A 144,179-nucleotide genomic window follows, 5' to 3' on the forward strand; every position below is an offset into this window, starting at 1 on the left:
AGTATGGTTTCCTTCCACAGCTTCCCAAATGGATTTCGTCGGATCCGGACGGCGACAGCGACGGTCGTCATGGAGGAAGAAGACGACACAGGACCAGAAGACGCCGACACAGGACATCAGGGCTACCTACGGAAAGAAGATAGGTAAGTATTAGTATGTGTGGGCTTTGTATGTAATAAAGTTTTATTTTAAAAGTGTATCAGTGTGTTTTGTGCACTATTTTTTTAACTGTAGAACTACAAGTGCCAGCGGGCCCTTTAATGCCCAGCAGGCTGGGACTTGTGGTTCTCCAAGTCCCAGCTTGCTGGCACTTGTAGTGCCACAGTAAAAAACAATAGTTTAACCTTATTTTTACACCATTTATCAGCTCGATGCCCACCGCCCAGGGGCATCGGGGACAGTACCAGGCTTCAGCCTCCTCAGGTAAGTCCTGGAGGGGGGGGACCCCTTTATTGGGGGGGTCCCCACTCCCCCAGGGCCCCTGGCCAGGCTGACTGGTCGGTAGGGTTAATGTTTTGGCCGCGGGACCTTATATTATAAGTGTCCCCCGGCTGTGACATTACCCTGCCGGCTGGTTGTGCCTGGGACTGGTTCTTGAAATACGGGGGACCCCTAGTCATTTTGTCCCCCGTATTTTGGGAACCAGCCCCGGACCTGGAGCCTGGGGCTGGTTGTTAAAAATCGGGGAGCCCCTATTTGTCGGGTTCCCTGATTTTTAATTACCGGCTCCAGGCTCTGTCAGCCTGGTGCTGGTTTCGGCTGTGGGGGGGGACCCCACGCCGTTTTTTTTTTAATTTTTTTTTTTTTTTTTACACACTGCAGCCTGCACGGATCTGACTGATCCGTGCAGACTGCTAGAAATAATTCGTATTAGCAGCCGTATATACGGCCGCTAATACGAATTGTTACACCATCGGAGGGTTACAAAGCAGTCGTATCTGACTGCTTTGTAAATCCCCCTCCGGAACACGAGTTTGCATACGACTTAAACAGTCGTATGCAACCGTAGGGAAAATACGAATACGAAAAACTAGGTTTTTCATATTGGTAAATTTCCCCCTAAGTGACAGAAGGCCCTTCATTATGTTCCGTCGATGTTCAAGGAACCTTATTTTTAACTTTCTTGTTGTTCGGCCAACATAATGTAAGTTGCAGCCGCATGTCAAAATGTGTATAATGCAAGTCGAATTACAATTTATGAATTCTTTTATAACATAAGGTTTCTCAGTGATCGGAAGTTGAGACGTTTTTGTGTTAATCATGTAAGAGTATGCGATACATCCTTTACTATTGCATTTATAACAACCCTTTGGTTTGGTTGGAAGTATCTGCGGTACTATCTACGTTTTGGTGCCAAGATATTCTTCAAAGTAGTGTTTTTTCTAAAAATTAATAGTGGTTCGGCTGGAAGGGTTTGATTTAATAATGGATCCTGTTTGAGTATGTCGTAGTTCTTCTTTACAATATTTTCGATCTCTTTACTTGAATTATTATATGTTGTGATGTAAGCTAGTTCTCTAGCTGGAGTTTTCTGATTCTCGCAATCTTTGTTTTTGTTACTTTTTCTTTCCAGAAGAAGTTGGTCTCTTTCACAATTTAATACTTCAGTATAGGCCTTCTCTACCAAGCTAGGAGGATAGCCTCTTTGTAGGAATGCAGACGTAATTTCCTTGGCTTGTGTCATAAAGTTCTCAGGGCTGGAGCAATTCCGTCTTAGGCTAGTAAATTGCCCCTTAGGTATTGCTCGCTTCCAGGGAAAATAATGCTCACTCTAGAAATGTAAGTAACTGTTCTTCCCAACTTCTTTGTTGTGATTCTTTGTGATGATCTGGTTGTCGACAATTTCCAAAGCAATGTCCAGGAAGGTTATGTTAGTAGGGTGAAAGTGATGAGTGAATTTTAAATTATAGTCATTGTGATTCAAATGGTCAACAAAAGATTGTGCAGAAAGTGCATCCCCATCCCAAATAATAAAAAGATTGCCAATTTACCGCCCATAGAGAACCAGACTCGCGCCACAGTCACTTCCCCAGATGAGTTGATCTTCGAACTGTCCATATATAGGTTGGCGTAACTTGGCGCAAATCTGGTTCCCATGGCGGTACCCATGACTTGAAGATAGTATGTTATTATTATTATTTATAAGGCGCCACAAGTGTTTCGCAGCGCCATACAAAGGAACAATATAGGGAGACAAAATGTGTCAAGGAAAAAATTGTGCTTTAGAATGAATTGAATAGAATCCTGAAGAAAGTGTTGATGTTCCACTCTCAGGTCGTTATCTTCTTCCAATCTCTTAGCAATTGCTTGTATCCCTATATGATGGGGGATGTTAGAATATAAACTTTGTACGTCCAGGGTTAAAAAGTTATATGAACTTTTTCAAGTTTGTTTCGCAATTAATTAAAAAAATTAAGTTGTGTCTTTGATATACGACCTGAGGGTGGACACTCGTGGCTGAAGAAAATAATCAAAATAAAAAGATAAATTAGTGGTGAGTGAATTAATCCCTGGAATAATAGGTCACCCGGGAGGTGAAGTGAGTGATTTGTGTACTTTGGGTAAATGATAATAAATAGGAACCACAGGGTCCTCAGGGAAAATAAATAAAAATTCTTCACTGTACCCATGTCGACCTAGTCCCTTGTCACCTAGACCCCTGTCGACCTTGAAACCTATCGACCTAGACCCCTGTTGACCTTCCTGTATGTCAATCCAGCGGTGTCAACCTAATAACATCTTATGGTTGACCATTTGACCGTATCCTGTGCATACTGTGCAGAGAGTTAACTTTATTTTTACCTTACTTATTTTACCTTCATTTACCTTACTTTATTTTTACCCACCCCTTCCTTTTTATGCTGTAAAAACGTCATATGTGAGCCAGTGTCCCAGAAATGTCCATTTAAAATGACATCCACTTTTTTCTATGGGTGAAATGGGTTGAATACATTAAAGAGACAACAAAGTGGCAAACCTTCTCTCTGTTTCCAGCCGGGGTTTTCTGTGTTCTGAAATAACTGTCGACTCAAGGTGTAGATGTTTTTCTGGCAAAGTGCTAGCTGACTATTCCCTTAGGGAATGGTTTCAATTTGTGCAATGAAAAATATCTGTTGCAAACATATGCTGCAAATACAAATCCTGCAAGTGTAAGTGAGTAATGAGTGTGGATGAGAGGCGCCGATCTTGTGCAGAGCGGAGAGGTCTGGTGATGAGAGACGCAGATCTTGTGCAGAGTGGAGAGGTCGGGTGGGGATATATTCTGAGATAAGTGAAGAGATATAAGTCGGTGTAGTCAGAGTGATGGCTTTGTATGTAAGTAGAAGTATTTTATATTGAATGCGGTAATATACAGGCAACCAATGGAGGGACTGGCAAAGAAGATCAGCAGACGATGAGCGTCTTGCAAGGAAGATCAGCCTAGCAGCAGCATTTAGCATGGATTGCAGTGGTGAGAGTCTGTTCTTGGGAAGACCAGTTACAGTAGGAGACTATTGCAATAATCAATGTGGGATATAATGAGTGCATGGATAAGAGATTTAGTAGTGTCCTGTGTGAGATAGGGTCATATTTTGGATGTTTTTTAGATGCATGTTACATGATTTGGAGATAGATTGAATGTGGGGAACAAAGGACAGTTCAGAGTCAAGGATGACCCCAAGGCAGCGATTATAGGATATAGGGGCAGCACCCAATTATAGGGCAGACAGCGGCAGCACCCAATTATAGGGCAGACAGCGGCAGCGCCCAATTATAGGGCAGACATCGGCAGCGCCCAATTATAGGGCAGACAGCGGCAGCGCCCAGTTATAGGGCAGACAGCGGCAGCGCCCAGTTATACCGCTTTCAGACCGCACTCTAGACCCGGGTTATTGCCGTGTTCTTGCGGCCCCAACACGGGTCAAGGTGCGGTCTGAAAAGGCCACCACGGGTGTTCAACCCTGGTAATGACCAGGGTTGAACACGGCTATGACCCGTGTCAAGTGCAGTGTGAACGGGTGCCTGGGTCGAGCGACCCGTGTCCCGTTCACAGTATGGAGGAGGCAGCACTGTCAGCTCCAAGTACTGCCTCCTCCAGAGCTCCTGATGACGCGCCGCCGCCCAGCTCCGCCCCCTGTGACGTCACCGACTCGGCAATATGCCGTGTCGGTGTCGGAACTTTCAGACCGCATTGCCGTGTTGCTCTGGGGATGGGACCCGTGTCCTAATCCCGTGTGCGACACGGCATTTGCGGTCTGAAAGTAGTATTATAGGGCAGACAGTGGCAGCACCCAACTATAGGGCAGACAGCGGCAGAACCCAGTTATAGGGCAGACAGGGGCAGCACCCAGTTATAGGGCAGACAGTGGCAGCACCCAACTATAGGGCAGACAGCGGCAGCGCCCAGTTATAGGGCAGACAGCAGCAGCGCCCAGTGATAGGGCAGACAGCGGCAGCGGCCAATTTTAGGGCAGACAGCGGCAGCGGGCAATCATAGGGCAGACAGCGGCAGCGGGCAATTATAGGGCAGACAGCGGCAGCACCCGGTTATAGGGCAGACAGCGGCAGCACCCGGTTATAGGGCAGACAGCGGCAGCACCCGGTTATAGGGCAGACAGCGGGAGCACCCAGTTATAGGGCAGACAGCGGCAGCACCCAGTTATAGGGCAGACAGCGGCAGCACCCAGCCTTAGCGCCCAATTTTAGGGCAGACAGCGGCAGCGCCCAGTTATAGGGTAGACAGCGGCAGCGCCCAGTTATAGGGTAGACAGCGGCAGCACCCAGTTATAGGGTAGACAGCGGCAGCACCCAGTTATAGGGCAGACAGCGGCAGCACCCAGCGGTAGCGCCCAATTTTAGGGCAGACAGCGGCAGCGCCCAATTTTAGGGCAGACAGCGGCAGCGCCCCAATTTTAGGACAGACAGCAGCAGCGCCCGGTTATAGGGCAGCGCCCAGTTATAGGGCAGACAGCGGCAGCACCCAGTTATAGGGCAGACAGCGGCAGCGCCCAGTTATAGGGCAGACAGCGGCAGCCCCCAGTTATAGGGCAGACAGCGGCAGCACCCAATTATAGGGCAGACAGCGGCAGTGCCCTGTTATAGGGCAGACAGGGGCAGCACCCAGTTATAGGGCAGACCGGGGCAGCACCCAATTATAGGGCAGACAGTGGCAGCGCCCTGTTATAGGGCAGACAGGGGCAGCACCCAGTTATAGGGCAGACCGGGGCAGCACCCAATTATAGGGCAGACAGGGGCAGCACCCAATTATAGGGCAGACAGGGGCAGCACCCAATTATAGGGCAGACAGGGGCAGCACCCAATTATAGGGCAGACAGGGGCAGCACCCAATTATAGGGCAGACAGGGTCTTTAGCCGGCGGGGCCACTTGCACAAGATGGACGGTGCTGCTTGTGACAGCGGTTTTGTGTATGAATCAGGCCCAATGTGAGTCCAAACTTTCTCCTGTGTCTCCTCAGCCAGAACATTGGTGTCCACTGTATGGGGGTTGGGGCGAGCATCACAGAACACGTCTCAGGGGGTTTCATGGGATTTATACTGAGTACATATACATATAAGCACATGAATTTACGATCATATGCACATACATTATAAACCATGGACATCACACTGTGCCAGCCCGCCTATACTCTTGTACGTCACACTCTGCCAGCCTGTCTCTCCCCATAGGCATCACATTGTGCCAGCCCATCCCTCTCCATCGACATCCCACTGTGCCAGCCCATCTCTACCTGTGTACACCACACTGTGCCAGCCCATCTCTACCTGTGTACACCACACTGTGCCAGCCCATCTCTCCCCGTGTACACCACACTGTGCCAGCCCGTCTCTCCCCATAGGCATCACATTGTGCCAGCCCATCCCTCTCCATGGACATCACACTGTGCCAGCCCATCTCTACCTGTGTACACCACACTGTACCAGCCCGTCTCTCCCCATACGCATCACACTGTGCCAGCCCGTCTCTCCCTGTGTACACCACATTGTGCCAGCCCATCCCTCTCCATGGACATCCCACTGTGCCAGCCCATCTCTACCTGTGTACACCACACTGTGCCAGCCCGTCTCTCCCCGTACACATCACACTGTGCCAGCCCATCCCTCTCCATGGACATCCCACTGTGCCAGCCCGTCTCTTCCAGTATGCATCACACTGTGCCAGCCCGTCTCTTCCAGTACGCATCAAACTGTGCCAGCCCATCTCCCCCTATACACATCACACTGTGCCAGCCCATCTCTCCCTGTGTACACCACACTGTGCCAGCCCGTCTCTTCCAGTACGCATCAAACTGTGCCAGCCCATCTCCCCCTATACACATCACACTGTGCCAGCCCATCTCTCCCCATGTACACCACACTGTGCCAGCCCATCTCTCCCCATACGCATCACTCTGTGCCAGCCTGTATCTTTCCGTGTACACCACACTGTGCCAGCCCGTCTCTCCCCATACACATCACACTGTGCCAGCCCATCTCCCCCTATACTCATCACACTGTGCCAGCCCATCTCTCCCCATACACATCACATTGTGCCAGCTCGTCCCTCTTCATGGACATCCCACTGTGCCAGCCCATCTCTACCTGTGTACACCACATTGTGCCAGCCCATCTCTCCCAGTGTACACCACACTGTGCCAGCCTGTCTCTTCCAGTACGCATCACACTGTGCCAGCCCATCTCCCCCTATACACATCACACTGTGCCAGCCCATCTCTCCCGGTACACATCACACTGTGCCAGCCCATCTCTCCCCATACTCATCACACTGTGCCAGCCCATCTCTCCCGGTACACATCACACTGTGCCAGCCCATCTCTCCCCATACTCATCACACTGTGCCAGCCCATCTCTCCCAGTGTACACCACACTGTGCCAGCCTGTCTCTTCCAGTACGCATCACACTGTGCCAGCCCATCTCCCCCTATACACATCACACTGTGCCAGCCCATCTCTCCCGGTACACATCACACTGTGCCAGCCCATCTCTCCCCATACTCATCACACTGTGCCAGCCCATCTCTCCCGGTACACATCACACTGTGCCAGCCCATCTCCCCATACTCATCACACTGTGCCAGCCCATCTCCCCCTATACACATCACACTGTGCCAGCCCGTCTCTCCCCATACTCATCACACTGTGCCAGCCCATCTCCCCCCATACTCATCACACTGTGCCAGCCCATCTCCCCCTATACACATCACACTGTGCCAGCCCATCTCTCCCGGTACACATCACACTGTGCCAGCCCATCTCCCCCTATACACATCACACTGTGCCAGCTCATCTCTCCCTGTGTACACCACACTGTGCCAGCCCATCTCTCCCCATACTCATCACACTGTGCCAGCCCATCTCCCCCTATACACATCACACTGTGCCAGCCCATCTCCCCCTATACACACCACACTGTGCCAGCCCATCTCTCCCCATACGCATCACTCTGTGCCAGCCCGTATCTTTCCGTGTACACCACACTGTGCCAGCCCGTCTCTCCCCATACACATCACACTGTGCCAGCCCATCTCCCCCTATACTCATCACACTGTGCCAGCCCATCTCTCCCCGTGTATATCACATTGTGCCAGCTCGTCCCTCTTCATGTACATCACACTGTGCCAGCCCATCTCCCCCTATACACATCACACTGTGCCAGCCCATCTCTCCCCGTGTATATCACATTGTGCCAGCTCGTCCCTCTTCATGTACATCACACTGTGCCAGCCCGTCTCTCCCCGTACACATCACTGTGCCAGCCCATCTCTCCCCGTGTATATCACATTGTGCCAGCTCGTCCCTCTCCATGTACATCACACTGTGCCAGCCCGTCTCTACCCGTACACATCACGCTGTGCCAGCCCGTCTCTCCCCGTACACATCACTGTGCCAGCCCATCTCTCCCCGTGTATATCACATTGTGCCAGCTCGTCCCTCTCCATGTACATCACACTGTGCCAGCCCATCTCTCCCCATACACATCACATTGTGCCAGCTCGTCCCTCTCTATGGACATCACACTGTGCCAGCCCGTCTCTCCCCGTACACATCACACTGTGCCAACCCGTCTCTCCTGTGCACATCACACTGTGCCAGCCCGTCTCTACCCGTACACATCACGCTGTGCCAGCCCGTCTCTCCCCGTACACATCACGCTGTGCCAGCCCGTCTCTCCCCGTACACATCACGCTGTGCCAGCCCGTCTCTCCCCGTACACATCACGCTGTGCCAGCCCGTCTCTCCCCGTACACATCACGCTGTGCCAGCCCGTCTCTCCCCGTACACATCACGCTGTGCCAGCCCGTCTCTCCCCGTACACATCACGCTGTGCCAGCCCGTCTCTCCCCGTACACATCACTGTGCCAGCCCATCTCTCCCCGTGTATATCACATTGTGCCAGCTCGTCCCTCTCCATGTACATCACACTGTGCCAGCCCATCTCTCCCCATACACATCACATTGTGCCAGCTCGTCCCTCTCTATGGACATCACACTGTGCCAGCCCGTCTCTCCCCGTACACATCACACTGTGCCAACCCGTCTCTCCTGTGCACATCACACTGTGCCAGCCCGTCTCTACCCGTACACATCACGCTGTGCCAGCCCGTCTCTCCCCGTACACATCACGCTGTGCCAGCCCGTCTCTCCCCGTACACATCACGCTGTGCCAGCCCGTCTCTCCCCGTACACATCACGCTGTGCCAGCCCGTCTCTCCCCGTACACATCACGCTGTGCCAGCCCGTCTCTCCCCGTACACATCACGCTGTGCCAGCCCGTCTCTCCCCGTACACATCACGCTGTGCCAGCCTGTCTCTACCCGTACACATCACGCTGTGCCAGCCCGTCTCTCCCCGTACACATCACTGTGCCAGCCCATCTCTCCCCGTGTATATCACATTGTGCCAGCTCGTCCCTCTCCATGTACATCACACTGTGCCAGCCCATCTCTCCCCATACACATCACATTGTGCCAGCTCGTCCCTCTCCATGTACATCACACTGTGCCAGCCCATCTCTCCCCATACACATCACATTGTGCCAGCTCGTCCCTCTCTATGGACATCACACTGTGCCAGCCCGTCTCTCCCCGTACACATCACACTGTGCCAACCCGTCTCTCCTGTGCACATCACACTGTGCCAGCCCGTCTCTACCCGTACACATCACGCTGTGCCAGCCCGTCTCTCCCCGTACACATCACGCTGTGCCAGCCCGTCTCTCCCCGTACACATCACGCTGTGCCAGCCCGTCTCTCCCCGTACACATCACGCTGTGCCAGCCCGTCTCTCCCCGTACACATCACGCTGTGCCAGCCCGTCTCTCCCCGTACACATCACGCTGTGCCAGCCCGTCTCTCCCCGTACACATCACGCTGTGCCAGCCCGTCTCTCCCCGTACACATCACGCTGTGCCAGCCCGTCTCTCCCCGTACACATCACGCTGTGCCAGCCCGTCTCTCCCCGTACACATCACGCTGTGCCAGCCCGTCTCTCCCCGTACACATCACGCTGTGCCAGCCCGTCTCTCCCCGTACACATCACGCTGTGCCAGCCCGTCTCTCCCCGTACACATCACGCTGTGCCAGCCCGTCTCTCCCCGTACACATCACGCTGTGCCAGCCCGTCTCTCCCCGTACACACCACGCTGTGCCAGCCCGTCTCTCCCCGTACACATCACGCTGTGCCAGCCCGTCTCTCCCCGTACACATCACGCTGTGCCAGCCCGTCTCTCCCCGTACACATCACGCTGTGCCAGCCCGTCTCTCCCCGTACACATCACGCTGTGCCAGCCCGTCTCTCCCCGTACACATCACGCTGTGCCAGCCCGTCTCTCCCCGTACACATCACGCTGTGCCAGCCCGTCTCTCCCCGTACACATCACGCTGTGCCAGCCCGTCTCTCCCCGTACACATCACGCTGTGCCAGCCCGTCTCTCCCCGTACACATCACGCTGTGCCAGCCCGTCTCTCCCCGTACACATCACGCTGTGCCAGCTCGTCTCTCCCTGTACACATCACGCTGTGCCAGCCCGTTTCTTTCCGTACACATCACGCTGTGCCAGCCCGTCTCTCCCCGTACACATCACGCTGTGCCAGCCCGTCTCTCCCCGTACACATCACGCTGTGCCAGCCCGTCTCTCCCCGTACACATCACGCTGTGCCAGCCCGTCTCTCCCCGTACACATCACGCTGTGCCAGCCCGTCTCTCCCCGTACACATCACGCTGTGCCAGCCCTTCTCTCCCCGTACACATCACGCTGTGCCAGCCCGTCTCTCCCCGTACACATCACGCTGTGCCAGCCCGTCTCTCCCCGTACACATCACGCTGTGCCAGCCCGTCTCTCCCCGTACACATCACGCTGTGCCAGCCCGTCTCTCCCCGTACACATCACGCTGTGCCAGCCCGTCTCTCCCCGTACACATCACGCTGTGCCAGCCCGTCTCTCCCCGTACACATCACGCTGTGCCAGCTCGTCTCTCCCTGTACACATCACGCTGTGCCAGCCCGTTTCTTTCCGTACACATCACGCTGTGCCAGCCCGTCTCTCCCCGTACACATCACGCTGTGCCAGCCCGTCTCTCCCCGTACACATCACGCTGTGCCAGCCCGTCTCTCCCCGTACACATCACGCTGTGCCAGCCCGTCTCTCCCCGTACACATCACGCTGTGCCAGCCCGTCTCTCCCTGTACACAGCCCCTTTCTCCCTGTGCACGGTCGCTCTGACCTTTTTTCTCCTGAATCCTTCACATGACCATATATTTGGCAATACCCATATTTCACTATAATTAATATATTGGTCCAGCGCTGTCTTTTATCCCATCATGTGCCAGTCAGTTTGGCTTATTACCAGCCTGTGACTGGTTTCCTAGCATGCGGGTAGTCCCTCAGTGCTCCATGCGTGGGCGATTGCAGCAGACATTCTTACACGGGTTCTCTGCTGGCCGGACACCCGCTGGACACTCCGCACCTTTCCCCTTGGACACCATTGTCGGTTGGGACACTTTGCAGCTGAAATGCAGCCGCTCCCCAGTGTGTATGCGCTGGTGTCGCACAAGGTTGTGTTTTTTGTAGAAGCTGCCTCCACACACCAGACAGGGGAAGGGCCGGTGACCGCTGTGGATGCCTTTATGGCGCTCTAGGTTGGGCTTCTGAATGAAGCTGTCCCCGCAGACGTTACATCGGAACGGTCGCTCCCCAGTGTGTATCTTCTGGTGGCGGCTCAGGAATTGTCTACTTTTAAATCCTTTCCCACAGACAGTACAAGTATAGGGTCTCTCTCCCCCGCTGTGGGTTCTCTGATGTGCCTGCAGGTGAGGCTGCGCCACAAAGCTTTTCCGGCACTGATCACAGGAGAAAGGTTTTCCACCGATCCCACAGCTACCGCCGCTGTTTTGGTGAGCACGCTGGTGAGTGAGGAGATGGGAGCGGCATGCAAATCCTTTGCCGCACTCTGTACAGCTGTACGGCCGCTCTGCGCTGTGAACCAACTCTTGGTGCCGCAGCAAGGCCTTGCGCTGGGCAAAGCTTTGCTCACATTGGTCACAGGGAAATGGGGTCTCGCCAGTGTGCCTGCGCCGATGAGTTACCAGGTGCTGCTTACGGCTGAAGCTCTTATCGCAGTCAGAACACGTAAAAGGCCTTTCCCCAGTATGGACGCGGCAATGCGTGATCAGATCAGCCTTACGGTTAAAGCTTTTACCGCATCTGTCACAAGAGAACGGTCGCTCCCCGGTGTGCAGACGCTGGTGAGTCTGGTAGTTTCCTTTATGGTTAAATTTGATCCCACAGTGTTCACAGGAGAAGAGTTTCTCTCCGGTATGAATGCGCTTGTGACCAACCAGGTGATGGCGGTAATGGAATCGCTTCCCACACACCTCGCAGGGGTATGGACGCTCTCCGCGGTGCGTGCGCTGGTGGCTGGTCAGGTGAGACTTGCGGATGAAGGTCCGGTGACAGTCTGAACAGGAGTACGGTCTTTCCACAGATGTTGGTGACACCTGCTGGAAATCATTTGCCACAGGATTGGTGATAAGGGTGTGGCGAGATGACAGGCGGGCGTCTGATGTGACCCGGAAATCTGTGCCTGCAACAAAGACCAGAGACAATGTTAGGATCACTAAAAGAGTGAGGACAAACGGAGATGATCTCCGGGAATCTAACCAGGGCCGTAACAAGGGTGGTGTGGCGTGTCCGCTTCAAGGTAAGGGGCGCTGTGGGGTAGGGGGCGCTGTTGGCTACACTTAATTATCTGTTTTAATTACATTCACTTCTAGCTTCCCTCTTCTTTGAAGCCAACATCTCTGGTCTCCTTCCCACATCCCTTTCATCACAAATAGCTATACAACATTCATGAACTTTACTGTTATTCAGTCACACTGTCCTTTATTGCATTTGAAGATGCTGACATACCGAGGATTTAAACCCATCACCTGTGGCATTGCATTCAGGTGCTTTATTCATGCGCTATATTATCCTGTGTAGGAAGCTAGAGAATTCTATCTATTTGAAGCTCAGCTTGTACTTCATTGAAAAATAATAATCAGCATTGTTACTGAGTAGATCTATGTAGTGTGTGGCTGCATAGGATTGGCTGAGCGTATCTATGTAGTGTGTGGCTGCATAGGATTGGCTGAGCATATCTATGTAGTGTGTGGCTTCAGGGGATTGGCTGAGCATATCTATCTAGTGTGCAGCTGCAGGGGATTGGCTGAGGAAATATGGATATGAATACTGAAGTCTCTATAATGATGCAGATGGTAGTTTGGTTAGTAAATATACATCAAGAAAGTCCCATCAGAATAAAGCAGTAACAGATTTTTTCCCCATTAGTAGGTGTTAGGAATGAGTGACATCACAATGGTAAATGGTTGTTAGTAAAGTCATTAAATATCAGTATAATTACCACTCTTGTTATAAATAATGCAATCAATGAATGATAGCATGCACAGGTACTAACATCCATTTACCATTGTGATATCGCTCATTCCTAACACCTACTAATGGGAAGAAAATCCATTTCTGTATTTGTTCTGATGGGACTTTCTTGATAGATCTTTACTAACCAAACTACCATCTGCATCACTAGAGAGACGTCACTATTAATATCCATATATTTTCCATATTCATCTAACTAACTTTACTATTAGTGGTGATAACAATTAATACTAGATGGTGTTATTTTGTTTGTCATATTTAAAGTATTTTTTTTTACATGTATTTTTTTATTAAATTGTTTCTTATTTTAGTGCCGTCTAGTTTTTGTTTTATTTGTCCTTTACATGTGGTCTGAGTACCTACATTTGACTGCTGCCTAAATAGGAGACCTAACTAATAACTACTTTTTCCCTTGTGTCGATTTATCATAGTAGTGGATCCATAGCACACAGCCGCCTCCTCTTTTTCATTTGGCAGAGAAGATCTATGTAGTGTGTGGCTGCAGGGGATTGGCTGAACAGATCTATGTAGTGTGTGGCTACTGGTATGGGATGTGTGGCTTCCTGTTGGCATTTTCTCCTCTTTTGACCCCACAAGTATGAAGCATCAACACTCTTCTCATCTTCCTACTCCACTAACTCTCCTCTTGACCTATAACCCTACAAGTCAGTAAAGCTCTGTCTCCTGTGCTTTTCCCAAGCTCAACTAAAATCTACCCCCCCCCCCCCCATCTCTCTCTCTATACTGGTTGGTATTTTTCCTTCAAGCATACACTTATTACTCCCATTCTTAAGGTGCCCATACACGGTGCAATAATCACACCCGTTATGGGCTGGATCGCGTCGCTACGCATGGGATTTTCGTGCAATGTGATGCGATCAGAAGGCAGCAGAAAAAGTATGTGCAGCACATATTTTTTATACTGTGCGATGAGATGCCTGCGGGAGCGCACATCCCATCGCAGCATGTATGGGCACCTTAAAAAAACCCTCAAATCTGATCCAAACTGTCTCTCTATCGTCCTATCTCACAGCTTCCATGCCTCTCCAAGAGACTTGCCTACACTCGCCTCACACACTTTCTTAACTCCTACAACTTATTGGACCCATTTCAGTCAGGCTTTTGTTCTCAACACTCCACTGAGACAGCACTGACTACAGTAGTAAATGATCTGGCAACTGCTAAATCTAAAGGCCATTACTCACTACTTATTCTTCTAGATCTTTCTGCTGCGTTTGACACGGTTGACCACTCTCTTCTCATACAAACACTGCACTCCCTAGGTCTTCAGAACACAGCCCTTTCTTGGTTCTCTTCCTACCTATCTAATCGCTCTTTCAGTGTTTGCTTCTCTGATTCTACCTCCTCCTCACTACCTCTGTCCATTGCAGTACCACAAGGCTCAGTCTTAAGTCCTCTGCTTTTCTAAATCTATACCTCCTCACTTGGGAAACTAATTAACTCTTTTGGATTTCTGTATCACCTGTACACTGATGATACTCAAATCTATCTATCCTCCCCAGAATTGTCACCATCATAATTGCTCCGTATCTCTGAATGTCTTTCTGCCATTTCATCTTGGATGTCATCTCGCCACCTCAAACTCAACATTTCCAAAACAGAATTATTATATTCCCACCAGCCAAGAGTAGTTACCAAACTGATATCTCTATCACTGTCAAGAACATAACAATTAATCCTACTCCACAAGCTCGCTGCCTAGGGGTCATCCTCGACTCTGAACTGTCCTTTATTCCTCACATTCAATCGGCTTCTAAGAAATTTGATCTCTACATCAACACAAACAGATTCATCAGGAAGCTAAAAACAAAATTATTTAAAAGAAAAAAGGACTCCGCAGCGATATCTCGATTTAACACGTTCAAACCTCCATCCACATTTAACCCCACCTTTTGTAAAGGATCCCACATCGTCATATTTCTAAAATTTATGGAAGAAGATATCTGACCTCCCAAACAAACAAAATGAAAATCAATTTAACAAAAGAACAGACTGCATTACAGAATTTAAAAAAGGACAATTTTAACAAAATACTAAACAGAAATATTACGATTATTATCAGACACCACCACAACAAGACCCCACTAAAATATTTTAAGATGAACAATATTGTGGAAGAAGGATTTCACCTACACCTTATTTAACAATAACACCCAAGAATACCAAACTTTTAGTGCCTTCCAAACATTCATAAGGATCCAAACAATCCCCCCTCCCCGGTCATCCGATTGAATTTAAGCCATTTTATCCAATCTTTCCAAATATTTAGACTCATTCCTTCAATCAAATGTAATTTCTCAACAAATCTACCTCAGAGACATCCACATTTTACACATTTTGGAAACTTTAATCTGGGCACAAGCAACATATCACTATGCACTTGTATAACACATGAGGATGTATGCACACAGACAGACACACGTCATTAATACTCACAAACATCCATGTCCAATAACCAAATAAACTTCATTATGGACGGATTTTATTTTACGTCATTATTATTTTTGGAACAATGGAAAATATTATTTACAGACCTGTGGAAATGCCATGGACACTTCTTTTGCCCCTTCATATGCAAACTTATTTTTATCCTGCATCTACTGAGAATTACACCTGGAGAGCCCACATAGGGCAGTGCTGACCAAACTGGTCCTCGAGATCTACCAAGGTGGTCACATTTCCCAGACCACCTAGCTGGTGCACAGGTTCTGTCATTACTGTGACGTTTCCTAGACCACCTAGCTGCTGCACATGTGGTCATTACTCACTGTCACATTTCCCAGACCAGCCAGCTGGTGCACAGATGCTGTTATTACTTAATTTGTCCAAGACCACCTAGCTGGTGCAGTCATTACTGTCACATTTCCCAGACCACCTATCTGGTGCACTGGTGCAGTCATTACTGTCACATTTCCCAGACCACCTATCTGGTGCACTGGTGCAGTCATTACTGTCACATTTCCCAGACCACCTAGCTAATACGCAGGTTCTGTCATTACTGTGACGTTTCCTAGACCACCTAGCTGCTGCACATGTGGTCATTACTAACTGTCACATTTCCCAGACCAGCCAGCTGGTGCACAGATGCTGTTATTACTTAATTTGTCCAAGACCACCTAGCTGGTGCAGTCATTACTGTCACATTTCCCAGACCACCTATCTGGTGCACTGGTGCAGTCATTACTGTCACATTTCCCAGACCACCTAGCTAATACGCAGGTTCTGTCATTACTGTGACGTTTCCTAGACCACCTAGCTGCTGCACATGTGGTCATTACTAACTGTCACAATTCCCAGACCAGCCAGCTGGTGCACAGATGCTGTTATTACTTAATTTGTCCAAGACCACCTAGCTGGTGCACTGGTGCAGTCATTACTGTGACATTTACAAATTTGGGAAATAACAATTGGTGCGCACAAGTCAATAGGGTGCAGCTTAAGATATAGTGCAAAAAGTGACATCCAAATCACTCCAAAAGATACAGATACAGCATAAAACCATCGGTTTGTGATCTATAGGTATAAATAGCACTTTATGATGACTTGCACCTTTTTGCACAAAGCACTTTCTCCGTCTAAAATGAGCACAAAGCACTTTTCTTGTATGTATATTGAACATATAAATGATGCAGTGTCTCTTTCTACTTAGATCGCAAGTAGAGACGGAATGGAGCGCAAAAAACCCGGTACTTCCGGGTAGGTGAAACGCACCACCATATTGGATAGCCGCAGCCGTCGGAACACAGAAAACCCGATACTTCCGGGTCTGTGAAACGCACGGCCATCTTGAAACGCCGGACTGCGCATGTGCAGCCGGCGTCAGGTGCGATCAATGATCACAATTACAGGGATGATAAATACAGCCTTCCTACAGTCCAGGACAAGCACTATTGAAAAAGGTTAAATCCGAAACGCGTTTAGCGTATACTGGACGTTTGTGGACCCTCATTGTGGACTGGCTGGCTGCTCTCTGGTTTCCTGAGTCTGACCTTTCCGGAGGGTCAGTGAATTACATCAAGCCCCGGGAATCAGAAGCTGCACCGAGATCCAGTTTGCCTTGTGGGACACTATTTACATGCTTTTACCTTATCTCCTATATGTGAGTGTAAACCCCCTAATAAAACCCCTCTTTTTGTGTACAATCTGCACTATTCTCTGCTTTTCTCTGAATCTATTCCATGTCCAAATGCTGTGGAATCAGGAGGCGGTTTATTGCCAGTGGAATATATATGAATACGCATATACCAACTAGTAAAGTGTGAGTTTATGATCATTTCACATTTCACTTAATAGTGTATAACAATTAGGGATGAGATCTCCGAGATCCGGACCCGCACGGACGTCCTGAATCCGAATCCGGATCCAGGACGTCCGCGGACTCCCGCGCAGGCCCGGATCCGAAATCGAGGCCCGACGTCATTCTCGCGAGATCCGGATCCCTTTAAAGCCGGGACCCGCCGCCGCCATCTTCATTCTGTGGGGAGACGCAGAGCAGGGAGCAGTGCTGCCAGAGAGGGGGGTTTTTTCCTTTATTGCTGGAGCGTTGTGTTGTGTGTGTCACTGTGCTGCTGCTACAGAGCTGCTGCTACAGAGTACAGAGTCAGACAGAGGGGGTTTAATAATTTTTATTGTGCTGCCGGAGAGGGGTTTTTTTTCCTATATTGCTGGAGCGTTGTGTTGTGTCACTGTGCTGCTGCTACAGAGTACTACAGACAGAGGGGGTTTAATTTTTATTGTGCTGCCGGAGAGGGGTTTTTGTGCTGCCTGGCTACCTGTTATACGGTAGTAAACACCTACCAGGCAGTCACCTCTGTTGTTGCCAGTGCCACTACCTAGTACCTACCTCTCAAAGTATATAAAAAAAAATAAAAAAAAAAATAAAAAATATATAAAAATATAAAAAAAATAATTATAAGTTGTTGTTGTTGCTGACACCACTGGCTGCCGTTAGATATCGCAGTAATTACATTTTTAACTCCGGTTTGCTGACGCCACTTGTTGTGTTACCTACCAGTATATCGCAGTATATACACAAAATAAATATTGTATCTTGCTGCTGTTGTCACTGGCTAGTGACAACCAGCTGATATCTTGGTATCCAGTTTTCTGACACCGCTGCCTACCGTTAGATATCGCAGTAAATAACTCCGGTTGGCTGACGCCACTTGTTGTGTTACCTACCAGTATATCGCAGTATATACACAAAATAAATATTGTATCTTGCTGCTGTTGTCACTGGCTAGTGACAACCAGCTGATATCTCGGTATCCAGTTTTCTGACACCGCTGCCTACCGTTAGATATCGCAGTAAATAACTCCGGTTGGCTGACGCCACTTGTTGTGTTACCTACCAGTATATCGCAGTATATACACAAAATAAATATTGTATCTTGCTGCTGTTGTCACTGGCTAGTGACAACCAGCTGATATCTCGGTATCCAGTTTTCTGACACCGCTGCCTACCGTTAGATATCGCAGTAAATAACTCCGGTTTGCTGACGCCACTTGTTGTGTTACCTACCAGTATATCGCAGTATATACACAAAATAAATATTGTATCTTGCTGCTGTTGTCACTGGCTAGTGACAACCAGCTGATATCTCGGTATCCAGTTTTCTGACACCGCTGCCTACCGTTAGATATCGCAGTAAATAACTCCGGTTTGCTGACGCCACTTGTTGTGTTACCTACCAGTATATCGCAGTATATACACAAAATAAATATTGTATCTTGCTGCTGTTGTCACTGGCTAGTGACAACCAGCTGATATCTCGGTATCCAGTTTTCTGACACCGCTGCCTACCGTTAGATATCGCAGTAAATAACTCCGGTTTGCTGACGCCACTTGTTGTGTTACCTACCAGTATATCGCAGTATATACACAAAATAAATATTGTATCTTGCTGCTGTTGTCACTGGCTAGTGACAACCAGCTGATATCTCGGTATCCAGTTTGCTGACACCGCTGCCTACCGGTAGATATCGCAGTAAATAACTCCGGTTTGCTGACGCCACTTGTTGTGTTACCTACCAGTATATCGCAGTATATACACAAAATAAATATTGTATCTTGCTGCTGTTGTCACTGGCTAGTGACAACCAGCTGATATCTCGGTATCCAGTTTTCTGACACCGCTGCCTACCGTTAGATATCGCAGTAAATAACTCCGGTTTGCTGACGCCACTTGTTGTGTTACCTACCAGTATATCGCAGTATATACACAAAATAAATATTGTATCTTGCTGCTGTTGTCACTGGCTAGTGACAACCAGCTGATATCTCGGTATCCAGTTTGCTGACACCGCTGCCTACCGTTAGATATCGCAGTAAATAACTCCGGTTTGCTGACGCCACTTGTTGTGTTACCTACCAGTATATCGCAGTATATACACAAAATAAATATTGTATCTTGCTGCTGTTGTCACTGGCTAGTGACAACCAGCTGATATCTCGGTATCCAGTTTGCTGACACCGCTGCCTACCGTTAGATATCGCAGTAAATAACTCCAGTTTGCTGACGCCACTTGTTGTGTTACCTACCAGTATATCGCAGTATATACACAAAATAAATATTGTATCTTGCTGCTGTTGTCACTGGCTAGTGACAACCAGCTGATATCTCGGTATCCAGTTTGCTGACACCGCTGCCTACCGTTAGATATCCAAAATATGGAGGATAAAAAAATAGGAAAAGATGAGGAGCCGCTTCGTCGTGCTTCTGAAGCTGATGCCACTAGTCATCATGACATAGACGATGAAATGCCATCAACGTCGTCTGCCAAGGCCGATGCCCAGTGTCAAAGTAGAGGGCATGTAAAATCCAAAAAGCCAAAGTTGAGTAAAAGGCCCTTAAAAAGAAAAAGCAAATCATTGGAGGAGAAACGTAAAGTTGCCAGTGTGCCATTTACAACACGGAGTGGCAAGGAACGGCTACGGCCATGGCCTATGTTCATGACTAGTGGCTCAGCTTCAGAAGATGATCAAAGTCCTCCTCCTCCTCCTCCTTCTCCCACTTTAAAATTTAAGAGAGTTAAGCTGTCACCAACAAGAATCCAGCAAACAACTCTGCCTTCCAAAGAAGACATGGTATCACAAATCCCAGCGGAGAGTCCAAGGGTGTTGGTGGTTGCGATGCCTGACCTTCCCATCACTGTACGGGAAGAGGAGGCTCCTTTCAGCATTCGCAGCACACCCTCTGCATGTGCTGAAAGGATCACAGACAGTGCAGTTGCAGATGTCGATAATGAAGGTGTCAGTGTTGTACACCAGGAGGAGGATATTGATGAAGCTGGTGCTGAGGGAGAAATTGACGAGGAGGACGATGCTGATGCGGTTTGCTTAAATGAGGCACCGGGCAAGACAGTTGTTGTCCGTGAGATTCCAAAGGGCATCACCATGCCTGGACAGAAGACCAATAAATCCACCTCTTCGGTCTGGAATTATTTTTATCCCAAACCGTCCAACAATTGTTTTGCCATATGTAGCTTATGCAAAGCTCAAATAAGCAGGGGTAAGGACGTTTCCCACCTAGGGACATCCTCCCTTCTACGTCACTTGAAGAGCGTTCATAAGTTGCTGTTTAGTTCAGAAACTGTGGCTAAGAATGTACACAGTCCAGGGACAACTAAATCCCTTTGTCCTGTTGTGTCCACGTGCCCAACCACACCGCAAAGTCCCTCCTCGTCAATTTCATCCTCAATGAGGATTGGGAGTAGTCCTATAGGCCATGTTACTTGCCTGACTGACTCCTCTCCTATCCGGGATTCTTCTGGAGGATCCTGCATTGCTACGCCTCCTACTGCTGCCGCTGCTGCTGTTGCTGCTGGGAGTCATTCATCATCCCGGAGGGGAAGTCGGAACACTTATTTCACTAAGCAATTGACTGTCCAACAGTCCTTTGCCATGAAGATGAAGTATGACAGCAGTCATCCAATGGCAAAGCGGGTAACTGAGGCCTTAGCAGATCTGATTGTATTAGATGTGCTTCCGGTGTCCATAACTGCTGGAATAGGATTTAGACGATTGATGGACTTAGTGTGTCCCCGTTACAAAATACCGTCAAGATTCCACTTCGCTAGACAGGCGATACCGAAGCTGTACAGTGAAGTGCATAAAAGTGTTCTCAGTGCCCTGAAAAATGCGGTCATACCCACTGTCCACTTAACAACGGACATGTGGACAAGTGGAAAAGGGCAGACTAGGGATTACATGACCGTGACAGCCCACTGGGTAGATGAATCGCCTTGTCCAGCAGCAACAACAGCAGCAGCACCAGTAGTAGGACCTAGGAAATGCCAGCTCCTTCCTAGGCAGGCTACGTTGTGTGTAACCGCTTTCCGTAAGAGGCACACCGCCGATAACCTCTTACAGAAACTGAGGGTAATCATTGGGCAATGGCTTACCCCTCTTAGACTCTCCTGGGGATTTGTGGTGTCAGACAATGCCAGCAATATCGTGCGGGCATTAAAGCAGGGCAAATTCCAGCATGTGCCCTGTTTTGCTCACACGATAAATTTGGTGGTCCAGAGTTTTCTAAGAGACAACAGAGCTGTGCAGGAGACTCTTTCGGTGGCCCGAAAAATTTCTGGCCACTTTCGGCATTCGGCGGCTGCATGCCAAAGACTGGAGCGGCAGCAAACACTGTTGAACCTGCCCCTCCATCAGCTGAAGCAAGAGGTCGTAACGCGGTGGAACTCAACCCTCTATATGCTTCAGAGGATGGAGGAGCAGCAAAGGGCCATTCAAGCCTATACATCCACCTATGACATAGGCAAAGGAGGGGGTATGCACCTGACTCAAGCACAGTGGAGAATGATTTCAGTGTTGTGCAAGATTCTCCAACCCTTCGAACTTGCCACACGTGAAGTCAGTTCAGACACTGCCAGCTTGAGTCAGGTCATTCCCCTTATCAGGCTTTTGCAGAAACAGTTGGAGAAAGTGAAGGAGGAGCTGAGACGGAGCGAGTCCTCTAAGCATGTGGGACTTGTGGATAAAGTCCTTCATACGCTTTGCCAGGATTCGAGGGTGGTACAAATGTTGAAATCAGAGGAGTACATTTTGGCCACCGTGCTCGATCCTCGGTTTAAAGCCTACGTGGTGTCACTCTTTCCGGCGGACACAAGCCTGCAGAAGTGCAAAGAACTGCTGGTGAGAAAACTGTCATCTTCTGAAGTGGAAAGTGACTCAGCAGCACCTTCTCCTTCATTTTCTCCAGCAACTGGTTCTGCCAGGAAACAACTGCGATTTCCTAAACCCCCCGCTGGTGGTGATAAAGGACCAAGTTTGGACATTTGGTCTGGGCTGAAGGACCTTCCAACAATTTCTGACATGTCTACTGCCACTGCCTATGATGCTATCACCATTGACAGAATGGTGGAGGATTATATGGGTGACAGCACCCAAGTAGGCATGTCAGAGAGTCCTTACCAGTACTGGCAGAAAAAAAAGGAAATTTGGAAGCCCCTGTACAAACTGGCTCTATATTACCTCAGTTGCCCTTCCTCCAGTGTGTACTCCGAAAGAGTTTTTAGTGCAGCTGGGAACCTTGTCAGCAATAAGCGTAGGAGGTTGCTTCCAAATAATGTGGAGAAGATGATGTTCATAAAAATGAATTATCAATTCTACGAGAAAGACCAGCGTCCACAAAGTACACAGGAACCTGTGGTGGTGGATTCCAGCGGGGACGAATTAATACTCTGTGAGGGTGAGGAAGAACAAGATACTGATGGTGGTGAGGAATTGCTGGATGAGGATGAGGACGACCTTTTGCCTCTGTAGAGCCAGTTTGTGCAGGGACATATTAAATGGCAGCTTGTGATGTGGGGGCCCAAACGAACCAATCATTTCAGCCACAGTCGTGTGGCAGACCCTGTGGCTGAAATTATTGCTTTGTTAAAGTGTGCGTGTCCTGTTTACACAACATAAGGGTGGGTGGGAGGGCCCAAGGACAATTCCATCTTGCACCTCTTTTTTTCTTTTGAATTATGTGCTCTTTGGGGCCTAGTTTTTCTATCTGCCACTGCAGTGCCACTCCTAGATGGGCCACGTGTTTGTGCCGCCCATTTGTCTTGCTTATCATAGTCATCCAGCTACCTCGGTGCAACATTTTGGCCTAAAAACAATATTGTGAGGTGTGAGGTGTTCAGAATAGACTGTAAATGAGTGGAGAAGAAAGCTATTGGGGTTAATAATAGCATAGGAGCAAAAAAAACACCTAAATTATGCGATTTTAACCATTTTTATGCTTTTTTCAAAAAAATCAGAACCCAAAACCCAAAACCTTTAGGGGGTGTTTTGGCAAAACCCATTAGAACCCAAAACCTGAAGGTAATCAGAACCCAAAACCCAAAACGCGAAAAAGTGTCCGGTGCACATCACTAATAACAATCTGCACTAAATTTTGTTATATCTCTCCTTGGAATTGTGCCTGCAAACTGGGCTGCATGAAACCAAGGTTGTTTCCACAGAACATATACGTGGACTTGAAGATTTGAATTTACTGCCTTAAAGGGATAGTACTCATTTTATATATTTACACGTGGGGTGAAATGTAATAGGATGAGAGATTCAGAAAGTGGGAGATTTGGTAAGAAATCTCCAGTTTTTTTAAAGTGGCAATCATTTACACAGCAAAATCACACTGGTTTTGATGTGTAAATGATTGCCACTTTAAAAAAACTGGAGATTTCTTACCAAATCTCTCACTTTCTGAATCTCTCATCCTATTACATTTCACCCCTGGTGTTTATGGGGAGCGCTTTACTGATCTTGTGCATTCTCTTTATGCTATTACTGTGACATTTTCTTCACATGTGCAGTCATTACTGTGACATTTACCAGACCACCTAGCTGGTGCACAGATGCTGTTAATACTTCACTTGTCCAAGACCACCTAGCTGGTGCAGTCATTACTGTGACATTTACCAGAACGCCTAGCTGGTTCACAGGTGCAGTCATTACTGTCACATTTCCCAGAACGCCTAGCTGGTGCACAGGTGCAGTCATTACTGTCACATTTCCCAAAACGCCTAGCTGGTGCACAGGTGCAGTCATTACTGTCACATTTCCCAGAACGCCTAGCTGGTGCACAGGTGCAGTCATTACTGTCACATTTCCCAGAACGCCTAGCTGGTGCACTGGTGCAGTCATTACTGTCACATTTCCCAGACCACCTAGCTGGTGTACAGGTGCAGTCATTACTGTCACATTTCCCAGACCACCTAGCTGGTGCACTGGTGCAGTCATTACTGTCACATTTCCCAGAACGCCTAGCTGGTGCACTGGTGCAGTCATTACTGTCACATTTCCCAGAACGCCTAGCTGGTTCACAGGTGCAGTCATTACTGTCACATTTCCCAGAACGCCTAGCTGGTGCACTGGTGCAGTCATTAGTCACATTTCCCAGACCGCCTAGCTGGTTCACAGGTGCAGTCATTACTGTCACATTTCCCAGAACGCCTAGCTGGTGCACTGGTGCAGTCATTACTGTCACATTTCCCAGAACGCCTAGCTGGTGCACTGGTGCAGTCATTACTGTCACATTTCCCAGACCACCTAGCTGGTGTACAGGTGCAGTCATTACTGTCACATTTCCCAGAACGCCTAGCTGGTGCACAGGTGCAGTCATTACTGTCACATTTTCAGGTATGGGGTGCATTCATTCCTAACTGACACATTCTACAGATCCACAGGTGGTCTGAAAAACATGAACGGTTGGTAGATCTAGAGCACCAGCTGGGCCACCCTAAACATAGGGCATACCTGCCATTTCTTACCAATGTAGCTGTACTCCTGCAGGACAGATGGCGGGGAAGGGGTTATATTGCCTTCTTCTTCTTTTATAACAATATTCAGCACAGGTTTATCTGATAAAGGAGAAAAGTCATGAAATTCAAATATGTTCGTTAATGATTTGGGAGTAAAACCAACAATTCCTTTAATACAATGTCTAACTGTACCTCTCACTGTACATAAACCTTCCCCCATGCAGCCTAACCCGCCATACCTGCAATCTAACCCTCCCCTGCCTTCAGACTCACACTAACCTCCCCTCCTGCAGCCTAACACTAACCTCCCCTCCCACAGCCTAACCCTAACTCCCCTGCAGCCTAACCCTAACCTCCCCTCCTGCAGCCTAACACTAACCTCCCCTACCACAGCCTAACCCTAACTCCCCTGCAGCCTAACCCTAACCTCCCCTCCTGCAGCCTAACACTAACCTCCCCTCCCACAGCCTAACCCTAACTCCCCTGCAGCCTAACCCCAACCTCCCCTCCTGCAGCCTAACACTAACCTCCCCTCCCACAGCCTAACCCTAACTCCCCTGCAGCCTAACCCTAACTCCCCTGCAAACTTACACTAACCTCCCCTCCCGCAGCCTAACCCTAACCTCCCCTCCTGCAGACTAACCATAACCTACCCTCCCGCAGCCTAACCCTAACCTCCCCTCCCACAGCCTAACCCTAACTCCCCTGCAGCCTAACCCTAACCTCCCCTCCTGCAGCCTAACACTAACCTCCCCTCCCACAGCCTAACCCTAACTCCCCTGCAGCCTAACCCTAACCTCCCCTCCTGCAGCCTAACACTAACCTCCCCTACCACAGCCTAACCCTAACTCCCCTGCAGCCTAACCCTAACCTCCCCTCCTGCAGCCTAACACTAACCTCCCCTCCCACAGCCTAACCCTAACTCCCCTGCAGCCTAACCCCAACCTCCCCTCCTGCAGCCTAACACTAACCTCCCCTCCCACAGCCTAACCCTAACTCCCCTGCAGCCTAACCCTAACTCCCCTGCAAACTCACACTAACCTCCCCTCCCACAGCCTAACCCTAACTCCCCTGCAGCCTAACCCTAACCTCCCCTCCTGCAGCCTAACACTAACCTCCCCTCCCACAGCCTAACCCTAACTCCCCTGCAGCCTAACCCTAACCTCCACAGCCTAAACCTAACCCCTCCCTCCTGCAGCCTAACCCTAGCCCTCCCCACCTGCAGCCTAACCCTAACCTCTCCTGCAGCCTAACCCTAACCTCCCCACCTGCAGCCTAACCTTAAACTCCCCTCCAGCATCCTAACCTCCCTTACCGCAGCCTAACCCTAACCTCCCCTCCCACAGCTGAACCCTAACCTCTCCTCTCATAACCCTAACCTCAGCCTAATTCTGCAGCCTAATCCTAACCTCCTGCAGCCTAATCTTAACCTCCCATCCCGCAGCCGAACACTAACATCTCCTCCTGCTGCCGAACCCTAACCTTCCCCTCCTGGAACCTAACCCTAATCTCCCCTCCTACAGCCTAACCTCCCCTCCTGCAGCCTAACCCTAACCTCCCCACCTGCAGCCTAACCTTTACTCCCGCAGCCTAACCTCCCTCAATATCATGAGAGGTTTATGGGATAATTAGAAATTCTTAGAATTCACAGCGAACAGCCACTACTAGAAGCTCAAGTGGAAGAGTTTGCAAAGAAATCTGTCCATTAGGAATGCGACTGCCATCTACTGCTGTCAGGAAGAGGGGTTGGTCCAACGTTTGCACAAGCAGGGAGAGCTGAGTAGCAATTTTGGCAGAGAGAAAGTTGCCTGCGGCTCTGGAGTCTAATAAGGCTTTAACCCTAGTCTTCTTCTGGAATACAATTAGGGATGCCAATCCCGGGGCATTTTTTCAATCCCGGGATTTCTGAGATCCTTGGATTGGCCTCCCTAATTAAAAAAATAAAAATAAATGACCCAGCCCCCAAATGTCACTATAAATGCCCCCCCAAATGTCACTAATTGGAAGCTTCAATCCCGGGATTCAAATCCCGCCGATTTTAGGCCAAAATCCCGGGATCCCGCCGATCCCGGGATTGGCCTCCCTAGATACGATGAGAGTGAAAAAGATGGATTAGACTGGCGTGGGAGATGAGATGAAAACTCCTAATCTAACCTCTCCCTTGGAGATTAGGAGAGGTCGTTTCCCAGACGACGGGAATAGGCAGATACTAAGTGAGAGGAGGATCCGCAGTACATACATATATTCTCCTTTCTTCGATGAGCCTTTTCCTCCTGAGAGAGGCGGAGATGACTGACTTGGTTTTTCTGGTGGTAAACTCGAGGAGGGACTACGTCTGGGCACAGAACTAGAAGTGGGAGGAGGCCGGAATCTGAGACGACCTGCTCTACTTCTCTCCAACGGAAGTTCCTGAAACCGTAGATCCACCTTATTACATAGGGATTAGCTTGTCTAAAGAGTGAGCTCATCTTTCAGGTGACTGGAGAGACGGTTCCAGAACACAGACACCAAAGCCTCTTCATTCCAACTTAATTCTGAAGCTAAATTCTGAAATTGTACAGTATATTGGCGCACCAGACGTCCACCTTGACGGATTTTCAGTGGCCGCTGAAGAAACTCTCCCTGGCTCATAGAAGATCCGTCAGAAGGCAAAAATGAAAGCGGTGTAATCGGAGAGCAATGGGTCAGATTATTCCCACAATGGAGAGACCCACTCCAGGGCTGAACCAGTGAGAAGTGAAACAATGTAAGCAACCTGGGACTTTGGTGTTGGGAAGTTGGATGGCTGAAAAGTAAAATGCACATCGCACTGGTTAAGGAACCCACGACAGACCTTAGGAGATCCTAAGGCATGGGGAAGTGTAGATGACCTGGAACTGACAGAGCAGATCGGGAGTTCCAAGCGACTGACTATTCCTTGCTAGAGGCCCGTGGGTAATCCCTGATTCCCACTTGATTCCATTGGGTCAGTGCAAACTGTCACAGAAGTAGGATTTGATAGATAGTGCTCAGGAACTGTAGACGGACTAGGAGATGAAGGGTTAAAATGAGCTGGTTTAACAAAAGACTTATTCATATGTAACACAGAAACGGGCAGTGCTCAAATACAAGTTTGAGAAAGCAAAAGTCAATGATAATTAAAGCAAAGTTCTTGTAAGAAACTTGGGGTGATGGTAGCTAAATTTTAAAGAGTGATGAAGGACACTGAAGCAGTGGGTTGTTTGATGAAGTGAAGAAGCCTTGGGCAACAACACCTGTGTCCTCTCCAGCTAAGGGTGGGCAGCTGCAGACCCCCCCAGATGTTACGTTACAGCAAGTGCTGGATGCTGTAAGTAAATGTGAGTCGAAGCTTCTTGAGCAGCTGGGTGTGGTACAGGTGGACATTTCCTCTATTAAGCAAGAAATGGAAAAAACCTGTACTAGGCTGGTAGAAGTGGAAAGCAGAGTATCTGCTTTGGAGGACTGTGTCACCCCCCTCGGTAATCAAGTGAAAGCTATTACCGCTGATATACGTGGGCTTCGATCTAAAATAACAGATATGGAGGGGAGGTTAAGGCGCAATAATGTGCGCTTCATTGGTTTTGATGAGCGTGCTGAAGGCAGGGATGTGGAAAAATTTCTGGAAGAATGGCTTGCGCAGACGTTTGGAAGAGAAGAGTTCTCACCACAGTTTGCAATCGAACGGGCGCATAGGATTCCCGGGCGCGCACCTATACCTGGGGCTAGGCCTCGGACTCTGATTGCAAAGTTACTTCATTTCAAAGACCGGGACACCGTGCTGAGGCTCTCTAGAGAAAAAGGAGAGTTGGTGCATAACGGGAAGAAAATTGCTGTTTTCCCTGACTTTCCAATTGAGGTTCAGCGAGATAGGGCGAAATTCTCTGAAGTGAAATCCCGTTTGAGGGATCTGGGTTTAAAATATACCATGCAGTACCCCTCGACGCTGAGGGTTGCGTTTGAAGGGGAAACAAAGTTCTTCACTGAGCCTGGAGAGGCGGCGGCTTGGTTGGACATTACCAAACCTGGAAAACGACAAGTCCTAGCTAAATAATAATGCTGTTTAATGTGTGGTAGTAACTGCCATAATGGCCTAGTGAAGTGCGGGTGGGCGTGATTTTTGGGGTTTGGAGACACCTGATATATTGTTTGTTATTTTCCTGTCTTTTTTCTCTCATCGGGGGGAAAGTGGAGGGGGGGGGGGGGTAAGTGGTTGAGAAATAAAGTCCCCAAAAAAATGAAGGGAGCAATAGGGTAAGGTATGCCTAGGGTAGGTTATACAGGGATGGGGGAGGGTGGGTGGGGATTGTATTTGTTTGTGTTGTTGTGTATGTGTAGTAGGCCGCATCCAGACTAGGTTTTTTTTTTTTCTTTATGCCTGTTGTTGTATATTTATTCTTGAATCTCAATGGGGATCCGGATTGTGAGTTGGAATGTGAGGGGATTGAACGAGAGAGTTAAGCGGGCCTTAGTGCTAAACCAAACTAAAAAGTATGAGGCAGATATTATTTGTCTTCAGGAAACACATTTGGTTGGGGATAAGTTGTCTTCTCTGAAGCGTTCGTGGCTCGGCTCTCTCTTTCACGCTCCGTTTACATCCACGTCTCGGGGAGTATCTATTTTAATTAAAAAAGGATGTCCTTTTGTATTGGGGTCAGTAAAAACTGATCCACAGGGTAGGTATGTATTTTTGGAAGGCCGCATCGACCGATTTAGGTTGTGTATACTTTCAGTATACGTACCACCCCCGTTTTCCTACGATGTTATTAAAGAGGCTGCAGAATTTGCGGCCGATTTTCCTGAGGCGCAAACCATATGTTTGGGCGATTTTAATAAAGTTATCGATTCTGCATTAGACAGATGGAAACCCCATTCTAATTGGAAACAGGAAAATAGTAAATTTAGGGATTTTTTGGGAGATCTGGGTTGGTCGGACCCCTGGCGTATGAAATATCCAGCCAGTAGGCAATACTCCTGTTACTCTAGTTCGCATAATGTTTGGTCAAGAATCGATATGGTTTTGGTGTCCCAGGGGTTGGTAAATAGGGTGCAGCATATTGAGTACAAGCCCCATGGACTATCTGACCACTCCCCTATAGTGGTGGAATTTGATATGGATATAGATAAGGGTTTTAGTTACTGGAAGCTTCGGCCTTTCTGGCTAACACAGCTAGGCAACCAGGAAATATTAAATGATATGTTTAATGAGTTTTTTGTAGTCAACAACAACTCAGCTAGTCCGATTCACGTGTGGGAAGCCTTCAAGGCGTACACTAGGGGCTTGTTGATTAGTAAAATTGCTCATGTTAAGAAAACTCACCGGGTGATATCTTTGGGCTTAGAAAGGGCCGCTACAGAAAGAGAGGCTAATTACATTTCTTCGGGTTCTGAATTAGACAGGCGGGCATGGCAGGTGGCTCAGAGAGAAATGGTAGATTACCAATTGGATGTTGAATCCCGTAGGGTCACGCTGGGTGATCAATGTAGGTCAGCTAACCTCGATCGAGCTGGCAAATGGCTAGCACTCCTAATTAAACAAGATGCTCCCGCTAGAACCATCGCTAGTATAAATCTACCATCGGGAGAGAAGGTGACCGATACCCCCGCCATTGCAGCAGCCTTTCGTTCTTTTTACGCAGATACCTACCGCTCACAGTTGGGTGATAATTCAGATCTCATTGTAAAATTCTTATCATCCCTAAACCTGCCAAAGTTATCGGACGAGGCTAGTGAGTTTTTAGACTCCCCCATTAATCTAGAAGAAATTAAAACAGTGATTAAAAACCTTCCCAGAAATAAAGCTCCAGGTCTAGATGGACTACCGGCCGAGTTCTACCAGAGGCACGCAGAGATTTTGGCACCCGCATTGTTGACGCTATTCCGCTCTATTTTAGAAGAGGGGTCTTTCCCACCCACCATGTCAGCCGCAGTGATTTCAATGATCCCGAAGGCCGGTAAGGACCAACATAAGTTAGATTCCTACCGCCCTATTTCCATTATGAATACGGACGCAAAAATATTTGCAAAAATTTTGGCCACACGGTTAGGAAGGATGGTGGATTATATTGTGCATCCGGACCAAACCGGTTTTAGGGCGGGTAAATCAACCGCGGTCAATTTAAGACGACTATATTCGTACATTCAGAGTTCCAATGAGCGGAGGACCTTGGCTGCTGTAGCCTCTTTTGATGCGCAGAAAGCATTTGATGTTATAGAATGGGAATATTTGTGGGCGACTCTGAGAGCATTTGGGTTTGGAGATGGCTTCATCAAATGTATTAAGCTGATGTATCAAAAGCCGGTTGCGAGAGTTTCTATCAATGGGCACGTAACATCTCCCTTTGATTTGGCTAGGGGTACGCGTCAGGGGTGTCCCCTATCCCCGCTGCTGTTCGCGGTGGCAGTGGAACCCCTGGCCTGTGCATTGAGAGCAAAATTGGGCAGCAGCATAGGGGGTCTGGAGGATAAATACAATTTGGTCTCTCTATACGCCGACGATCTATTGGTGGGTGTAACAAATCCAGACAGGGACCTGCCAACAGTTTTTGCGTGCCTGGAGGAATTTGGTCGCTGTTCAGGGATCTCTATGAACTGGGAAAAATCTAATCTTATGTTAATAGGAAGACCCACAGATAATATACAAATTAATATCCCAATAAATAGGGCTACAAGGTTTAAATACCTGGGAGTGTACGTATCTGCAGACTCCAAGGAATATATCCCGGTTAATTTGAATCCTTTAATAGGAGATATCCGAAACAAATTAAAAAGATGGGTGAAATTACCTATTAACCAGATTGGCAGGGTCAACCTGATTAAAATGGCCATCCTTCCAAGGTTATTGTATGTTTTTCATCACTCACCGGTATATATTAGTAATAAATTCTTTAAAGAGTTGGATGGTATTCTGTCCTCTTTTGTCTGGCAAAATAAACGTGCCAGGATAAAGATGGCTACCCTTTGTAGAGACAAAACCAAAGGGGGGCTGGCCCTGCCCAATATGAAATTGTATTACCTGGCCTCGCAGCTTACTCATATCAGCACCTGGATACAGGACAGGGACCCCACTGAAGAGGATAGGGAATTGGCGGCTCAGTATGATAGGCATTGTTCCATGCGGCAGATTATTCTTTCGGGAAATCTGCGGCATGGAATGCCCCTCATTATTAGACAATCTATACTGGTGTGGAGGGCGGTGCATAGAATTTTACGGTATCAAGGGACAGATCCAGATACCCCTATGTTTTCACTGGAAACTACCACAGCAATTAAGGCCCTGCAAGGAAGGGAGATATGGGGGAAATTTGGGATCCGGACTCTGGGCCAGATATTTAAAGGTGATCAATTCAAACTATTCGAGGAGCTGCAGGAGGAGTTTCAGCTCCCTAACAGTATGTCATTTAGATATTATCAGATGAGGAGTGCATTGTTGGGTGGTAGAAGGGACCCTCTGCTCCAGATTGTGGATTCCCCTTGTAAAATTATGCTTATGCAGATAGGCCCCTTAAGAAGATTGTCAAAAATATATAGATTCCTATTAGAATACTGGCAGCAAGAAGATCTCCAAAGCCTCAATTCTAAGTGGGAGAAAGATATTCCAGAGTTAGGTCAGGCTCCCTGGACCGATATATTGGTGGCACCAAGTAGAGCCACTACTTCGGCCCGCATCCAACAGGTGCAGTTTAATATTCTCCATAGGATCTATGTCACCCCGGAGGTGCTGGGGAGGATTTCTAGTACTCAGTCGGATGGCTGCCCTAAATGTAAATCACAAACGGGGTCCTTCTGGCATCTGCTGTGGGACTGTGACGTTCTTCAGCATTTCTGGGGTGACGTGAAGAAAGTGATGGTGAATTTGGGGTTCGTGCAGAACGAACTTACTCCTGTCTCCTTGATTATGGGTAGTTGGGAAGTGGGGTCATGCCCCTCGGAAATTAGAGGACTAGGGCGCAATTTAAGTGCCATTGCTAAAGTGATCGTCGCTAGGTCTTGGATGAGCTCTAAAGCCCCGGTAATGGGGGAGTGGGTCGGGTTAGTAAATAAAATATGTAAACAGGACAAAGTGGTATATGCCTCAAGAGGGGTGATTAGAAAACATCGTAAAATTTGGGCAAAGTGGACATCGTCATGTTATTTTACGTAACTTAGTATATTATTTATCTCACTAAGCTCTGAGTATAGATACTGGATGGGTCTAGTAATTATAACATCTAAGCAAAAGTTATAACTCGCAGAAGGGGGACTAGGAGTAACGATAGAGTGGACACAAGGACACTGTTATGAGAACACTTACGTACGGAGGTTAAAGGAGTATAATTCAACTTATAATTTTTTTTTTTTTTTTTTTTTTTTTTTGGTAATGATATTAGCACAAGATATCAGTTCGTAATTTGAATTGACGAACTTAATATATATATTAAAGATGATCTATATGTCTGTATGTGTTAGGTTGAATATGTTATTGTCACTATAGGTTGTATTCACTAATGTAGTTAGAAATTTCTACCTCAGTTACTTGTGAAACTCGGGATGGTTTCAGTGTATGCATTTAATCACGTAACACTTACTTTTATTAAATAGTTTTTTTTTTTTTTTTTTTTTTTTTTTTGGAGACACCTCATATATCATATATTTGTTAATAATTAGTCACTATTTGTTCATTTGTTCACTAAGTCACTTTTTTAAGTATACCATTTTTTCTAGTCATTAGTGCTTAGGGCTAAACCCATTGGAATTAACCAATACAGACGTTGGGTATCGGGCTATTTGGATGCGGCCTAGTAGTAGTAGCAATGTGTTAATTGTGTAGTATGTTGTATGTTTTTTGTACTATGTATGTTGTTTTGTTTATATGTACCTTAATAAAGACTGAATTTAAAAAAAAGAAGAAGCCTTGGGTAATGATATCCGGAAAGAAGAGTGGATAGAACGACGAAATGATTGGATCCAATGAAAGACACTGAAAGACTTTGGAACTTGACTGGAGCTGGATCCGGAACCAGAGCGAAAGGACACTGCAAAAAACCACAAGGCTGTGAATACTGTGATAGGATCAGGCCAGCAGAGGAGAACTGATAGGTTAGGCTGGGAGAACAGGCACTAGGAGAGTCAGGAGTCTTCCCAAAATGATGCAACCGGTTCAGAAGACTTTTTGCACTGACCAAGATCAGCCTAGGCATATCCCCTATATATTTAGTGGATGACTGCCATTGGCTGACGGGACAGGCATACAGGAAAGATCCTGACCTCGCCTAATAGCTCATTTGCCCTAAACCAAGATGGCGGCGCCGGCCTCCCAGCACTGCCAAGCAAAAGTCAGACTCCAGTGCAGCGTGACCATCCCCCTGCCGCCGCTCAGATGCCCGCTGACTCCCGCAGACCCTGGACCCCACGGTGGACACATGCTAGCCAGCGGCGGACACAGACGGGGGAGTAACATGCCTGCCGTGGTGGCATGACACCTCACTCCCAGTCTCCCTCACTCTCATCCTCCCCCACTCCCATCCTCCCTCACTCCCAGTCTCCCTCACTCTCATGCTCCCCATATCTGCCACTCTCAGTCTCCCTCACTCTCATCCTCCCCATTTCCCCCACTCCCAGTCTCCCTCATTCCCATCCTCCCCCTCCCGTCCCTCACAGTCTCCCCGTCCCTCTAATCCTACCAGTCTCCCTCACTCCCAGTTTCCCTCCCCCACTCCCAGTCTCCCTCCCTAGCTTACCTACCTCTCATACTCCCCATCTCCCCCAATCTCCCTCCCTCTCATACTCTCCATCTCCCCCACTCCCAGTCTCCCTCCTTTTCATACTCCCCCACTCCCAGTCTCCCTTTCTCACTCTCATATTCCCCGTCTCCTCCAATCCCATACTCCCCATCTCCCTCACAAACTCACCACCTCCCCCACTCCCCATCTCCCTCCCTCTCCTACTCCCCATCTCCCTCCCTCTCCTACTCCCCATCTCCCTCACTCGCTCTCATACCCCCATCTCCCCGTCTCCCTCCCTCTCCTACTCCCCGTCTCCCTCCCTCTCCTACTCCCCGTCTCCCTTTCATACTCCCACCCCCTCCCTCTCATACTCCCACCCCACTCCCTCTCATACTCCCACCCCCTCCCACTCATACTCCCATCCTCCTCCATCTTATACTCCCATCCTCCTCCCTCTCATACTCCCAGTCTCCCTCCCTCTCATACTCCCCATCTCCCCCACGCCCAGTCTCCCTCCCTCTAATACTCCCATCCCCCTCCCTCTCATACTCCCATCCTCCTCCCTCTCATACTCCCATCTCCCTCTCATACTCCCATCTCCCTCCCTCTCATACACCCATCTCCCTCCCTCTCATACACCCATCTCCCTCCCTCTCATACACCCATCTCCCTCCCTCTCATACACCCATCTCCCTCCCTCTCATACACCCATCTCCCTCCCTCTCATACACCCATCTCCCTCCCTCTCATAATCCCATCCTCCTCCCTCTTATACTCCCAGTCTCCCTCCCTCTCATACTCCCATCTCCCTCCCTCTCATACTCCCATCTCCCTCCCTCTCATACTCCCATCCTCCTCCCTCTCATACTCCCATCCTCCTCCCTCTTATACTCCCATCCTCCTCCCTCTTATACTCCCATCTCCCTCCCTCTCATACTCCCCATCTCCCTCCCTCTCATACTCCCCATCTCCCTCCCTCTCATACTCCAAGTCTCCCTCCCTCTCATACTCCCATCTCATCTCCCTCCCTCTCATACTCCCCATCTCCCCCACGCCCAGTCTCCCTCCCTCTAATACTCCCATCCCCCTCCCTCTCATACTCCCATCCTCCTCCCTCTCATACTCCCATCTCCCTCCCTCTCATACTCCCATCTCCCTCCCTCTCATACTCCCATCTCCCTCCCTCTCATACTCCCATCTCCCTCCCTCTCATACACCCATCTCCCTCCCTCTCATACACCCATCTCCCTCCCTCTCATACACCCATCTCCCTCCCTCTCATACACCCATCCTCCTCCCTCTTATACTCCCAGTCTCCCTCCCTCTCATACTCCCATCTCCCTCCCTCTCATACTCCCATCTCCCTCCCTCTCATACTCCCATCCTCCTCCCTCTTATACTCCCAGTCTCCCTCCCTCTCATACTCCCATCCTTCACCCTCTCATACTTCCATCCTACTCCCTCTCATACTCCCCATCTCCCTCCCTCTCATAATCCCATCCCACTCCCCCTCATACTCCTCCCTCTTATACTCCCATCCTCCTCCCTCTTATACTCCCATCTCGCCCAAGCCCAGTCTCCCTCCCTCTCATACTCCCATCCCCCTCCCTCTCATACTCCCATCCTCCTCCCTCTCATACTCCCATCCTCCTCCCTCTCATACTCCCATCCTCCTCCCTCTCATACTCCCATCCTCCTCCCTCTCATACTCCCCACCTCCCTCCCTCTCATACTCCCCATCTCCCTCCCTCTCATACTCCCCATCTCCCTCCCTCTCATACTCCCCATCTCCCTCCCTCTCATACTCCCCATCTCCTACACGCCCAGTCTCCCTCCCTCTCATACTCCCCATCCCCCTCCCTCTCATACTCCCAGTCTCACTTCTCTCATACTCCCAGTCTCCCTCCCTCTCATACTCCCATCCTTCTCCCTCTTATACTCCCAGCCTCCCTCCCTCTCATACTCCCATCCTCCTCCCTCTCATACTGCCATCTCCCTCCCTCTCATACTCCCCATCTCCGTCCCTCTCATACTCCCCATCTCCCTCCCTCTCATACTCCCCATCTCCCTCCCTCTCATACTCCCCATCTCCTACACGCCCAGTCTCCCTCCCTCTCATACTCCCCATCCCCCTCCCTCTCATACTCCCAGTCTCACTTCTCTCATACTCCCAGTCTCCCTCCCTCTCATACTCCCGTCTCCCTCCCTCTCATACTCCCGTCTCCCTCCCTCTCATACTCCCATCCTCCTCCCTCTCATACTCCCCATCTCATCTCCCTCTCATACTCCCCATCTCCCCCATGCCCAGTCTCCCTCCCTCTCATACTCCCCATCCTCCTCCCTCTCATACTCTCATCCTCCTCCCTCTCATACTCCATCCTCCTCCCTCTCATACTCCCATCTCCCTCCCTCTCATACTCCCATCTCCCTCCCTCTCATACTCCCATCCTCCTCCCTCTTATACTCCTAGTCTCCCTCCCTCTCATACTCCCATCCTCCTCCCTCTCATACTCCCATCTCCCTCCCTCTCATACTCCCATCTCCCTCCCTCTCATACTCCCATCTCCCTCCCTCTCATACTCCCAATCTCCCTCCCTCTCATACTCCCCATCTCCCTCCCTCTCATACTCCCCATCTCCCTCCCTCTCCTACTCCCCATCTCCCTCCCTCTCCTACTCCCAGTCTCCCTCCCTCTCATACTCCCCATCTCCCTCCCTCTTATACTCCCCATCTCCCTCCCTCTCATACTCCCCATCTCCCTCCCTCTCATACTCCCATCCCACTCCCTCTCATACTCCTCCCTCTTATACTCCCATCCTCCTCCCTCTTTATACTCCCATCCTCCTCCCTCTTATACTCCCATCCTCCTCCCTCTCATACTCCCCATCTCCCTCCCTTTCATACTCCCCATCTCCTCCAAGCCCAGTCTCCCTCCCTCTCATACTCCCATCCTCCTCCCTCTCATACTCCCATCCTCCTCCCTCTCATACTCCCCATCTCCCTCCCTCTCATACTCCCCATCTCCCTCCCTCTCATACTCCCCATCTCCCTCCTCTCATACTCCCCATCTCCCTCCCTCTCATACTCCCCATCTCCCTCCCTCTCAACTCCCCATCTCCCTCCCTCTCAAACTCCCCATCTCCCTCCCTCTCAAACTCCCCATCTCCCTCCCTCTCATACTCCCCATCGCCCTCCCTCTCATACTCCCCATCTCCCCCACACCCAGTCTCCCTCCCTCTCATACTCCCCATCTCCCTCCCTCTCATACTCCCCATACTCCCAGTCTCCATTCTCTCATACTCCCAGTCTCCCTCCCTCTCATACTCCCTTCTCCCTCCCTCTCATACTGCCATCTCCCTCCCTCTCATACTCCCCATCTCCGTCCCTCTCATACTCCCATCTCCATCCCTCTCATACTCCCATCTCCCTCCCTCTCATACTCCCATCTCCCTCCCTCTCATACTCCCATCTCCCTCCCTCTCATACTCCCATCTCTCTCCCTCTCATACTCCCATCTCCCTCCCTCTCATACTCCCATCTCCCTCCATCTCCCTCCCTCTCATACTCCCATCTTCCTCCCTCTCATACTCCCATTCTCCCCATCTCATCTCCCTCTCATACTCCCCATCTCCCTCCCTCCCTCCCTCTCACACTCCCCATCTCCCCCACGCCCAGTCTCCCTCCCTCTTATACTCCCCATCCCCCTCCCTTCTCTCATAATCCCAGTCTCCCTCCCTCTCATACTCCCATCCTCCTCCCTCTCATACTGCCATCTCCCTCCCTCTCATACTCCTCATCTCCGTCCCTCTCATGCTCCCCATCTCCGTCCCTCTCATACTCCCCCATCTCCGTCCCTCTCATACTCCCCATCTCCCTCCCTCTCATACTCCCATCCTCCTCCCTCTCATACTCCCCATCTCATCTCCCTCTCATACTCCCCATCTCATCTCCCTCTCATACTCCCCATCTCCCCCATGCCCAGTCTCCCTCCCTCTCATCCTCCCATCCTCCTCCCTCTCATTCTCCTATCCCCCTCCCTCTCATACTCCCACCCCCTCCCTCTTATACTCCCATCCTCCTCCCTCTCATACTCCCCATCTCCCTCCCTCTCATACTCCCCATCTCCCCCATGCCCAGTCTCCCTCCCTCTTATAGTCCCCATCTCCCTCCCTCTCATACTCCCATCTCCCTCTCCTACTCCCCATCTACCTCCCTCTCCTACTCCCAGTCTTGGCCCCTTTCATACTCCCCATCTCCCTCCCTCTCATACTCCCCATCTCCCTCCCTCTCATACTCCCCATCTCCCCCATGACCAGTCTCCCTCCCTCTCATAGTCCCTATCTCCCTCCCTCTCATACTCCCCATCTCCCTCCCTCTCATACTCCCCATCTCCCTCCCTCTCATACTCCCCATCTCCCTCCCTCTCCTACTCCCAGTCTCCCTCCCTCTCATACTCCCCATCTCCCTCCCTTTCATACTCCCCATCTCCCTCCCTCTCATACTCCCCATCTCCCTCCCTCTCATACTCCTATCCTCCTCCCTCTCATACTCCCAGTCTCCCTCCCTCTCCTACTCCAAGTCTCCCTCCCTCTCATACTCCCATCCTCCTCCCTCTCATACTCTTAGTCTCCCTCCCTCTCATACTCCCATCTCCCTCCCTCTCATACTCCCATCTCCCTCCCTCTCATACTCCCCATCTCCCTCCCTCTCCTACTCCCCATCTCCCTCCCTCTCCTACTCCCCATCTCCCTCCCTCTCCTACTCCCCATCTCCCTCCCTCTCCTACTCCCCATCTCCCTCCCTCTCCTACTCCCCATCTCCCTCCCTCTCCTACTCCCAGTCTCCCTCCCTCTCATACTCCCATCCTCCTCCCTCTCATACTCCCCATCTCCACCATGCCCAGTCTCCCTCCCTCTCATAGTCCCCATCTCCCTCCCTCTCATACTCCCCATCTCCTTCCCTCTCCTACTCCCAGTCTCCCTCCCTCTCATACTCCCCATCTCCCTCCCTCTCATACTCCCCATCTCCCTCCCTCTCATACTCCCCATCTCCCTCCCTCTCATACTCCCCATCTCCCTCCCTCTCATACTCCCCATCTCCCTCCCTCTCATACTCCCAGTCTCCTTCCCTCTCATACTCCCAGTCTCCCTCCCTCTCATACTCCCCATCTCCCTCCCTCTCATACTCCCCATCTCCCTCCCTCTCATACTCCCCATCTCACCCATGCCCAGTCTCGCTCCCTCTTATACTCCCCATCTCCCCCATCGCACACCTCTTCCCGTCCATCTTACTCACCATCGTAAGATTCCTGAGGTAACTGTTCTTTCTTTAGTGATTGGGATATCTGCTTTGATTCGAATTCTGACCATTTCCCATTTTTCATTAGGAGAGCTGTGGAGGAGAACAGAGAAGTGTGACGGCATGCTCCATGTTAGTGTCATGCCAATGTTTATAACTGAACATTAATGATTAATTGTGATCATGGACGAAATGTAATCGGGTGCGAATTTTAGATGTGCGATTTTTTAGAAAGAAGTGGCCAATAACGCATGTATTTTAAAAATGTGCACGTTTTGCTGTAAAAATCACACATTTTAAAATGTCCCAAAAAATAAAAAAATTGCACATTATAAATTGCATCCAGATGTTCTCATAGAAAACAACAAAACTGCAAATGTAATAGTGTGCTCTTTTTGGTAATGAGTATGAAAGGGAGGGAGACTGGGAGTATGAGAGGGAGGGAGACTGGGAGTATGAGAGGGAGGGGGATGGGAGTATGAGAGGGAGGGAGATGGGAGTATGAGAGTGAGGGAGACTGGGAGTATGAGAGGGAAGGAGATGGGAGTATGAGAGGGAGGGAGACTGGGAGTATGAGAGGGAGGGAGACTGGGAGTGTTAGAGGGAGGGAGATGGGAGTATGAGAGGGAGGGAGATGGGAGTATGAGAGTGAGGGAGACTGGGAGTATGAGAGGGAAGGAGACTGGGAGTATGAGAGGGAAGGAGACTGGGAGTATGAAAGGGAGGGAGATGGGAGTATGAGAGGGAGGGAGATGGGAGTATGAGAGGGAGGGAGATGGGAGTATGAGAGGGAGGGAGACTGGGAGTATGAGAGGGAGGGGGATGGGAGTATGAGAGGGAGGGGGATGGGAGTATGAGAGGGAGGGGGATGGGAGTATGAGAGGGAGGGAGACTGGGAGTATGAGAGAGAGGGGGATGGGAGTATGAGAGGGACAGGGATGGGAGTATGAGAGGGAGGGAGATGGGAGTATGAGAGTGAGGGAGACTGGGAGTATGAGAGGGAGGGGGATGGGAGTATGAGAGGGAGGGAGATGGGAGTATGAGAGTGAGGGAGACTGGGAGTATGAGAGGGAAGGAGACTGGGAGTATGAGAGGGAGGGAGATGGGAGTATGAGAGGGAGGGAGATGGGAGTATGAGAGGGAGGGAGACTGGGAGTGTTAAAGGGAGGGAGATGGGAGTATGAGAGGGAGGGAGATGGGAGTATGAGAGGGAGGGAGATGGGAGTATGAGAGGGAGGGAGACTGGGAGTGTTAGAGGGAGGGAGATGGGAGTATGAGAGGGAGGGGGATGGGAGTATGAGAGGGAGGGAGACTGGGAGCATGAGAGGGAGGGAGACTGGGAGCATGAGAGGGAGGGGGACTGGGAGTATGAGAGGGAGGGAGATGGGAGTATGAGAGGGAGGGAGACTGGGAGCATGAGAGGGAGGGAGACTGGGAGTATGAGAGGGAGGGAGATGGGAGTATGAGAGGGAGGGAGACTGGGAGCATGAGAGGGAGGGGGACTGGGAGTATGAGAGGGAGGGAGATGGGAGTATGAGAGGGAGGGAGACTGGGAGCATGAGAGGGAGGGGGACTGGGAGTATGAGAGGGAGGGAGATGGGAGTATGAGAGGGAGGGAGACTGGGAGCATGAGAGGGAGGGAGACTGGGAGTATGAGAGGGAGGGAGATGGGAGTATGAGAGGGAGGGAGACTGGGAGCATGAGAGGGAGGGGGACTGGGAGTATGAGAGGGAGGGAGATGGGAGTATGAGAGGGAGGGAGACTGGGAGCATGAGAGGAAGGGAGACTGGGAGTATGAGAGGTAGGGGGATGGGAGTATGAGAGGTAGGGGGATGGGAGTATGAGATGGAGTGGGATGGGAGCATGAGAGGGAGGGAGATGGGAGTATGAGAGGGAGGGAGATGGGAGTATGAGAGGGAGGGGGATGGGAGTATGAGAGGGAGGGAGACTGGGAGTATGAGAGGGAGGTAGACTGGGAGTATGAGAGGGAGGTAGACTGGGAGTATGAGATGGAGGGAGACTGGGAGTATGAGAGGGAGGGAGACTGGGAGCATGAGAGGGAGGGAGATGGGAGTATGAGAGGGAGGGAGACTGGGAGTATGAGAGGGAGGGAGACTGGGAGCATGAGAGGGAGGGAGACTGGGAGTATGAGAGGGAGGGAGACTGGGAGCATGAGAGGGAGGGAGACTGGGAGTATGAGAGGGAGGGAGATGGGAGTATGAGAGGGAGGGAGACTGGGAGTATGAGAGGGAGGGAGACTGGGAGTATGAGAGGGAGGGAGACTGTTCTCTTCCTCCCACTCCACTAACTCCCCTCTTCCTCCCACTCCACTCCCTCCCCTTTACCTCCCACTCCACTCCTTACCCTCTACCTCCCACTCCACTAACTCTCCTCTTCCTCTCACTCCCTACCCTCTACCTCCCACTCCACTACCTCCCCTCTACCTCCGACTCCACTCCCTCCCCTCTACCTCACACTCATTTTTATGAAATAGACACCTTTTATCTATATATTTAGCGCAGTTTTATCCTTCCTGTACCTACCTTGTTTACCATTGGGAGTGACTACCCACTTTCCTTTTAAACTGCTGCTTGGCAACAAGCACACAATATCTTGATATCTAACCCTTCCACTCAAGCTCCCTGCCTAGGTGTCATCCTTTACTCTGTACTGTCCTTTGTACCCCACATACAATCTGTCTCAAAATCGCGTTACATGCATCTAAAAAACATATCCAAAATCGCCCTTACCTTACACAAAACACTACAAAAACTCTAAACCACGCACTCATCATCTCACACATTGATTATTGCAATAGTCTCCTTATCGGCCTTCCCCAATACAGACTCTCACCACTACAGTCCATCATGACTGCAGCTGCGAGGCTAATCTTCCTAGCCAGACGTTCATCATCTGCAAAGCTACTCTGTCAGTCACTTCATTGGTAACCTGTATTCTACCGTACTCAATACAAAAACAGCAGATTATACATACGATAAAATTCTAAATACTTCATGGCAGCCCTCACATAACGGGTTAAGGTCCCTTTCTCCATACTGATAGGCAATTTCTTAGGTTCTCTTAGGATCCACCCACCTATATTACATAAGCCTGCTCCTCTCCATATCCCTCAGTCTTTTGAATGTCTCCACCCTGGATCCTAAGAGAAAAACAAAAAACAACAGGGAGGGAAAATGATGTGCTGCCATGAAGTATTTAGAAGAAATGGAATTAATGGAAGTATAATTCGCTGTTTTCTTTTTCTTACTTCATGGCAGCCCTCACATAATGATATATAATAGCTAACACAGGAAGGGCAATATTATACCTTAAGCCATGGCCTGACTAAATACACACGGCCACCAGAGGAATCATTTGACAAATCCAGCACAAAGCTTGGTGAATGTATGAATCGGGGACCAAGTTGCTGGCGCGCATGTCTCTCACCGACACCTGGACCTTTTTAGCCCACGAAACAGACATTGCTCTGGCCGAGTGCGCCTTATTCACTCTTTGAGCTTCATGTCCAAGTAAAGGTAGTTGTTTCTTTAACCCATCTTACAATGATTTGTTTAGTAGGACAACAGCCTTTCCTTACTCCTGCTGGGATAATAAACAATTCCTAAAAGAATGGACTCTGTCTAAATAGATAGATATAGCCCGGACCACATCCAGTGTATGGAGAATTTCTTCCTTCTTATTCCTAGGCTTGGCAGAATAATCTCCTGATTAATGTGGAATGATGATCTTACTTTGGGCAAAGATGATGGATTTGTTCGCAAAACAATCTTATCTGGAAAAATCTTCAAATATGGTTCTACTGCCCACAGGGCCTGCAGCTCTCCAACTGGCCTAGCGGATGTTTTTGCAGTGAGAAACATTACTTTCCATGTAAGAAACAGTAGCTTAGTCCTTTCCAATGGCTCAAATGGTGGTAGCATGAGACCATTGAGTACTAAATGGAGATCTCATTGAGGGACAAATTACTTTATTTGAGGCCTAAGTCTTCTGATGGCCTGACAAAACCTAGCAATCAATTTGTCTTCTGACAGTTTCCGGTCTAAAAGAACTTAACGCAGCTATAGGTACTTTAAGGGTAGACACAGCTAACCCTTTTTCAAATCTTTCCAACAAAAATGGTAAAACTTGAGGTATGGTAGCACTGAAGACATCATATTTGCTCTTAGACCAATTGATAAACATTTCCATACTCTGTCATATACTGTATAAATGAGGAAACCATCTTCCTTGTTTGCATAAGGAGGTCAATCACTGGAGAAGACCAGCCTTTTTTTCTCAGGATCTCCAGCTCAATTTCCATGCCATTAAAGACAGATTGTGAGGATACTGCAGTGGCCCTTTACATAAGAGACGGAGAACAATAGGTACCCTCAGGGGTTCCCCAATTGCCAATCTCATCATTGTTGGGAACCATGCCCTTCTCAGCCAAAAAGGTAAAAGCACAATGACTTGTGCTTGGTCGTCCAAAATCTAAAACATAAGCCATCCTGAAACTCCACTTCTGGGAAAAAGTCTGTTGCACTTGTGGTTACTTCGTTGTAATGGGAGAAGAAAAGATTAAGCTCGGAATTCTCTGCTGTCGCCATCAGGTCTATGTCTGGAAGACCTAAATGGACCACTATTAACTGGAACACTAAGTATTTCAGCTCCCAATCTCCTGGACATAATCTTCTTTGGTTTACGTAATCGGCCACCACATTCTCCCTTCCCGGGACATGCAATGCTGCTAAAGACTTTAGATGACCTTCTGCCCAGTCCATAATGTTCTGTACCTCCTTCATCATGGCCGAGCTGCTGGTACCACCTTGTTTGTTGATATATGGCATCACGGTCATGTTATCTGAACAAACCTTCAGATGACTTGTAATGTTGTCCTTAAAATGGCCTATTGCTAGCCAGTCTGCCATCATTTCTCTCAAATTTGAGGAGAGATTCCTCTCCTGAGGGGACCAATACCCCTGGCAGTTCTTTTGTGACAAACGAGGTGCCCAGCCGCTCATGCTTGCATCTGTTATAAGAACTTGGAAGTGTGACACCATTAATGGAGAACTTCTTATAGCAAGCTGACCAACCCTCCCCCTGCTCCTTCCACATTGCTAACTACTGTGCACGGCATTACAAAGTGCTTCTATCCTGCTGTGTGTAGAGATGGATTTTGCAAGATTTCAAGCTCTGATGAGCTATGCTGTTCTGAGAGGAAACAGGTAGAGGGTCCAGCAAAGGAGAAGAGAGAGATCATGCTTGAAGAGGGCCTGATCGCTCCTACATGCCCCTCCTGGCTCATATCCGCGAAAGTTACCCGGAGGACTTCAGAAACTTTCTGCGGATGGATGACGACACCTTCCAGGAGTGTCTGGTTCTGGTGACCCCCTATATTGAGAAGCGGGAGACCAGCTGGAGGGTTCCTATCTCGCCTCAGGAGAGGCTTGTGGCTACCCGGCGGTTCCTGGCGACTGGGCAGTCCTTTGAGGACCTGAAGTATGGGACACGCATCTCTGCGCAGGCTTTGGGACATCATCAGTCCATCGTCAAAGTTTTACAGTACAAGTATTGGAAGGTAAGAAATCACACCACACATTGCTTGCCATTTTAGCAAAAAGTTTTATTGAAAAACTGAATATGAAAGTTTTTTTAAGCTGTGTCCAACATGGCTGAGAAGCCCAAACATGTGAAAACACGACAGTACTTTATATCTTTAAAAGATTATATGTCATTTAGTAGCATAAAACTATCGCAATCTACATAAAGTGCAACATCAAATATAAATACTAGAAGTGGTGCAGCCTGCGGCAGTGGCGGTGAGTGATTTCGCTCACCGCCACTGGAAGATGGTTCCACGCTACCATCTACCTTCCCCTCACAGCATGTGTGCATTGTCCACCTGAAATGTCTGAGCTGCAGAATGCAGGAAAATATCTGCTACATGTCTGATTTTCCTAAATACACATGTTAAATATACGGCCAAAGTGGAGCAATGTGTACATATGTTGCTGTGGAATAATCAACCAACATTAAATAGACTTGGTTCCTCCACCTCATCCTGATCTGCCATCATAGATGTGTATATTGCTGAGGTGACGGTGGATGTGTGGCTATTCGGTGTGGGTAGCTGGTTTGGGGTGGAGATTGGATTTAAGGAGAAGACTGCAGAGTGGTGGAAGGGTGGGTGATGGTGGAAGTGGGTAGGGTGGTTGATTTGAGGAGGGGTGTGAGGAGGTGGTTGGTAAGTGGAGGCCGTTGAATGGGCATAACCCAAAGGGTGCATGGGCTGTTGCTGTGGATGAGTACCGGTGGAAGGGTAGGTGGCGGGTGGCGTGGTGTAACTGAAAGGGACATGTGGAGCAGGTGCTTGGGGTGGTGGGCCATTGAGGTTCCATTCTGGTGTTACTTGGCCTGGGAGTGTCTTGTACAAAACCTCGTTCATCAAGCGCTGGCACTCTACTTGCTGGTACGGTGTTAGTTTGCGCATGGTTTTGACTACGTACGATGCAAAGTCATCAAATTCATCGTGTTTACGGAGCAGGTGACACCGCGCCTCCTGTAGTAGTGGGTCTTCGACAAATTTGCTACTGCGCAGCCTCTTCCTGGTAGCCTGTTGCGGTGGTGACATTGTCTCCTCAACAGGTAGCTCGTTAAGGTCAGGGGCATGACCAAGGTCTTCAGGTGATTGAAATAGATCTTGTGACTGTAGTGAAAAAAACAGAAAGGTCATTTAAAACTTTTTTTGGGGGGTTTTACAGTTCCCTACAACCGTTGAAGAATGGCAAGGCATCGCAGAGGAATTTGATAGGCGCTGGAATTTCCCAAACTGCGGTGGGACAATAGATGGGAAACATGTGCGCATCACCAAACCCACCAACAGCAGCTCTAACTACTTTAATTATAAGGGCTACTTCAGCATTGTTCTCATGACGGAGGTCAAAGCCAACTATGAATTTATTTTCCTGGATGGGGAAAAATGGCCAATGCTCAGATGGCGGGTCCCTAAGGAATACCCGCTTCTACGATCGGCTGTCCACCAACACCATTAACCTGCTGGGTTTGTGGCAGATGAGGCATCCGCACTGCACAAACATATAATGAAGGCCTACCCACAAAGAGTCCTGAACCAGTTACCACCTTTCTAGGGCACGCAGGGTTGTGGAGAATGCATTTGGCATTCTCAGCAACCGATTCAGGATCTTCCACCAACCCATCAACATGCAGCTGGACAAAATAAACTATGCCGTAACAGCATGCTGTCCACTGCACAAAATTCTCCGACGCAAGGCCAGCAACAGAATGCCATTGCTCCCAGCAGGACCCGAAGCGGAGCTAGCGCAGATTTCCTCTGTGTCGGCTCCTGCAGTTTCCTTACGCGGCTCTGCTAGGGCCAAACAGGTCCGGGAAAGCTATAATGCATATTTCAATGAGGAGGGAGCTGTGTCATGGCAGGAGGATCTATTAGATAATAAAAACAATAACAATATCAACTTACCCCACTCTGCTCCTCTGCATCCTGACATCCCTCCTCTGACTCCAAGGCGGCCAAGTACGTGGGCTTGGAGTACTCCACCAGGCGGTTGTAAGCAGCCTCCCGCTTCTGTTTATTGCTGTAGTCAGGGGATGACGTCAGCCACAAACCCTCCTCCTCGCGGTAAAGGCTGATAAAGCCAAACAGGAAGTCCCGCGTTTCATGCGACATCTGCAGAATAAAAAATAAAAAAACAGATGTAAATATTGTTCATAAATAGTTTGTGTAAATAGTTGCATTTATTATACTGTTGATATTTAAAGTTTGTATTATAGTTGGTGTTGTAAAATAAAGTTTGTTTTGGAGTTAAAATTTGGTGGTGTTTATGATAATACATTACCGTGAGGGGTGCTGCAACAAATGGTGTTCACACGGGCAGTGGGGCAGTATAAAACAGTGTGTACATGAGCCTGCTGCAGCATAATGGTGGGCAATGGGGCTGTATAATGGTGGGAAGTGGGGCAGTGTAATGGTGGGAAGTGGGGGAGTGTAACGGTGGGAAGTGGGGGAGTGTAACGGTGGGAAGTGGGGGAGTGTAACGGTGGTAAGTGGGGGAGTGTAACGGTGGGAAGTGGGGCAGTGTAACGGTGGGCAGTGGGGCAGTATAATGGTGGGAAGTGGGGGAGTGTAACGGTGGGAAGTGGGGGAGTGTAACGGTGGGAAGAGGGGCAGTGTAACGGTGGGAAGTGGGGCAGTATAATGGTGGGAAGTGGGGGAGTGTAACGGTGGGAAGTGGGGGAGTGTAACGGTGGGAAGTGGGGCAGTGTAACGGTGGGAAGTGGGGCAGTATAATGGTGGGAAGTGGGGCAGTATAATGGTGGGAAGTGGGGCAGTATAATGGTGGGAAGTGGGGGAGTATAATGGTGGGAAGTGGGGCAGTATAACGGTGGGAAGTGGGGCAGTATAATGGTGGGAAGTGGGGGAGTATAATGGTGGGAAGTGGGGGAGTGTAACGGTGGGAAGTGGGGCAGTATAACTGTGGGCAGTGGGGCAGTATAACGGTGGGAAGTGGGGCAGTATAACGGTGGGAAGTGGGGCAGTATAACGGTGGGCAGTGGGGCAGTATAACGGTGGGCAGTGGGGCAGTATAACGGTGGGAAGTGGGGCAGTATAATGGTGGGAAGTGGGGCAGTATAATGGTGGGAAGTGGGGCAGTGTAACGGTGGGAAGTGGGGCAGTATAATGGTGGGCAGTGGGGCTGTATAATGGTGGGCAGTGGGGCTGTATAATGGTGGGAAGTGGGGGAGTATAATGGTGGGAAGTGGGGGAGTATAATGGTGGGAAGTGGGGCTGTATAATGGTGGGAAGAGGGGCAGTGTAACGGTGGGAAGTGGGGCAGTATAACGGTGGGCAGTGGGGCAGTATAACGGTGGGAAGTGGGGCAGTATAACGGTGGGAAGTGGGGCAGTATAACGGTGGGAAGTGGGGCAGAATAACGGTGGGATGTGGGGGAGTATAACGGTGGGAAGTGGGGCAGTGTAATGGTGGGAAGAGGGGCAGTGAAATGGTGGGAAGTGGGGCAGAATAACGGTGGGAAGTGGGGGAGTATAACGGAGGGAAGTGGGGCAGTGTAATGGTGGGAAGAGGGGCAGTGTAATGGTGGGAAGTAGGGCAGTGAAATGGTGGGAAGTGGGGCAGTGTAATGGTGGGAAGTGGGGCAGTGTAATGGTGGGAAGAGGGGCAGTGTAATGGTGGGAAGTGGGGCAGTATAATGGTGGGAAGTGTAATGGTGGGAAGTGGGGCAGTATAATGGTGGGAAGTGGGCCAGTATAATGGTGGGAAGTGGGGCAGTGTAATGGTGGGCAGTGGGGCAGTATAATGGTGGGCAGTGGGGCAGTATAATGGTGGGTAGTGGGGCAGTATAATGGTGGGTAGTGGGGCAGTATAATCGTGGGCAGTGGGGCAGTATAATGGTGGGCAGTGGGCCAGTATAATGGTGGGAAGTGGGGCAGTGTAATGGTGGGCAGTGGGGCAGTATAATGGTGGGCAGTGGGGCAGTATAATCGTGGGCAGTGGGGCAGTATAATGGTGGGCAGTGGGGCAGTATAATGGTGGGAAGTGGGGCAGTATAATGGTGGGCAGTGGGCCAGTATAATGGTGGGAAGTGGGGCAGTATACTGGAAGGAAGTGGGCCAGTATAATGGTGGGCAGTGGGCCAGTATAATGGTGGGAAGTGGGGCAGTATAATGGTGGGCAGTATAATGGTGGGAAGTGGGGAAGTATAATGGTGGGCAGTGGGGCAGTATAATGGTGGGCAGTGGGGCAGTATAATGGTGGGCAGTATAATGGTGGGAAGTGGGGAAGCATAATGGTGGGCAGTGGGGCAGTATAATGGTGGGCAGTATAATGGTGGGAAGTGGGAAAGTATAATGGTGGGCAGTGGGGCAGTACAATGGTGGGCAGTGGGGCAGTATAATGGTGGGAAGTGGGGCAGTATAATGGTGGGAAGTGGGGAAGTATAATGGTGGGCAGTATAATGGTGGGCAGTATAATGGTGGGCAGTGGGGCAGTATAATGGTGGGAACTGGGGCAGTATAATGGTGGGCAATGGGGCAGTATAATGGTGGGAACTGGGGCAGTATAATGGTGGGCAATGGGGCAGTATAATGGTGGGCAATGGGGCATTATAATGGTGGGAAATGGGGCAGTATAATGGTGGGCAGTGGGACACTATAATGGTGGTAAGTAGGCCATATAATGGTGGGCAATGGGGCAGTATAATGGTGGGCAGTGGGGCAGTATAATGGTGGGAAGTGGGGCAGTATAATGGTGGGCAGTATAATGGTGGGCAGTGGGGCAGTATAATGGTGGGCAGTGGGGCAGTATAATGGTGGGAAGTGGGGCAGTATAATGGTGGGCAGTATAATGGTGGGCAGTGGGGCAGTATAATGGTGGGCAGTGGGGCAGTATAATGCTGGGAAGTGGGGCAGTATAATGGTGGGCAGTATAATGGTGGGAAGTATAATGGTGAGCAGTATAATGGTGGGAAGTGGGGCAGTATAATGGTGAGCAGTGGGGCACTATAATGGTGAGCAGTGGGGCAGTATAACTGTGGGAAGTGGGGCAGTATAATGGTGGGAAGTGGGGCAGCATAATGGTGGGCAGTATAATGGTGGGCAGTATAATGGTGGGAAGTGGGGCAGTATAATGGTGGGCAGTGGGGCAGTATAATGGTGGGCAGTGGGGCAGTATAATGGTGGGAAATGGGGCAGTATAATGGTGGGCAGTGGGACACTATAATGGTGGGAAGTGGGGCAGTATAACGGTGGGAAGTGGGGCAGTATAATGGTGGGAACTGGGGCAGTATAATGGTGGGCAATGGGGCAGTATAATGGTGGGCAATGGGGCAGTATAATGGTGGGAAATGGGGCAGTATAATGGTGGGCAGTGGGACACTATAATGGTGGGAAGTAGGCCATATAATGGTGGGCAATGGGGCAGTATAATGGTGGGAAGTGGGGCAGTATAACGGTGGGAAGTGGGGCAGTATAATGGTGGGAAGTGGGGCAGTATAATCATGGGCAGTGGGGCAGTATAATGGTGGGAAGTGGGGCAGTATAACGGTGGGAAGTGGGGCAGTATAATGGTGGGCAATGGGGCAGTATAATGGTGGGCAGTGGGGCAGTATAATCATGGGCAGTGGGGCAGTATAATCATGGGCAGTGGGGCAGTATAATGGTGAGCAGTGGGGCAGTATAACGGTGGGAAGTGGGGCAGTATAATGGTGGGAAGTGGGGCAGTATAATGGTGGGCAGTGGGGCAGTATAATGGTGGGAAGTGGGGCAGTATAATGGTGGGCAGTGGGGCAGTATAATGGTGGGCAGTGGGGCAGTATAATGGTGGGAAGTGGGGCAGTATAATGGTGGGCAGTGGGGCAGTGTAATGGTGGGAAGTGGGGCAGTATAATGGTGGGCAGTGGGGCAGTATAATGGTGGGAAGTGGGGCAGTATAATGGTGGGAAGTGGGGCAGTATAATGGTGGGCAGTATAATGGTGGGCAGTGGGGCAGTATAATGGTGGGCAGTGGGGCAGTATAATGGTGGGCAGTGGGGCAGTATAATGGTGGGCAGTGGGGCAGTATAATGGTGGGCAGTGGGGCAGTATAATGGTGGGCAGTATAATGGTGGGCAGTATAATGGTGGGCAGTGGGGCAGTATAATGGTGGGAAGTGGGGCAGTATAATGGTGGGCAGTATAATGGTGGGAAGTGGGGCAGTATAATGGTGGGAAGTGGGGCAGTATAATGGTGGGCAGTGGGGCAGTATAATGGTGGGAAGTGGGGCAGTATAATGGTGGGAAGTGGGGCAGTATAATGGTGGGAAGTGGGGCAGTATAATGGTGGGCAGTGGGGCAGTATAATGGTGGGCAGTATAATGGTGGGCAGTGGGGCAGTATAATGGTGGGCAGTGGGGCAGTATAATAGTGGGAAGTGGGGCAGTATAATGGTGGGCAGTATAATGGTGGGAAGTGGGGCAGTATAATGGTGGGCAGTATAATGGTGGGAAGTGGGGCAGTATAATGGTGGGAAGTGGGGCAGTATAATGGTGGGCAGTATAATGGTGGGCAGTGGGGCAGTATAATGGTGGGCAGTGGGGCAGTATAATGGTGGGCAGAGGGGCAGTATAATAGTGGGAAGTGGGGCAGTATAATGGTGGGAAGTGGGGCAGTATAATGGTGGGCAGTATAATGGTGGGCAGTGGGGCAGTATAATGGTGTGCACATATGCCTGAGAGGCCTGTATTTGCAGTGGTGCAGCATGAAGTATACAGTATATAAAGTGGGCAGTGTTGTTTATAAAGTAACAGAAACATTTGTGGTCCATGGTGTAGCCGGCCTACCTTTTCCCCAGCAGCGTGCATCCAGTCTCCTCTCCAGTCCTGTGCACTGAGGGTGGAAGGGAAGTGACCAGAACTCTTCAAGAAAAACCGCATGCGCACAAAACAGCGTTCGACCGCATGTACAATTGGAGAAATATTATGTGCAGCACATAAGATCGTGAGACGCGACATTCGAGTGGCATGCCCGCACATCGCGTCGAATGGCAGACATTTTGTGCATACAAATCATTCATTACTCGGCCAGATGAGGTCGAAATCGAAGGATTGCATGCGATATCTCACAAGTGTGTGGGCAGCATTATTCTTTTGTTTAAGCTTCTTAGGTCCACAATGGTCCTGATCCCTCCTGAAGCTTTGGCACAATGAATAGACGAGAATAAAACCCCTTCTTTTCCTCGTTCTACTGCCCCAGAGCGGATTACGTCGCTCGGACTCTTTACTAGGGTCAAGATTTCCATATCTAGATTTAGCGGTCTTGATTCAACAAACTTGTCTATCCTTGGCGTGCTGAGAAAATCGAAATGATATCCCTCGGAAATTATATTCAAGACCCACTTGTCCTGAACATTTATTATCCATAGTTCCGCAAACCTGGAGATTGTTCCCGCGACTTGCTGAAAGTAAGATCTGGAAGTGTTAGGAAAGAACCTTGTAGGGCGACCGGGTGTATACGACCTGGCCTGCTGGAACCGCTGCCTGCTGGAACCGCTGCCTGCTGGAACCGCTGCCTGAAGGAATTCTCCATGTATCTACCACCTCTATCTTGTGGTAATCTCATGAATTAAGGAATCTAATTTACTTCCAAATAAAAACGATCCTTCCTAAGGTAAATGTGTCCAATGAGAATGTGCTGCCCGTGACCTGAGCCATAAGGCTCTTCTAGCCAGGATACCAGGGGTTAAAGACGTCTAACGATGCCTCACACATATACAATAGCAGTTTGGGTTTTCTGCAGCGAGCACCATAACCCGGGAGCTCTACCCACCGAGGTGACCGCAAGTTACTGAACTAGGGGTATGCAGTTAAACGCACTCCCCATAGGATCCCTGAGAGCCGCACCGCCCTCTAGGGGAAAAGTGGTTATTTCAGCTACTGCTGCATCAATTTGGGGAATTTCACACCATTTAGGAAGCTCTGCATCACAAATTGGGTCCATATGTTCCACTCTTCTCATATTACCAATATTCGTATCCACACCTCGCCACTCCTTCTGCAGGATATCCCTTTATGGACCTATCCTCAAAGAGAGAATCCTGGTCCACTTTAGATGGATCCTTAGGATTCATAGATATCCATATGAACCATCCTGCTGTCTTCAACCACTTCCCTGACTCGGCACTAGACAGACCTGGAGCTTTATCATCTGATACATAATCAGGCAATTCACCATAATCCAAGTCCAGACTGGCCGGAGACCTTGACCGCTGAATTGCTCTTCATCCACTCCACACGCTGTGCCCACTAGTGTACCAGAGGCTGCACTAGAATCCGGAACATAGACTCTTCCACAGTTCCGGAAAACACTTCATCACAAGCTGGACACATTTCAGAAATATTCCTCTTCTTAGAACCAGAATATACACTAGAAGAATAGAAACTCTCGCTAAAGGACCGAACAACTAATAAAAACAGGCCTCTGTGAGGGCTAACCTCCATGTGGAGAGCACCGGTATTTGTGGAAAGGGATCTTCCATGTCTGGACATCCACAACATTGGGGCGTTTTATACAGGACACCAGAACCTGACTTCCGGCGCCAGTGCGCATGTCAGGAAGCTCAGACGCTGAATCCGGAAAGGCGGAAGTGCTCACTGCAACGCACTTCCAACAAATAGAACAGACAAGCGGCTCCAGCACCTGGCGTCATCCATGCGTGCCCGTCCAACAGCGCACACACTCTCCCAGTGTGCTGCACTCACCGCCATGCAAGCTGAATGCGGCACCTGCCGGGACTCCACCGCTTCACAGCCTAGAACGGCGCTCCAAGCATTCAGCCACCAGCTTAGGAGCGGCACCGCCCCCCTCTCTCAACCCAATAACAGTAGCCAAACCGGACCACTGTTAATAGAACAAAAATAAAATAACATATACCTTACTAGCCTGCCTACTAACAGAAAGGAGACCGGAATACAGGGGGATGTGGGGAGGAGGGAGCTTATGTAGGAGAGGTGGGCGGATCCTAAGAGAAACTGCCTGCCTATCAGAGTGGAGCCCCGTTATGTGAGGGCTGCCATGAAGGAAGAAGAAGAAATGCTTTTACTTACACACAAAGCCATAAACCAAACTACACCAACATACATCTCTTCTCTTATCTCAAAATATCATCCAACACAACCTCTACGCTCCTCACAAGATCTGCGTCTCTCATCCACACTCATTACTCGCTCCCATTCCCGACTGCAGGACTTTCTTCGGGCTGCACCCACTCTGTGGAATGCCCTCCCAAGCACAATAAGACTCCTCCAGTCTCCAAACCTATAAGCGTTCCCTAAAAACTCACATCTTCAGGCAGCTTATCATATTCCAGAACCAGTCATAGAACCTTCATATACAGTACCGTTCCTATCTAATCACATCCCCACTGTACAGACCACACATATCCTCTGTCCTATCCAATCACATCCCCACTGTACAGACCACACATATCCTCTGTCCTATCCAATCACATCCCCACTGTACAGACCACACATATCCTCTCCTATCCAATCACATCCCCACTGTACAGACCACACATATCCTCTCCTATCCAATCACATCCCCACTGTACAGACCACACATATCCTCTCCTATCCAATCACATCCCACCTGTACAGACCACACATATCCTCTGTCCTATCCAATCACATCCCCAATGTACAGGCCACACATATCCTCTCCTATCCAATCACATCCCCACTGTACAGACCACACATATCCTCTCCTATCCAATCACATCCCCACTGTACAGGTCACACATATCCTCTGTCCTATCCAATCACATCCGCACTGTACAGACCACACATATCCTCTGTCCTATCCAATCACATCCCCACTGTACAGGCCACACATATCCTCTCCTATCCAATCACATCCCCACTGTACAGACCACACATATCCTCTCCTATCCAATCACATCCCCACTGTACAGGCCACACATATCCTCTGTCCTATCCAATCACATCCCCACTGTACAGGCCACACATATCCTCTCCTATCCAATCACATCCCCACTGTACAGACCACACATATCCTCTCCTATCCAATCACATCCCCACTGTACAGACCACACATATCCTCTGTCCTATCCAATCACATCCCCACTGTACAGACCACACATATCCTCTGTCCTATCCAATCACATCGGCACTGTACAGACCACACATATCCTCTCCTATCCAATCACATCCCCACTGTACAGACCACACATATCCTCTCCTATCCAATCACATCCCCACTGTACAGGCCACACATATCCTCTGTCCTATCCAATCACATCCCCACTGTACAGGCCACACATATCCTCTCCTATCCAAATCACATCCCCACTGTACAGACCACACATATCCTCTGTCCTATCCAATCACATCGCCACTGTACAGGCCACACATATCCTCTGTCCTATCCAATCACATCCCCACTGTACAGACCACACATATCCTCTCCTATCCAATCACATCCCCACTGTATAGACCACATATATCCTCTGTCCTTTCCAATCACATCGGCACTGTACAGACCACACATATCCTCTCCTATCCAATCACATCCCCACTGTACAGACCACACATATCCTCTCCTATCCAATCACATCCCCACTGTACAGGCCACACATATCCTCTGTCCTATCCAATCACATCCCCACTGTACAGGCCACACATATCCTCTGTCCTATCCAATCACATCCCCACTGTATAGACCACATATATCCTCTGTCCTATCCAATCACATCGGCACTGTACAGACCACACATATCCTCTCCTATCCAATCACATCCCCACTGTACAGACCACACATATCCTCTGTCCTATCCAATCACATCCCCACTGTACAGACCACACATATCCTCTGTCCTATCCAATCACATCCCCACTGTACAGACCACACATATCCTCTCCTATCCAATCACATCCCCACTGTACAGACCACACATATCCTCTCCTATCCAATCACATCCCCACTGTACAGACCACACATATCCTCTCCTATCCAATCACATCCCCACTGTACAGGCCACACATATCCTCTGTCCTATCCAATCACATCCCCACTGTACAGACCACACATATCATCTGTCCTATCCAATCACATCCCCACTGTACAGACCACACATATCCTCTCCTATCCAATCGCATCCTCACTGTACAGGCCACACATATCCTCTGTCCTATCCAATCACATCGGCACTGTACAGGCCACACATATCCTCTGTCCTATTCAATCACATCCCCACTGTACAGTCCGCACATATCCTCTATCCTATCCAATCACATCCCCACTGTACAGACCACACATATCCTCTGTCCTATCCAATCACATCCCCACTGTACAGACCACACATATCCTCTCCTATCCAATCACATCTCCACTGTACAGACCACACATATCCTCTCCTATCCAATCACATCCCCACTGTACAGACCACACATATCCTCTGTCCTATCCAATCACATCCCACTGTACAGACCACACATATCCTCTCCTATCCAATCACATCCCCACTGTACAGACCACACATATCCTCTGTCCTATCCAATCACATCCCCACTGTACAGACCACACATATCCTCTGTCCTATCCAATCACATCCCTACTGTACAGACCACACACATCCTCTCCTATCCAATCACATCCCCACTGTACAGACCACACATATCCTCTGTCCTATCCAATCACATCCCCACTGTACAGACCACACATATCCTCTGTCCTATCCAATCACATCCCCACTGTACAGGTCACACATATCCTCTCCTATCTAATCACATCCCCACTGTACAGACCACACATATCCTCTCCTATCCAATCACATCCCCACTGTACAGACCACACATATCCTCTCCTATCCAATCACATCCCAACTGTACAGACCACACATATCCTCTCCTATCCAATCACATTCCCACTGTACAGGCCACACATATCCTCTGTCCTATCCAATCACATCCCCACTGTACAGTCCACACATATCCTCTCCTATCCAATCACATCCCACTGTACAGGCCACACATATCCTCTCCTATCCAATCACATCCCCACTGTACAGACCACACATATCCTCTGTCCTATCCAATCACATCAGCACTGTACAGGCCACACATATCCTCTGTCCTATCCAATCACATCCCCACTGTACAGTCCACACATATCCTCTCCTATCCAATCACATCCCCACTGTACAGGCCACACATATCCTCTCCTATCTAATCACATCCCCACTGTACAGACCACACATATCCTCTGTCCTATCCAATCACATCCCCACTGTACAGGCCACACATATCCTTTCCTATCCAATCACATCCACACTGTACAGACCACACATATCCTCTCCTATCCAATCACATCCCCACTGTACAGTCCACACATATCCTCTCCTATCCAATCACATCCCCACTGTACAGGCCACACATATCCTCTCCTACCCAATCACATCCCCACTGTACAGGCCACACATACCCTCTGTCCTATCCAATCACATCCCCACTGTACAGGCCACACATATCCTCTCCTATCCAATCACATCCCCACTGTACAGACCACACATATCCTCTCCTATCCAATCACATCCCCACTGTACAGACCACACATATCCTCTGTCCTATCCAATCACATCCACCCTGTACAGACCACACATATCCTCTGTCCTATCTAATCACATCCGCACTGTACAGGCCACACACATATCCTCTCCTATCCAATCACATCCCCACTGTACAGGCCACACATATCCTCTGTCCTATCCAATCACATCCCCACTGTACAGACCACACATATCCTCTCCTATCCAATCACATCCCCACTGTACAGGCCACACATATCCTCTCCTATCCAATCACATCCCCACTGTACAGGCCACACATATCCTCTCCTATCCAATCACATCTCCACTGTACAGACCACACATATCCTCTGTCCTATCCAATCACATCCCCACTGTACAGACCACACATATCCTCTCCTATCCAATCACATCCCCACTGTACAGGCCACACATATCCTCTCCTATCCAATCACATCCCCACTGTACAGGCCACACATATCCTCTCCTATCCAATCACATCCCCACTGTACAGGCCATACATATCCTCTCCTATCCAATCACATCCCCACTGTACAGACCACACATATCCTCTGTCCTATCTAATCACATCCCCACTGTACAGACCACACATATCCTCTCCTATCCAATCACATCCCCACTGTACAGGTCACACATATCCTCTGTCCTATCTAATCACATCCCCACTGTACAGACCACACATATCCTCTCCTATCCAATCACATCCCCACTGTACAGACCACACATATCCTCTGTCCTATCCAATCACATCCCCACTGTACAGACCACACATATCCTCTGTCCTATCCAATCACATCCCCACTGTACAGACCACACATATCCTCTCCTATCCAATCACATCCCCACTGTACAGGCCACACATATCCTCTGTCCTATCCAATCACATCCCCACTGTACAGACCACACATATCCTCTGTCCTATCTAATCACATCCGCACTGTACAGGCCACACATATCCTCTGTCCTATCCAATCACATCCCCACTGTACAGACCACACATATCCTCTCCTATCCAATCACATCCCCACTGTACAGACCACAGATATCCTCTCCTATCCAATCACACCCCCACTGTACAGTCCACACATATCCTCTCCTATCCAATCACACCCCCACTGTACAGGCCACACATATCCTCTCCTATCCAATCACATCCCCACTGTACAGACCACACATATCCTCTGTCCTATCTAATCACATCCCCACTGTACAGGCCACACATATCCTCTGTCCTATCCATTCACATCCCCACTGTACAGGCCACACATATCCTCTGTCCTATCCAATCACATCCCCACTGTACAGACCACACATATCATCTGTCCTATCCAATCACATCCCAACTGTACAGTCCACACATATCCTCTCCTATCCAATCACATCCCCACTGTACAGGCCACACATATCCTCTCCTATCCAATCACATCCGCACTGTACAGACCACACATATCCTCTGTACTATCCAATCACATCCCCACTGTACAGTACACACATATCCTCTGTCCTATCCAATCACATCCCCACTGTACAGGCCACACATATCCTCTCCTATCCAATCACATCCCCACTGTACAGACCACACATATACTCTGTCCTATCCAATCACATCCACACTGTACAGCCCACACATCCTCTGTCCTATTCAATCACATCCGCACTGTACAGGCCACACATATCCTCTGTCCTATCCAATCACATCCCCACTGTACAGGCCACACCTATCCTCTGTCCTATCCAATCACATCCACACTGTACAGACCACACATATCCTCTCCTATCCAATCACATCCCCACTGTACAGACCACACATATCCTCTGTCCTATCCAATCACATCCCCACTGTACAGACCACACATATCCTCTGTCCTATCCAATCACATCCACACTGTACAGGCCACACATATCCTCTGTCCTATCCAATCACATCCCCACTGTACAGACCACACATATCCTCTGTCCTATCCAATCACATCCCCACTGTACAGACCACACATATCCTCTGTCCTATCCAATCACATCCCCACTGTACAGGCCACACATATCCTCTGTCCTATCCAATCACATCCCCACTGTACAGACCACACATATCCTCTGTCCTATCCAATCACATCCCCACTGTACAGACCACACATATCCTTTGTCCTATCCAATCACATCCCCACTGTACAGACCACACATATCCTCTGTCCTATCCAATCACATCCCCACTGTACAGACCACACATATCCTCTGTCCTATCCAATCACATCCCCACTGTACAGACCACACATATCCTTTGTCCTATCCAATCACATCCCCACTGTACAGACCACACATATCCTCTGTCCTATCCAATCACATCCCCACTGTACAGACCACACATATCCTCTCCTATCCAATCACATCCCCACTGTACAGACCACACATATCCTCTCCTATCCAATCACATCCCCACTGTACAGACCACACATATCCTCTGTCCTATCCAATCACATCCCCACTGTACAGACCACACATATCCTCTCCTATCCAATCACATCCCCACTGTACAGGCCACACCTATCCTCTGTCCTATCCAATCACATCCCCACTGTACAGACCACACCTATCCTCTGTCCTATCCAATCACATCCCCACTGTACAGACCACACATATCCTCTGTCCTATCCAATCACATCCCCACTGTACAGACCACACATATCCTCTGTCCTATCCAATCACATCCCCACTGTACAGACCACACACATATCCTCTGTCCTATCCAATCACATCCCCACTGTACAGGCCACACATATCCTCTGTCCTATCCAATCACATCCCCACTGTACAGACCACACATATCCTCTCCTATCCAATCACATCCCCACTGTACAGACCACACACATCCTCTGTCCTATCCAATCACATCCCCACTGTACAGACCACACATATCCTCTGTCCTATCCAATCACATCCCCACTGTACAGGCCACACATATCCTCTCCTATCCAATCACATCCCCACTGTACAGACCACACATATCCTCTCCTATCCAATCACATCCCCACTGTACAGACCACACATATCCTCTGTCCTATCCAATCACATCCCCACTGTACAGGCGGGATGCAGTTAAGATCCCGGCGGTCGGGATCCCGGCGTTCAGAATCCCGACGCCGGAATCCCGACCTCCGAAATCCCGACACTTTCTCCCTTCGGGGGTGTCCACGACACCCCTGGAGGGAGAATAAATTAGTGTGCCGAGCGTAGCGAGGCACCGGGCCCGCTGCGTGGCGAGCCCGCAAGGGGGGGCGATCCACGTCCCCCCCTTGTCGGGATTTCGGCGGTCGGGATTCCGGCGTCGGGATTCTGAACGCCGGGATCCCGACCGCCGGGATTCAATACTGAATCCGTACAGGCCACACATATCCTCTGTCCTATCCAATCACATCCCCGGTGTACAGGCCACACATATCCTCTGTCCTATCCAATCACATCCGCACTGTACAGTCCACACATATCCTCTGTCCTATCCAATCACATCCCCACTGTACAGACCACACATATCCTCTCCTATCCAATCACATCCCCACTGTACAGACCACACATATCCTCTCCTATCCAATCACATCCCCACTGTACAGACCACACATATCCTCTGTCCTATCCAATCACATCCCCACTGTACAGACCACACATATCCTCTCCTATCCAATCACATCCCCACTGTGCAGACCACACATATCCTCTCCTATCCAATCACATCCAAACTGTACAGGCCACACATATCCTCTCCTATCCAATCACATCCCCACTGTACAGTCCACACACATCCTCTGTCCTATCCAATCACATCCCCACTGAACAGGCCACACATATCCTCTGTCCTATCCAATCACTACCCACTGTACAGACCACACATATCCTCTGTCCTATCCAATCACATCCCCACTGTACAGACCACACATATCCTCTGTCCTATCCAATCACATCCCACTGTACAGACCACACATATCCTCTCCTATCCAATCACATCCCCACTGTACAGTCCACACACATCCTCTGTCCTATCCAATCACATCCCCACTGTACAGACCACACATATCCTCTCCTATCCAATCACATCCCCACTGTACAGACCACACATATCCTCTGTCCTATCCAATCACATCCCCACTGTACAGTCCACACATATCCTCTCCTATCCAATCACATCCCCACTGTACAGACCACACATATCCTCTGTCCTATCCAATCACATCCCCACTGTACAGACCACACATATCCTCTGTCCTATCCAATCACATCCCCACTGTACAGTCCACACATATCCTCTCCTATCCAATCACATCCCCACTGTACAGTACACACATATCCTCTGTCCTATCCAATCACATCCGCACTGTACAGGCCACACATATCCTCTCCTATCCAATCGCATCCGCACTGTACAGACCACACATATCCTCTGTCCTATCCAATCACATCCCCACTGTACAGACCACACATATCCTCTGTCCTATCCAATCACATCCCCACTGTACAGACCACACATATCCTCTGTCCTATCCAATCACATCCCCACTGTACAGTCCACACATATCCTCTCCTATCCAATCACATCCCCACTGTACAGTACACACATATCCTCTCCTATCCAATCACATCCCCACTGTACAGACCACACATATCCTCTCCTATCCAATCACATCCCCACTGTACAGACCACACATATCCTCTGTCCTATCCAATCACATCCCCACTGTACAGACCACACATATCCTCTGTCCTATCCAATCACATCCTCACTGTACAGGCCACACATATCCTCTGTCCTATCCAATCACATCCGCACTGTACAGACCACACATATCCTCTCCTATCCAATCACATCCCCACTGTACAGGCCACACATATCCTCTGTCCTATCCAATCACATCCCCACTGTACAGGCCACAGATATCCTCTCCTATCCAATCACATCCCCACTGTACAGTACACACATATCCTCTGTCCTATCCAATCACATCCGCACTGTACAGGCCACACATATCCTCTGTCCTATCCAATCACATCCCCACTGTACAGGCCACACATATCCTCTCCTATCCAATCACATCCCCACTGTACAGACCACACATATTCTCTGTCCTATCCAATCACATCCCCACTGTACAGGCCACACATATCCTCTGTCCTATCCAATCACATCCACACTGTACAGACCACACATATCCTCTCCTATCCAATCACATCCCCACTGTACAGTCCACACATATCCTCTGTCCTATCCAATCACATCCCCACTGTACAGGCCACACACATCCTCTGTCCTATCCAATCACATCCCCACTGTACAGTACACACATATCCTCTGTCCTATCCAATCACATCCACACTGTACAGACCACACATATCCTCTGTCCTATCCAATCACATCCCCACTGTACAGGCCACACATATCCTCTCCTATCCAATCACATCCAAACTGTACAGGCCACACATATTCTCTGTCCTATCCAATCACATCCCCACTGTACAGACCACACATATCCTCTGTCCTATCCAATCACATCCCCACTGTACAGGCCACACATATCCTCTGTCCTATCCAATCACATCCCCACTGTACAGGCCACACATATCCTCTCCTATCCAATCACATCCCCACTGTACAGACCACACATATCCTCTCCTATCCAATCACATCCACACTGTACAGACCACACATATCCTCTCCTATCCAATCACATCCCCACTGTACAGACCACACATATCCTCTCCTATCCAATCACATCCCCACTGTACAGGCCACACATATCCTCTGTCCTATCCAATCACACCCCCTCTGTACAGACCACACATATCCTCTGTCCTATCCAATCACATCCCCACTGTACAGGCCACACATATCCTCTGTCCTATCCAATCACATCCCCACTGTACAGACCACACATATCCTCTCCTATCCAATCACATCCCACTGTACAGACCACACATATCCTCTGTCCTATCCAATCACATCCCCACTGTACAGGCCACACATATCCTCTGTCCTATCCAATCACATCCCCACTGTACAGGCCACACATATCCTCTGTCCTATCCAATCACATCCCCACTGTACAGACCACACATATCCTCTCCTATCCAATCACATCCACACTGTACAGACCACACATATCCTCTCCTATCCAATCACATCCCCACTGTACAGACCACACATATCCTCTCCTATCCAATCACATCCCCACTGTACAGACCACACATATCCTCTGTCCTATCCAATCACATCCCCACTGTACAGACCACACATATCCTCTCCTATCCAATCACATCCCCACTGTACAGACCACACATATCCTCTGTCCTATCCAATCACATCCCCACTGTACAGGACACACATATCCTCTGTCCTATCCAATCACATCCCCACTGTACAGGCCACACATATCCTCTGTCCTATCCAATCACATCCCCACTGTACAGGCCACACATATCCTCTCCTATCCAATCACATCCCCACTGTACAGACCACACATATCCCATCCTATCCTATCCAATCACATCCCCACTGTACAGGCCACACATATCCTCTGTCCTATCCAATCACATCCCCACTGTACAGACCACACATATCCTCTCCTATCCAATCACATCCCCACTGTACAGACCACACATATCCTCTGTCCTATCCAATCACATCCCCACTGTACAGACCACACATATCCTCTGTCCTATCCAATCACATCCCCACTGTACAGACCACACATATCCTCTGTACTATCCAATCACATCCCCACTGTACAGTACACACATATCCTCTGTCCTATCCAATCACATCCCCACTGTACAGACCACACATATCCTCTGTCCTATCCAATCACATCCCCACTGTACAGACCACACCTATCCTCTGTCCTATCCAATCACATCCCCACTGTACAGTCCACACATATCCTCTCCTATCCAATCACATCCCACTGTACAGGCCACACATATCCTCTGTCCTATCCAATCACATCCCCACTGTACAGGCCACACATATCCTCTGTCCTATACAATCACATCCCCACTGTACAGGCCACACATATCCTCTCCTATCCAATCACATCCACACTGTACAGACCACACATATCCTCTGTCCTATCCAATCACATCCCCACTGTACAGACCACACATATCCTCTGTCCTATCCAATCACATCCCCACTGTACAGACCACACATATCCTCTGTCCTATCCAATCACATCCCCACTGTACAGACCACACATATCCTCTCCTATCCAATCACATCCCACTGTACAGGCCACACATATCCTCTGTCCTATCCAATCACATCCCCACTGTACAGTCCACACATATCCTCTCCTATCCAATCACATCCCACTGTACAGGCCACACATATCCTCTGTCCTATCCAATCACATCCCCACTGTACAGGCCACACATATCCTCTCCTATCCAATCACATCCCACTGTACAGGCCACACATATCCTCTGTCCTATCCAATCACATCCCCACTGTACAGTCCACACATATCCTCTCCTATCCAATCACATCCCACTGTACAGACCACACATATCCTCTCCTATCCAATCACATCCCACTGTACAGACCACACATATCCTCTGTCCTATCCAATCACATCCCCACTGTACAGGCCACACATATCCTCTGTCCTATCCAATCACATCCCCACTGTACAGACCACACACATCCTCTGTGTATGTATATATATATATATATATATATATATATATCTCAAAGAAAAGGAAGCACTCTCCATTATTATCCGTATTTTGAAGATATATAAACCATCTGTGGATTTTAATTAAGATGCATATAAGTCAATATAGATGATACTCAACGTTTAACGTTTCTGTCCTCAAGGGACCGTCGTCAGGAGTTCAGAGCAGCAGATTTAATCCAATGCCATCCACGCAGCAATTCCCACAGCAATTCCCACAGCAACGATCTGCTGCTGGCTTACAGCCATTTATACCACCTGTGTATGAATAAAGGGCACCGAACGGACTGAACTGTGCACTTCCGCGTCTCACGCTGACACACAAGTGACGTCATTTCCGACGTCCAGTGAGCCAGTAGCCGTCATTAGGAGCCGAGCGGCACACGATCATCACGATCCGGCAGGGACAAGTGTGTGGCATTATATTACGGCTACTGGCTCACTGGACGTCGGAAATGACGTCACTTGCGTGTCAGCGTGAGACGCGGAAGTGCACAGTTCAGTCCGTTCGGTGCCCTTTATTCATACACAGGTGGTATAAATGGCTGTAAGCCAGCAGCAGATCGTTGCTGTGGGAATTGCTGTGGGAATTGCTGTGTGGATGGCATTGGATTAAATCTGCTGCTCTGAACTCCTGACGACGGTCCCTTGAGGACAGAAACTTTAAGCGTTAAAATACATATATGCGTGTATGTATGAAGCATGTATATAAGTATTTTGACGAATTACACTGATTACTGGCACTTTTGTATCTTTCCTAGTGTGGTATCCTCTGCTGCCAGTACAGGCAGGTCACTTCCGGGTGAACCAGGAAGTGGGCATCGGCATAGGCGAGTCTAGGGGGTGGTCCGGGGGTCCACCGGACCACCCATTAATTCATTTTGTAGCTGAGGGATGGGGCTTTCCAACGAGCCCAGCCTCTCGTCTCTAGCCCCATGGGAACCGGAGATACGGCCAGGCAAACCTGGAACGTTTTCCCTATAGGATAACATGGGACCAGCTAATTCCGACCCCCACCCAGTTCAACGGCTGCCAGTTCCCCCTTCGGCATCACTGAAGCTCGAGGTTGATCCCAGTCGAACCCAAATCGCTGGGCTTTCAATCTGATACCAGGCTGGATCCATATGGGTTAATTGGTTCCAGGGAAATTGAGGTTAAACCATTTTTTTTCATTTCTTAAATGTAATTTCATGACTGTTTATGTTCTTTGATTGCAGATTTCTCTGGAACCAAACAGCCCAGTTTCACGGGACCAAAATCATTCGAAGCCAACTCAAAAGTCTTTCAATATGATACGTGTCTCATGTAAATGGGTCAGTTGGTTCCAAAGATATAGCTGGTTGGTTAAAGGGGGGTAGGGAGAGGGGAGTGGTTGTCTCTCTCCCTCACACCAGGAAATGCAGGGACTAGGCTGGTGTATAAGGGGTCAGCCTGGGAATGTCCCTGCATTATCCTGGGACCATATTCCCGGGTAAATCCCTGCATTTTCTGTTGTGAAAGGGGTATTATTTCAAATAGCCGTGACCTGCAGTGCTCTGAATACAGCCGGGCAGCCCCCTGTTCTCTGCCCAGCTGTCAATGACTGTCACCCCTGCAGTTTCCGCTCCAATTCTTCTCCCCGCTTTCACCTCAGCCCGCCCCCCTTTAATCATGTGGTGACGGCGCCCGGCGTGCTCCCTCGACGTCACGCACAACAAGGCTCACATCAAAATTTACAGTAAGTGGCACTTTTGGGGGCATTGCTTAAGGGACACTACAAGTTGCGGTATGTGGGGGTATTACGCATAATGTGTGGCTTAATGTGTAAGGGGCATTACGGTGGGCAGCATCATGTGTAAGGGGCATTATGTGTGCAGCATCATGTGTAAGGGGCATTATGTGTGCAGCATCATGTGTAATGGGTACTATGGTGCGCGGCATCATGTGTAATGGGTACTATGGTGCGCGGCATCATGTGTAATGGGTACTATGGTGTTCGGCATCATGTGTAATGGGTACTATGGTGTGCGGCATCATGTGTAATGGGTACTATGGTGTGCGGCATCATGTGTAATGGGTACTATGGTGTGCGGCATCATGTGTAATGGGTACTATGGTGTGCGGCATCATGTGTAATGGGTACTATGGTGTGCGGCATCATGTGTAATGGGTACTATGGTGTGCCGCATCATGTGTAATGGGTACTATGGTGTGCCGCATCATGTGTAATGGGTACTATGGTGTGCGGCATCATGTGCAATGGGTACTATGGTGCGCAGCAACATGTGTAATGGGTACTATGGTGTGCGGTATCATGTGTAATGGGTACTATGGTGTGCGGCATCATGTGTAATGGGTACTATGGTGAGCGGCATCATGTGTAATGGGTACTATGGTGTGCGGCATCATGTGTAATGGGTACTATGGTGCGCGGCATTATGTGTAATGGGTACTATGGTGTGCGGCATCATGTGTAATGGGTACTATGGTGTGCGGCATCATGTGTAATGAGTACTATGGTGTGCAGCATCATGTGTAATGGGTACTATGGTGTGCAGCATCGTGTGTAATGGGTACTATGGTGCGCGGCATCATGTGTAATGGGTACTGTGGTGTGTGGCATCATGTGTAATGGGTACTTTGGTGTGTGGCATCATGTGTAATGGGTACTATGGTGTGCGGCATTATGTGTAATGGGTACTATGGTGCCATCAAGCAAGAACCCCCTAGCAATGAGCACGTAGGTAAGCAGCACTTATGTGGCAAATATGTAATGGGCATTACGTTTTGTTATATAGTATGTAATGGGCATCATGATGTGTGGCACAATGTGTAATGGGCATTATGGTGTGTGGCCTTATGTGTAATTGGCATTACGGCGTGTGGCTTTATGTGTAATGCGAATTACGGAGTTTGCTAAAATGTGTAATGGGCATTACGGTGTATGGTCTAACGTGTAATACCACACCCCTTTTTGTGATGCCACGCCCCCTTCTCATGATGCCACGCCCCCTTTTTGATCTGGGACCACCCATTACCATAATTCTAGATTCGCTTATGGTCATCGGTCAGGAGGACGCTACATGGCGGGTCCCCTATATGTAAGTCACACTTTGTATTACAGAATTGTTTTTGCACTTTGTTGTGTTTTGGTCCTGACGAAAGGCGGATGCCCGAAATGGCATAAACCAGGAAACACCAGTAAAACTCACGTTTGGTATACAAGTCACAGAGTGACGCCTGTTATTTCCTGGTATATATATATCTATCAACAAAATCCCCAAAGATTGCGCTATTTAAAATGTACTCCTACGCGGTCGCTGCTGACACTATCCCCTACTAGTTGGGATAGACAACACCTCACTACACCAACAATAGTGTCCTCAGCGCCCTTACTTAATAATGTCCCTCAAACATTCCAATATATGAAAAAAAAACAATATTTTTTAAAATAATAACAATACAGTTGTAATAGTTCTTTTTGTGGGAAGTTTGTTCTCTTTTTATTTTCAGTACAATTGACCAATACCCAACGCGTTTCGTCTCGTTAGAGACTTCTTCAGGGGTTCATGATCTTAAAAATAAATAAACAGGGTGTATTAGGCCCTTCTGGGTCCACAAGCATGAATACCGAGAATTGAATAAGGACCGTGGTTGGGGTCCAAAAAAGGACACCTCACAAGATGATTGGTGTGATAGGAGCCTTCTTATAATATTAAAATGATAAGTTGCTTTATCTATTCCGATGTCATTGACATTCACAGTATATAGATTATGCTATGAACCTATTAGGGCAAAATTCTTCTCTTATCCCAATGTATTATTTCCAATAGTACAGGATTCAATTCCATGTGCCTGTGGGATCCAAACTGCAAGTCCCAATGAGCACACATCTCCCACAGGCACATGGAATTGAATCGTGTACTACTGGAAATAATACATTGGGATAAGCATATCTATATACTGTGAATGTCAATGACATAGATAAAGCAACTTATCATTTTAATATTATAAGAAGGCTCCTATCACACCAATCATCTTGTGAGGTGTCCTTTTTTGGACCCCAACCACGGTCCTTATTCAATTCTCGGTATTCATGCTTGTGGACCCAGAAGGGCCTAATACACCCTGTTTATTTATTTTTAAGATCATGAACCCCTGAAGAAGTCTCTAACGAGACGAAACGCGTTGGGTATTGGTCAATTGTACTGAAAATAAAAAGAGAAAAAACTTCTCACAAAAAGAACTATTACAACTGTATTGTTATTATTTTAAAAAATATTGTTTTTTTCATATATTGGAATGTTTGAGGGACATTATTAAGTAAGGGCGCTGAGGACACTATTGTTGGTGTATATATATATATCCATGGGACAATGTAGGGGGGTGTCTCAGAATAAGTATGCGGGGTCATTACATGTTACACCAGACATATATACCACCATGGTACAATGTAGGGGGGGGTGTCAGTAGCTGTCACGGTATACACATATACTGGTACAATGTGTGTGTGTGTGTGAGTGGGAGGTCTCAGAACGTGTATATGGGGCCATTAGCTGTTACAGCATATACCGCCATGGTACAATGTAGGGTGGGGGTCTCAGAACGTGTATATGGGGTCACTAGCTGTTACAGCATATACCGCCATGGTACAATGTAGGGTGGGGGTCTCAGAACGTGTATATGGGGTCACTAGCTGTTACAGCATATACCGCCATGGTACAATGTAGGGTGGGGGGTCTCAGAACGTGTATATGGGGTCACTAGCTGTTACAGCATATACCGCCATGGTACAATGTAGGGTGGGGGTCTCAGCACGTGTATATGGGGTCACTAGCTGTTACAGCATATACCGCCATGGTACAATGTAGGGTGGGGGTCTCAGCACGTGTATATGGGGTCACTAGCTGTTACAGCATATACCGCCATGGCACAATGTAGGGTGGGGGTCTCAGAACGTGTATATGGGGTCACTAGCTGTTATAGCATACACCGCCATGGTACAGTGTAGGGTGGGGGTCTCAGAACGTGTATATGGGGTCATTAGCTGTTACAGCATATACCGCCATGGTACAATGTAGGGTGGGGGTCTCAGAACGTGTATATGGGGTCATTAGCTGTTACAGCATATACCGCCATGGTACAATGTAGGGTGGAGGTCTCAGCACGTGTATATGGGGTCACTAGCTGTTACAGCATATACCGCCATGGTACAATGTAGGGTGGAGGTCTCAGAACGTGTATATGGGGCCATTAGCTGTTACAGCATATACCGCCATGGTACAATGTAGGGTGGGGGTCTCAGAACGTGTATATGGGGTCACTAGCTGTTACAGCATATACCGCCATGGTACAATGTAGGGTGGGGGTCTCAGAACGTGTATATGGAGTCACTAGCTGTTACAGCATATACCGCCATGGCACAATGTAGGGTGGGGGTCTCAGCACGTGTATATGGGGCCATTAGCTGTTACAGCATATACCGCCATGGTACAATGTAGGGTGGGGGTCTCAGAACGTGTATATGGGGCCATGAGCTGTTACAGCATATACCGCCATGGTACAATGTAGGGTGGGGGTCTCAGAACGTGTATATGGGGTCACTAGCTGTTACAGCATATACCGCCATGGTACAATGTAGGGTGGGGGTCTCAGAACGTGTATATGGGGTCACTAGTTGTTACAGCATATACCGCCATGGTACAATGTAGGGTGGGGGTCTCAGAACGTGTATATGGGGTCACTAGCTGTTACAGCATATACCGCCATGGTACAATGTAGGGTGGGGGTCTCAGAACGTGTATATGGGGTCACTAGCTGTTACAGCATATACCGCCATGGCACAATGTAGGGTGGGGGTCTCAGCACATGTATATGGGGTCACTAGCTGTTACAGCATATACCGCCATGGTACAATGTAGGGTGGGGTCTCACCCACTGACGTGACGAGATGGAAGTTCTCCGTCATGACCTCTCTGTAGAGCTGTCTCTGCCACACGTCCAGACATCGCCACTCCTCCTCGGAGAAACACACGGCCACCTCTTCAAACGTCACAGGGGCGACATACTGAAAGCACAGAGAGGTTAATGCTATCGCTGGATATAATACAAGGGATGGAGATGCCTCCTATCAGTGCTCATCTCTATAGCATACATCCATATACACGAGGGGGTACGGCACTCAGAGATCCAGCAAGGAAGGGGTGACAGATTGCTACCCCCCAGACCACAAGTCCTGCTACACGTCTCTGTCAGACATCCCCACCAACATCACAGTCCTCCAACCTCATGCCTCAGCCTCTCCCATCGGACAGACTTCTGTGCTCACTATGTTAGACACAGCCATGGGTTATATAGTGTTCCCGCTAGACTGTTTTACCGGGGCGCTGCGCCCTGCCCAATTTTTAAAGGGCAAAATGCACCTCTAGCAGCACCCCGCTAAACAGCCTGGTGTCTGCCCCCACACACCGCACAGGGAAGTCCAGCGCCACCGTAGACGGTGATACCCGGCGCTTCCCCGGCAGCACAGCGACTTCGGAGGGGCCGGGCCCGCCCCCGTTAATGAAGGCGTTGGCCGGGCCCGCCCCCTTTGATGATGTCACGGCCCGGGCACGCCCCTTTTGTGACGTCTGGGGCCCGGGACCGCCCACAGCTGTGACGTCGGTGGGCCCAGTCTACCCCCCTGCCCGCACAAAATGCTAGAGCGAACACTATTATAGATTTATTCGTAGATTATACCAGGACTGTGGAGTCGGCGTCAGAAGTACGAGGAGTCGGGGTCGGAACATTTATCTACCGACTCCACAGCCCTGGATTATACTGCAGCTCGGCTGTTAGTACTGTAATCCCATCATCGTTAGTGAGCAAACGGTTTAATATTGGCTTAAGCGGGTCCATGTGTAGATGGATTGGAATGGGATCATTCGTCAGACTGCATTTAGGTCTACAGTCATTAGGTCGACCCCACTAGGTCGACTGGCAGGAAGGTCGACCTGACTTAAGGTCGACATGGGCCAAGGTCGACATGACTTAAGGTCGAATTTGCATAAAGGTCGACATGAGGAAGGTCGACTGGTCATAAGGTCGACATGGGTTTTTCACTGTTTTTTTTATCCGAATGTCGACACAGTCGACATGGACACAGTTGGCAATGAGAATCGGACCCTCGCAACACTCGCTTCGCTCGCTATGCTTCGGGCACGGTGCCTCGCTGCGCTCAGCACACTATTTTATTCTCCCACCACGCCCTAGTGGATGGTAGGGCATGAAATACCGCCTGTCGGCACATGTCGGCTCAAAAAACAGTGAAAAACCCATGTCGACCTTATGACCAGTCGACCTTCCTCATGTCGACCTTTATGCAAATTCGACCTTAAGTCATGTCGACCTTGGCCCATGTCGACCTTAAGTCAGGTCGACCTTCCTGCCAGTCGACCTAGTGGGGTCGACCTAATGACTGTAGACCTAAATGCAGTCTGACGAATGACCGCATCCCGATGGATTTTGGATTTGGTTCAAATAGGCCACAGGTTGTTAAGATAAAAGACCAAGTATCCGGTGAATTGAGTCAGCACAGGGGTCCCTCAGGGGTGTGTTCTGAGCCCCCTGTTGGATTGGAAAAGAGGGGGTTGGGTCAATCGCACAAGATAAAAATTGAAAATAATCGGACCCCTAGAATGTACAATCTAAGACTTGGTTGAGAGACAGGGGTGTGCAACCTAGGGACATGAGCATAGGAACAAGTATTTGGAAAGAAAAAGATATGTCCTTAGTTAGGTGCACCTTAGAGAGTTTAATTTAAAATTTAACCTTTATTTAGTCTTTATTAAAAGGCTGCGAAAAATTTTAAAAGAATAACATACAACATAGATGGATGGGGTTCACACAATTTAAAACTTGTGGTGGCAGGCAGAAAAATGCTGTTTCAATAAAGAATTTAATGCATGTCTGTCCGTGATAACCAGGTGTAGACTTCCTTATTGTAGGAAATCTCCACTGTAGGTTGTATAGTGTGTAGGTGACCTTAGAACAGTGCAATTAGCGCAGGTCCACTGGACTTTCTGCGGTATTGCCACGTGTTCTATATAGGTGCCAGTGTAGGAGTGTGTAATATACCTCTTCTAACTCCTTTTTTCACATAGAAATAAGGTCCTGCCGTTAGTGTTGACACTGTGCCCGTCAACTAATCTTGTGTGTAGACCACACACTGGTAGCTGGACGCTTTATGGGTAGATTGCGCCCAGAGCAATGTGATCAGGTCTTAAAGCAGTGGTGGGGAACCTCAGGCCCGGGGGCCATATGCGGCCTCCGTAGCCGGTCGGAGTGGCCCTCCTAGCCACCCAGCAGCTTTGCCTGGAGTCAAGTACAGGGGACTTCTTTGGCCAGGTCGGTAGTTCTTGCGAGATTCCTCTTAATTAACAGCAGCCAGAGACTGTCAGTCCTATTCAGTGTGTGGGACGGCTGCAGCAGGACAATTTGTAAGTGAAATTTTAACATATGGCCCCCGAAGGATTTTTCCACCATACAATTGGCCCTTGGCACAAAAAAGGTTCCCCACCCCTGTCTTAAAGAGTCCTCACACATAAACCTGGATACCCCTCTATTAACAATTCTATGGGGGAATTGATTGCCAGGGAGGACAAAGGTGCATTTAGAGGTGTGTGGTGGGAATAACACTCTCTGGGTAGCACTATAGCACAGTGGCACGGGTCTCAAACTGGACTCAGGACCAAACACATAGAACGGACATACACATCAATCAAAATGCATTGTATGAAAAATAATAAACAGCTGTCTGCCTGCACACCGCTAGCCGGCACGCGCTTCGCAGTTCAGCTTCCTCAGGGCCCTGCAGGGACTTTTTTAAGCAGGGACTAGCAATGACTGCACAACTGTGATGAAGGCATAATTCCAAGTAAGTCCTAATAATCTATAAATGTCAGTTTTCTTGGGGTTGTTGTCTGGGTGCGGGGTCCCCTTGAGCTTGTCTGGCTGGACCACTCCAGGGCATCACTACTTTACACATAGTCTCACATAAACATATCATTTTTCTATGTATGTCTTTTTTATATGTATTCTTTCACATTTTTTCTTTTTTGACACACCCTTTATCACTATTAGTTGCTTACACATACCCTACATTCTATGACACTTTACACTCCATTACACTTCACAGCTATATTTTATTTATGTGATGCCCTGGGGTGGTTTTGCTGGGCTGTCTTGGGGGTGCCCTGCACCCCAGGCATGAACCCCATAGTGCTAGGGACCTGCTCTATTGAGGAGACCTTAACGTGGTGAGCAGGTAGATATATTTCCTCAGAAATGAATTATAAAAGGAATATATGTTAGCAGTAATGATTGCTTAGTGCACCTGCAAACCCCCTCTGTTTTGCATATAGCTAAAAATCTCAGCAAGGTAGCACCTCTCATTACAGGGTGTGCAGTCTAGGGCCCCCCTCTTTCCAAGGTAGCAGGGAACAGCAGCTTTCTAACAAGCTCCATGGGGGTCTCCGTCAGTGGGCAGGAGACCCGGGCAGGGGATCAGGGCTAACTGTCTCTGGAGCTCACATCTGGGCTAGAGGTGGTCAGCTGGTCCCCTGGCAGGCTCCTGGAAGTACTTTTAGGCATGAAACATTCCCACAGCCCGGACAGACCGGCACCTGGGCTATGACTAACACCCCAGGTGGACTGAGGCTCAGGGGAGTAACCACCCTCTGTCCATAGGGGACAATGCGGGGGGCCTGCAGGTGCCCAACTTGTGTACAGCTCCGGCACTTATAATTGGTGACCACAAGTTGGGCTTACCCCCCGGGGGTATTGTGTATTGGAGTAGGATAAAAGGAGGGCTCCAGCCCTGTGTAATTGTACATCTGTATGCTGATCCCCGCACCTGTGCCCCTGGGTAGCAGCCACATCCGCACCATCGCACTCTGGGGTATGGGTCATATTGCCGACATGTATTGGGTGGACATGTCTGAAGGTGGTCCATATGACATGGTCAATAGGTCAACATGAGCAGGGTCGAGTCAAAAGGTTGACATAGGGTTTTTCACTCTTTTTATCCCGAATGTCGACAGTTTATTCTCCCACCACACCCTAGTGGACGGGACGGGTGCCGGACGGCTCCCCGACAGTCGGGATTCCGACAGTCATTCCTCCGACGTCGGAATCCCGACTGCTCCCTCGGGGGGTCCACGACCCCCATAGAGGGAGAATAAAATAGGTGGCGAGCGCAGCTCGCCACCGTACCCGCAGCGTGCCCGCAAGGGGCTTCATTGCGCTCCCCACGCTGTGCAGTCGGGATTCCGACGTCTGACTAATGACTGTCGGAATCCCGACTGTCGGGCTACTATACCACACCCGATGGGACGGCATGAAATACCATCTGTTGGCACGTTGGCTCACAAAAAAAGTGAAAAACCACACTTCGAACTTCCAGCAGGGATGTGGTTAATCAGTGCAGAGTGCCTGGCAGGGATGGGGTTATTCAGAGGGGAGCCCCTGGCAGGGATGGGGTTAATCAGTGCAGAGCGCCTGGCAGGGATGGGGTTAATCAGTGGGGAGCCCCTAACAAGGATAGGGTTAATCAGTGCAGGGCCCCTGGCAGGAATGGGGTTAATCAGTGCAGGGCCCCTGGCAGGGATGGGGTTAATCAGAGGGGAGCCCCTGGCAGGGATGGGGTTAATCAGAGGGGAGCCCCTGGCAGGGATGGGGTTAATCAGAGGGGAGCCCCTGGCAGGGATGGGGTTAATCAGAGGGGAGCCCCTGGCAGGGATGGGGTTAATCAGAGGGGAGCCCCTGGCAGGGATGGGGTTAATCAGAGGGGAGCCCTTGGCAGGGATGGGGTAATCAGTGGGGAGCCCCTGGCAGGGATGTGGGTAATCAGTGGGGAGCCCCTGGCAGGGATGGGGTTAATCAGAGGGGAGCCCCTGGCAGGGAAGTGGGTAATCAGAGGGGAGCCCCTGGCAGGGATGTGGGTAATCAGAGGGGAGCCCCTGGCAGGGATGGGGTTAATCAGAGGGGAGCCCCTGGCAGGGATGGGGTTAATCAGAGGGGAGCCCCTGGCAGGGATGGGGTAATCAGTGGGGAGCCCCTGGCTGGGATGTGGGTAATCAGTGGGGAGCCCCTGGCAGGGATGGGGGTAATCAGAGGGGAGCCCCTGGCAGGGATGGGGTTAATCAGAGGGGAGCCCCTGGCAGGGATGGGGGTAATCAGAGGGGAGCCCCTGGCAGGGATGGGGGTAATCAGAGGGGAGCCCCTGGCAGGGATGGGGGTAATCAGAGGGGAGCCCCTGGCAGGGATGTGGGTAATCAGAGGGGAGCCCCTGGCAGGGATGGGGGTAATCAGAGGGGAGCCCCTGGCAGGGATGGGGGTAATCAGAGGGGAGCCCCTGGCAGGGATGTGGGTAATCAGAGGGGAGCCCCTGGCAGGGATGGGGTTAATCAGAGGGGAGCCCCTGGCAGGGATGGGGTTAATCAGAGTGGAGCCCCTGGCAGGGATGGGGTTAATCAGAGTGGAGCCCCTGGCAGGGATGGGGTTAATCAGTGGGGAGCCCCTGGCAGGGATGGGGTTAATCAGAGGGGAGCCCCTGGCAGGGATGTGGGTAATCAGTGGGGAGCCCCTGGCAGGGATGTGGGTAATCAGTGGGGAGCCCCTGGCAGGGATGGGGTTAATCAGTGGGGAGCCCCTGGCAGGGATGGGGTTAATCAGAGGGGAGCCCCTGGCAGGGATGTGGGTAATCAGTGGGGAGCCCCTGGCAGGGATGGGGTTAATCAGAGGGGAGCCCCTGGCAGGGATGGGGGTAATCAGTGGGGAGCCCCTGGCAGGGATGGGGTTAATCAGAGGGGAGCCCCTGGCAGGGATGGGGTTAATCAGTAGGGAGCCCCTGGCAGGGATGGGGGTAATCAGTGGGGAGCCCCTGGCAGGGATGGGGGTAATCAGTAGGGAGCCCCTGGCAGGGATGGGGTTAATCAGTGGGGAGCCCCTGGCAGGGATGGGGGTAATCAGTAGGGAGCCCCTGGCAGGGATGGGGTTAATCAGAGGGGAGCCCCTGGCAGGGATGGGGTTAATCAGTAGGGAGCCCCTGGCAGGGATGGGGGTAATCAGTGGGGAGCCCCTGGCAGGGATGGGGTTAATCAGTAGGGAGCCCCTGGCAGGGATGGGGGTAATCAGTGGGGAGCCCCTGGCAGGGATGGGGGTAATCAGTGGGGAGCCCCTGGCAGGGATGGGGTTAATCAGAGGGGAGCCCCTGGCAGGGATGGGGTTAATCAGTGGGGAGCCCCTGGCAGGGATGGGGTTAATCAGTGGGGAGCCCCTGGCAGGGATGGGGGTAATCAGTGGGGAGCCCCTGGCAGGGATGGGGTTAATCAGAGGGGAGCCCCTGGCAGGGATGGGGTTAATCAGAGGAGAGCCCCTGGCAGGGATGGGGTTAATCAGAGGAGAGCCCCTGGCAGGGATGGGGTTAATCAGAGGGGAGCCCCTGGCAGGGATGTGGGTAATCAGAGGGGAGCCCCTGGCAGGGATGGGGGTAATCAGTGGGGAGCCCCTGGCATGGATGTGGGTTAATCAGAGGGGAGCCCCTGGCAGGGATGGGGTTAATCAGAGGGGAGCCCCTGGCAGGGATGGGGTTAATCAGAGGGGAGCCCCTGGCAGGGATGGGGTTAATCAGAGGGGAGCCCCTGGCAGGGATGGGGGTAATCAGAGGGGAGCCCCTGGCAGGGATGGGGTTAATCAGAGGGGAGCCCCTGGCAGGGATGGGGTTAATCAGAGGGGAGCCCCTGGCAGGGATGGGGTTAATCAGAGGGGAGCCCCTGGCAGGGATGGGGGTAATCAGTGGGGAGCCCCTGGCAGGGATGGGGGTAATCAGTGGGGAGCCCCTGGCAGGGATGGGGTTAATCAGTGGGGAGCCCCTGGCAGGGATGGGGTTAATCAGAGGGGAGCCCCTGGCAGGGATGGGGTTAATCAGAGGGGAGCCCCTGGCAGGGATGGGGTTAATCAGAGGGGAGCCCCTGGCAGGGATGGGGGTAATCAGAGGGGAGCCCCTGGCAGGGATGGGGTTAATCAGAGGGGAGCCCCTGGCAGGGATGGGGTTACTTCCTCCGCCCACCCAGGAGAACCCCCCTGCCCCACACCATATGGCAGCGCACTGCCTCTGTCACTTACCATTCTGCCCCCCTCATCCTCCATCGTCCTCCCTCAGTTCCCAGGATGGGAGGAGATTGGAGTCTTCCGCAGAGTCATAGAATGGCTGCAGCTACAAAGGATTCTGGGAGAGATCGGGAGGGGCCTGAGACTGACCCCGCCCACCCTGTTCTGCTGCCTGTCACTCATACAGTGGACGCAGCAGCAGCAGCAGCAACAGCAACAGCAGCAGCAGCAGCAGCAGGCCATGTCTTAGTGCTGTACCTGTATGCAGCGTCTCCTGATCACCAGTCACAGCGCACACAGCAGCAGCAGGCCATGTCTTAGTGCTGTACCTGTATGCAGCGTCTCCTGATCACCAGTCACAGCGCACACAGCAGCAGCAGCAGGCCATGTCTTAGTGCTGTACCTGTATGCAGCGTCTCCTGATCACCAGTCACAGCGCACACAGCAGCAGCAGCAGGCCATGTCTTAGTGCTGTACCTGTATGCAGCGTCTCCTGATCACCAGTCACAGCGCACACAGCAGCAGCAGGCCATGTCTTAGTGCTGTACCTGTATGCAGCGTCTCCTGATCACCAGTCACAGCGCACACAGCAGCAGCAGGCCATGTCTTAGTGCTGTACCTGTATGCAGCGTCTCCTGATCACCAGTCACAGCACAGCAGCAGCAGCAGGCCATGTCTTAGTGCTGTACCTGTATGCAGCGTCTCCTGATCACCAGTCACAGCGCACACAGCAGCAGCAGGCCATGTCTTAGTGCTGTACCTGTATGCAGCGTCCCCTGATCACCAGTCACAGTGCACACAGCAGCAGCAGGCCATGTCTTAGTGCTGTACCTGTATGCAGCATCTCCTGATCACCAGTCACAGCGCACACAGCAGCAGCAGGCCATGTCTTAGTGCTGTACCTGTATGCAGCGTCTCCTGATCACCAGTCACAGCGCACACAGCAGCAGCAGGCCATGTCTTAGTGCTGTACCTGTATGCAGCGTCTCCTGATCACCAGTCACAGCGCACACAGCAGCAGCAGCAGGCCATGTGTTAGTGCTGTACCTGTATGCAGCGTCTCCTGATCACCAGTCACAGCACAGCAGCAGCAGCAGGCCATGTCTCAGTGCTGTACCTGTATGCAGCGTCTCCTGATCACCAGTCACAGCGCACACAGCAGCAGCAGGCCATGTCTTAGTGCTGTACCTGTATGCAGTGTCTCCTGATCACCAGTCACAGCGCACACAGCAGCAGCAGGCCATGTCTCAGTGCTGTACCTGTATGCAGTGTCTCCTGATCACCAGTCACAGCGCACACAGCAGCAGCAGGCCATGTCTTAGTGCTGTACCTGTATGCAGCGTCTCCTGATCACCAGTCACAGCGCACACAGCAGCAGCAGCAGGCCATGTCTTAGTGCTGTACCTGTATGCAGCGTCTCCTGATCACCAGTCACAGCGCACACAGCAGCAGCAGGCCATGTCTTAGTGCTGTACCTGTATGCAGCGTCTCCTGATCACCAGTCACAGCGCACACAGCAGCAGCAGGCCATGTCTTAGTGCTGTACCTGTATGCAGCGTCTCCTGATCACCAGTCACAGCGCACACAGCAGCAGCAGGCCATGTCTTAGTGCTGTACCTGTATGCAGCGTCTCCTGATCACCAGTCACAGCACACAGCAGCAGCAGCAGGCCATGTCTTAGTGCTGTACCTGTATGCAGCGTCTCCTGATCACCAGTCACAGCGCACACAGCAGCAGCAGGCCATGTCTTAGTGCTGTACCTGTATGCAGCGTCTCCTGATCACCAGTCACAGCACACAGCAGCAGCAGGCCATGTCTTAGTGCTGTACCTGTATGCAGCGTCTCCTGATCACCAGTCACAGCGCACACAGCAGCAGCAGGCCATGTCTTAGTGCTGTACCTGTATGCAGCGTCTCCTGATCACCAGTCACAGCGCACACAGCAGCAGCAGCAGGCCATGTCTTAGTGCTGTACCTGTATGCAGCGTCTCCTGATCACCAGTCACAGCGCACACAGCAGCAGCAGGCCATGTCTCAGTGCTGTACCTGTATGCAGCGTCTCCTGATCACCAGTCACAGCGCACACAGCAGCAGCAGGCCATGTCTTAGTGCTGTACCTGTATGCAGCGTCTCCTGATCACCAGTCACAGCGCACACAGCAGCAGCAGGCCATGTCTTAGTGCTGTACCTGTATGCAGCGTCTCCTGATCACCAGTCACAGCGCACACAGCAGCAGCAGGCCATGTCTTAGTGCTGTACCTGTATGCAGCGTCTCCTGATCACCAGTCACAGCGCACACAGCAGCAGCAGCAGGCCATGTCTTAGTGCTGTACCTGTATGCAGCGTCTCCTGATCACCAGTCACAGCGCACACAGCAGCAGCAGGCCATGTCTCAGTGCTGTACCTGTATGCAGCGTCTCCTGATCACCAGTCACAGCGCACACAGCAGCAGCAGGCCATGTCTCAGTGCTGTACCTGTATGCAGCGTCTCCTGATCACCAGTCACAGCGCACACAGCAGCAGCAGGCCATGTCTTAGTGCTGTACCTGTATGCAGCGTCTCCTGATCACCAGTCACAGCACACAGCAGCAGCAGGCCATGTCTTAGTGCTGTACCTGTATGCAGCATCTCCTGATCACCAGTCACAGCGCACACAGCAGAAGCAGCAGGCCATGTCTTAGTGCTGTACCTGTATGCAGCGTCTCCTGATCACCAGTCACAGCGCACACAGCAGCAGCAGGCCATGTCTCAGTGCTGTACCTGTATGCAGCATCTCCTGATCACCAGTCACAGCGCACACAGCAGCAGCAGCAGGCCATGTCTCAGTGCTGTACCTGTATGCAGCGTCTCCTGATCACCAGTCACAGCGCACACAGCAGCAGCAGGCCATGTCTTAGTGCTGTACCTGTATGCAGCGTCTCCTGATCACCAGTCACAGCGCACACAGCAGCAGCAGCAGGCCATGTCTTAGTGCTGTACCTGTATGCAGCGTCTCCTGATCACCAGTCACAGCGCACACAGCAGCAGCAGCAGGCCATGTCTTAGTGCTGTACCTGTATGCAGCGTCTCCTGATCACCAGTCACAGCGCACACAGCAGCAGCAGGCCATGTCTTAGTGCTGTACCTGTATGCAGCGTCTCCTGATCACCAGTCACAGCGCACACAGCAGCAGCAGGCCATGTCTTAGTGCTGTACCTGTATGCAGCATCTCCTGATCACCAGTCACAGCGCACACAGCAGCAGCAGCAGCAGGCCATGTCTCAGTGCTGTACCTGTATGCAGCGTCTCCTGATCACCAGTCACAGCGCACACAGCAGCAGCAGCAGGCCATGTCTTAGTGCTGTACCTGTATGCAGCGTCTCCTGATCACCAGTCACAGCGCACACAGCAGCAGCAGGCCATGTCTCAGTGCTGTACCTGTATGCAGCATCTCCTGATCACCAGTCACAGCGCACACAGCAGCAGCAGCAGGCCATGTCTTAGTGCTGTACCTGTATGCAGCGTCTCCTGATCACCAGTCACAGCGCACACAGCAGCAGCAGGCCATGTCTCAGTGCTGTACCTGTATGCAGCATCTCCTGATCACCAGTCACAGCGCACACAGCAGCAGCAGCAGGCCATGTCTCAGTGCTGTACCTGTATGCAGCGTCTCCTGATCACCAGTCACAGCGCACACAGCAGCAGCAGGCCATGTCTTAGTGCTGTACCTGTATGCAGCGTCTCCTGATCACCAATCACAGCGCACACAGCAGCAGCAGCAGGCCATGTCTTAGTGCTGTACCTGTATGCAGCGTCTCCTGATCACCAGTCACAGCGCACACAGCAGCAGCAGCAGGCCATGTCTTAGTGCTGTACCTGTATGCAGCGTCTCCTGATCACCAGTCACAGCGCACACAGCAGCAGCAGGCCATGTCTTAGTGCTGTACCTGTATGCAGCGTCTCCTGATCACCAGTCACAGCGCACACAGCAGCAGCAGGCCATGTCTTAGTGCTGTACCTGTATGCAGCATCTCCTGATCACCAGTCACAGCGCACACAGCAGCAGCAGCAGCAGGCCATGTCTCAGTGCTGTACCTGTATGCAGCGTCTCCTGATCACCAGTCACAGCGCACACAGCAGCAGCAGCAGGCCATGTCTTAGTGCTGTACCTGTATGCAGCGTCTCCTGATCACCAGTCACAGCGCACACAGCAGCAGCAGGCCATGTCTTAGTGCTGTACCTGTATGCAGCGTCTCCTGATCACCAGTCACAGCGCACACAGCAGCAGCAGGCCATGTCTTAGTGCTGTACCTGTATGCAGCGTCTCCTGATCACCAGTCACAGCGCACACAGCAGCAGCAGCAGGCCATGTCTTAGTGCTGTACCTGTATGCAGCGTCTCCTGATCACCAGTCACAGCGCACACAGCAGCAGCAGGCCATGTCTTAGTGCTGTACCTGTATGCAGCGTCTCCTGATCACCAGTCACAGCGCACACAGCAGCAGCAGGCCATGTCTTAGTGCTGTACCTGTATGCAGCATCTCCTGATCACCAGTCACAGCGCACACAGCAGCAGCAGGCCATGTCTTAGTGCTGTACCTGTATGCAGCGTCTCCTGATCACCAGTCACAGCGCACACAGCAGCAGCAGGCCATGTCTTAGTGCTGTACCTGTATGCAGCGTCTCCTGATCACCAGTCACAGCGCACACAGCAGCAGCAGCAGGCCATGTCTTAGTGCTGTACCTGTATGCAGCGTCTCCTGATCACCAGTCACAGCGCACACAGCAGCAGCAGGCCATGTCTTAGTGCTGTACCTGTATGCAGCGTCTCCTGATCACCAGTCACAGCGCACACAGCAGCAGCAGGCCATGTCTTAGTGCTGTACCTGTATGCAGCGTCTCCTGATCACCAGTCACAGCGCACACAGCAGCAGCAGCAGCAGGCCATGTCTTAGTGCTGTACCTGTATGCAGCGTCTCCTGATCACCAGTCACAGCGCACACAGCAGCAGCAGGCCATGTCTCAGTGCTGTACCTGTATGCAGCGTCTCCTGATCACCAGTCACAGCGCACACAGCAGCAGCAGCAGGCCATGTCTTAGTGCTGTACCTGTATGCAGCGTCTCCTGATCACCAGTCACAGCGCACACAGCAGCAGCAGGCCATGTCTTAGTGCTGTACCTGTATGCAGCGTCTCCTGATCACCAGTCACAGGCACACAGCAGCAGCAGGCCATGTCTTAGTGCTGTACCTGTATGCAGCATCTCCTGATCACCAGTCACAGCGCACACAGCAGCAGCAGCAGGCCATGTCTTAGTGCTGTACCTGTATGCAGCATCTCCTGATCACCAGTCACAGCGCACACAGCAGCAGCAGGCCATGTCTTAGTGCTGTACCTGTATGCAGCGTCTCCTGATCACCAGTCACAGCGCACACAGCAGCAGCAGGCCATGTCTCAGTGCTGTACCTGTATGCAGCATCTCCTGATCACCAGTCACAGCGCACACAGCAGCAGCAGCAGGCCATGTCTTAGTGCTGTACCTGTATGCAGCGTCTCCTGATCACCAGTCACAGCGCACACAGCAGCAGCAGGCCATGTCTCAGTGCTGTACCTGTATGCAGCATCTCCTGATCACCAGTCACAGCGCACACAGCAGCAGCAGCAGGCCATGTCTCAGTGCTGTACCTGTATGCAGCGTCTCCTGATCACCAGTCACAGCGCACACAGCAGCAGCAGGCCATGTCTTAGTGCTGTACCTGTATGCAGCGTCTCCTGATCACCAGTCACAGCGCACACAGCAGCAGCAGCAGGCCATGTCTTAGTGCTGTACCTGTATGCAGCGTCTCCTGATCACCAGTCACAGCGCACACAGCAGCAGCAGCAGGCCATGTCTTAGTGCTGTACCTGTATGCAGCGTCTCCTGATCACCAGTCACAGCGCACACAGCAGCAGCAGGCCATGTCTTAGTGCTGTACCTGTATGCAGCGTCTCCTGATCACCAGTCACAGCGCACACAGCAGCAGCAGGCCATGTCTTAGTGCTGTACCTGTATGCAGCATCTCCTGATCACCAGTCACAGCGCACACAGCAGCAGCAGCAGCAGGCCATGTCTCAGTGCTGTACCTGTATGCAGCGTCTCCTGATCACCAGTCACAGCGCACACAGCAGCAGCAGCAGGCCATGTCTTAGTGCTGTACCTGTATGCAGCGTCTCCTGATCACCAGTCACAGCGCACACAGCAGCAGCAGGCCATGTCTTAGTGCTGTACCTGTATGCAGCGTCTCCTGATCACCAGTCACAGCGCACACAGCAGCAGCAGGCCATGTCTCAGTGCTGTACCTGTATGCAGCGTCTCCTGATCACCAGTCACAGCGCACACAGCAGCAGCAGCAGGCCATGTCTTAGTGCTGTACCTGTATGCAGCGTCTCCTGATCACCAGTCACAGCGCACACAGCAGCAGCAGGCCATGTCTTAGTGCTGTACCTGTATGCAGCGTCTCCTGATCACCAGTCACAGCGCACACAGCAGCAGCAGGCCATGTCTTAGTGCTGTACCTGTATGCAGCATCTCCTGATCACCAGTCACAGCGCACACAGCAGCAGCAGCAGGCCATGTCTTAGTGCTGTACCTGTATGCAGCGTCTCCTGATCACCAGTCACAGCGCACACAGCATCAGCAGGCCATGTCTTAGTGCTGTACCTGTATGCAGCGTAACCCTAACCCTAACCCTTGCGCACACAGCAGCAGCAGGCCATGTCTTAGTGCTGTACCTGTATGCAGCGTCTCCTGATCACCAGTCACAGCGCACACAGCAGCAGCAGGCCATGTGTTAGTGCTGTACCTGTATGCAGCGTCTCCTGATCACCAGTCACAGCGCACACAGCAGCAGCAGGCCATGTCTCAGTGCTGTACCTGTATGCAGCGTCTCCTGATCACCAGTCACAGCGCACACAGCAGCAGCAGGCCATGTCTTAGTGCTGTACCTGTATGCAGCATCTCCTGATCACCAGTCACAGCGCACACAGCAACAGCAGCAGGCCATGTCTTAGTGCTGTACCTGTATGCAGCATCTCCTGATCACCAGTCACAGCGCACACAGCAGCAGCAGCAGGCCATGTCTTAGTGCTGTACCTGTATGCAGCGTCTCCTGATCACCAGTCACAGCGCACACAGCAGCAGCAGGCCATGTCTTAGTGCTGTACCTGTATGCAGCGTCTCCTGATCACCAGTCACAGCGCACACAGCAGCAGCAGGCCATGTGTTAGTGCTGTACCTGTATGCAGCGTCTCCTGATCACCAGTCACAGCGCACACAGCAGCAGCAGGCCATGTCTCAGTGCTGTACCTGTATGCAGCGTCTCCTGATCACCAGTCACAGCGCACACAGCAGCAGCAGCAGGCCATGTCTTAGTGCTGTACCTGTATGCAGCGTCTCCTGATCACCAGTCACAGCGCACACAGCAGCAGCAGGCCATGTCTTAGTGCTGTACCTATATGCAGCGTCTCCTGATCACCAGTCACAGCGCACACAGCAGCAGCAGCAGGCCATGTCTTAGTGCTGTACCTGTATGCAGCGTCTCCTGATCACCAGTCACAGCGCACACAGCAGCAGCAGGCCATGTCTTAGTGCTGTACCTGTATGCAGCGTCTCCTGATCACCAGTCACAGCGCACACAGCAGCAGCAGGCCATGTCTTAGTGCTGTACCTGTATGCAGCATCTCCTGATCACCAGTCACAGCGCACACAGCAGCAGCAGCAGCAGGCCATGTCTCAGTGCTGTACCTGTATGCAGCGTCTCCTGATCACCAGTCACAGCGCACACAGCAGCAGCAGCAGGCCATGTCTTAGTGCTGTACCTGTATGCAGCGTCTCCTGATCACCAGTCACAGCGCACACAGCAGCAGCAGGCCATGTCTCAGTGCTGTACCTGTATGCAGCATCTCCTGATCACCAGTCACAGCGCACACAGCAGCAGCAGCAGGCCATGTCTTAGTGCTGTACCTGTATGCAGCGTCTCCTGATCACCAGTCACAGCGCACACAGCAGCAGCAGGCCATGTCTCAGTGCTGTACCTGTATGCAGCATCTCCTGATCACCAGTCACAGCGCACACAGCAGCAGCAGCAGGCCATGTCTCAGTGCTGTACCTGTATGCAGCGTCTCCTGATCACCAGTCACAGCGCACACAGCAGCAGCAGGCCATGTCTTAGTGCTGTACCTGTATGCAGCGTCTCCTGATCACCAGTCACAGCGCACACAGCAGCAGCAGCAGGCCATGTCTTAGTGCTGTACCTGTATGCAGCGTCTCCTGATCACCAGTCACAGCGCACACAGCAGCAGCAGCAGGCCATGTCTTAGTGCTGTACCTGTATGCAGCGTCTCCTGATCACCAGTCACAGCGCACACAGCAGCAGCAGGCCATGTCTTAGTGCTGTACCTGTATGCAGCGTCTCCTGATCACCAGTCACAGCGCACACAGCAGCAGCAGGCCATGTCTTAGTGCTGTACCTGTATGCAGCATCTCCTGATCACCAGTCACAGCGCACACAGCAGCAGCAGCAGCAGGCCATGTCTCAGTGCTGTACCTGTATGCAGCGTCTCCTGATCACCAGTCACAGCGCACACAGCAGCAGCAGCAGGCCATGTCTTAGTGCTGTACCTGTATGCAGCGTCTCCTGATCACCAGTCACAGCGCACACAGCAGCAGCAGGCCATGTCTTAGTGCTGTACCTGTATGCAGCGTCTCCTGATCACCAGTCACAGCGCACACAGCAGCAGCAGGCCATGTCTTAGTGCTGTACCTGTATGCAGCGTCTCCTGATCACCAGTCACAGCGCACACAGCAGCAGCAGCAGGCCATGTCTTAGTGCTGTACCTGTATGCAGCGTCTCCTGATCACCAGTCACAGCGCACACAGCAGCAGCAGGCCATGTCTTAGTGCTGTACCTGTATGCAGCGTCTCCTGATCACCAGTCACAGCGCACACAGCAGCAGCAGGCCATGTCTTAGTGCTGTACCTGTATGCAGCATCTCCTGATCACCAGTCACAGCGCACACAGCAGCAGCAGGCCATGTCTTAGTGCTGTACCTGTATGCAGCGTCTCCTGATCACCAGTCACAGCGCACACAGCAGCAGCAGGCCATGTCTTAGTGCTGTACCTGTATGCAGCGTCTCCTGATCACCAGTCACAGCGCACACAGCAGCAGCAGCAGGCCATGTCTTAGTGCTGTACCTGTATGCAGCGTCTCCTGATCACCAGTCACAGCGCACACAGCAGCAGCAGGCCATGTCTTAGTGCTGTACCTGTATGCAGCGTCTCCTGATCACCAGTCACAGCGCACACAGCAGCAGCAGGCCATGTCTTAGTGCTGTACCTGTATGCAGCGTCTCCTGATCACCAGTCACAGCGCACACAGCAGCAGCAGCAGGCCATGTCTTAGTGCTGTACCTGTATGCAGCGTCTCCTGATCACCAGTCACAGCGCACACAGCAGCAGCAGGCCATGTCTCAGTGCTGTACCTGTATGCAGCGTCTCCTGATCACCAGTCACAGCGCACACAGCAGCAGCAGGCCATGTCTTAGTGCTGTACCTGTATGCAGCGTCTCCTGATCACCAGTCACAGCGCACACAGCAGCAGCAGGCCATGTCTTAGTGCTGTACCTGTATGCAGCATCTCCTGATCACCAGTCACAGCGCACACAGCAGCAGCAGGCCATGTCTTAGTGCTGTACCTGTATGCAGCGTCTCCTGATCACCAGTCACAGCGCACACAGCAGCAGCAGGCCATGTCTTAGTGCTGTACCTGTATGCAGCGTCTCCTGATCACCAGTCACAGCGCACACAGCAGCAGCAGCAGGCCATGTCTTAGTGCTGTACCTGTATGCAGCGTCTCCTGATCACCAGTCACAGCGCACACAGCAGAAGCAGCAGGCCATGTCTTAGTGCTGTACCTGTATGCAGCGTCTCCTGATCACCAGTCACAGCGCACACAGCAGCAGCAGGCCATGTCTTAGTGCTGTACCTGTATGCAGCGTCTCCTGATCACCAGTCACAGCGCACACAGCAGCAGCAGCAGGCCATGTCTTAGTGCTGTACCTGTATGCAGCGTCTCCTGATCACCAGTCACAGCGCACACAGCAGCAGCAGGCCATGTCTCAGTGCTGTACCTGTATGCAGCGTCTCCTGATCACTAGTCACAGCGCACACAGCAGCAGCAGCAGGCCATGTCTTAGTGCTGTACCTGTATGCAGCGTCTCCTGATCACCAGTCACAGCGCACACAGCAGCAGCAGGCCATGTCTTAGTGCTGTACCTGTATGCAGCGTCTCCTGATCACCAGTCACAGCACACAGCAGCAGCAGGCCATGTCTTAGTGCTGTACCTGTATGCAGCATCTCCTGATCACCAGTCACAGCGCACACAGCAGCAGCAGCAGGCCATGTCTTAGTGCTGTACCTGTATGCAGCATCTCCTGATCACCAGTCACAGCGCACACAGCAGCAGCAGGCCATGTCTTAGTGCTGTACCTGTATGCAGCGTCTCCTGATCACCAGTCACAGCGCACACAGCAGCAGCAGGCCATGTCTTAGTGCTGTACCTGTATGCAGCGTCTCCTGATCACCAGTCACAGCGCACACAGCAGCAGCAGCAGGCCATGTCTTAGTGCTGTACCTGTATGCAGCGTCTCCTGATCACCAGTCACAGCGCACACAGCAGCAGCAGCAGGCCATGTCTTAGTGCTGTACCTGTATGCAGCGTCTCCTGATCACCAGTCACAGCGCACACAGCAGCAGCAGCAGGCCATGTCTTAGTGCTGTACCTGTATGCAGCATCTCCTCATCACCAGTCACAGCGCACACAGCAGCAGCAGGCCATGTCTTAGTGCTGTACCTGTATGCAGCGTCTCCTGATCACCAGTCACAGCGCACACAGCAGCAGCAGGCCATGTCTTAGTGCTGTACCTGTATGCAGCGTCCCCTGATCACCAGTCACAGCGCACACAGCAGCAGCAGGCCATGTCTTAGTGCTGTACCTGTATGTAGCGTCTCCTGATCACCAGTCACAGCACACACAGCAGCAGCAGCAGGCCATGTCTTAGTGCTGTACCTGTATGCAGCGTCTCCTGATCACCAGTCACAGCGCACACAGCAGCAGCAGGCCATGTCTTAGTGCTGTACCTGTATGCAGCGTCTCCTGATCACCAGTCACAGCGCACACAGCAGCAGCAGGCACTGGCGTAACAATAGCACCGCAGCCCCCGCGGTCGCGGGGAGGCGCAGTGTAAGTGCGGGCGCCGGGTGGCTGCGGTGCTATTGTAATGCCTGCCTGCCTGCTCCCCCGCCTCCCCCATATGCACCGCAGCTTTACCTGTCAGCGCTGCGGTGGTCCCGGCTCCCGTCCTGGCTTCATTCTAAGCCTATGGAGACGGACCATTATAAAATGTCCGCCCCCATATAGCGACAGTTCTCTGAAACTGTCTGCTGTATGGGGGCAGACATTTTGTGATGGTCCGTCTCCATAGGCTCAGAATGAAGCCAGGACGGGAGCCGGGACCACCGCAGCGCTGACAGGCATCCCAGCTCCCACCCGCACCGATGACAGCCCGGCTCCCACCCGCTGCCCGCAGCCGGACTCCTATGTATGTAAGTATGGCTGGTGGGCGAGCGGGCGGCCGGGGGGGGGGGGGGGGGGGCTGGGGGGCGCAAAGAGACTTTTGGCGGGGGGGCTCAAGATTTGAAGTTACGCCACTGGCAGCAGGCCATGTCTTAGTGCTGTACCTGTATGCAGCATCTCCTGATCACCAGTCACAGCGCACACAGCAGCAGCAGGCCATACATACATACATACATACATACATACAGCATATACATGGCAGCAGTGTGGAGGCACAGAGTGATGGGAGTCTGATATACCATAACCCATCACATCACACGTGTAGTCAGCAGACAGCACATACATGGCAGCATTGTGGAGGCACAGAGTGATGGGAGGAGTCTAATATACCATAAACATCACATCACATGTGTAGTCAGCAGACAGCACATACATGGCAGCATTGTGGAGGCACAGAGTGATGGGAGGAGTCTGATATACCATAACCCATCACATCACACGTGTAGTCAGCAGACAGCACATACATAGCAGCATTGTGGAGGCACAAAATGATGGGAGGAGTCTAAAATACCATAACCCATCACATCACACGTGTAGTCAGCAGACAGCACATACATGGCAGCATTGTGGAGGCACAGAGTGATGGGAGGAGTCTAATATACCATAACCCATCACATCACACGTGTAGTCAGCAGACAGCACATACATGGCAGCATTGTGGAGGCACAAAATCATGTGAGGAGTCTAAAATACCATAACCCATCACATCACACGTGTAGTCAGCAGACAGCACATACATGGCAGCATTGTGGAGGCACAGAGTGATGGGAGGAGTCTGATATACCATAACACATCACATCACACGTGTAGTCAGCAGACAGCACATACATGGCAGCATTGTGGGGGCAGAGAGTGATGGGAGGAGTCTAATATACCATAACCCATCACATCACACGTGTAGTCAGCAGACAGCACATACATGGCAGCATTGTGGGGGCACAGAGTGATGGGAGGAGTCTGATATACCATAACCCATCACATCACACGTGTAGTCAGCAGACAGCACATACGTGGCAGCATTGTGGAGGCACAGAGTGATGGGAGGAGTCTGATATACCATAACCCATCACATAACACGTGTAGTCAGCAGGCAGCACATACATGGCAGCATTGTGGAGGCACATAGTGATGGGAGGAGTCTGATATACCATAACCCATCACATCACACGTGTAGTCAGCAGACAGCACGTACATGGCAGCACTGTGGAGGCACAGAGTGATGGGAGGAGTCTGATATACCATAACCCATCACATCACACGTGTAGTCAGCAGACAGCACATACATTGCAGCATTGTGGAGGCACAGAGTGATGGGAGGAGTCTGATATACCATAACCCATCACATCACACGTGTACGCAGCAGACAGCACATACATGGCAGCATTGTGGAGGCACAGAGTCACACGTGTAGTCAGCAGACAGCACATACATGGCAGCATTGTGGAGGCACAGAGTGATGGGAGGAGTCTGATATACCATAACCCATCACATCACACGTGTAGTCAGCAGACAGCACATACATGGCAGCATTGTGGAGGTACAGAGTGATGGGAGGAGTCTAATATACCATAACCCATCACATCACACGTGTAGTCAGCAGACAGCACATACATGGCAGCATTGTGGAGGCACAAAATGATGGGAGGAGTCTAAAATAACAGACAAGTCAACAGATTTTCCAGACTCCTTAAATCACTGACTGAGTTCAGAAAAGTCATCAGCCTGATGGTCAGCAACATGGAGTCGTGACCCCATGCTGAGAAGGTCGGGACCCACTTTGGGGTCGGGACCCACAGTGTGAGAATCTCTGCTGTAGGTGATGGGGCTCAGTGTATAGCGCTGATCACTATACTGTAGGTCATGGGGATCCGGTGTATAGCGCTGATCACTATACTGTAGGTGATGGGTATCCGGTGTAAAGCTCTGATCACTATACTGTAGGTAATGGGGATCTGGGGTATAGCGCTGATCACTATACTGTAGGTAATGGGGATCCGGTGTATAGCGCTGATCACTATACTGTAGGTAATGGGGATCCGGTGTATAGCGCTGATCACTGTACTGTAGGTGATTGAGATCCGGTGTATAGCGCTGATCACTATACTGTAGGTGATGGGGATCTGGTGTATAGCGCTGATCACTATACTGTAGGTGATGGGTATCCGGTGTAAAGCTCTGATCACTATACTGTAGGTAATGGGGATCTGGGGTATAGCGCTGATCACTATACTGTAGGTAATGGGGATCCGGTGTATAGCGCTGATCACTATACTGTAGGTAATGGGGATCCGGTGTATAGCGCTGATCACTGTACTGTAGGTGATTGAGATCCGGTGTATAGCGCTGATCACTATACTGTAGGTGATGGGGATCTGGTGTATAGCGCTGATCACTATACTGTAGGTCATGGGGATCTGGTGTATAGCGCTGATCACTATACTGTAGGTGATGGGTATCCGGTGTATAGGGTTGATCACTGTACTGTAGGTGATGGAGATCTGGTGTATAGGGCTGATCACTATACTGTAGGTGATGGGGATCTGGTGTATAGCGCTGATCACTATACTGTAGGTGATGGGGATCTGGTGTATAGCGCTGATCACTATACTGTAGGTCATGGGGATCTGGTGTATAGCGCTGATCACTGTACTGTAGGTGATGGAGATTCGGTGTATAGCGCTGATCACTATACTGTAGGTGATGGGTATCCGGTGTATAGCGCTGATCACTGTACTGTAGGTGATGGGTATCCGGGGTATAGCGCTGATCACTGTACTGTAGGTGATGGAGATCCGGTGTATAGCGCTGATCACTATACTGTAGGTGATGGGGATCCGGTGTAGAGCGCTGATCACTGTACTGTAGGTGATGGGGATCCGGTGTAGAGCGCTGATCACTGTACTGTAGGTGATGGGGATCCAGTGTATAGTGCTGATCACTAAACTGTAGATGATGGGGATCCGGTGTATAGAGCTGATCACTATACTGTAGGGGATGGGGATCCGGTGCATAGCGCTGATCACTATACTGTAGGTAATGGGGATCCGGTGTATAGTGCTGATCACTATACTCTAGGTCATGGGGATCCGGGGTATAGGGCTGATCACTGTACTGTAGGTGATGGGGATCCGGTGTATAGCGCTGATCACTATACTGTAGGTGATGGGGATCCAGTGTATAGTGCTGATCACTATACTGTAGGTGATGGGGCTCAGTGTATAGCGCTGATCACTATACTGTAGGTGATGGGTATCCGGTGTATAGCGCTGATCACTATACTGTAGGTCATGGGGATCTGGTGTATAGCGCTGATCACTATACTGTAGGTAATGGGGATCTGGTGTATAGCGCTGATCACTGTACTGTAGGTGATGGGGCTCAGTGTATAGTGCTGATCACTATACTGTAGGTAATGGGGATCCGGTGTATAGTGCTGATCACTATACTGTAGGTGATGGAGATCCGGGGTATAGCGCTGATCACTGTACTGTAGGTGATGGAGATCCGGTGTATAGCGCTGATAACTGTACTGTAGGTGATGGAGATCCGGTGTATAGCGCTGATCACTATACTGTAGGTGATGGGGATCTGGTGTATAGCGCTGATCACTATACTGTAGGTCATGGGGATCTGGTGTATAGCGCTGATCACTATACTGTAGGTCATGGGGATCTGGTGTATAGCGCTGATCACTATACTGTAGGTGATGGGGATCTGGTGTATAGCGCTGATCACTATACTGTAGGTGATGGGTATCCGGTGTATAGCGCTGATCACTGTACTGTAGGTGATGGAGATCCGGTGTATAGCGCTGATCACTGTACTGTAGGTGATGGGGATCCGGTGTAGAGCGCTGATCACAATACTGTAGGTGATGGGGATCCGGTGTATAGCGCTGATCACTATACTGTAGGTGATGGGGATCCGGTGTAGAGCGCTGATCACTGTACTGTAGGTGATGGGGATCCAGTGTATAGGGCTGATCACTAAACTGTAGATGATGGGGATCCGGTGTATAGCGCTGATCACTATACTGTAGGGGATGAGGATCCGGTGTATAGCGCTGATCACTATACTGTAGGTAATGGGGATCCGGTGTATAGTGCTGATCACTATACTGTAAGTGATGGGTATCCGGGGTATAGGGCTGATCACTATACTGTAGGTGATGGAGATCCGGTGTATAGCGCTGATCACTATACTGTAGGTGATGGAGATCCGGTGTGTAGCGCTGATCACTGTACTGTAGGTGATGGAGATCCGGTGTATAGCGCTGATCACTATACTGTAGGTGATGGGGATCTGGTGTATAGCGCTGATCACTATACTGTAGGTCATGGGGATCTGGTGTATAGCGCTGATCACTATACTGTAGGTGATGGGTATCCGGTGTATAGCGCTGATCACTGTACTGTAGGTGATGGAGATCCGGTGTATAGCGCTGATCACAATACTGTAGGTAATGGGGATCCGGTGTATAGTGCTGATCACTATACTGTAGGTGATGGGTATCCGGTGTAGAGCGCTGATCACAATACTGTAGGTGATGGGGATCCGGTGTATAGCGCTGATCACTGTACTGTAGGTGATGGGGATCCAGTGTATAGTGCTGATCACTAAACTGTAGATGATGGGGATCCAGTGTATAGTGCTGATCACTAAACTGTAGTTGATGGGGATCCGGTGTATAGCACTGATCACTATACTGTAGGTGATGGAGATCCGGTGTATAGCGCTGATCACTGTACTGTAGGTGATGGAGATCCGGTGTATAGCGCTGATCACTATACTGTAGGTGATGGGGATCTGGTGTATAGCGCTGATCACTATACTGTAGGTCATGGGGATCTGGTGTATAGCGCTGATCACTATACTGTAGGTGATGGGTATCCGGTGTATAGCGCTGATCACTGTACTGTAGGTGATGGAGATCCGGTGTATAGCGCTGATCACAATACTGTAGGTGATGGGGATCCGGTGTATAGCGCTGATCACTGTACTGTAGGTGATGGGTATCCAGTGTATAGTGCTGATCACTAAACTGTAGATGATGGGGATCCGGTGTATAGCGCTGATCACTATACTGTAGGGCAGTGGTTCCCAAACTTTTTGAATCACGGCACCCTTAAGTATCAGAATATTTTTCACGGCACCCCAAGGCCAAAAGTTGGTTACTAATTTCACGAAAAAATATTAAGTAAGTTGTGATTTAAATGTTTTCCTTAGGTCCACTTATGTGGTGAGAAACATGATTCACTTCTGTTTACCTACATATTCTTAATTGGAAGCTACCAGCACTGATTTTGCCTATTTCATTGGCCATAAATAATTTGAATTGGTTCTGGACCACCAACCTGAGGCACCCCTGCAAGTGCTCCGAGGCACCCCAGGGAGGCTAGGCGCACAGTTTGGGAACCACTGCTGTAGGGGATGGGGATCCGGAGTATAGCGCTGATCACTATACTGTAGGTAATGGGAATCCAGTGTATAGTGCTGATCACTATACTGTAGGTGATGGGTATCCGGGGTATAGGGCTGATCACTATACTGTAGGTGATGGGGATCCGGGGTATAGGGCTGATCACTAAACTGTAGGTGATGTGGATCCGGTGTGTAGTGATGTTCTTTATACTGTAGGTGATGGAGATCTGGGGTATAGCGCTGATCACTATACTGTAGGTGATGGGAATCCGTTGTATATCGCTGATCGCTATACTATAGTTGATGGAGATCCGGGGTATAGCGCTAACCGCTATGCTGTAGGTGATAGAGATTTGGGGTATAGTACTGATCACTATATTGTAGGTGATAGAGATCCAGCGTTCACTATACTGTCGGTGAAACAGGCTTCTTGCAGCATGGTATCATATAGGAGAAACTGGCTGTTTACACCGTGGTATAGTATAGGAGAAACGGGCTTCTCACAGCATGGTATCATATAGGAGAAACTGGCTGTTCACAGCGTGGTATAGTATAGGAGAAACGGGCTTCTCACAGCATGGTATTATATAGGTGAAACAGGCTTCTCGCAGCATGGTATCATATAGGAGAAACTGGCTGTTTACAGCGTGGTATAGTATAGGAGAAACGGGCTTCTCACAGCATGGTATCATATAGGAGAAATGGGCTTCTCACAGCATGGTATCATATAGGAGAAACTGGCTGTTCACAGCGTGGTATAGTATAGGAGAAACGGGCTTCTCACAGCATGGTATTATATAGGTGAAACAGGCTTCTCGCAGCATGGTATCATATAGGAGAAACTGACTGTTCACAGCGTGGTATAGTATAGGAGAAACGGGCTTCTCACAGCATGGTATCATATAGGTGAAACAGGCTTCTCACAGCATGGTATCATAGGAGAAACAGGCTTCACGCAGCATGGTATCTTATAGGAGAAACAGGCTTCTCACAGCATGGTATCATATAGGTGAAACAGGCTTCTCGCAGCATGGTATCATATAGGAGAAACTAGCTGTTTACAGCGTGGTATAGTATAGGAGAAATGGGCTTCTCACAGCATGGTATCATATAGGAGAAATGGGCTTCTCACAGCATGGTATCATATAGGAGAAACTGGCTGTTCACAGCGTGGTATAGTATAGGAGAAACGGGCTTCTCACAGCATGGTATCATATAGGAGAAATGGGCTTCTCACAGCATGGTATCATATAGGAGAAACTGGCTGTTCACAGCGTGGTATAGTATAGGAGAAACAGGCTTCTCACAGCATGGTATTATATAGGTGAAACAGGCTTCTCGCAGCATGGTATCATATAGGAGAAACTGACTGTTCACAGCGTGGTATAGTATAGGAGAAACTGGCTTCTCACAGCATGGTATCATATAGGTGAAACAGGCTTCTCACAGCATGGTATCATAGGAGAAACAGGCTTCACGCAGCATGGTATCTTATAGGATAAACAGGCTTCTCACAGCATGGTATCATATAGGTGAAACAGGCTTCTCACAGCATGGTATCATATTGGAGAAACAGGCTTCTCACAGCATGGTATCATATGGGTGAAACAGGTTTCTCGCAGCATGGTATCATATAGTAGAAACTGACTGTTCACAGCATGGTATAGTATAGGGGAAACAAGCTTCTCACAGCATGGTATCATATAGGTGAAACAGGCTTCTCACAGCATAATATCATTGGAGAAACAGGCTTCACGCAGCATGGTATCCTATAGAAGAAATGGGCTGTTCACAGCATGGTATCATATAGGAGAAACGGGCTGTTCACAGCATGGTATCATATTGGTGAAAAAGGCTTCTCACAGCATGGTATCATATTGGTGAAAAAGGCTTCTCACAGTATCGTATCATATAGGTGAAACAGGCTTCTCACAGCATGGTATCATATAGGATAAACGGGCTGTTCACAGCATGGTATCATATAGGAGAAACAGGCTTCTCACAGCATGGTATCATATGGATGAAACAGGCTTCTCGCAGCATGGTATCATATAGGAGAAATGGGCTTCTCACAGAAAGGTATCATATAGGTGAAACAGGCTTCTCACAGCATGGTATCATATAGGTGAAAAAGGCTTCTCACTGCATGGTATCATATAGGAGAAATGGGCTGTTCACAGCATGGTATCATATAGGTGAAATAGGCTTCTCGCAGCATGGTATCATATAGTAGAAACAGGCTTCACACAGCATGGTATCATATAGAAGAAACAGACTTCTCACAGCATGGTATCATATAGGAGAAATGGGCTTCTCGCAGCATTGTATCCTATAGGAGAAATAGGCTTCTCACAGCATGGTACCACATAGGAGAAACGGGCTTCACGCAGCATGGTATCATATAGGAGAAACAGGCTTCTCACAGCATGGTATCATAGAGGTTAAACGGGCTTCTCGCAGCATGGTATCATATAGGAGAAACAGGCTTCTCACAGCATGGAACCATATAGGAGAAACGGGCTTCACGCAGCATGGTATCATATAGGTGAAACAGGCTTCTCACAGCATGGTATCATATTGGAGAAATGGGCTTGTCACAGCATGTTATCATATAGTAGAAACAGGCTTCTCACAGCATGGTATCATATAGGAGAAACAGGCTTGTCACAGCATGGTATCATATTGGAGAAACAGGATTCTCACAGCATGGTATCATGTAGGAGAAACAGGCTTCTCACAGCATGGTATCTAATAGGATAAACGGGCTTCTCACAGCATGGTATCCTGTAGGAGAAACAGGCTTCTCACAGCATGGTATCATATTGGAGAAACAGGCTTCTCAAAGCATGGTATCATATAGGAGAAACGGGCTTCTCACAGCATGGTATCATATTGGAGAAATGGGCTTCTCACAGCATGGTATCCTATAGGAGAAACAGGCTTCTCACAGCATGGTATCATATTGGAGAAATGGGCTTCTCACAGCATGGTATCCTATAGGAGAAACAGGCTTCTCACAGCATGGTATCCTGTAGGAGAAACAGGCTTCTCACAGCATGGTATCATATTGGAGAAACAGGCTTCTTACAGCATGGTATCATATTGGAGAAACGGGCTTCTCACAGCATGTTATCATATAGGAGAAACAGGCTTCTCACAGCATGGTATCATATTGGAGAAACAGGCTTCTCACGGCATGGTATCATGTAGGAGAAACAGGCTTCTCACAGCATGGTATCATATAGGAGAAACGGGCTTCTCGCAGCATAGTATCATATAGGAGAAAAGGGCTTCTCACAGCATGGTATCCTGTAGGAGAAACAGGCTTCTCTCAGCATGGTATCCTGTAGGAGAAACAGGCTTCTTACAGCTTGGTATCATATAGGAGAAACAGGCTTTTCACAGCATGGTATCATATTGGAGAAACGGGCTACTCAGAACATGGTATAGTATAGGAGAAATGGGTGTATCGCAGCATGGTATCCTTTAGGAGAAACTGGCTCCTCACAGCATGGTATCCTGTAGGAGAAACAGGCTTCTCACAGCATGGTATCATATTGGAGAAACAGGCTTCTCACAGCATGGTATCCTGTAGGAGAAACAGGCTTCTCACAGCATGGTATCATATTGGAGAAACAGGCTTCTCAAAGCATGGTATCATATAGGAGAAACGGGCTTCTCACAGCATGGTATCATATTGGAGAAATGGGCTTCTCACAGCATGGTATCCTATAGGAGAAACAGGCTTCTCACAGCATGGTATCATATTGGAGAAATGGGCTTCTCACAGCATGGTATCCTATAGGAGAAACAGGCTTCTCACAGCATGGTATCCTGTAGGAGAAACAGGCTTCTCACAGCATGGTATCATATTGGAGAAACAGGCTTCTTACAGCATGGTATCATATTGGAGAAATGGGCTTCTCACAGCATGTTATCATATAGGAGAAACAGTCTTCTCACAGCATGGTATCATATTGGAGAAACAGGCTTCTCACGGCATGGTATCATGTAGGAGAAACAGGCTTCTCACTGCATGGTATCATATAGGAGAAACAGGCTTCTCACAGCATGGTATCATATTGGAGAAACAGACTTCTCACAGCATGGTATCATATAGAAGAAACAGACTTCTCACAGCATGGTATCATATAGGAGAAATGGGCTTCTCGCAGCATTGTATCCTATAGGAGAAATAGGCTTCTCACAGCATGGTACCATATAGAAGAAACGGGCTTCACGCAGCATGGTATCATATAGGAGAAACAGGCTTCTCACAGCATGGTATCATAGAGGTTAAACGGGCTTCTCGCAGCATGGTATCATATAGGAGAAACAGGCTTCTCACAGCATGGAACCATATAGGAGAAACGGGCTTCACGCAGCATGGTATCATATAGGTGAAACAGGCTTCTCACAGCATGGTATCATATTGGAGAAATGGGCTTGTCACAGCATGTTATCATATAGGAGAAACAGGCTTCTCACAGCATTGTATCATATAGGAGAAACAGGCTTGTCACAGCATGGTATCATATTGGAGAAACAGGATTCTCACAGCATGGTATCATGTAGGAGAAACAGGCTTCTCACAGCATGGTATCTAATAGGATAAACGGGCTTCTCACAGCATGGTATCATATAGGTTAAACGGGCTTCTCACAGCATGGTATCATAGGAGAAACAGGCTTCACGCAGCATGGTATCTTATAGGAGAAACAGGCTTCTCACAGCATGGTATCATATAGGTGAAACAGGCTTCTCGCAGCATGGTATCATATAGGAGAAACTGACTGTTCACAGCAAGGTATAGTATAGGAGAAAAGGGCTTCTCACAGCATGGTATCATATAGGTGAAACAGGCTTCTCACAGCATGGTATCATAGGAGAAACAGGCTTCACGCAGCATGGTATCTTATAGGATAAACAGGCTTCTCACAGCATGGTATCATATAGGTGAAACAGGCTTCTCACAGCATGGTATCATATTGGAGAAACAGGCTTCTCACAGCATGGTATCATATGGGTGAAACAGGTTTCTCGCAGCATGGTATCATATAGTAGAAACTGACTGTTCACAGCATGGTATAGTATAGGGGAAACGGGCTTCTCACAGCATGGTATCATATAGGTGAAACAGGCTTCTCACAGCATAATATCATTGGAGAAACAGGCTTCACGCAGCATGGTGTCTTATAGGAGAAACAGGCTTCTCACAGCATGGTATCATATAGGTGAAACAGGCTTCTCACAGCATGGTATCATATTGGGAAACAGGTTTCTCACAGCATGGTATCATATAGGAGAAACAGTGTGTTCACAGCATGGTATCATATAGGAGAAACAGGCTTCTCACAGCATGTTATAGTATAGGAGAAATGGGCTTCTCGCAGCATGGTATCCTATAGAAGAAATGGGCTGTTCACAGCATGGTATCATATAGGAGAAACGGGCTGTTCACAGCATGGTATCATATTGGTGAAAAAGGCTTCTCACAGCATGGTATCATATTGGTGAAAAAGGCTTCTCACAGTATCGTATCATATAGGTGAAACAGGCTTCTCACAGCATGGTATCATATAGGATAAACGGGCTGTTCACAGCATGGTATAATATAGGAGAAACAGGCTTCTCACAGCATGGTATCATATGGATGAAAAGGGCTTCTCGCAGCATGGTATCATATAGGAGAAATGGGCTTCTCACAGCAAGGTATCATATAGGTGAAACAGGCTTCTCACAGCATGGTATCATATAGGTGAAAAAGGCTTCTCACAGCATGGTATCATATAGGAGAAATGGGCTGTTCACAGCATGGTATCATATAGGTGAAATAGGCTTCTCGCAGCATGGTATCATATAGTAGAAACAGGCTTCACGCAGCATGGTATCATATAGGAGAAACAGACTTCTCACAGCATGGTATCATATAGAAGAAACAGACTTCTCACAGCATGGTATCATATAGGAGAAACGGGCTTCTCATAGCATGGTATCATATTGGAGAAATAGGCTTCTCACAGCATGGTATCCTATAGGAGAAACAGGCTTCTCACAGCATGGTATCATATTGGAGAAATGGGCTTCTCACAGCATGGTATCCTATAGGAGAAACAGGCTTCTCACAGCATGGTATCCTGTAGGAGAAACAGGCTTCTCACAGCATGGTATCATATTGGAGAAACAGGCTTCTTACAGCATGGTATCATATTGGAGAAATGGGCTTCTCACAGCATGTTATCATATAGGAGAAACAGGCTTCTCACAGCATGGTATCATATTGGAGAAACAGGCTTCTCACGGCATGGTATCATGTAGGAGAAACAGGCTTCTCACAGCATGGTATCATATAGGAGAAACGGGCTTCTCGCAGCATAGTATCATATAGGAGAAAAGGGCTTCTCACAGCATGGTATCCTGTAGGAGAAACAGGCTTCTCTCAGCATGGTATCCTGTAGGAGAAACAGGCTTCTTACAGCTTGGTATCATATAGGAGAAACAGGCTTCTCACAGCATGGTACCATATAGGAGAAACGGGCTTCACGCAGCATGGTATCATATAGGAGAAACAGGCTTCTCACAGCATGGTATCATAGAGGTTAAACGGGCTTCTCGCAGCATGGTATCATATAGGAGAAACAGGCTTCTCACAGCATGGAACCATATAGGAGAAACGGGCTTCACGCAGCATGGTATCATATAGGTGAAACAGGCTTCTCACAGCATGGTATCATATTGGAGAAATGGGCTTGTCACAGCATGTTATCATATAGGAGAAACAGGCTTCTCACAGCATGGTATCATATAGGAGAAACAGGCTTGTCACAGCATGGTATCATATTGGAGAAACAGGATTCTCACAGCATGGTATCATGTAGGAGAAACAGGCTTCTCACAGCATGGTATCTAATAGGATAAACGGGCTTCTCACAGCATGGTATCCTGTAGGAGAAACAGGCTTCTCACAGCATGGTATCATATTGGAGAAACAGGCTTCTCAAAGCATGGTATCATATAGGAGAAACGGGCTTCTCATAGCATGGTATCATATTGGAGAAATAGGCTTCTCACAGCATGGTATCCTATAGGAGAAACAGGCTTCTCACAGCATGGTATCATATTGGAGAAATGGGCTTCTCACAGCATGGTATCCTATAGGAGAAACAGGCTTCTCACAGCATGGTATCCTGTAGGAGAAACAGGCTTCTCACAGCATGGTATCATATTGGAGAAACAGGCTTCTTACAGCATGGTATCATATTGGAGAAATGGGCTTCTCACAGCATGTTATCATATAGGAGAAACAGGCTTCTCACAGCATGGTATCATATTGGAGAAACAGGCTTCTCACGGCATGGTATCATGTAGGAGAAACAGGCTTCTCACAGCATGGTATCATATAGGAGAAACGGGCTTCTCGCAGCATAGTATCATATAGGAGAAAAGGGCTTCTCACAGCATGGTATCCTGTAGGAGAAACAGGCTTCTCTCAGCATGGTATCCTGTAGGAGAAACAGGCTTCTTACAGCTTGGTATCATATAGGAGAAACAGGCTTCTCACAGCATGGTATCATATTGGAGAAACGGGCTACTCAGAACATGGTATAGTATAGGAGAAATGGGTGTATCGCAGCATGGTATCCTTTAGGAGAAACTGGCTCCTCACAGCATGGTATCCTGTAGGAGAAACAGGCTTCTCACAGCATGGTATCATATTGGAGAAACAGGCTTCTCACAGCATGGTATCCTGTAGGAGAAACAGGCTTCTCACAGCATGGTATCATATTGGAGAAACAGGCTTCTCAAAGCATGGTATCATATAGGAGAAACGGGCTTCTCACAGCATGGTATCATATTGGAGAAATGGGCTTCTCACAGCATGGTATCCTATAGGAGAAACAGGCTTCTCACAGCATGGTATCATATTGGAGAAATGGGCTTCTCACAGCATGGTATCCTATAGGAGAAACAGGCTTCTCACAGCATGGTATCCTGTAGGAGAAACAGGCTTCTCACAGCATGGTATCATATTGGAGAAACAGGCTTCTTACAGCATGGTATCATATTGGAGAAATGGGCTTCTCACAGCATGTTATCATATAGGAGAAACAGTCTTCTCACAGCATGGTATCATATTGGAGAAACAGGCTTCTCACGGCATGGTATCATGTAGGAGAAACAGGCTTCTCACTGCATGGTATCATATAGGAGAAACAGGCTTCTCACAGCATGGTATCATATTGGAGAAACAGACTTCTCACAGCATGGTATCATATAGAAGAAACAGACTTCTCAGAGCATGGTATCATATAGGAGAAATGGGCTTCTCGCAGCATTGTATCCTATAGGAGAAATAGGCTTCTCACAGCATGGTACCATATAGAAGAAACGGGCTTCACGCAGCATGGTATCATATAGGAGAAACAGGCTTCTCACAGCATGGTATCATAGAGGTTAAACGGGCTTCTCGCAGCATGGTATCATATAGGAGAAACAGGCTTCTCACAGCATGGAACCATATAGGAGAAACGGGCTTCACGCAGCATGGTATCATATAGGTGAAACAGGCTTCTCACAGCATGGTATCATATTGGAGAAATGGGCTTGTCACAGCATGTTATCATATAGGAGAAACAGGCTTCTCACAGCATGGTATCATATAGGAGAAACAGGCTTGTCACAGCATGGTATCATATTGGAGAAACAGGATTCTCACAGCATGGTATCATGTAGGAGAAACAGGCTTCTCACAGCATGGTATCTAATAGGATAAACAGGCTTCTCACAGCATGGTATCCTGTAGGAGAAACAGGCTTCTCACAGCATGGTATCATATTGGAGAAACAGGCTTCTCAAAGCATGGTGTCATATAGGAGAAACGGGCTTCTCACAGCATGGTATCATATTGGAGAAATGGGCTTCTCACAGCATGGTATCCTATAGGAGAAACAGGCTTCTCACAGCATGGTATCATATTGGAGAAATGGGCTTCTCACAGCATGGTATCCTATAGGAGAAACAGGCTTCTCACAGCATGGTATCCTGTAGGAGAAACAGGCTTCTCACAGCATGGTATCATATTGGAGAAACAGGCTTCTTACAGCATGGTATCATATTGGAGAAATGGGCTTCTCACAGCATGTTATCATATAGGAGAAACAGGCTTCTCACAGCATGGTATCATATTGGAGAAACAGGCTTCTCACGGCAGGGTATCATGTAGGAGAAACAGGCTTCTCACAGCATGGTATCATATAGGAGAAACGGGCTTCTCGCAGCATAGTATCATATAGGAGAAAAGGGCTTCTCACAGCACGGTATCCTGTAGGAGAAACAGGCTTCTCTCAGCATGGTATCCTGTAGGAGAAACAGGCTTCTTACAGCTTGGTATCATATAGGAGAAACAGGCTTCTCACAGCATGGTATCATATTGGAGAAACGGGCTACTCAGAACATGGTATAGTATAGGAGAAATGGGTGTATCGCAGCATGGTATCCTTTAGGAGAAACTGGCTCCTCACAGCATGGTATCCTGTAGGAGAAACAGGCTTCTCACAGCATGGTATCATATTGGAGAAACAGGCTTCTCACAGCATGGTATCCTGTAGGAGAAACAGGCTTCTCACAGCATGGTATCATATTGGAGAAACAGGCTTCTCAAAGCATGGTATCATATAGGAGAAACAGGCTTCTCACAGCATGGTATCATATTGGAGAAATGGGCTTCTCACAGCATGGTATCCTATAGGAGAAACAGGCTTCTCACAGCATGGTATCCTGTAGGAAAAACAGGCTTCTCACAGCATGGTATCATATTGGAGAAACAGGCTTCTTACAGCAAGGTATCATATTGGAGAAATGGGCTTCTCACAGCATGTTATCATATAGGAGAAACAGTCTTCTCACAGCATGGTATCATATTGGAGAAACAGGCTTCTCATGGCATGGTATCATGTAGGAGAAACAGGCTTCTCACTGCATGGTATCATATAGGAGAAACAGGCTTCTCACAGCATGGTATCATATTGGAGAAACGGGCTTCTCACAGCATGGTATCATATAGCAGAAACGGGCTTCTCGCAGCATAGTATCATATAGGAGAAAAGGGCTTCTCACAGCATGGTATCCTGTAGGAGAAACAGGCTTCTCTCAGCATGGTATCCTGTAGGAGAAACAGGCTTCTTACAGCTTGGTATCATATAGGAGAAACAGGCTTCTCACAGCATGGTATCATATTGGAGAAACGGGCTTCTCACAACATGGTATAGTATAGGAGAAATGGGTGTATCGCAGCATGGTATCCTTTAAGAAAAACTAGCTCCTCACAGCATGGTACCTTATAGGAGAAACGGGCTTCACGCAGCATGGTATCATATAGGAGAAACAGGCTTCTCACAGCATGGTATCATAGAGGTTAAACGGGCTTCTCGCAGCATGATATCCTATAGGAGAAACAGGCTTCTCACAGCATGGAACCATATAGGAGAAACGGGCTTCACGCAGCATGGTATCATATAGGTGAAACAGGCTTCTCACAGCATGGTATCATATTGGAGAAATGGGCTTTTCACAGCATGTTATCATATAGGAGAAACAGGCTTCTCACAGCATGGTATCATATAGGAGAAACAGGCTTGTCACAGCATGGTATCATATTGGAGAAACAGGATTCTCACAGCATGGTATCATGTAGGAGAAACAGGCTTCTCACAGCATGGTATCTAATAGGATAAACGGGCTTCTCACAGCATGGTATCCTGTAGGAGAAACAGGCTTCTCACAGCATGGTATCATATTGGAGAAACAGGCTTCTCAAAGCATGGTATCATATAGGAGAAATGGGCTTCTCACAGCATGGTATCATATTGGAGAAATGGGCTTCTCACAGCATGGTATCCTATAGGAGAAACAGGCTTCTCACAGCATGGTATCATATTGGAGAAATTGGCTTCTCACAGCATGGTATCCTATAGGAGAAACAGGCTTCTCACAGCATGGTATCCTGTAGGAGAAACAGGCTTCTCACAGCATGGTATCATATTGGAGAAACAGGCTTCTTACAGCATGGTATCATATTGGAGAAATGGGCTTCTCACAGCATGTTATCATATAGGAGAAACAGGCTTCTCACAGCATGGTATCATATTGGAGAAACAGGCTTCTCACGGCATGGTATCATGTAGGAGAAACAGGCTTCTCACAGCATGGTATCATATAGGAGAAACGGGCTTCTCGCAGCATAGTATCATATAGGAGAAAAGGGCTTCTCACAGCATGGTATCCTGTAGGAGAAACAGGCTTCTCTCAGCATGGTATCCTGTAGGAGAAACAGGCTTCTTACAGCTTGGTATCATATAGGAGAAACAGGCTTCTCACAGCATGGTATCATATTGGAGAAACGGGCTACTCAGAACATGGTATAGTATAGGAGAAATGGGTGTATCGCAGCATGGTATCCTTTAGGAGAAACTGGCTCCTCACAGCATGGTATCCTGTAGGAGAAACAGGCTTCTCACAGCATGGTATCATATTGGAGAAACAGGCTTCTCACAGCATGGTATCCTGTAGGAGAAACAGGCTTCTCACAGCATGGTATCATATTGGAGAAACAGGCTTCTCAAAGCATGGTATCATATAGGAGAAACGGGCTTCTCACAGCATGGTATCATATTGGAGAAATGGGCTTCTCACAGCATGGTATCCTATAGGAGAAACAGGCTTCTCACAGCATGGTATCATATTGGAGAAATGGGCTTCTCACAGCATGGTATCCTATAGGAGAAACAGGCTTCTCACAGCATGGTATCCTGTAGGAGAAACAGGATTCTCACAGCATGGTATCATATTGGAGAAACAGGCTTCTTACAGCATGGTATCATATTGGAGAAATGGGCTTCTCACAGCATGGTATCATATAGGAGAAACAGTCTTCTCACAGCATGGTATCATATTGGAGAAACAGGCTTCTCACGGCATGGTATCATGCAGGAGAAACAGGCTTCTCACTGCATGGTATCATATAGGAGAAACAGGCTTCTCACAGCATGGTATCATATTGGAGAAACGGGCTTCTCACAGCATGGTATCATATAGGAGAAACGGGCTTCTCGCAGCATAGTATCATATAGGAGAAAAGGGCTTCTCACAGCATGGTATCCTGTAGGAGAAACAGGCTTCTCTCAGCATGGTATCCTTTAGGAGAAACAGGCTTCTTACAGCTTGGTATCATATAGGAGAAACAGGCTTCTCACAGCATGGTATCATATTGGAGAAACGGGCTTCTCACAACATGGTATAGTATAGGAGAAATGGGTGTATCGCAGCATGGTATCCTTTAGGAAAAACTAGCTCCTCACAGCATGGTATCCTGTAGGAGAAACAGGCTTCTCACAGCATGGTATCATATTGGAGAAACAGGCTTCTCACAGCATGGTATCCTGTAGGAGAAACAGGCTTCTCACAGCATGGTATCATATTGGAGTAACAGGCTTCTCACAGCATAGTATCCTATAGGAGAAACAGGCTTCTCACAGCATGGTATCCTGTAGGAGAAACAGGCTTCTCACAGCATGGTATCATATTGGAGAAACAGGCTTCTTACAGCATGGTATCATATTGGAGAAATGGGCTTCTCACAGCATGTTATCATATAGGAGAAACAGGCTTCTCACAGCATGGTATCATATAGGAGAAACAGGCTTGTCAAAGCATGGTATCATATTGGAGAAACAGGCTTCTCACAGCATGGTATCTAATAGGATAAACGGGCTTCTCACAGCATGGTATCCTGTAGGAGAAACAGGCTTCTCACAGCATGGTATCATATTGGAGAAACAGGCTTCTCAAAGCATGGTATCATATAGGAGAAACGGGCTTCTCACAGCATGGTATCATATTGGAGAAATGGGCTTCTCACAGCATGGTATCCTATAGGAGAAACAGGCTTCTCACAGCATGGTATCATATTGGAGAAATGGGCTTCTCACAGCATGGTATCCTATAGGAGAAACAGGCTTCTCACAGCATGGTATCCTGTAGGAGAAACAGGCTTCTCACAGCATGGTATCATATTGGAGAAACAGGCTTCTTACAGCATGGTATCATATTGGAGAAATGGGCTTCTCACAGCATGTTATCATATAGGAGAAACAGGCTTCTCACAGCATGGTATCATATTGGAGAAACAGGCTTCTCACGGCATGGTATCATGTAGGAGAAACAGGCTTCTCACAGCATGGTATCATATAGGAGAAACGGGCTTCTCGCAGCATAGTATCATATAGGAGAAAAGGGCTTCTCACAGCATGGTATCCTGTAGGAGAAACAGGCTTCTCACAGCATGGTATCATATTGGAGAAACGGGCTACTCAGAACATGGTATAGTATAGGAGAAATGGGTGTATCGCAGCATGGTATCCTTTAGGAGAAACTGGCTCCTCACAGCATGGTATCCTGTAGGAGAAACAGGCTTCTCACAGCATGGTATCATATTGGAGAAACAGGCTTCTCACAGCATGGTATCCTGTAGGAGAAACAGGCTTCTCACAGCATGGTATCATATTGGAGAAACAGGCTTCTCAAAGCATGGTATCATATAGGAGAAACGGGCTTCTCACAGCATGGTATCATATTGGAGAAATGGGCTTCTCACAGCATGGTATCCTATAGGAGAAACAGGCTTCTCACAGCATGGTATCATATTGGAGAAATGGGCTTCTCACAGCATGGTATCCTATAGGAGAAACAGGCTTCTCACAGCATGGTATCCTGTAGGAGAAACAGGCTTCTCACAGCATGGTATCATATTGGAGAAACGGGCTTCTCACAGCATGGTATAGTATAGGAGAAATGGGCTTCTCACAGCATGGTATCCTTTAGGAGAAACTGACTCCTCACAGCATGGTATCCTGTAGGAGAAACAGGCTTCTCACAGCATGGTATCATATTGTAAAAACGGGTTTCTCACAGAATGGTATCATATTGGAGAAACAGGTTACTCACAGCATGGTATCCTGTAGGAGAAACGGGCTCCTGGCAGCATGGTATTATATTGAAGAAACTGGCTTCTCACAGCATGGTATTATATTGGAGAAACTGGCTTCTCACAGCATGGTATCATATAGGAGAAATGGGCATCTCACAGCATAGTATCCTGTAGGAGAAACAGGCTTTTTACACCATGGTATCATATAGGAGAAACTGGCTTCTCACAGCATGGTATCCTGTAGGAGAAACGGGCTTCTTACAGCATGGTATCATATAGGAGAAACTGGCTTCTCACAGCATGGTATCATATTGGAGAAAAAGGCTTCTCACAGCATGGTATCATATAGGAGAAATGGGCTTCTCACAGCATGGTATCATATACGAGAAATGGGCTTCTAACAGCATGGTATCCTATAGGAGAAACAGGCTTCTCACAGCATGGTATCATATTGGAGAAACGTGCTTCTCACAGCATGGTATCCTATAGCAGAAACAGGCTTCTCACAGCATGGTATCCTGTAGAAGAAACAGGCTTCTCACAGCATGGTATCCTGTAGGAGAAACAGGCTTCTCACAGCATGGTATCCTATAGCAGAAACAGGCTTCTCACAGCATGGTATCCTGTAGGAGAAACAGGCTTCTCACAGCATGGTATCATATTGGAGAAACAGGCTTCTTACAGCATGGTATCATAATGGAGAAATGGGCTTCTCACAGCATGGTATCATATTGGAGAAACAGGCTTCTTACTGCATGGTATCCGCACCTGCGTGCTTTCAAGACTGTGCTCAATCTCCTAGTGTGTACCGGCACCAGCGTCTCTGCACCTGTGTGCTTCTGAGCTCCCTGCTTCCAAGTCTTCCCTGTGAGTACCTGCACCGGAGTCTCCGCACCTGTGTGCTTCCAAGACTGTGCTCAATCCGTCTCCCATTTGAGTACCTGCACCAAGGCCGTGTCCGTGTGTCTCCAGCTCTGCTGCTCCGCTGATCTCCCAGTGTGTACCTGCACCGGCGCTGCCGCATCCGTGTGTCTCCATCTCTGCTGTCCCGCTGATCTCCCAGTGTGTACCTGCACCGGCACTGCCGCATCCGTGTGTCTCCATCTCTGATGTTCCGCTGACCTCCCAGTGTGTACCTGCACCGGCGCTGCCGCATCCGTGTGTCTCCATCTCTGATGTTCCGCTGACCTCCCAGTGTGTACCTGCACCGGCGCTGCCGCATCCGTGTGTCTCCAGCTCTGCAGTCCCGTTGATCTCCCAGTGTGTACCTGCACCGGCGCTGCCGCATCCGTGTGTCTCCAGCTCTGCTGTTCCTCTGACCTCCCAGTGTGTACCTGCACCGTCGCTGCCGCATCCGTGTGTCTCCAGCTCTGCTGTTCCGCTGATCTCCCAGTGTGTACCTGCACCGGCGCTGCCGCATCCGTGTGTCTCCAGCTCTGCTGTTCCGCTGATCTCCCAGTGTGTACCTGCACCGGCGCTGCCGCATCCGTGTGTCTCTAGCTCTGCTGTTCCGCTGACCTCCCAGTGTGTACCTGCACCGGCGCTGCCGCATCCGTGTGTCTCTATGTCTGCTGTTCCGCTGACCTCCGAGTGTGTACCTGCACCGACGCTGCCGCATCCGTGTATCTCCAGCTCTGCTGTCCCGCTGACCTCCCATTGTGTACCTGCACCGTCGCTGCCGCATCCGTGTGTCTCCATCTCTGCTGTTCCGCTGACCTCCCAGTGTGTACCTGCACCGTCGCTGCCGCATCCGTGTGTCTCCAGCTCTGCTGTCCCGCTGATCTCCCACTGTGTACCTGCACCGGCGCTGCCGCATCCGTGTGTCTCCAGCTCTGCTGTTCCGCTGACCTCCCAGTGTGTACCTGCACCGGCGCTGCCGCATCCGTGTGTCTCCAGCTCTGCTGTTTCGCTGATCTCCCAGTGTGTACCTGCACCGAGGCTGCCGCATCCGTGTGTCTCCAGCTCTGCTGCTCCGCTGATCTCCCAGTGTGTACCTGCACCGGCGCTGCTGCATCCGTGTGTTTCCAGCTCTGCTGTTCCGCTGATCTCCCAGTGTGTACCTGCACCAACGCTGCCGCATCCGTGCGTCTCCATCTCTGCTGTTCCGCTGACCTCCCAGTGTGTACCTGCAACGGCGCTGCCGCATCCGTGTGTCTCCATCTCTGCTGTCCCGCTGATCTCCCAGTGTGTACCTGCACCGGCGCTGCCGCATCCGTGTGTCTCCATCTCTGATGTTCCGCTGACCTCCCAGTGTGTACCTGCACCGGCGCTGCCGCATCCGTGTGTCTCCAGCTCTGCAGTCCCCTTGATCTCCCAGTGTGTACCTGCACCGGCGCTGTTGCATCCGTGTGTCTCCAGCTCTGCTGTTTCGCTGACCTCCCAGTGTGTACCTGCACCGGCGCTGCCGCATCCGTGTATCTCCAGCTCTGCTGTCCCGCTGATCTCCCAGTGTGTACCTGCACCGGCGCTGCCGCATCCGTGTGTCTCCAGCTCTGCTGTTCCGCTGACCTCCCAGTGTGTACCTGCACCGGCGCTGCCGCATCCGTGTGTCTCCAGCTCTGCTGTCCCGCTGATCTCCCAGTGTATACCTGCACCGGCGCTGCCGCATCCGTGTGTCTCCAGCTCTGCTGTCCCGCTGATCTCCCAGTGTGTACCTGCACCGGCGCTGCCGCATCCGTGTGTCTCCAGCTCTGCTGTCCCGCTGATCTCCCAGTGTGTACCTGCACCGGCGCTGCCGCATCCGTGTGTCTCCAGCTCTGCTGTTCCGCTGACCTCCCAGTGAGTACCTGCACCGGCGCTGCCGCATCCGTGTGTCTCCAGCTCTGCTGTCCCGCTGATCTCCCAGTGTGTACCTGCACCGGCGCTGCCGCATCCGTGTGTCTCCAGCTCTGCTGTTCCATTGAGTCCCAGCGTATCCTGGCACCTGTGCTTCCACCTCCGTGTATCCTCTGGCCTATTGCTCCAAGTTATCTCCCAGTGTGTACTCCCATTCCATGAACTTGTTGCTCCAAGTGATCTCCCAGTGTGTACCCCTGTTCCACGAACTTGTGGCTCCAGTGATCTCTCAGTGTGTACCCCCATGAACTTGTTGCCCCAGTGATCTCCCAGTGTGTACTCCTATTCCATGAACTTGTTGCTCCAAGTTATCTCCCAGTGTGTACTCCCATTCCATGAACTTGTTGCTCCAAGTGATCTCCCAGTGTTCCATGAACTTGTTGCTCCAAGTTATCTCCCAGTGTGTACTGCTGTTCCTTGAACTTGTTCTATGCTTCAAGTATTAATACCTGAGACTGTGATATTCCAATAAATGGTATTATTCATCTTAGCCTATGCGTAAGACTTATATTAAACCTGCTACCTTCCAACCCTCAGTGTGCCCCCTAGCTCCTGGTCTGCAAATGGACTCACAAAATCCATGAGTCCTGACAACAGAATGGTATCATATTAGAGGAAAATAGGGAGGTTTGTGGTCATACGCACAAGACCAAATATGATAGGACCCCTGAAAAGATATAGATGGATAGTACCAATATGGGTAGGGGTGTGCTACCTCTGGACACTTAAATTGAATGCATGAGGATAGAAAAGAGAAAGAGTGTCCTTTTGTGGGTGCACCGTGAAGAAAGGGTAAGTATGTAAAAAATAACTTTTATTATGGTTCCTTTAAAAGGCTGCGAAAAATTGTTAAAAAACACATAACATTCATGGGTGAGGTAACACACTTATTTAAAACCAAGGTGGCAGGCGGGTATGGCTGTATGTTTTATTATTAACTGCACGAACTGGGGCACTTACACACTGGCCAATCTCCACATGTCTTAATAAAAAATTAAAAAAACATACAGCCATACCTGCCTGCCACCTTGGTTTTAAATAAGTGTGTTACCTCACCCATGAATGTTATGTGTTTTTTAACAATTTTTCGCAGCCTTTTAAAGGAACCATAATAAAAGTTATTTTTTACATACTTACCCTTTCTTCACGGTGCACCCACAAAAGGACACTCTTTCTCTTTTCTATCCTCATGGTATCATATTAGAGAAACAGGCTTCTCACAGCATGGTATCATATTAGAGAAACAGGCTTCTCACAGCATGGTATCATATAGGAGAAACGGGCATCTCACAGCATGTTATCATATAGGAGAAACAGGCTTCTCACAGCATGGTATCATATTAGAGAAACGGGCTTCTCACAGCATGTTATCATATAGGAGAAACGGGCATCTCACAGCATGGTATCATATAGGAGAAATGGGCATCTCACAGCATGGTATCATATTAGAGAAACGGGCTTCTCACAGCATGTTATCATATAGGAGAAATGGGCATCTCACAGCATGGTATCATATTAGAGAAACGGGCATCTCACAGCATGGTATCATATAGGAGAAATGGGCATCTCACAGCATGGTATCATATTAGAGAAACGGGCATCTCACAGCATGGTATCATATAGGAGAAATGGGCATCTCACAGCATGGTATCATATTAGAGAAACAGGCTTCTCACAGCATGTTATCATATAGGAGTACGGGCATCTCACAGCATGGTATCATATTAGAGAAACGGGCATCTCACAGCATGGTATCATATTAGAGAAACGGGCATCTCACAGCATGGTATCCTATAGCAGAAACAGGCTTCTTACAGCATGTTATCATATAGGAGAAACGGGCATCTCACAGCATGGTATCATATAGGAGAAATGGGCATCTCACAGCATGGTATCATATTAGAGAAACGGGCTTCTCACAGCATGTTATCATATAGGAGAAATGGGCATCTCACAGCATGGTATCATATTAGAGAAACGGGCATCTCACAGCATGGTATCATATAGGAGAAATGGGCATCTCACAGCATGGTATCATATTAGAGAAACGGGCATCTCACAGCATGGTATCATATAGGAGAAATGGGCATCTCACAGCATGGTATCATATTAGAGAAACAGGCTTCTCACAGCATGTTATCATATAGGAGTACGGGCATCTCACAGCATGGTATCATATAGGAGAAACGGGCATCTCACAGCATGGTATCATATTAGAGAAACGGGCATCTCACAGCATGGTATCCTATAGCAGAAACAGGCTTCTTACAGCATGTTATCATATAGGAGAAACGGGCATCTCACAGCATGGTATCATATAGGATGGTTAGATATGATACGGATATATTTTACACACCACTCGTTCTCAGTAACGATGTCACACATAGTGATAGATGTTTGTATACAATCTTTATTATTGGACAGTTTCTTACAGGTCTTTGATCAAAACTCTTGTTCCTTGTGGAATGCATGCACCAATATACTGAGATATACAGTGTATATATATATATATATATATGTATGTATATATATATATATATATATACACACACACATACACAGGATTAGGGGGTAAGTCTTATTAAACAATCATTTTAATCCTTTATAGGAACCATTTATTAATTTCTACAACATTGGACAAAGCCTTATTATGCGGATTGTGGTGTAGTTAGAGACACCTCAGCCTAGAACGCGTTGTGTACTAGGATGTGCATCTGGTAAGCACCATGTTGTGGTGCACAGGGACTTATCAATGATTGTTATTGCTTACAACTGCTTCTGGGTGGAGAAATCTGCCACGGTCACTCTGTGGTACATCCAGCTGAGTACCACAAATATTAAATGATACATAGGCCCCAAGATGAGCATGGAAAGTACTGGTGGCTTCATTAGGTAAATTGAGCTATTGGCTCCTGGAATGTTGGACATCAAACTCTGCATTCCAGAGCCGGGTGTGTGTGTGTGTGTGTGTGTGGGGGGTCTTTCCGGGGCGAGGGGGTGAGAGAATAAAGCCTCCCTGTATGGTGTTTGACCACGAATAATATATTTAAGTTATAGAGAACCACATTTATATACCTGTTTAGTGGTCCTCAGTGAAATTGCAGCCATATTTTGTACTTAATTTCTTTATTAATTCTTTAGCACTGGTTACCCCTTATTTTACACTGATATGATACGTTACTGTACATGCACGTTTGTTATGTTTTTCATTGTTGAGTGATGCACGCGATTTATGATCCACTCCTTTTGTTTACAGTCATTGTACATTTCTATGACAACCACGGCTCACACTGACCGGCCCCCTGACGTGTCCCCGGCAAGCGCGCTGAGGCGAGATGACGTCATCACCCGGCGCCTCCCCCAGCCGGCGCCGATGTGGATCACGGAGGGAGCCTGTCCCTATATAGGTAAGAACCTTTTTATATACAAGTTGTTCTCTGCTACACCTTGATAAAAAAACCTGCTGGGTTTTGAAACGTTAAGGTTTAAACACCGCCTGTCCGTGTGTTTCTTCTATCTGAGTGCCGCCGCCCCCCATCCTGACTACTGTATCTGAGAGGCCCCCCGCTGGTCTCCCACGATTAGGAAGGCACCGGATCTTTAGTATTTTTTCATATCAAGCAACTACCCTGCTGGGGCTCATCGGAGTGCTAACCCCCTGCTCCTATATATATATATATATATATATATACACACACATACACAGGATTAGGGGGTAAGTCTTATTAAACAATCATTTTAATCCTTTATAGGAACCATTTATTAATTTCTACAACATTGGACAAAGCCTTATTATGCGGATTGTGGTGTAGTTAGAGACACCTCAGCCTAGAACGCGTTGTGTACTAGGATGTGCATCTGGTAAGCACCATGTTGTGGTGCACAGGGACTTATCAATGATTGTTATTGCTTACAACTGCTTCTGGGTGGAGAAATCTGCCACGGTCACTCTGTGGTACATCCAGCTGAGTACCACAAATATTAAATGATACATAGGCCCCAAGATGAGCATGGAAAGTACTGGTGGCTTCATTAGGTAAATTGAGCTATTGGCTCCTGGAATGTTGGACATCAAACTCTGCATTCCAGAGCCGGGTGTGTGTGTGTGTGTGTGTGGGGGGGGTCTTTCCGGGGCGAGGGGGTGAGAGAATAAAGCCTCCCTGTATGGTGTCGGCATATAGCACAAACCTGGTACGGTCCGGACCACACCGGGAGGCAGTAATCTCCCTTCTCCATGTCATGGGGGGTTTAGGGAGGGTCGGCACATGCACTGTTAGTGCTGACCCCCAATATCTACTTGTGATGTCACTGACACTGGATGCACTGCCAGGTAGTGATGTCACTGACACACAGGACAGGATGCACTGCCAGGTAGTGATGTCACCGACACACAGGACAGGATGCACTGCCAGGTAGTGATGTCACTGACACACAGGACAGGATGCACTGCCAGGTAGTGATGTCACTGACACACAGGACAGGATGCACTGCCAGGTAGTGATGTCACTGACACACAGGACAGGATGCACTGCCAGGTAGTGATGTCACTGACACACAGGACAGGATGCACTGCCAGGTAGTGATGTCACTGACACACAGGACAGGATGCACTGCCAGGTAGTGATGTCACTGACACACAGGACAGGATGCACTGCCAGGTAGTGATGTCACTGACACACAGGACAGGATGCACTGCCAGGTAGTGATGTCACCGACACACAGGACAGGATGCACTGCCAGGTAGTGATGTCACTGACACACAGGACAGGATGCACTGCCAGGTAGTGATGTCACTGACACACAGGACAGGATGCACTGCCAGGTAGTGATGTCACTGACACACAGGACAGGATGCACTGCTAGATAGTTTGAGTTGTCTCCCCCATGACAGTCATAGATCATATTTACATGAATACTTACTTTGCTATAATTGGTATTACCATTGTATATATCGCCTGGTTTATTATTAGGAATTCAGTGTATGAGTTAGTAGATGTATAAATTAATTTAGAAACATTTCTTTTGCAGGTAGTAGAGATGTAGAGACAGAATTTCAGTGTCCTTAGTAATTTGGGGGGTTGGATGCACAATGCCACGGAGAGAGATCTGGGTGCTGTCAGCAGGCAAATTCTTGAATGGATCCTAGAGTCGGGTGACAAGGTAACATGTGCGGTGGGAATCCAGTGTACTGCGGGCCACCCCGCAATGCGAGGCATGGATCCTGTGTGAGAGAGAGTGGAGAATAAGCACGTGGCATCGGAGAGAAGGTGGAGCAGCAGCAGAACATGATCACAGAACACCTTACAATGTTTTTTCTGACACAGGACCAGCCTTCTCTGTTTCTACATGTCGGAATGTAGACCCCCTTACTCTTTTGGGTTTGTCATATATACTGTATATACTGTAGGTCATGGTGCCCTGCATATGGACGCGGTCACACTACACGTGAGGCATTTACTTCTATGGGAACTTGCTTAGTGCCCCATCCCGAATACCATCCCATAAAATCACCACTTCAGTTCTGTGGCCCTAGTGTGCCAAATCTGCCAACTGTCCTTGGATTGGGACAAGAGTCCTGATTGGCTGGTGTGACATTCCTTAAGTCTCTCATATAACAGCACAAAACCCAATGATGGCCACATTACATTATTCTATGATTTTGAGTAAACTTCACTTATAAATAGGATATATACACTCCACTGTCTCAGTAAATATGGAAGTGTTACTAGTAATACCACCATACAGTACAGAGAACATCACAGAGACTGTCGTGTAATAGAGCAGTAGTTCCCATCTGCCGCAGGAACGCTGCCCTGTTCCCGCAATGCTAGGTACTGTCGGAGGATGGGGGGTGGGTGGAGTGGAAGGAGCCTGCGACGGTGGTGGGGGGGGGGGGGAGGAGGAGCCTGCCTCCATTCCTGGACATTGGGTTGGCCAGGGCCCCCACAAACCTTAAACCGGTCCTGGGATAAAGCCCATCTGGGTCATTATGAGTCAGGGAGGAGAGGAAGGTGCTGAATGCTTTACATGGATTCTAGCATATGCTTTCAGGTCTAGATTAAGAAGGGAAATGGGCCTTTAGTCACAGCCGACCGCATCCACATCGCTTACCTGTGCTGGTGGTGCGGTGGGACCTGCTCCGGGTCTCTGCGTCCTTGTGGTTCTTGGCCTGCGGGGAGCGGTCAGTCCGGGTTCCCAGCCACGCTGCCGCAGCTTGGGCAGGGGTGATGGGCGGGTCTGTCCAGCAGTGTCTCCGGCCGCCTGCTGGTTAGTCGCCAGCATGTACCAGGGCAGGGGCTGTGCAAAGGGTATCACACTCTCCCCAGAGAGCCACCATCTTTCCGGAGACCACCAATGGGATCACAGTTCCAAAGCCAGCAGCCTATGAGATCTCTCCCAGGGGAATAAAGGGCTCTAGTTTGCAACAAGCTGGTGCCAGTGCTTCGCTTGACATTCCTTTGAATGTCACCTGTGCACCTCCAGCTCCCGGCTTCTGTGCACACCCAGCTGCCAGCACCTGTGCACCTCCAACTCCCGGCTCCGGTGCATACCCAGCTGCCAGCATCTGTGCACCTCCAGCTCCTGGCTCCGGTGCATACCGAGCTGCCAGCACCTGTGCACCTCCAGCTCCCGGCTCCGGTGCATACCCAGCTGCCAGCACCTGTGCACCTCCAGCTCCCGGCTCCGGTGCATACCCAGCTGCCAGCACCTGTGCACCTCCAGCTCCCGGCTTCTGTGCACACTCAGCTGCCAGCACCTGTGCACACCCAGCTGCCAGCACCTGTGTACTTCCAGCTCCGGGCTTTGGTTCACACCCAGCTGCCATCACCTGTGTACCTCCAGATCCCGGTTCCGGTGCATACCCATCTGCCAGCACCTGTGTACCTCCAGCTCCCGGCTTCTGTGCACACCCAGCTGCCAGCACCTGTGTACTTCCAGCTCCCGGCTTTGGTTCACACCCAGCTGCCAGCACCTGTGTACCTCCAGCTCCCGGCTCCGGTGCATACCCAGCTGCCAGCACCTGTGTACCTCCAGCTCCTGGCTTTGGTTCACACCCAGCTGCCAGCACCTGTGTACCTCCAGCTCCCGGTGCATACCCAGCTGCCAGCACCTGTGTACCTCCGGCTCCGGTCCATACCCAGCTGCCAGCACCTGTGTACCTCCAGCTCCCGGGTTCTGTGCATACCCAGCTGCCAGCACCTGTGCACCTCCAGCTCCTGGCTTCTGTGCACACCCAGCTGCCAGCACCTGTGTACCTCCAGCTCCAGGCTTCTGTGCATACCCAGCTGCCAGCACCTGTGCACCTCCAGCTCCCGGCTTCTGTGCACACCCAGCTGCCAGCACCTTTGTACCTCCAGCTCCAGGCTTCTGTGCATACCCAGCTGCCAGCACCTGTGCACCTCCAGCTCCCGGCTTTGGTTCACACCCAGCTGCCAGCACTTGTGTACCTCCAGCTTCCGGTGCATACCCAGCTGCCAGCACCTGTGCACCTCCAGGCTTCTGTGCATACCCAGCTGCCAGCACCTTTGTACTTCCAGCTTCTGGCTTCGGTGCATACCCATCTGCCAGCACCTGTGTACCCCCCAGCTTCCGGCTCCTGTGCATACCCAGCTGCCAGCACCTGTACACCTCCAGCTCCCGGCTTCTGTGCACACCCAGCCGCCAGCACCTGTGCACCTCCAGCTCCCGGCTTCTGTGCACACCCAGCTGCCAGCACCTGTGTACCTTCAGCTCCAAGCTTCTGTGCATACCCAGCTGCCAGAACCTGTGCACCTCCAGCTCCCGGCTTCGGTGCATACCCATCTGCCAGCACCATTGCACCACTCCTGTGCATACCCTACTGCGATCACCTGTGCATCCCCGGCTGTCCGCCTCAGTGCTTCTCCGGCTGCCAGCATTTCATCCTTGTCTTCTTCCTGAGTTTTGGCCTCCTAGCATATTCTTTCAGAGTTAAGTCATTTTCTTCATCCAATAACTGGGCCGGCATTCCTAGTATATCCTTCCACAGGTTGGTCATTGTCTTCTTTCTACAAGATCCTGTCCTACATAAATATACGACTATACATAATACCCTAGGTTCAGCTTATGTGCAGGAAAGTCCATGTTAGAAGCATCCTCAGAGCGTATCTGCCTCCGTCTACACCTGCATACTTTGATCCATCAGTTGATTCGTCGTACCTCCGGTGCGGGAGATCGAGAGCTGATTTTTACCACTGTTCCTGGGACTGCCCCAAAATCCGACGTTTTTGGAGCAAGATATACCATTTTATTAACTCTAATTTCGTCTTAAGATTTGCAACCATCTCCTACTGCTAGTTTATGTACACATCATAAAGCCTCTGTTTCCCATGTTTATAATGATGTTTACGATGGACAGTAAAACGTCACCCTCTATGTCTCAACTTCATAATATGATGTTGCAACACCTGTACTATGATCGAAACTCTTGGTTATCACGCCCACCAACTGCTCTCACACATTTGAATCCAAATGGAACCCATACTGTATATATCCACCCTTAACACAGAACTTGAAAACAAGATTCTGATTTCTTTTGACATTACTAATTGGTCTACAATGGCTGTAAAATAATCCTCAGATCTCATTGCTTAACACCCTGCTATTACATAGTTACATAGTAGGTAAGGCTGAAAAAAGTCTTGCGTCCATCTAGTTCAACCTGGTATAGATATCCATTGCTGATTTGGTAGGTTCTGGTATTTTACAGACAGATTATATTTCTTATTTGTACCCATGGATGTTTTTCTCCAGTAAATGTTTGTCCAACTTTGCCTTGAACGCATTTAATGAGCCAGCCGTTACCACCTCTCTGGGAAGAGAGTTCCAGAGTTTGACTGTTCTGACCGTAAAGAAATTCTTTCTACTAGCTGAATGAAATCTTTTTTCTTCTAATCCAGTGGTTCCCAAACGGTGTGCCTAGGCACCCTGGGGTGCCTCAGGACACTTGCAGGGGTGCCTTGGGTTGGTGGACCAGGATCAATTCATTTAATTTATGGTCAATGTACCAGGCAAAACCAGTGCTTGTGGCTGCCAATCAGAATATATGTGGACAAACAGGAGAAAATCCTGTCCCTCACCAGATAACTGTGACATATAAACACAATGCACTTAATTTAATGTTTCTTTTTCTGAATTTCTTGATAAGAAGCATTTGGCCTAGGGGTGCCTCGAATATATTTTGATGCTCTAGGGTGCCGTGATTCAAGAAAGTTTGGGAACCCCTGTTCTAATCTATACTCATGCCCTCGTGTCCTAGATTCCTTTCTAGTAGAAAAGAGGGTGTGTGACAGTTCCTTATATTGGCCCTTGATATACTTGTACATGTTGAGCATGTCCCCCCTTAAACGTCTCTTTTCTAATGTAAATAGTCCCAAATTGCTTAATCTCTCCCCGTAGCTTAAATTCTCCATTCCCCTAATAAGCTTTGTTGCTCGCCTTTGGACTTTTTCTAATTCTATAATGTCCTTTTTATAGTGTGGGGCCCAGAACTGTACTCCGTACTCGAGGTGAGGTCTCACCAATGCTTTATACAGTGGCATAATTACCCTTGAGTCCCTAGTTTCCATTCCCCTCTTAATACATGCCAGAATTTTGTTGGCCTTTTTTGTAGCTACATTACAATGGGCACTACATCCCAGTTTGCTGTCTATTTGGACTCCTAGATCCTTTTCAAGTATGGAATTACCCAGTTCCTCTTCCTATTATATTGTTTATAATTTATAGTATATTACTCTAATGTATGTTTCATGTATCATGTTACGAAATATGAATAACACAAGATCTCTCCTATATGAGTCATTTCCGGCAGAATGTAATGTATCCCCCATATCATAATGTATTAGGTGAACTATCTTCATAATGCTATAATATTTTGGATTCGATTTCTATGTATACTTTGTTCTTAACTACTACTAAAATCATTATGTTTATGTTTATGTATATTTGACATTTATAAAACCTAATAAAATGTCTATTTAATAAAAAAAAAAAAAGATCCTGCCCAGTGTCTCTGGTGAAGTCTTCCGGTGGCCAGTTCGTCTTTTCCTTTTAAATCTACTACAGACTTGCCTATGAGAAAAACCTATATTCGCCCAGCTACTTTCTGGTCTCCAGCCGACCCTGACCAGCGTTCAGGTCCACAGAATACTCAGGTACTAACAGAAAGCTCTGGCCCAATGGACCCATTCACAAGTCAGGACCTCTTACAGGGGATCGTTAGCCGCCTTCAAGCTCTTGAGGAGGCCCAACAGAAGTGGCTCAAGCTCTGCATGGAATTTCACAATGGCAGGATTCACTCCAAACCTCACTTGCCCAAGTCTCGCAGACAGCACCAGTTCCTGCAGTTGCACAACCGAGTACTCCATCCCGGCCATCTTTTGGTACTACTCTGCAGCAGCTAAATTTGATGGAACCCTTGGAGCCTGTAGGGGATTCATTAACCAATGTGAAGTGCATTTTTCCTTACAGCCAATGAACATCCCTACTGACCTCACTCGAGTTGCCTACATAGTTTCTCTACTCTCTGGATCGGCTCTAGACTGGGTATCTCCTTTGTGGGAGAGGTCGGATCCATTACTCACAAACTATTCCAACTTTATAGCAGACTTCAGGAGAATTTTTCATAAACCCTGTAGGGTGACCTCTGCAGCTTCCGAGATACTTCGTATATGCCAAGGGACAAGATCGGTAGCTCACTACATAATACATTTTCAGAAATTGTCATCAGAGCTATCTTGGAACGAGGACGCCCTAGTTTCCACCTTCTTGGCCTATCTGATCGCCTCAAGGATGATTTGGCAACACGAGACCTCGCTGCAATCATTTCTCTGTGTAATAAACTCGACCTCCGATACCAGGAGAGGCAGGTTTAAAAATCTCGACAGGACCGAATCAGAACTGCTCTTGCCCCAAGGGTATTGCCTTCTACATCACCTCCGATCCTGGAAGAGCCCATGCAGGTGAATAGGGCCTGCATTCACCTGCATGAATGCACAGAAGAACGGCAAAGGAGATGGCGAAAAAACCTCTGCCTTTATTGCAGGGAGGCTGGGCATCTTCTTGCTTCATGCTCTCGCCATCTGTTGAACTGCAAGTCCTAGTTGGTCCTCGAGAAACCAGACTAGGACAAGCTAATATGACTCCAATTAAGTTGGATTCCCTTTTGTCTCTCCAAATTTTTTTGCCTGACGGACCAATCACTGTACAAGTGTTACTGGATTCCGGAGCTGTAAAGAATTTGATTTCTTACCAATTCACGTCCTTCCATCGAATACAGACATCTAAATTAAACTAAGCCTATCTCACCTGTCAGCCATTGATGGTAGCCTCATTCCACAAGGGTCAATCACTCATCAGACGGTCAATCAATCATCAGACGGCTCCTTTTACGGAACAAGTTGGGTTATTACATCGTGAACTCTTGACATTTCTATTGATACCCAAAGCTAGTCATCCAATTGTCTTGAGATTCCCATGACTCCAGAGACATTCACCTCACATTGATTGGAAGTCCATGCAAATTCAATCCCGGGGTACTGACTGTCACCACTCTTGTCTTCAAAAGGTTGTTCCCATTCATTCAACCAAACCAGAGGTTCCTGATTTTCTGCCGCCTGTTTATGCCCTGTACTCTGAGGTCTTCTGTAAGAAATTGGCAGATAAACTGCCCTAGTGGGGGTTGGAGCGGTACTCTCTCAAAAATCTGTTGATGGTAAGACCCACACATGCAGGTTTGTCTCCAAAAAATTCTTACCAGCTGGGAGAAATTATCCTATTGGAGAACAAGAGTTACTTGCTAGCAAGCTCGCCCTGGAGGAATGACGTTATCTACTGGAGGGGACTAAATTCCCAGTGTCCATAATCACGGATCACAAAAATCTTCTGTACCTTCGCAAAGCTCAATGTTTGAATCCCAGACTAGCCTGCTGGACCTTGTTCTTTACAAGGTTCAATTTTTCTTTGACTTTTCATCCAGGATCCCAAAATGGGATGGGGCTAATGCCTTGTCTCAGTCTTTTTCTTCTTCTTTGGAGGATCAAGCGGCCAGTCCAGTACTTCCTCCTACTAGATTTGCTAAAACCAAGTTGATATCAATACCTCCAGGGAAAACTTTTGTGAATGTAAAGCTCCGACCGGCCTTACTCCGCTGGGCTCATGACTCTCATTTCTCTGGTCATTCTGGGATTAGACTGACTCTAGAATTCATCAAAAGATCATACTGGTGGCCCTCTATGAAGTCTGAAATCACAGCCTTTGTCTCCTCCTGCACATTGTGCGCGCAACATAAAACTTCTCGTCAGGCCCCATCCAGCCTTCTTTAGCCATTATCTATTCCTGACCAACCATGGTCCCATCTTTCTATGGACTTCATTACAGATTTGCCTTCTTCTCAAGGATTTAACACGATTTGGGTAGTTGTTGATTGTTTCTCAAAAATGGTACATTTCGTTCCTCTCAAAGGATTACCCACAGCTCCCAAATTGGCCCAGCTTTTCATTACTGAAATATCATGGACTTCCTGTTGAAATAATATCCCAGTTTGTGGCGAGATTTTGGAGGTCCTTGTGCTCAGCTTTACAAATCAAGTTGAAGTTCTCTACAGCGTATCATCCCCAAACCAATGGATAGACGGAGAGGGTGAATAAGGATTTGGAGTATTTTCTGCTCTTATACTTATCTTCATCCGAAGATAACCGGTTAGAACTTCTTCTGTGGGTTGAGTTTGCCAAAATAACTCCTACCACTCTGCTACTGACAAGTCACCCTTCTTCATTGTTTATGGCATGCATCCCTATGTTCCTGACTTTCAAAGTCTTCCTGTCTTTGACATCCCCGCAGTAAATTCTTCACTTCAATTCTTTGCTAATATTTGGAACGTCCATGTTTCTCTTTGTAAAGCCTCTCAATGCTACAAAAAGTTTGCGGGTCCCCTCAGATGATCAGTGTCTAAACTCAAAGTCAGGGACAGACTTTGGCTCTCTACCAAGAAAATCAGGTTACGTGTTTCATCTATGAAGTTTGCGCTTAGATTCATCGGTCCCTATCCAGTTATCTCTGTTATTTCTCCAGTGGCTTATAAACCTCAATTTCTATGGATTCCCAACTCCTTTCATATTTCGTTGTTGAGACCATTGGTCCTGAACCAGTTCCAAAGCAAAGTACCCAGACCACAGCAGGTTTGCTCTCGCCAGGGGGTGGAATTTGATGTTAAAAGTATTCTGGACTCCAGAACTCGTTTTGGTCGAGAACAATAATTACTGGACTGGAGGAGATACGTGCCGGAGGAGAGGACTTGGGTAGACGCCATGGAGATTAATGCTCCCTCGTTGTTACGAAAGTTCCATCAAGAAAATCCTGGTAAGCCTGGGAAGTGTCCGGAGTCAACTTCCGGGGGAGGGGTACTGTCATAGCCTGACTGCATCCACCCTAACCCTGTACAGGTGGTGCGGCAGTTCTTGGCCTGCGGGTAGTGGTCGGTCCGGGTTCCCAGCCGCGCTGCCGCAGCTCGGGCAAGGGTGATGGGTGGGACTGTCCAGCAGTGTCACCGGCCGCCTGCTGGTGAGTCACCAGCATGTACTAGGGCAGGGGCTGTGCAAAGGGTCTCACACTGTCCCCAGAGAGCCGTCATCTTTCCGGAGACCACCAATGGGATCACAGTCCCAAAGCCATTTAATGTAATATTAATGCAATATGTGAGACCCAGCTTGGGTTGAAATTGGCTGGCATTCCATGAGGAACCTGGACCATGAGTTGGAAGAGTGAGCCTGTTAAGATAAAGAGAGGGGGAGAGCCAAGATTCTACCACAGAGGGGCTGGGAGGGCAATAGGCAGGTCCAGGTCTAGCCATGGTCATGAACAATACTGGATGATGTGGCATTGACTCTCCACACAAGACTGTGGCTTCAGCCAGAAGGCCCATAGAAGAATTTCAGCTCAGTAAAGGGTCTGTTCATCACCCAGGTAAGCCGGTGAATCTATGAGCCTTATTTTAGTTCACTCTTTCTGACAAAATCATTCTTAGATGGACAAAACCATGTGCACTGCTGGGGGGCAAATGTAAAATGTGCAGAGAGAATTAGATTTGGGTGAGTTATTTTGTTTCTGTGCAGGGTAAATACTGACTGCTTTAGTTTTACACTGCAATATAGATCTCACTTTGAAGTAAAACCCCACCCAAATCTAATTCTCTCTGCACAAGTTACATCTGCCCCCCTGCAGTGCGCATGGTTTTGTCCATCTAAGAAGGATTTTGTCAGAAAAAGGGAACTAGAATAACCCCTATGGGTGGTGTGAGAACACACTGGGGAGAGTTGGGGATGGGAAAGTCCCTGGATATAGCCTTTAAGGTGAACAGGCTGCAGGAGGATGGGACTTGTGCATCTGCTATCACTGCTAACCACTCAGTCCCGGAGCTGTAATGAATGTTTTCATCCAGTGACTCCAGTTGAGGCAGCTGTAGATAAACAAACATACCTGCAACGTAATGCTACAGAAACAGGCTAGGAACAAGAAGGGGCAGAAGTAGAACTTTTCCTATTTGACGGACTATATGTCAATCCTGTAGATGAGAACCTTAAATGGTTATTACTCAATTGGCACGTGGAGTAAACCACTGTCGGTCTCTGTATTTGTAAAGGGAATAAAGATGCCGATCAGAGACTGTCACAATCTCCCAACATGGAAGTGACAAAATCTCACAGGTAAATATCATTTGGACAGCACTGCACCATGGACAGCAGTGTGGCAGTGCGGACTAAACATGACAGGATTGTGGCAGCGTGGACCAACTATGACAGGAGTGTGGCAGCATGGACTAACCATGACAGGAGTGTGACAGCGTGGACTAACCATGACAGGAGTGTGGCAGTACGGACTTACCATGACAGGAGTGTGGCAGTGCGGACTAACCATGACAGGAGTGTGGCAGTGCGGACTAACCATGACAGGAGTGTGGCATTGCGGACTAACCATGAGAGGAGTGTGGCAGCATGGAATAACCATAACAGGAGTGTGGCAGTGTGGAATAATCATGGCAGGAGTGTGGCCATGCAGACTAACCATGGCAGGAGTGTGGCAGCGTAGACTAACAATGGCAGTAGTGTGGCAGTGCAGACTAACCATGGCAGGAGTGTGACAGTGCTGACTAACCATGGCAGGAGTGTGGCAGCGTGGAATAACCATGGCAGGGGTGTGGCAGTACGGAATAATCATGGCAGGAGTGTGGCAGCATGGAATAACCATAACAGGAGTGTGGCAGTGCGGACTAACCATGGCAGGAGTGTGGCAGTGCGGACTAACCATGGCAGGAGTGTGGCAGTGCGGACTAACCATGGCAGGAGTGTGGCAGCGTGGAATAACCATGGCAGGAGTGTGGCAGTGCGGAATAATCATGGCAGGAGTGTGGCAGTGTGGACTAACCATGGCCGGAGTGTGGCAGCGCGGACTAACCATGGCAGGAGTGTGGCAGTGCGGACTAACCATGGCAGGAGTGTGGCAGTGCGGACTAACCATGGCAGGATTGTGGCAGTGCAGACTAACCATGGCAGGAGTGTGGACTAATCATGGCAGGAGTGTGGCCATGCAGACTAACCATGGCAGGAGTGTGGACTAACCATGGCAGGAGTGTGACAGTGCGGACTAACCATGACAGGAGTGTGGCAGTGCGGACTAACCATGGCAGGAGTGTGACAGTGCTGACTAACCATGGCAGGAGTGTGGCAGCGTGGAATAACCATGGCAGGAGTGTGGCAGTGCGGAATAATCATGGCAGGAGTGTGGCAGCATGGAATAACCATAACAGGAGTGTGGCAGTGCGGACTAACCATGGCAGGAGTGTGGCAGTGCGGACTAACCATGGCAGGAGTGTGGCAGTGCAGACTAACCATGGCAGGAGTGTGGACTAACCATGGCAGGAGTGTGGCAGTGTGGACTAACCATGGCAGGAGTGTGGCAGTGCAGACTAACCATGGCAGGAGTGTGGACTAACCATGGCAGGAGTGTGGCCATGCAGACTAACCATGGCAGGAGTGTGGACTAACCATGGCAGGAGTGTGACAGTGCGGACTAACCATAACAGGAGTGTGGCAGTGCGGACTAACCATGGCAGGAGTGTGGCAGTGCGGACTAACCATGGCAGGAGTGTGGCAGTGCAGACTAACCATGGCAGGAGTGTGGACTAACCATGGCAGGAGTGTGGCAGTGCAGACTAACCATGGCAGGAGTGTGGACTAACCATGGCAGGAGTGTGGCCATGCAGACTAACCATGGCAGGAGTGTGGACTAACCATGGCAGGAGTGTGACAGTGCGGACTAACCATGACAGGAGTGTGGCAGTGCGGACTAACCATGGCAAGAGTGTGGACTGACCATGGCAGGAGTGTGGACTAACCATGGCAGGAGTTTGGCAGTGCGGACTAACCATGGCAGGAGTGTGGCAGTGCAGACTAACGATGGCAGGAGTGTGGCCTAACCATGGCAGGAGTGTGGCCATGCAGACTAACCATGGCAGGAGTGTGGACTAACCATGGCAGGAGTGTGGCAGTGTGGACTAACCATGGCAGGAGTGTGGCAGTGCGGACTAACCATGGCAGGAGTGTGGACTAACCATGGCAGGAGTTTCCATGAAAACTGCTCCAAAAGCCATTTAGTACATTCAGGTGTGAAAATAATGTAGTAAATGGGCCCCTTAATGTGAATGAGTAAATTACGGTCTACTAGCAGTTTATGTAGACTACAAAAGTTGTAAAATTGCAATTTCTAGTTAGTGGTTTACAGTATTAATCTATGTAGAGAGGCATCGGCTGCTGTTAATTTTTTGAAAGCTTATATTAGTTCCCAGCAGGGACAGTGGGTGATGGAGAGAGGAAGTGGGTGACAGGGAGAGGGTGATGGAGAGAGGAAGTGGGTTACAGGGAGAGGGTGATGGATAAAGGAAGTGGGCGACAGGGAGAGAGTGATATAGAGAGGAAGTGGGTGACAGGGAGAGGGTGATGGAGAGAGGAAGTGGGCGACAGGGAGAGGGTGATGGAGAGAGGAAGTGGGCGACAGGGAGAGGGTGATATAGAGAGGAAGTGGGCGACAGGGAGAGGGTGATATAGAGAGGAAGTGGGTGACAGGGAGAGGGTGATGGAGAGAGGAAGTGGGTGATAGGGAGAGGGTGATGGAGAGAAGTGGGCGACAGGGAGAGAGTGATATAGAGAGGAAGCGGGTTACAGGGAGAGGGTGATGGAGAGAGGAAGTGGGTGATAGGGAGAGGGTGATGGAGAGAAGTGGGCGACAGGGAGAGAGTGATATAGAGAGGAAGTGGGTTACAGGGAGAGGGTGATGGATAAAGGAAGTGGGCGACAGGGAGAGGGTGATATAGAGAGGAAGTGGGTGACAGGGAGAGGGTGATATAGAGAGGAAGTGGGTGACAGGGAGAGGGTGATGGAGAGAAGTGGGCGACAGGGAGAGAGTAATATAGAGAGGAAGCGGGTTACAGGGAGAGGGTGATGGAGAGAGGAAGTGGGTGATAGGGAGAGGGTGATGGAGAGAAGTGGGCGACAGGGAGAGAGTGATATAGAGAGGAAGTGGGTTACAGGGAGAGGGTGATGGATAAAGGAAGTGGGTTACAGGGAGAGGGTGATATAGAGAGGAAGTGGGCGACAGGGAGAGGGTGATATAGAGAGGAAGTGGGCGACAGGGAGAGGGTGATATAGAGAGGAAGTGGGTGACAGGGAGAGGGTGATGGAGAGAGGAAGTGGGTGATAGGGAGAGGGTGATGGAGAGAGGAAGTGGGTGATAGGGAGAGGTTGATGGAGAGAAGAAGTGGGCGACAGGGAGAGAGTGATATAGAGAGGAAGTGGGTTACAGGGAGAGGGTGATGGATAAAGGAAGTGGGTTACAGGGAGAGGGTGATATAGAGAGGAAGTGGGCGACAGGGAGAGGGTGATATAGAGAGGAAGTGGGCGACAGGGAGAGGGTGATATAGAGAGGAAGTGGGCGACAGGGAGAGGGTGATATAGAGAGGAAGTGGGTGACAGGGAGAGGGTGATGGAGAGAGGAAGTGGGTGATAGGGAGAGGGTGATGGAGAGAAGAAGTGGGCGACAGGGAGAGGGTGATATAGAGAGGAAGTGGGTGACAGGGAGAGGGTGACAAGCAATAGGAGACCAGGAGTACCCTCCTGGTACCTTTTTGGCAGGTACAGTACTGATTTTTTTACAGCCTGTACCTCTTTTTGGATCTCCAACTACCCATTGTAAGTACAGGAAAGGGGGCGTGGCCACATCCCCTTTTCCTGTAACCACGCCCCTATTCGGAATTTGTACTGGTTTTTGCTCTTCAGATCTTGGAGGGTACTGAGTAGTGAAGTGTATAGTATAATTTGATTACATGGGCCCATTAGTACAGAGCATCTGTCGCCCCCCCCCCTCCTGCAGTGCAGCATGGTGTTACTCAGGTCTCTCTGTACATGTTACTTCTGCCCCCTGTAGTGCAGCATTGTGTTACCCAAGTCTCTCTGTACACGTTACCTCTGCCCTGCAGTGCAGCATGATGTTACCAAAGTATCTCTGTACTTGTTACATCAACCCCCTTGCAGTGCAGCATGGCGTTACCCAGGTCTCTCTGTACATGTTACATCTGCCCCCTTGCAGTGCAGCATGGCGTTACCCAGGTCTCTCTGTACATGTTACATCTGCCCCCCTGCAGTGCAGCATGGTGTTACCCAGGTCTCTCTGTACATGTTACATCTGCCCCCCTGCAGTGCAGCATGGTGTTACCCAGGTCTCTCTGTACATGTTACATCTGTCCCCCTGCAGTGCAGCATGGTGTTACCCAGATCTCTCCGTACATGCCCCTAGTTCCTCTATCTATAGTGAATAGATGTTGTGTGCACCGCATCTATTCCTGTGGGGACCCACACCACACTAACCCAGGGGGCCACACCCACATAGGGGCCCCATGTCACACCCACCCAAGGGCCCCAAGCCACAGCCATTCAGGTATCCCACACCACACTGACCCAGGGAGCCACACCGTCCCAGCGGACCCATGCCACACTGACTCAGGGAGCCACGCCTACTCAGGGAACCACAATGACCTTGGGGCCCCAAGCCACACCAACCCAGGGAGCCACACCGACCATGGGGCCCCATGCCACACCAACCCAAGAGGCCACACCAACCCAGGGGCCCCATGCTACACCAACCCAGGGAGCCACAATGACCCAGGGAGCCACACCGACTCAGGGAGCCACAACATCCATGGTACCCCACAGTCGCCCCACGCTGAACAAACAGGTGGCCACACTGTTCCAGGGGACCCATGCCACACCGACTCAGGGAGCCACAATGACCATGGGGCCCCACGCCACACCAACCCAGGAGGCCACACTGTCCCAGGGTATCCATGCCACACCTACCCAGGGAGCCACACAGACCCAGGGAGCCACACAGACAATGGGGACCTACGCCACACCAACCCAGGGTCCCCACGCCACAACACCCAGAGGCCCTATGTCACACCCACCCAGGGGCCCCATGCCACACCCACCATGGGTCCCATGTTACACCAACCTAGGGGCCCCACACCAACCCAGGGGAACCTATGCCATGCCAACCCAGGGGCCCTACACCACACCCACCCAGGGGTCCCACACCACACCCACCCAGGGGTCCCATGCCCTGAACTCTTCAGAGTTGTCCACCTCTCCTCACACCTACTGTATGCATACTTGTGAAGGCAGGACAGGGGAGAGCACTGATAAGCAGTATAGGAATATAGGTTTTTCACATTCAGGCAATATCTTCACTATGGTGACTTTCCCTCTAAGAATACAAGCTTCTTCCTTTGGTCTCTTAGTCTATCTACTGCCCCACAATCTGCCACATTAACTACCTGGGGTTATGAATGGGCCCCATGGTAGGGCTGGACAGGACATCTGGGCTCCCCTGTAAGACAAAGAGAGATGAGATGTGAATGTGGCAGGAGCAGGAAGTGAAGAGGACAAGATTGCTTGCTGGAGTACAATGCGAGGAGGACAGGAGATAGCTTGATGGAGCAGACACTTGGGATCACAATAGATATCTGGGCAGAGCAGAAGGTGAGATGAACATGTAATTGGTGTGGAAGAAAAGGTGAGAAGAACAATGCACAGCTGGGTAGAACAGAAGCTGAAGAGGACAGGAAGTGGAGCAATAGGTGTGGAAGACAGAAGATCACTGTGGGGTTGGATCTGAGGACAGGTAATCTCTTAGTGGATTTGGAAGTGTGGCGAACATTAGTTAGCTGTAGGGGGGGAGCAGATGGTGGTGAGAATGGATGGGAGATCATGGGAGGAGCAGAAGGAGAGGAGGATATGAAGTAGCTGAGTGGATCAAAAAGGTGACAAGGAAAGGAGATAAATGGGTGGAGTAGAAGGTGAAGAGAGTTGGATATATCAGGATGTACTGTACTTAGCATTCTGGAGGATAGAACATCATTGGGTGGAGTTGGAAGTGAGGAAGATAGTAAATCACTGGGTGGAGCAGAAGATGAGAAGGACAAGAAATAACTGGGTGAGTAGAAGGTGAAGTGGACATGACATAACTGCAAATAGCAGTTAGTGAGGAGGACAGGAGATCACTGTGTGGGGTTGGAATTGAGCAGAACATGATATACTGTAGCTTAGTGGAGCAGTTAGTGAGGAGGACAGGAGATCACTGTGTGGGGTTGGAATTGAGCAGAACATGATATAGCTTAGTGGAGCAGTTAGTGAGGAGGACAGGAGATCACTGTGTAGGGTTGGAATTGAGCAGAACATGATATACTGTAGCTTAGTGGATCAGTTAGTGAGGAGGACAGGAGATCACTGTGTGGGGTTGGAATTGAGCAGAACATGATATACTGTAGCTTAGTGGAGCAGTTAGTGAGGAGGACAGGAGATCACTGTGTGGGGTTGGAATTGAGCAGAACATGATATAGCTTAGTGGAGCAGTTAGTGAGGAGGACAGGAGATCACTGTGTGGGGTTGGAATTAATCAGAACATGATATAGCTTAGTGGAGCAGTTAGTGAGGAGGACAGGAGATCACTGTGTGGGGTTGGAATTGATCAGAACATGATATAGCTTAGTGGAGCAGTTAGTGAGGAGGACAGGAGATCACTGTGTGGGGTTGGAATTGAGCAGAACATGATATAGCTTAGTGGTGCAGTGTCACGCTCCAGCGGCAGCACTTACCTGTCCTCCTCTATGCACCTAGGGGACGGCCCTGTCTGTCGCCGTGCAGCAGCCGCCGCCGCATCTCCCTCTCTCTCTCCCGGCTGTCTGTCAGCGTGCGTCTCCGGCCAGACAGTACAGGGAACTTTCTGCTGTCCGCCGGGCGCCGCCATTTTCTTGTAGCTTACCAATAGAAAGGGCTCTATACCTCCTTGGCCAATCAGAACAGGACAAGAGGGATAAAAACTGAGCTTTGGCTACAAATAGACTCCAGTGCTTCGCTTACTGTTCCCTTGGGAGTACCTAGCGTCCTGAGCTCCTGCAAATTGTTCATGAGACTTTCCAAGATACTTTGTTATCCTGATCCCAGTTCCAGAGACTTTTCACTTAAAAACCCATACTGTTGCCCCCTGTTACCTGCACCTGTGCACCATCCGTTAACCAGCACCTGTGCACCATCTGATACCTGTGCATAATCCGTTACCTGCACCTGTGCACCATCCACTACCAGCACCTGTGTACCATCTGTGACCAGCACCCGTGCAACACCTGTTACCAACACTTGTGCACCACCAACGATAGCAGGTGTGCTTCTCTGGCTGCCAGTCTGGCACCTCTCCAGCAGCCAACTGTCAACACCTGTGCTCTATCGGCTAGCCCCCAACCATGACTGTCTGCTTCTGTGTTCCCGACACTGACAACACTAGACTGCTGTGCTGATTCCTTCGGTCATTCTGGCATCCGCTCCCCCTTGTCATCTTCAAGTCCGGTCCAGTCTTCTGATAAACCACTCCAGCCTGCTCATCGTCTTCAAGTCCAGTCTTCTGGTAAACAATTCTGGCCTGCTCATCTTTATCTTCTCAAGCCCGGTATCTACCATCCTTCTTGTCTTTTTCAGCAGCCCTCGGCCTAGCCTCATCATTCAGGGTCTTAAACCCATGTCCTTTTTATGCGAAAGACTTATATCGGACCTGCCTCCTTCCTACCACCAGCTAGAAAAAGCTGCCACACGACAGCGAAACGCGTAGGTGCTACCTCACAAAGGGACCCTGACTATTAGCACCCTCTTCACATCATTTGGAGCCCTGGAATTTCATCCAGTTCAATTGGGACATTTGTTTTTCATCCATTTGTCATTTGGCCACTCATCACCGTCCGAGGCACAAGCACAGTGTGGAGGAACGCCACCTCCTAAAAGGAAGCCCGGGAACCATCGGTATAATACAAGTGACAACTATTGACGATCAGCCCCCACCACTATCCTGAGGCACCAACACGCTGTGGAGGTACGCCACCTCCCTAAAAAGAGCCCGGGAACCATCTGTGGAAATTTCAGTGGCATCGGCACTCAGTGTCCTTCCTCACCACTTGGATTACAAACAATCATCCAGGACTATCCATACTTTGGGATTTCCCCAACTATTCTGAAATCCTCTGCTCCATAATTGGGTGACTATTATTTCATTTGTCCCTATTTTTATATATTTTTATTATATGGTAAAATAAATGCAATTTCTATTTTTCTTACACACCTGACCACTCATATTTGTTCCTACTTATATATATGTAAATTTATTCTAGCTTGTGAAAGCACAATATGTTTTAGCGCAGTCAACCCCCTTTTTGTTGTCTTTGTATATTGTATTGGAGGTGACCCCCCCAATTTTAGATTGCAGTTGTTCAGCAAAGCACACTCATATTAAGCGCCCTCAAAACTTGATATAGTTTTCTATATCTCCCCTCCTTTCTACCACCAACTGACAGGAGCCCGCTAGCTTCTGACATGCAGACGGACTCACAAAATCCTCAAGCCCTGACAAGCAGAACTAAGGTGAGTAGAACATAAACTAGCTGAGTGGAGCAGAAGGTGAGGAGAGAGAAAGATTGTGGGAAGAGGACATTAATAGCTGGGTGGTGCAAAAGGTCAGGAGAACAGAAAATAGCTGTGTGGAGCTGGAATTGAGGAGAACAGGAGATCACTGGGTAAAGTCGGAAGTGAGAAGAACATGAGAAAGCTGGGTGAAGCAGAAGGTGAGGAGGACAATATTTCTCTGGCTCGAGTTAGAATTGAAGAAGATAGGAGATAATTTAGTGGAGTTGGAAGTGGGGAGGACAAGAGCTCACTGGTTGGAGTTGGAAGTCAGGGGGACATGAGATAGGTGTGTGGCGTAGAAGGGTAGGAGGACATGAGATAGGTGTGTGGAGTAGAAGGGTAGGAGGACATGAGATAGGTGTGTGGAGTAGAAGGGTAGGAGGACATGAGATAGGTGTGTGGAGTAGGAGGACATGAGATAGGTGTGTGTAGTAGAAGGGTAGGAGGACATGAGATACTGTAGGTGTGTGGAGTAGAAGGGTAGGAGGACATGAGATAGGTGTGTGGAGTAGAAGGGTAGGAGGACATGAGATACTGTAGGTGTGTGGAGTAGAAGGGTAAGAGGACATGAGATAGGTGTGTGGAGTAGGAGGGTAGGAGGACATGAGATAGTTGTGTGGAGTAGAAGGGTAGGAGGACATGAGATAGGTGTGTGGAGTAGAAGGGTAGGAGGACATGAGATAAGTGTGTGGAGTAGGAGGACATGAGATAGGTGTGTGGAGTAGGAGGACATGATAGGTGTGTGGAGTAGAAGGGTAGGAGGACATGAGATAGGTGTGTGGAGTAGGAGGGTAGGAGGACATGAGATAGGTATGTGGAGTAGAAGGGTAGGAGGACATGAGATAGGTGTGTGGAGTAGAAGGGTATGAGGACATGAGATAGGTGTGTGGAGTAGGAGGGTATGAGGTCATGAGATAGGTGTGTGGAGTAGAAGGGTAGGAGGACATGAGATAGGTGTGTGGAGTAGAAGGGTAGGAGGACATGAGATAGGTGTGTGGAGTAGAAGGGTAGGAGGACATGAGATACTGTAGGTGTGTGGAGTAGAAGGGTAGGAGGACATGAGATACTGTAGGTGTGTGGAGTAGGAGGGTAGGATGACATGAAATAGGTGTGTGGAGTAGAAGGTTAGGAGGACATGAGATAGGTGTGTGGAGTAGAAGGGTAGGAGGACATGAGATACTGTAGGTGTGTGGAGTAGAAGGGTAGGAGGACATGAGATAGGTGTGTGGAGTAGAAGGGTAGGAGGACATGAGATAGGTGTGTGGAGTAGGAGGGTAGGAGGACATGAGATAGGTGTGTGAAGTAGAAGGGTAGGAGGACATGAGATACTGTAGGTGTGTGGAGTAGAAGGGTAGGAGGACATGAGATACTGTAGGTGTGTGGAGTAGGAGGGTAGGAGGACATGAGATAGGTGTGTGGAGTAGGAGGGTAGGAGGACATGAGATAGGTGTGTGGAGTAGAAGGGTAGGAGGACATGAGATAGGTGTGTGGAGTAGAAGGGTAGGAGGACATGAGATAAGTGTGTGGAGTAGGAGGGTAGGAGGACATGAGATAGGTGTGTGGAGTAGAAGGGTAGGAGGACATGATAGGTGTGTGGAGTAGAAGGGTAGGAGGACATGAGATAGGTGTGTGGAGTAGAAGGGTAGGAGGACATGAGATAGGTGTGTGGAGTAGAAGGGTAGGAGGACATGAGATAGGTGTGTGGAGTAGAAGGGTAGGAGGACATGAGATAGGTGTGTGGAGTAGGGGATGCGGTCATTTGGTCTACTGCATTATGGTCGAAAGTCATTAGGTCGAATCCATTAGGTCGACATGCTAAAAGGTCGACATGACTCTAGGTCGACATGGGAAAAGGTCGACATGATTCTAGTTCGAAAGGTCATTAGTTCGACAGGTCATTAGTTCGACAAGGTCATTAGTTCGACATTGTCTATGTCGACATCCACAAGGTCGACATGGAGTTTTTCACTGTTTTTTGAGCCAACATGTGCCGACAGGCGGTATTTCATGCCCTACCATCCACTAGGGCGTGGTGGGAGAATAAAATAGTGTGCCGAGCGTAGCGAGGCACCGTGCCCGACGCATAGCGAGCGCAGCGAGCAATGCGAGGGGATGCAGTGCACTTTAAACTGTGTCCATGTCGACTGTGTTGACATTCAGGTAAAAAAACAGTGAAAAACCCCATGTCGACCTTGTGAATGTCGACATAGACAATGTCGAACTAATGACCTTGTCGAACTAATGACCTGTCGAACTAATGACCTTTCGACCTAGAATCATGTCGACCTTTTCCCATGTCGACCTAGAGTCATGTCGACCTTTTAGCATGTCGACCTAATGGATTCGACCTAATGACTTTCAACCATAATGCAATAGACCAAATGATCCCAACCCGTGGAGTAGAAGGGTAGGAGGACATGAGATACTGTAGGTGTGTGAAGTAGAAGGGTAGGAGGACATGAGATAGGTGTGTGGAGTATGAGGGTAGGAGGACATGAGATAGGTGTGTGGAGTAGAAGGGTAGGAGGACATGAGATAAGTGTGTGGAGTAGGAGGGTAGGAGGACATGAGATAGGTGTGTGGAGTAGAAGTGTAGGAGGACATGATAGGTGTGTGGAGTAGAAGGGTAGGAGGACATGAGATAGGTGTGTGGAGTAGAAGGGTAGGAGGACATGAGATAGGTGTGTGGAGTAGAAGGGTAGGAGGACATGAGATAGGTGTGTGGAGTAGAAGGGTAGGAGGACATGAGATACTGTAGGTGTGTGGAGTAGAAGGGTAGGAGGACATGAGATAGGTGTGTGGAGTAGAAGGGTAGGAGGACATGAGATAGGTGTGTGGAGTAGGAGGGTAGGAGGACATGAGTTAGGTGTGTGGAGTAGGAGGGTAGGAGGACATGAGATAGGTGTGTGGAGTAGAAGGGTAGGAGGACATGAGATAGGTGTGTGGAGTAGAAGGGTAGGAGGACATCAGATAGGTGTGTGGAGTAGAAGGGTAGGAGGACATGAGATAGGTGTGTGGAGTAGAAGGGTAGGAGGACATGATATACTGTAGGTGTGTGGAGTAGAAGGGTAGGAGGACATGAGATAGGTGTGTGGAGTAGAAGGTTAGGAGGACATGAGATAGGTGTGTGGAGTAGAAGGGTAGGAGGACATGAGATAGGTGTGTGGAGTAGAAGGCTAGGAGGACATGAGATACTGTAGGTGTGTGGAGTAGAAGGGTAGGAGGACATGAGATAGGTGTGTGGAGTAGAAGGGTAGGAGGACATGAGATAGGTGTGTGGAGTAGAAGGGTAGGAGGACATGAGATAGGTGTGTGGAGTAGAAGGGTAGGAGGACATGAGATACTGTAGGTGTGTGGAATAGAAGGGTAGGAGGACATGAGATAGGTGTGTGGAGTAGGAGGGTAGGAGGACATGAGATAGGTGTGTGGAGTAGAAGGGTAGGAGGACATGAGGATAGGTGTGTGGAGTAGAAGGGTAGGAGGACATCAGATAGGTGTGTGGAGTAGAAGGGTAGGAGGACATGAGATAGGTGTGTGGAGTAGAAGGGTAGGAGGACATGAGATAGGTGTGTGGAGTAGAAGGGTAGGAGGACATCAGATAGGTGTGTGGAGTAGAAGGGTAGGAGGACATCAGATAGGTGTGTGGAGTAGAAGGGTAGGAGGACATGAGATAGGTGTGTGGAGTAGAAGGGTAGGAGGACATGAGATAGGTGTGTGGAGTAGAAGGGTAGGAGGACATGAGATACTGTAGGTGTGTGGAGTAGAAGGGTAGGAGGACATGAGATAGGTGTGTGGAGTAGAAGGGTAGGAGGACATGAGCAGGAGCTGAAACAAGAGGTCTATGAGATGAAAAATAGAGAAAGAGAGAGAGAGAGATAGATGTGAAATTGTATTTGCCCTGAATTGTGACCGCTCTATTTTCTGGGCTTTCTCAGGTATTTTATGTGTTGTACAGTATGTAAATGTGTGTAAGTTCACTGCATAAAATATGTTTATACATACAAGACACATAAGTGCTTATAGATCATTATACATACAGGACACATATGTGCATATAGATCATTATACATACAGGACACATATGTGCATATAGATCATTATACATACAGGACACATATGTGCATATAGATCATTATACATACAGGACACATATGTGCATATAGATCATTATACATACAGGACACATACGATGTGATGTGATTCGATTTTTAATTGGGTACTTGTTTCCTAGCACGGCCACAACGATTTAGATCGTTGTGGTCGTAAGATAAAAAATCGGATCGATCGCATCGCATGCGATTTGGTCGCATGCGATGCGACCGATCCGACCGACCGATTTTTCACCCGATTTTTTTTTTTTTTTCACATGATTATTTTCAATTGCCCCCCCAAATGTTACTAAGTGGGCTAGACCCCACGATAGACGTCAACCCGAAGCGTGGCGAGCGCAGCGAGCCCGCGAGGGGCGGCGGTGCGCGTCCTCCGACCTTTTCATTCCCCTACTATCCACTAGGGCGTGGAGTGAGAATAGAATAGTGTGGCGAGCGCAGCGAGCCACCGAGCCCGAAGCGTGGCGAGCGCACGCGTATAACTTCACAGGTATACGCGTCCCCTCGCGGGGCTCGCTGCGCTCGCCACGCTTCGGGCTCGGTGGCTCGCTGCGCTCGCCACACTATTCTATTCTCACTCCACGCCCTAGTGGATAGTAGGGGAATGAAAAGGTCGGAGGACGCGCACCGCCGCCCCTCGCGGGCTCGCTGCGCTCGCCACGCTTCGGGTTGACGTCTATCGTGGGGTCATGGCGGGCACATAAAAAATGTGAAATGGGTCATATTGGCCCATTTCACCTTTTTTATCATTTTTCCCTATGTGAGATGGACTTAATCAAGTCCATCTCATCTTGTGCCATTATAATGGCACAAGACCGACCGATTTCAATGTTAAAAGATTTTTTAACATTGAAGTCTATGGAAAAATCGGGTCAATCGGTCGGTCGCATCGCGGCCGATTTTAATTGGTCGCGACCGACCGATTGACCCGATTTCTGTCAATCAAAGGGAAAAAATTGTAAAAAATCGGCCACATCGTGAGGATCGTGTCCCTTAATTAAGAGCCACGATCACTCACGATTGTGGCCGTTCTAGGAAACAAGTACCTTTAATTGTACGAGCACCCTGATGGGTGCTTACAATGTTAAATGCACCCCCATTGTCAACGCCACCCCTACTATCAACCCGAAGTGTGACGAGCGCAGCGGTACGCGTCCTCCGACCTTTTCATACCCCACTATCCACGTCGGCATGGAGTTGAGTTTTAGATAGTGTGGCGAGCGCAGCGAGCTGCCGAGCCCGAAGTGTGGCGAGTGGACATGGATTACTTTACATGTATTCCGCAGCCCCTCGTGGGGCTCGCTGCGCTCGCCAATCTTCGGGCTCGTATTCCGCATCCGCTCGCTACGCTTAGGGCTCGTAGGTTCTGCGCCCTCAGCCTGTAGGATCTGCACCCTCAGCCTGTAGGCTCTGGGCCCTCAGCCTGTAGGATCTGCGCCCTCAGCCTGTAGGCTCTGCGCCCTCAGCCTGTAGGATCTTCACCCTCAGCCTGTAGGCTCTGGGCCCTCAGCCTGTAGGCTCTGGGCCCTCAGCCTGTAGGCTCTGGGCCCACAGCATGTAGGCTCTGCGCTCTCAGCCTGTAGGATCTGCGCCCTCAGCCTGTAGGCTCTGCGCCCTCAGCCTGTAGGATTTGGGCCCTGAGCCTATAGGATCTGGGCCCTGAGCATGTAGGCTCTGCGCCCTCAGCATGTAGGCTCTGGGCCCTCAGCCTGTAGGTTCTGCGCCCACAGCCTGTAGGCTCTGCGCCCTAAGCCTGTAGGATCTGGGCCCTCAGCCTTTAGGATCTGGGCCCTCAGCCTGTAGGCTCTGCGCCCTCAGCCTGTAGGTGCTGCTCCCTCAGCCTGTAGGCTCTGCGCCCTCAGCCTGTAGGTTCTGCTCCCTCAGCCTGTAGGCTCTGGGCCCTCAGCCTTTAGGATCTGGGCCCTCAGCCTGTAGGCTCTGCGCCCTCAGCCTGTAGGATCTGCGCCCTCAGCCTGTAGGCTCTGCGCCCTCAGCCTGTAGGCTCTGCGCCCTCAGCCTGTAGGCTCTGGGCCCTGAGCCTGTAGGATCTGCACCCTCAGCCTGTAGGATCTGCGCCCTCAGCCTGTAGGCTCTGCGCCCTCAGCCTGTAGGCTCTGGGTCCTGAGCCTGTAGGATCTGCACCCTCAGCCTCTAGGATCTGCACCCTCAGCCTGTAGGCTCTGCGCCCTCAGCCTGTAGGCTCTGCGCCCTCAGCCTGTAGGCTCTGCGCCCTCAGCCTGTAGGCTCTGCGCCCTCAGCCTGTAGGCTCTGGGCCCTGAGCCTGTAGGATCTGCACCCTCAGCCTGTAGGATCTGCGCCCTCAGCCTGTAGGCTCTGCGCCCTCAGCCTGTAGGCTGTCCCCCAGATCTCTCAGCCCAGTGATACCAATATACCAGTTCTACTCTCACTGGGGGTACGGGTGGCCATTGGGGGTTGCAGCATTTCTGCAAGAAGCCATTCATATGATTTGATCATCATCCCCTCTTCTATATGGTCAGTCTCATGCTAATGTGTAGTGTAGATGATGTCACCTTGGATCTGAACACTTTCCCCACACAGCCCAAATGTCTGCTCATACCAGAACCAATCGTGGTGCAGTGACCAAGCAGAGGGATATGGGTCCAACACTGCAGCTGCTGTACCACTGACCATTCATGACCCACATTTATCCAACGCCTGGCTAATGTCTGAGGAATACCTAGTGCCAGTATAATGTAGGCAGGTGTAGAGGGGCGAATGCGCTGACGTTCTGAAGTAGATGGATACCGTGTCCTGGGGCTCTGTATACCGTGTCCTGGGGCTCTGTATACCGTGTCCTGGGGCTCTGTATACCGTGTCCTGGGGCTCTGTATACCGTGTCCTGGGGCTCTGTATACCGTGTCCTGGGGCTCTGTATACCGTGTCCTGGGGCTCTGTATACCGTGTCCTGGGGCTCTGTATACCGTGTCCTGGGGCTCTGTATACCGTGTCCTGGGGCTCTGTATACCGTGTCCTGGGGCTCTGTATACCGTGTCCTGGGGCTCTGTATACCGTGTCCTGGGGCTCTGTATACCGTGTCCTGGGGCTCTGTATACTGTAGCTCCAGTATCATGGCTCCTGTATCATGGGGCTCTCTATACTGGGGCTCTCTATACTGGGGCTCTCTATACTGGGGCTTATGTGTTATGGGGCTCTCTATACTGGGGCTTCTGTGTTATGGGGCTCTGTATACGGTGTCCTGGGGCTCTCTATACTGGGGCTCCTGTGTTATGGGGCTCTGTATACGGTGTCCTGGGGCTCTCTATACTGGGGCTCATGTGTTATGGGGCTTTCTATACTGGGGCTCCTGTGTTATGGGGCCCTGTATACTGTGTCCTGGGGCTCCTGTGTCATGGGGCTCTATATACTGGGGCTCATGTGTTATGGGGCTCTATATACTGGGGCTCATGTGTTATGGGGCTCTCTATACTGGGGCTCCTGTATTATGGGGCCCTGTATACTGTGTCCTGGGGCTCCTGTATTATGGGGCTCTCTATACTTGGGCTCCTGTGTCATGGGGCTCTATATACTGGGGCTCCTGTGTTATGGGGCTCTCTATACTGGGGCTCCTGTGTCATGGGGCTCTCCATACTGGGGCTCCTGTGTTATGGGGCTCTATATACTGGGGCTCCTGTGTCATGGGGCTCTATATACTGGGGCTCCTGTGTCATGGGGCTCTCTATACTGGGGTTCATGTGTTATGGGGCTATCTATACTGGGGCTCCTGTGTTATGGGGCTCTCTATACTGGGGCTCCTGTGTTATGGGGTTCTCTATACTGGGGCTCATGTGTTATGGGGCTCTCTATACTGGGGCTCCTGTGTTATGGGGCTCTCTATACTGTGGCTCCTGTGTTATAGGGCACTCTATACTGGGGCTCCTGTGTTATGGGGCTCTCTATACTGGGGCTCCTGTGTTATGGGGCTCTCTATACTGGGGCTCATGTGTTATGGGGCTCTCTATACTGGGGCTCCTGTGTTATGGGGCCCTGTATACTGTGTCCTGGGGCTCCTGTGTCATGGGGCTCTGTATACTCGGGCTCCTGTGTCATGGGGCTATCTATACTGGGGCTCCTGTGTCATGGGGCTCTGTATACTCGGGCTCCTGTGTCATGGGGCTATCTATACTGGGGCTCCTGTGTTATGGGGCTCTCTATACTGGGGCTCATGTGTTATGGGGCTCTCTATACTGGGGCTCATGTGTTATGGGGCTCTCTATACTGGGGCTCATGTGTTATGGGCCTCTCTATACTGGGGCTCCTGTGTCATGGGGCTCTGTATACTGGGGCTCCTGTGTCATGGGGCTCTGTATACTGGGGCTCCTGTGTTATGGGGCTCTGTATACTGGGGCTCCTGTATTATGGGGCTCTATATACTGGGGCTCATGTGTCATG

At 49.7% G+C, this 144,179-nt stretch overlaps 2 protein-coding genes across 3 annotated transcripts in view; both read right to left on the reverse strand.

Annotated features, from left to right (window-relative positions):
* Positions 1 to 10,378: 10,378 nt before the first annotated feature.
* On the reverse strand, positions 10,379 to 78,843 carry LOC146079850 (uncharacterized). Of its 2 annotated transcripts, none has more exons than XM_083186503.1 (5): positions 47,216 to 47,416; positions 46,224 to 46,423; positions 39,715 to 39,810; positions 24,728 to 24,817; positions 10,379 to 12,080 (listed from the first exon to the last, which is right to left on the reverse strand). In XM_083186503.1, exons 1-5 carry the CDS (start codon positions 47,233 to 47,235, stop codon positions 10,882 to 10,884), a joined length of 1,605 nt encoding a protein of 534 aa, XP_083042629.1. In that variant the 5' UTR covers positions 47,236 to 47,416; the 3' UTR covers positions 10,379 to 10,881. The 2 variants fall into 2 exon arrangements, with proteins under 2 accessions (XP_083042629.1, XP_083042630.1); XM_083186504.1 differs by lacking the exons at positions 46,224 to 46,423; positions 47,216 to 47,416 and adding exons at positions 71,487 to 71,619; positions 78,717 to 78,843 and having other exon boundaries at positions 10,384 to 12,080.
* A 36,277-nt stretch (positions 78,844 to 115,120) lies between these two features.
* Positions 115,121 to 144,179, reverse strand: part of ASIC3 (acid sensing ion channel subunit 3) — a 233,865-nt gene continuing 204,806 nt past the window's right edge. Inside the window, exons 10-11 of the mRNA XM_083186467.1 lie at positions 132,489 to 132,541; positions 115,121 to 117,812 (exon numbers count right to left, since the gene is read on the reverse strand). Coding sequence (XP_083042593.1) covers positions 117,734 to 117,812; positions 132,489 to 132,541 — 132 coding nt within the window. The 3' untranslated portion in view covers positions 115,121 to 117,733. The remainder of the gene's footprint in view (positions 117,813 to 132,488; positions 132,542 to 144,179) is intronic.

This window comes from Crinia signifera, chromosome 5 (assembly GCF_055691185.1).
Source record: "Crinia signifera chromosome 5, ASM5569118v1, whole genome shotgun sequence".
NCBI lineage: Eukaryota > Metazoa > Chordata > Amphibia > Anura > Myobatrachidae > Crinia > Crinia signifera.

Coding starts and splice junctions, on each gene's coding strand:
- LOC146079850 (XM_083186503.1), bottom strand. CDS start 47,235: ATGCAGAGGAGCAGAGTGGG. Junction 39,811..46,223: donor GAATTTGATGACTTTGCATC/GTACGTAGTCAA, acceptor TCTCCTCCACAG/CTCTCCTAATGAAAAATGGG. Junction 12,081..24,727: donor GCAGGAGTACAGCTACATTG/GTAAGAAATGGC, acceptor TCTTTGTTGCAG/GCACAGATTTCCGGGTCACA.